This window comes from Ascaphus truei, chromosome 10 (genome assembly GCF_040206685.1).
Source record: "Ascaphus truei isolate aAscTru1 chromosome 10, aAscTru1.hap1, whole genome shotgun sequence".
Lineage (NCBI taxonomy): Eukaryota > Metazoa > Chordata > Amphibia > Anura > Ascaphidae > Ascaphus > Ascaphus truei.
In genome coordinates this window covers 28,863,567-29,007,745 of record NC_134492.1, presented here as the reverse complement: position 1 = coordinate 29,007,745, position 144,179 = coordinate 28,863,567, and the positions used below count along the sequence as shown (strand labels likewise).

At 47.3% G+C, this 144,179-nt stretch overlaps 5 protein-coding genes across 7 annotated transcripts; 2 read left to right on the top strand and 3 right to left on the bottom strand.

The window, feature by feature from the left end:
• Nucleotides 1-5,196: 5,196 nt before the first annotated feature.
• Nucleotides 5,197-45,580, bottom strand: PODN (podocan). The gene is made up of 11 exons (XM_075616353.1): nt 45,351-45,580; nt 40,628-40,874; nt 35,459-35,552; nt 33,138-33,202; nt 15,649-15,758; nt 13,863-14,019; nt 10,828-10,943; nt 9,781-10,438; nt 7,535-7,683; nt 6,529-6,700; nt 5,197-5,702 (listed from the first exon to the last, which is right to left on the bottom strand). Exons 2-10 carry the CDS (start codon nt 40,868-40,870, stop codon nt 6,538-6,540), a joined length of 1,755 nt encoding a protein of 584 aa, XP_075472468.1. The 5' UTR covers nt 40,871-40,874; nt 45,351-45,580; the 3' UTR covers nt 5,197-5,702; nt 6,529-6,537.
• Nucleotides 45,581-50,011: 4,431 nt separating this feature from the next.
• On the bottom strand, nt 50,012-72,453 carry SCP2 (sterol carrier protein 2). 2 transcript variants are annotated; one of them, XM_075616355.1, is made up of 16 exons: nt 72,295-72,447; nt 71,163-71,214; nt 69,864-69,935; nt 69,351-69,482; nt 68,880-68,944; nt 68,237-68,363; nt 67,659-67,722; nt 64,838-64,924; nt 62,902-63,052; nt 62,280-62,427; nt 61,575-61,682; nt 57,351-57,507; nt 54,672-54,762; nt 53,933-54,062; nt 52,733-52,812; nt 50,012-51,013 (listed from the first exon to the last, which is right to left on the bottom strand). In XM_075616355.1, exons 1-16 carry the CDS (start codon nt 72,343-72,345, stop codon nt 50,918-50,920), a joined length of 1,611 nt encoding a protein of 536 aa, XP_075472470.1. In that variant the 5' UTR covers nt 72,346-72,447; the 3' UTR covers nt 50,012-50,917. The 2 variants fall into 2 exon arrangements, with proteins under 2 accessions (XP_075472470.1, XP_075472471.1); XM_075616356.1 differs by lacking the exons at nt 50,012-51,013; nt 52,733-52,812; nt 53,933-54,062; nt 54,672-54,762; nt 57,351-57,507 and adding an exon at nt 60,352-60,434 and having other exon boundaries at nt 72,295-72,453.
• Nucleotides 72,454-72,553: 100 nt separating this feature from the next.
• ECHDC2 (enoyl-CoA hydratase domain containing 2) lies at nt 72,554-85,688 on the top strand. 2 transcript variants are annotated; one of them, XM_075616360.1, is made up of 10 exons: nt 72,554-72,784; nt 74,386-74,453; nt 76,860-76,947; nt 77,741-77,827; nt 78,570-78,662; nt 79,822-79,878; nt 82,957-83,144; nt 83,766-83,816; nt 84,117-84,164; nt 85,522-85,688. In XM_075616360.1, the coding sequence occupies exons 1-10, from the start codon at nt 72,676-72,678 to the stop codon at nt 85,597-85,599; spliced, it is 867 nt and encodes a 288-aa protein (XP_075472475.1). In that variant the 5' UTR covers nt 72,554-72,675; the 3' UTR covers nt 85,600-85,688. The 2 variants fall into 2 exon arrangements, with proteins under 2 accessions (XP_075472475.1, XP_075472476.1); XM_075616361.1 differs by lacking the exon at nt 74,386-74,453 and having other exon boundaries at nt 72,563-72,784.
• Nucleotides 80,751-102,980, bottom strand: LOC142503721 (protein zyg-11 homolog). Its single transcript, XM_075616348.1, has 14 exons — nt 102,400-102,980; nt 100,847-101,012; nt 99,318-100,072; nt 97,408-97,548; nt 97,124-97,300; nt 96,610-96,674; nt 95,494-95,593; nt 95,079-95,129; nt 94,703-94,864; nt 94,412-94,459; nt 93,322-93,519; nt 93,184-93,236; nt 90,704-90,801; nt 80,751-90,025 (listed from the first exon to the last, which is right to left on the bottom strand). Exons 1-14 carry the CDS (start codon nt 102,484-102,486, stop codon nt 89,844-89,846), a joined length of 2,283 nt encoding a protein of 760 aa, XP_075472463.1. The 5' UTR covers nt 102,487-102,980; the 3' UTR covers nt 80,751-89,843.
• A 4,707-nt stretch (nt 102,981-107,687) lies between these two features.
• On the top strand, nt 107,688-110,249 carry COA7 (cytochrome c oxidase assembly factor 7). Its single transcript, XM_075616362.1, has 3 exons — nt 107,688-107,921; nt 108,375-108,515; nt 109,050-110,249. Exons 1-3 carry the CDS (start codon nt 107,816-107,818, stop codon nt 109,496-109,498), a joined length of 696 nt encoding a protein of 231 aa, XP_075472477.1. The 5' UTR covers nt 107,688-107,815; the 3' UTR covers nt 109,499-110,249.
• The last annotated feature ends 33,930 nt before the right edge of the window (nt 110,250-144,179 follow it).

Below are 144,179 nucleotides of genomic sequence, written 5' to 3'. Positions count from 1 at the left end.
CCTGATCTGGTTATATACAGCCCTGGTAGGGGGTCCTGATCTGGTTATATACAGCCCTGGTAGGGGGTCCTGATCTGGTTATATACAGCCCTGGTAGGGGGTCCTGATCTGGTTATATACATCCCTGGTAGGGGGTCCTGATCTGGTTATATACAGCCTTGGGAAAGGATCCTGATCTGGTTATATACAGCCCTGGGAAAGGATCCTGATCTGGTTATATACAGCCCTGGGAAAGGATCCTGATCTGGTTATATACAGCCCTGGGAAAGGATCCTGATCTGGTTATATACGGCCCTCACAGCTCCACTTCTTTCCATCAATTTTATTCATTCATGAGCAGAACATTTTACAAATATTTTCCGCTATAACATTTCCCGAGAAAAATATCACGTTTCATTTTTCCTGAGGAATCAGGTGGTGACAGTTCTGAAAATCCCACAGTAACAATATTAAAACCTAAATGGGCAGGTCACTCGGAGACAGCGGGAGAATGTGTGTGTGTACAGTATATACCCTTCCCCTCAATACACGAGTAGTACCCTCTCTCTACCCACCTTAAAACACACCTCCATAAGGAAGCATATGAGTAGCTCCATGGGTGATAATTAACACCTCATACATAAACCATGGCCCCCTGCAGACGCACTTACCAGAATGCCCTCCTACTGTATCTGTACGTTCTTCCTACCAACCAATTAGATTGTAAGCTCTTCGGAGCAGGGACTCCTTTTCCTAAATGTTACTTTTAAGTCTGAAGTACTTCTTCCCTTTATGTGTTATTTATATTATGATTGTCACGTATAATACTACTGTGAAGCGCTTTGTACATTAATGGCGCTATACAAATAAATACATACATCCATCCATGTGTATGTGTGTATATATGTGTAAAAGCTCCCTGAAAAACTTCATATGATAAGGTATATCCATAGGGTATCCCGCACTTATAATACTGGAGAGGCCACAAAGATAGAATATATAAAATGTTTGGTATTTACTTACAAGTGTAAAAATATGCAAAACACGTATTCACCACACATACAGGAATAAACTGTCCAAAACGTCTGTTAATATATGTAATAGTCCACTGGTCTGAGTCGCTGTATTGCTAAAGCGCAAGGTTTTACCCAGCACACAATCCTCTTGGATATAGGGCAGGTATAGAACGCATAGGGAGACCCCTTTTCAGCTGTAGATTTTTTCTGTTTTATATTTGTTTCCCTTTTTGATCACTGTTTGTTGTCCCCCTCTCCCTTCTGTTTCTCACGGATCTGTCCTCCTCCTGTGTTGTTTGCTTGGCTGTGTTCCCCTTTCACTTCCCAGTCCATTTATTTCTTAGGCTGCGTCCCCGCTAGCGCTGAGCAGGCGGCACTTGCCGCGGTTACTTACATATATAAGTCCCCGCTCACGCAGTGCGCGGGCACACACGCTCGGCGCTTAGATAAGCAAATAAATCTTACTTTCTAGCGCACTCAGCTTGCCCGCAATGTCCCCCCCCCCCCATGCGCGCGCGTAAATGCAAGTACACCCGGCGCTAATGCTTGGAGCGCTCAGCGCCAGCGGGGACTTAGCCTAAAGTTAGTGTCTTTTATTTGCACCATATCCCCAGAGGATTGTATGCTGGGTAAAACCTTGCACTTTAGCAACATAGAGACCCAGACCAGTGGACTATTACATTCATTTACAGAAGTTTTGGACATAGTCTATTCCTGTATACAATATGTGTATTTATGTGAATAATTGTTGGGACGGCTGAGCAGGCTTCCAGCTCTTCTGCTGGGGCTGCTCCTGCTTCTGCGGCTGGGAGAATAAGAAGCCAGATATCACCGGCAAGGAACTTGAGATCCTAGTAAATGGAGTTAATAACCACTCCAAACCTTTAGGGTCTCTCTGTCCCAGGACGAGCACCGCTGAGAAGCAGCGGATTTGGCGGGCCCCCTAAATGCTCTGGGGAATGCTGTCCGCAGAATAGATATGCTGAAGAAGTGCCGGGTGGACAGCAAGAGAAAGGTCAAAAAGAAGCTGGCTGATCACGTTGCCCAAGCAAGGAAGGCAGGAGCGGGACCACCTGTTCCTTTGCATTTGACCCCTATGGAGGAGCGGGTCAGCTCTGTCATTGCTACCTCAGAGGTAGTGGGACTTCCAGGCCTTGTGGACATGGAGGATGTGGTGAGACCTGGTAAGTGAAAATACAGTACATATATAATACACTGTCACTTCAATACACAACCTTGACCATAAGAACAAAGATTGCAGTCTTATTTGCAGTGCACTCACACATAGAGGTGAGTAGTACTTGGCTAAATAACGTATGTGACATGCTTACATGTGTGCCCTCAACAGATTAGGAAAACACTATAGGCCATGCCTTGCACATTGCACTAAGGAATCAAGCAGTATAAAGTAATCCTTTGCCTATTTGAGGGCCAGATAACTGCTCACTAATCACAATAACACTAGTTTAAGCAACACTTTGGGACCTATTCACAAAGCAGTGATAAAATCAGTGCTTTTGCATCCGACTATGCATTTTTGTATCGCGCTATAAGACATGAAGCCAAAAGCGGGATTCACTAAGAAGTGAAGGCCATTTTTTTAAATCCTATAAAAAAAAATGCACTATCGTGCGACCTGTTTTTTGTATCGGTGCTATCGTGCTATAAATTCTATAGCGCGATAGCTGATAGAACAAAATGCAGCCTGTAAGAGCTGCATGGAGACGCTGCGGTTGTCCTGGGGTCATCGGGTGGTATGCCCTAAAGGGGCATACATAAATCCATTGGCAATCAATGGGCAATAAAAAAAAAATACAATGAAAAAACCTGTAAAAGAAAAATAACATACATTCAATGGTTTTTCTTACCTTCAGATGTCTTCACCCTCCGATTCCAGGGGTCTCAGCAAGCTTTCTCACAAATCCACGATCCAAAACAGCGACGGGCCTCAGGTAAAGTCCAAAGTCTTTTTCTTCTTTCTTTATCTTCATCTGTTAATTGTAATCCATTTGGGGGTTTCTTCTTTCATCTTCTGTATCTTCATTCATCTTCATGTAAAGGGAAGGAAGCTAGCCAATCAGAAAGGCTTTGCTTCTTTTCCCTTTAACATGACGTCACCAAACACACATGGCCACACTCATATGTTATTTCAGCCAATCAGATTGTGAGATGTATATCGACAATGCATTGTCGGATGCAAAAGCACTGATTTTATCACTGCTTTGTGAATAGGCCCCTTAATATCTCAAAGTTAATGTAAAACCGGATGAATCATCTTATTAAAGTTATCTAACCAACCACTGTACACTGCAATAATCTCCTAAAATTCAACATCACCAACCTGCTTCTAATCTTAAGGTTCACCGACAGTGGCGGATTTCCCTAAAAAGCAATTTTTCCGGAAAAATTTTGGTGCGGCAAAAACGTCCGCCCCCATATACTTTTGCAGCACATTCGGGCCTGATGGGAGGGCACTTAGCTGTGGCGCGCGCCTTCTTACCTGCCGCACTCCTCCTCCTTCTGAACCATGGCATCTCGTCGACATGGCAACGTGACTTCCCAGCGTCAAATGACGTCGGGTTACCATGGCAACGTATAATGGCATATAAACTGGCGATAACGTTGCGCAACAAAATGAAATACACTTCTGTGGATTTACCCCGATGAATTGCGTGCTTGTGAGAGCTGGCTGAGAATATCTACTGATCCCGGTGATCGCTGGAGATCTCCTAACGCCCAGAATTGCAACGGCCGGGACATTGTTCTTACTCAGAAGAAACCTTTCATGTTACAAAGAACACGTTGTTGTTGAATTACTATTATTCTATTTTAACGTTCAATTTGGGGGTTTATTTGGAAAGTAATGTTTCTCTTTTTTCAAGATTTAACTGCAAACTTTCTGCTGCTAAGTGTGACTATACACAGAACCAGCGCCGCCCTTAACTTCCCAGTAAAACTGCCGATTTATATATTGCCATATATTTTTCATTCAAGAATTTAATTTATCGTGATATCCAGCTGCATAACGGGATTAGATTTTAAGGTGAAATGTAGTCATTTCTTTTAGATCCTGTGTCGGAAATCAGCGATGTTCTTTCTTTGCCCTATAGAATGTTTTCTGATGTTACATGCTCACTCGTTTTAATATTTTACTCAATACCTGTTGCTTGGCTGCTTACTATTCTCTAAATTACAAGGCTCAGAAGGGGTTCACGCTCTCTATATTGTGTACTGTGTACTGTGAACAGGGAAAAAACTCATCCTGCTACTCTTGGGTCTTTATAAGCATTGGATGAGTGGGTGCAGGATTATCAATAGATAAAGTAAAAGTTTTTTTTTTATAAGCATACAGTACATAACATTTAAATAATGGGTTTCACAATTCAGCCTTTTTGGCTATGTACATGCGTTACAAATGATGTATTGTACTGTATGTCTTTATATAGCGCCATTAATGTACATAACGCTTCACAGCAGTAATACGCGACAATCATAAAAATAACATATGTCTTCAATTATCTTGTGTTTGATCAACTATGGTTGTGTGACAATAAATGACAATTTATTGGAATGAAGCCTACCAACAAATACATTTTTTAAAAAAATTACATGTAGTCTTGTAATGTGTTCCAGGTCAGGAAAAGCACAACCTAGAGTTATTCACCTTTCCTGTCTTGCCTTCAAATACTTTCTGGGCAAGCTACCCATCTATCTGATCAAGTTCCTCACCCCTAACACATGCAGCACTTATCATCTGAGATCAGACTCCAAAAGACTGTTCATGGTCCCAAGCCTCAACAAAGTATCCGGCCGCTCCTCCTTCTCTTACCGTGCACCCCAAAACTGGAACAACCTACCGGAGACTCTCACATCCACCACCAGCTTAAGTTCTTTCAAATCTAAGGCTGTCTCACACTTTAATCTGGTCTGTAACTGTTTCATACGCCTATAATATATATTTTCTTTAACTGTGCATGCAATGTCTTGTATATAATGTACTGTATACCCTGTTTACTTATATAACTGTATTTGTAGCCATGTATTTTTTGTCTTAACTCTGTGCCCAGGACATACTTGAAAACGAGAAGTAACTCTCAATGTATTACTTCCTGGTAAAACATTTTATAAATAAACAAAAATTACTGGGGAATCTCAATACATTGCAGCCTCCCCAATACAGTATCACAAGCGGAGATGGTAATGATATAACAATCATTTATTTCATATGTAGCTCAATAATTCCGTATCTGTAATATACACCAGAAAAATTTACAAATACAATTAAGTTTTTCCTTTTGCGTTTCCATCCTTAGAGCCCGAAATGCTCCAGCTCAGATGGCGCCCGCTCTGGACTGAAAATATCCGCTCCCAGGAGCCCGGCTTCTGAGTCACAGAAAGAATGGAACAAACCGGGGATGGAAATCCTCACACATTCACACGTGGAAATAGATCCTGAAACACACAAAGGACACAAAAGCCCGCTTTTGCCCGTTCCTCCCATGTCCATTGGGACGGGAACATAGGGTTTCTCTCAGACCTCCTTCCCCTTCCCTGCCAGAGCCAACCCCGATATATGGCCAAGCAACAGAGTGAAATGCAAAGCAATGAGCTGCAGGCTCCTCTGGCAGCGGAAGAGTTAATAGAAGAAAATGTCTCTGCTCAGCCCCCGTACCCCCTCTTCAGACCGCTCCCCACATCCGGAACACCCTGCAGAGAAGGGGAGTTATTACCATAAGCATGTCTGGGGGGTCCTCGTGCAATGAAAGAAAGTAACAAGTCCCCGGGATGGAGAGACAAGAGACAGATAACACAGGGGAAAATGATTGGAATTTTATATAACAAGTGAGAGATACAAGCCCACCCTTCCACCCCAGAAGGGCCTTCCTCGGCTGTGTGTATTAATGCAATGTATGGTCCCGCTAGTTCTTTGCAGCTGAGTTGGGGGGTCCTGAAGTTTGATTCTTTATTTCCAGAACTCTGTGGGGGAGCGGGGGGGGGGGGGTTTATTAGGGGTCCTGTTTGTGGAAGGAGAACCGTCGGGAATGTATGCAGAGCTGTCAGTGCGCTCATGAGTGGGACTTTTATTCGCTGTCTTCTGGTTCAGTAAGTAAACTCTAACTGAGAACCCCAACGCGTTTGTAAGATGGTCCATGTATTGGGAAAGTGTGCACCTCCACCAATCTTTCTTCGCACGAGATCTGATACATATTTTAAGTTGCTGTCCCATTAACAAAATATATTATATCTACACTTTCCTCCAGAAGTTTCCTATAACTGAGAAGCTTTGATCTGCTATATCTTGTAATTCACACACTTTAAAGGTGGCCACCAACACAGAGATGTTTGCACCTCCTCCTGGGTTTGAAATCGCTGCGGGTTTCTTTGCTGTCAATACAGACAGCAGCATGTGTGTCCGAAATGTCATCGAGGGTGTTACATGGCTGAGTGCTCTCACTTTATTGTAACGTCACTATGAGCACGACTAAAGCCACAATGAGATGGGTGACAACGAGTGCAGACCCCGCTCACATACCTGAAGGTGCTATCTCTTCCTCTCCTCATCCTCCTCCTCTCTCTCCACCTCCTCTCGCTTTTTGTTGGACGCGGTGGACAGGGCGAGGTTACTCTCGATGTCCAGCACCTGCAGGTTCTCCAGTCCCTGGAAGGCGTTCTCCTTCACCGAGCCGGCCGTGAACAGGTTAAACCTTTCCGGAGACACAAGGAGCAAATGAGCAGGGAGGTGACCCCTCCCCCCCCCAGGGGGGCTCCTCTGACATTAAACAGAGAAACAAACACCCCACAGAAGACTGGGAACGGTTCCCTGACTTCCCATCACATATCGCACTAGTTTGAGGGCAGCGACCGCTGCTTTGCCCAGGTAACTCCACCGTAGAGGCAATCCAAGCAGATTTTACATTTCTTTTACATTTTTCTAATACAGGATTGGAGCAGGGGGTCTCTGGTGTTGAACCCCGTTAATTTCAGCTCCGGAGACCCCCTGCTTCCGGAGATACTTACCTCGGTAGTGGGTGCCGGTAGCCGCTCCAGGCTTCAATATATGTCTGCTTTTCAAAGCTTCCGCCGCGGGCCAATAGGAAGCCGTGATGTCACCAGGCGCTGAAAACGGCAGGAGATACCGACACCCTTTTCAAAGGTAAGTATCTTGGGAAGCGGGGGGACCCCCGAAGCTGAAATGAATGGGGTCCAGCTCCGGGGGTCCCCCTGCTTCAAACCTGAATTAACAAAAAAAACAGGTCAGGTTTAAAGGATATCCTTGCTTCAGCACAGGTGGCTCGATTAGTGTCTCAGTCTTCGACTGAGCCACTTAATGAGCAACCTGTGCTGATAGAGGGACAGATTGAGCCACCTGTGCTGAAGCTGGGATATCCTGAAAACCTGACCTGTTGGGGGGAGCGGAGGGGGGATGGGAGGGGGGGTCTTGAAGACTGGAGTTGAGAACCCCTGTACTAAGAGATATCACAGTTTGCAATGAGCCCGAGGCTGCCGTGCCATATAATCCCACCTCTGTCCTGGGTTACCTGAGGAAGATCCCTTTTATATTTGGGGTAGACTCGAAGGCGCTCTCGGTGACAGTGACAATCTTGTTGTATTGGAGGTACAGGTACTCCAGGGACTCCGGCAGGTCCGGGGGGACGTAGGACAGCTGGTTCACTGACAGGTCGAGCAGCTGGAAGACACAGAACACGCCTGAGGACTAAACTCACCCAAAAGTGACAGGTATAGGGGCGGAAACTGTCCGTCTGTACAGATATAGAATACAGTGTATGGACACAGTGGCCAAACTGTCCGTCTGTACAGATCTAGAATACAGTGTATGGACACAGTGGCCAAACTGTCCGTCTGTACAGATCTAGAATACAGTGTATGTACACAGTGGCCAAACTGTCCGGGAATGAAATCCTGATACTTTGTTATATATATACAAACCAGTGTCTGTCTGCCTGACGCTCTCTCTCGTACGCCCCTTCCTGCTCCCACTCATGTTTTACAGTGAAGGAAACCTCCAGGAAAGGACTTTGCAGGGAAACTGCCAGATCTTTGCATTTCCCAAAAAGGTGTCCCTGAAATTTTCACCCAAACCGCGTTGGTCTCCACGCCATTTCTGGGCGCCGTGTCTCTTCCCCCTTCCCTCCCCCAGAAGTCTTATATTACATCACAGCTTACAATGTAAAACAGCAAAGGAGGATGGGGAGCCGTGTTGGTCCTTTCTTCCGTGTACAGTAGTTACAAAGGAGGGGGAGGGAGTAGGTTACATAGTAGTTACATAGTTACATGATAGTTACATAGTTACATAGTAGATGAGGTTGAAAAAAAGACATGCATCCATCAAGTTCAACCTATGCTAAATTTAGGCGACAGATACTTTATACTATATCTATACTTGCAGTATATTGATCCAGAGGAAGGCAAACAAAAAACCCCAGTGAAAAATCATGCAAATATATTTCATAAGGGGAAAAATAAATTCCTTCCTGACTCCAAGAATTGGCAATCGGATTACTCTATGGATGAACATTCTTCCCACGTTTACTTATTTGGTATATCCCTGTATACCTTTCCTATCTAAAAAGATGTTCAACCTTTTTTTGAACATATCTGTTGCATCTGCCCTCACAGTCTCCATGGGTAATGAATTCCACATTCTAACTGCCCTTACTGGTTTCCTATGTTGCTGGTGAAATCTCCTTTCCTTCAACCTTAAGGGATGGCCCCAAGTCCTTTGTACTGACCGTGGGATGAATAGTTCTTTTGAAGGCTCCCTGTATTGTCCCCGAATATATTTGTATAAAGTTATGATATCCCCTCTTAGATGCCTCTTTTCTAATGTAAATAAATCTAAGTTAGCTAGCCTCTCCTCATAAATTAGATTGTCCACCCCCTTTATTAATTTGGTGGCTCTTCTCTGCACTCTCTCTAGTTCCATAATGTCCTTTCTAAGGATTGGTGCCCAAAATTGTACTCCATATTCAAGGTGTGGTCTTACTAATGCTTTGTAAAGGGGTATAATTATGTTTACTTCCCTTCCATCCATTGCCCGTTTAATGCAAGATAAGATCTTGTTTTCCTTTGCAGCTACTGCATGACATTGGGCACTATTGCTAAGCCTGCTGTCTACAAGCACTCCTAAATCCTTCTCCATCAAGGATTCCCCCAATTTATCCCCATTTAATTTGTAAGTCGCCTGTTTATTCTTGTTTCTCCAATGCATAACCTTACATTTATCTGTATTAAACCTCATCTACCAAAAATGTAACTTAACTATCCTCTCCTCATAAATCAGGGTTTTCATCCCCTTATTAATTTGGTGGCTCTTCTGTGCACTTTTTCTAATGCCATAATGTCTTTTTTTATGGACTGGTGTCCAAAACTACTCCATATTCAAGGTGTGGTCTTACTAATGCTTTATACAGTTGCATAATTATATATTCCATCTATACCCTGTTTTATGCAACATAAAATCTTGTTTGCCTTTGCAGCTACTGCATGACTTTGGGCACGTTTGCCAAGCCTGCTGTCTACAAGCACTCCTAAATCTTTGTGTGTGTGTGTGTGTGTGTCTGTGACTGTGTGTGTGTGTGTGTGTCTGAGTCTGTGTGTGAGTCTGTGTGTGTGTATCAACCTGAAGAAGGGTGATTCCCAAAACGTTGTGTGAGTAATCTGCAAATAAATTATAATTTTTAAACAATGTCTTGTAATGAGACAGTGTGTCAACGAAGACCTTCTCCTACTATATATATATATATATATATCCCAGATTCCTCACCTGGAGACTGCTGAGCTCTGCCCAGGCTCCCGTATAAATAGAGTTGATTTTCAGTTTATTGTTGCTCAAATAAAGCTCCTTGAGCTTAGACATTCCGGCCAGTGTCTCCTGTGGGATGGAGCTGATGTCATTCTCCTTTAGCCTCAGGATCTCTAGGTTCCTCGGCAGCCCGTAGGGCAGAGACTTCAGGCTGTTGCCCGACAGTTCCAAGGTCTTGAGGAGGCGCAATTTGCGGAAGGCATCCCTGTGGACTGCACCACTCGTGATCTTGTTGTAGCTCAAATTCAGGTCCTCCAGGAAATATGTGGTGGCAAAGTCATTCTTGGAGATGCTAGTGATCTGATTGTGGAGAAGCATCAGGGTCTTCACCCTGCGAGGGAGCCCAGCGGGCACCTTCTCCAGCATGTTATTGTACATGTGCAGTGTATGTAGCTTCTTCAGGCCCAGGAATGCAGCTGGATGGATCCCTCGGGCCCTCAGCTTGTTGTTGTGGAGCAGAAGGTACTCCAGGTTTCTAATCTGGGTCAGAACGTCCTCAGAGATGGACCTGATGGAATTTTTCTCCAGGTGAAGCAGCACGATGTTACGGGGCAGCCCACTGGGAATCTGAGTGAGGTTATTGCTGGACAAATCCAGATATTCCAGCCGGGCCATTCTCCTGGAATAACGGGAATACAAAGTATCAGTGACTTCTTCCACAGCTCAGAATAAAGATTATTTCCAACTCCAGGTGCCCCTTAGCAACATACACTAGGTCCACGTGTTAAGTGGAAGAAATCACTTTGCTGGCATAGGGACCTGCTGTGCATATAATACAGAAATACATCTAAATATGTGATTCAGGCCCCCCTGCCAGCGGCATGAAAACCAAGTTCCAAAATGACATGTTTGTGCAGCGAGGTGAGGAGGTTTTGTTTTAGGGTTGGTACCATTGAAGATGTTTCCTTTGACACTTTTGTCTGTATCTGAGCAGGACACACGGTGACACACGGTGACACACGGTGACACACGGTGACACACGGTGACACACAGTGAGAGGCATCTCACCCGAATGTCTCGTTGTCCATGCCTTCGTTGGTGAGGAGGTTGTTCTGCATGTAGAGCTCGCGCAGGTCGGATAGCTCACTGAACGCTCCCTGCGGGATCTTTTCCAGCTTGTTGTTCTGGAGGAATTGAAGAAGAAATGTTAATCCATTTACTAATGCTCCACAGTCTCAGGATTTTCCTGCCAGCCCAGCTTGGAAAGGGTTACACCTGGTCAGTGTAACCTTTGCCCTGCTCTGGAACCTGCAGCACTGAGAGGGCTATGCTGTAGTAGTGTTCCACACTCAGAACCCCAAACGCAGGAATATGAGCCTATTGCAATAAAAAGACATACGGCACATAGCCACAGTCATCATCTAAAGCAGGGGTGGGCAACTGCAGTTCTCAAGGGCCAGCAACAGGTCAGGTTTTAAGGATATCCCTGCTTCAGTACAGGCCATGCAGTCTTTGACTGAGCCACTGATTGAGCCACCTGTGCTGAAGCAGGGATATCCTTAAAACCTGACCTGTTGATGCCCCTTGAGGACTGGAGTTGCCCACCCCTGATCTAAAGCATCTTCTAATAAAAGAACGGAGACTCTAAGGTACATCAAAAGAGGCCCTCAGAAAGTATCTGATAAATCCACATTATTCCCTCTAACTCCTTCCAAAATCCAGGAACGTGACCTCCACCTCACAGGGTCTATAGATGATGCTGTACAGACTCTGCATCACTATACACTGCAGCATAAATGTATTTCTAGGATTATAGCGATATGCAGTATCATTATATAAGTACATACTCAATAAAACCCAAACCCACTGCATTATAAATATATATATTTGCTTGTGTCAACAGGAGTGCTACTTAGATAGTCTCCTAATGTATACAGCAAGAAACAAAGAAGTACCAATGCACATCCAATACGGCAAATTATTTAGTACATTACTATATGTTTTATCTTCTCATAAGTATGGGTCATTTAGTTAAATCTTTTGGCCAAAACATTGCAGGCCTGCAACCAAGTCACGCTGTGACCCATCTCAGCAGGTCCGACACTACTAATATTACACAGTGTTCCTTGATACTAAACAATGATATAGGCAACAGGATGGGATGCGTGACATCTATGCAGTGTCTAAAGGGTTACAATTAAAAAGCACTGTATAGTATGTGCATTATATGAGCTACAGTGCAGTTAAAACTGGTTAAAAACCAACAGTGACCTAATAAATATAGTGAAAAAAAATCTAAAAAATAAAATGTAAGAAAAACATTGCAGTGTGTTTGGGTTTGGAGCTGGCTAAGCCTGCGTGTGTCTAAATGTAACTTGGAAACAATTTTGGGAGGTCTTGTGACCCCTCCTCCTTATTAGGCTGCGCTTATAGTGCCTTATGACGGCGATGCAACGTCGCTCCAAAACAAATCAATTTACTCCGTCGCAAGCGCTTATAGTAAGCGCGACGGCGACGGAACGACTGAAAATTTGGAAGCCGGGTAAATTTGATTTGTTAGAGACAGTCGCCACATGTGACTATCTCTAAACCAATCAAATTGCGCGACCCGCCCCCTTTCGTGACGTCACTCGCCTTGTCGCCAGCGACGTCATTAAAAATCAAATTGCAACTTTCGCTAGTGGCGACGGGTGACGTCATCGGTCACGTCGCTGTCACCAGCACTATAAGCGCGGCCTTAGTTTTAAGCTCGCCCATTCCACTTCTAGTCCGTCGGTCAGTCCTGGTACCCACGTGTGAATGAGTAGTCTATTAAGAGATGTATTCCCCCAGGAGAGGGGTGAAGATAAACTTTACTGCGGCAGCAAGCATGGGAAGGATGAATATATTTTTTCTTGCACTTTATTTTTTAGATTTTTCTCACTATAATTATTGGGGGGCTTCTGGTTGCTAACCGGTTTTAACTGCCCTGTAGCTCACACATAGCACATACAGGGCTTCTTACATTGTAATGCCCTGGACACTGCATACACTGTATGTCCCGCTCCCCATGCTGCTCGCAGCAGTGTTTTGTTTCCGCTTCTCTCTATGCCAGGGGAGCACAATCTTTTCCCCCTGCGCCTCCCTGCCGGCTGTCCTGCTCTCCGCGCGCCCCCTCCCTCCCTCCCTCCTCCTTACCTTGGTTCCCGGCGTCATGATGTCACGTTACCATAGCAACGTGACGTCACATGACACCGCTGCATCATTTGACGCCGCATTGCCATAGCGAAGTGTCTCGAGATGGCGGCTGAACCACGGCAAGGTTTACAGAGGCCTTCGCCGTTTCCCCGGCACTTCATATAAGTGCCTTCGGGAAGTGCGCGGGGCCTCTGCAAACCCCGCGCCCCCCGCAGATAATCTGCCCCCCCCCCCCAGTTTGCGCACCGCTGCTCTCTGCAGTGGAAGAGATACATAAGACAGTATAATATTGGTAGTGTAGGACCTGCTGATAGGGTCACGCCGTGACATGGTTGCAGACTTGAAATGTTTTAGCCAAAGGACTGAACTAAATGGCCCATACTTATAAGAAGAAAAAACAGATCGTAATGAACAAAATAACTTGTCATATTGTATGAGCATCGGGGCTCTTTTGTCTAATCATTATATAAGTATGATCACATAGTGCGGTATATTGTGCGGTATATTGTGCGGTATATTGTGCGGTATATTGTGCGGTATAGGGTGTGCTGCCGTTCGCTGATATTTGGGGATGTTAAAGCTGCTCTATTTCAATCTGAAAATCACAAGCTCTTTATCCCCTGTACCCAATTTTCCAACTCTATCTGTCCATGAAATGTCTACGAATTGACTGTTCTTTTAATGTAACCGTGTATTGTTATAACTCTATGCCCAGGACATACCTGAGAACGAGAGGTAACTCTCAATGTATTACTTCCTGGTAAAACATTGTATAAATAAATATATGTATTTCCAGCTGACTGGGATACTCTGTATCACTGTACAGTGAGGCCTGCACATAGCTCTGTGTTAAAGGTACAGTAATGATGATGTCACATAGCTCCGTGTTAAAGGTACAGTAATGATGATGTCAGGATGCGCGGTACCTTCAGGTGCAGTTTGGACAGAGCAGAGGGCATGTTCTTGGGAACGTACTTCAGGAAGTTGCTGGACATGATCAGGATCTCCACGTTGTCAGAGCCGTTAAACGCGTTGTCGGGTAACCCGGCGTCTGTCAGCTTGTTGTTATGAAGATACACAGAGCTGGTCAGAGAGAGACACGTGCTGTCACCCCGAGACTCGTCACGGCCACCCCACGACACCGGGGTTACCCTGAGATACTTCATCTAGTGGGACAATTCTCCCTAAAGTCACCTTAAAAACATTTGATTCTGTGGATCTGAGTTTGAGCCCCACATCATGTCCTGACCCCTCACTCACGGAACCTGCTCCGTCCTGACCCCTCACTCACGGAACCTGCTCCGTCCTGACCCCTCACTCACGGAACCTGCTCCGTCCTGACCCCTCACTCACGGAACCTTCTCCGTCCTGACCCCTCACTCACGGAACCTGCTCCGTCCTGACCCCTCACTCACGGAACCTGCTCCGTCCTGACCCCTCACTCACGGAACCTGCTCCGTCCTGACCCCTCACTCACGGAACCTTCTCCGTCCTGACCCCTCACTCACGGGACCTGCTCCTGATATTCCCACACCTCTCCTGTCATACCACTCCAACTGCCTCCTCCCCCTGTGCCTCCTGTTTCCACTCTCCCTTCCTTGCAGATTGCAAGCTCCTCGGAACAGGAATTCCTCCTGACCTATCAGTGCAGGTTTTCATGTTATCCTTTTCTTGTCTGCTCCCCCCTTGGTACTGCGCTGCGCAGTATGTTGGCATGCTATGAAAAAATGATAATGATTTGCTATTAAATTAACTCATTAAAGCAGCAATACGGGTTAACGTTAAAAAAATAATAATATATATTTATTTTTTATTACAGGTTGGAAGCAGGGGGTCTCCGTGGCTGATCTGTGGTAATTTCAGCTCTGGGTACCCCCTGCTTTCAGAGATGCCTCCGGCGTCGGTATCTCTGCAGGTTTAAAGGTCCAGATCACGTGGGCCAAAGGAAGCCGCACCAGATGACGTCACGGCTTCCTATTGGCCGGCGGGACATGGGACATTTAAACCGTCATTAGATTAAGGCACACAGTTTCTCTGCCTGCAGGGATCCCGGCACCACTACGGAGGTAAGTGTCTCTGGAAGCACGGGGTCCCCAGAATTATATTATATATATTATTATATTATTTTTAAAGTTAACCCGTATTTTTAAAACTGCAATAGTGCCAATCTGCGCTTCATCGCATGGGAACACCCGTTGAAGTCAACGGGAGTTTTGGTGTGACAGTGCTCCGATCGGCACTAGTGCAGTTAAATGAATAGCCCCCTAACTTGTAGTGAATCTCAGCTCTCTGTAGTGCTTGTGTACACCTGTATACTCCTCTATAATTAATACCAATTGTTTTTTTCTTGTATAGCGCTGACAGCGTACACACGCAGCAAATCCCAGATAGACAGAGCTGTGCTGAGGCACAGGGAGATAAAGTGAGTTCCCCAAGCCGCTAAACTGACACCAGGATTTGAACCAAGCTGCAAACTCAGTGTCAGTATTCGCAGTCAATGTCTTTACTCACTGAACCACTCCCTCAGCACCAGTATCTACCTGTGTATTCCTATAGTCTGCTGTATGACCTTATATATACATAGCTGTATACTCCTCTATATACCTAGTCTGCTGTATGCTCCTATATAAACACCCGTATACTAATATAGATACCTGCCCCGGCCTATATACACACCTATATACCGCTTTGAGACGCTCCCCCCATTCTCACCGTAAGTTTGGCTTCTGCCCAAATGTCATTGCGTAGATTCTAGTGATATAATTGGCGGCGAAGTCTGCGCTGATCAGAGAGTTCGGGAGGAATCGGGGAGCCAGAGTCAGCTGAAAAAGCCCAAACGAGACACAGCCGGCTATTAACCAAGCTCCCATTTATTAAATGAGAATACAATAAAGACGTTACACCTTAGTTTCCCTCATTTTTCTTTTTTTAACTTCTTTTTTATTTAGATTTTGAAAAAAAAAAAAAAACTGAGGGAAAGGGATACAGAAAGAGGGGTAGAAATGGGGGGGGGGGGAGTGGGTAACACCAATTTAACCAGCAGATCCTGTTGTACTTTATCAGGATCTTTTCAAGGAGCTTCTTACACAAGCACTCAATGATGATATTATTTCTAAAACAGAGTATAAATTTATATTTAATTCACATCCACGCACTCCTATTCTTTATCACTTGCCAAAAGTGCATAAGTCATTGATCAATCCCCCTGGCAGGCCCATTATTTCGGGGGTGGAGTCGATGACGTCGGGCCTATCCCAGTGTGTTGATTGCTATCTTCAACCCTTTGTAGCTAAGCTCAGGTCACATATTAGGGATACGCTCCACGTCATCGACTCCCTCTCCAATATTAAATGGAAATCCACTTATCTTTGGGCCACATATGATGTATAGACCATTCCAGGGGGATTGAAGCAATAAAATACTGGCTTGACGCTGACTTATCCATTCCCGGTAAACACAAGAAATTTATTTTGGATTGTATTAGTTTTAATTTGACTCGCAATTACTTTCTGTTTGAAGAATTGTTTTATTTACAGATCTGTGGAACGGCCATGGGCACGAGGTTCGCCCCCAGCTATGCCAATCTCTTCATGGGTCACTGGGAGGAGAGATCCATCTGGCAACATGTGGAGCTTGGGGCGGGCCTCGTGTACTATGGCCATTTCATATATGACATTATTATGATTTGGGATGGTGAAAAGGTGGCCTTAACTCACATTTTGAATTCTTTTCACAATAATCATCTAGGACTTAAATTCACTCACACCATTAATGCAGAATCCATAGTATTTTTGGATCTAGTCCTAGCCTCAGATTCGGACTTAAATATCACTACCACCACTCATTTTAAGTCTGTCTCTGTGAACAATTACGTTCATGCGTCCAGCAATCACCACAAACAATGACTCGGGAACATTCCTCTAGGGCAGTCTCATCGGATCAAAAGGAACTGCACTAGAGAGAATGATTTTCTGCATCAGGCGGACACTTTGAGTCAGAAATTTCTAGCCAAAGGCTATGATGGGAAGTTAGTTTCAGACTCTCTCAGCAAAGTGAAGGCACTTGATAGGTCTCTATTATTAACTACATCCAACAAAAGGCCTCACATGGGGTATGGTGTTTTTAGAGACACAAGCCATACCGGTCCTTCCATCTTGAGATTTGTAACTACTTACAATCAATCTTATAGAAACATCCAAAAGATTCTCAATGACCATTGGAAAATTCTCAAGTGTGACCCCCATTTGGGGTCCACCCTCCCAGAGAGGGCCTCCATCATCTACAGAAAGGCTAGAAACATTAAAAACATAGTAGCACCGAGTCAACTTAGGCCAAGTGGTCCGTCTGCCTCTTCTGCGATTACAGGCCCATTTGGTAATCTCAAGTGTGGGAGGGCCAGATGTATCACTTGTAAGCATCTAGTGGTCAAGTCCCAATTTGCATCATCCAGTAAGGGAACGGTTTACCAGATCAAGAGCAATATCAATTGCCTTAGTACCTATGTCGTATACCTGATCCAGTGCGGGTGTGGCCAACAATATGTTGGTCGCACCATTCGCCCATTAAGCGTTCGCTTCCTTGAGCACAGGAGAAATGTTTTAAAGGTATCAATACTCATAGTCTCCCTCGGAATTTCAAACTAGCCCATAATCAGGACCCTAGTTGTATGGCCATTATGGGTCTTGAACACATTTCTCCTTGCAATCTGGGAGGTGATCGCTTTAAAGCACTTTGCCGGCGTGAGAAATTATGGATCCATCAGCTAGGTACCCTAACCCCTGGTGGACTGAATGAGTGTTTGGATGTCAGCACACTTGTTTAGTCTCCCTGCTCCCTTGTCGGACTCCCTGTCCTCTCTGCTCCTCCTCTCTCCCATGCCCCTGACAGTCACTCTCGTCTCTTTCTCCTGCATTACAATTATCAGGTGACCTTATGTATTCAATCATTCATCTAGATGGTATTCTGCTATATGGCAGATTGGTCACCTTGTTGTTGGTTCTTGGTAATCTACACACAACCCCCCCATCTCCTTCCTTTCCCCTTTGTCTCCTTTCCTTCCCTCATCCCTCCCTTTTCTCCCCCCCTTTCCCCTCCCCCTTCCCCCCTTTCCCCTCCCCCTTCCCCCCTTTCCCCTCCCCCTTCCCCCCTTTCCCCTCCCCCTTCCCCCTCTCTCCTTTCCCCTCCCCCTACTATATGGAGGTTTCCTATTTTCAACAAACATCAGGATTTTCTGTTCACTTTTAATGTCCTTGTGGTTTCCCCATAATGCACCCCATCTATCAGGGCTATATTTGTCTATTATGCATTTCATGCAGTTTTTATAATTTATTAATATTTTATCCCCCTTTTTTATATATCATATATTTTTATTTTATTATATTGTCATGTACTTTTTTATTGTTATATCTCTAGCAGATGTGTCTATTGGAAACATTTCCCTAAGATATATATATATATCTTAGGGAAATGTTTCCAATAGACACATCTGCTAGAGATATAACAATAAAAAAGTACATGACAGTATAATAAAATAAAAAATTAAAAAAAAAAAATATATATATATATATTCAGACTGTGATATTATTTCATGTTATGATTCCATTGTAGTAATGCTAAGTTTTAGCCCATTTGTTGATTGATTTATGATGTATCGACATATACCATTTTATTTAATAGATATCTATCCATATATATTTAGGCACTGTACCGTGTATAAGTTTCACTGGATGTGCACTGAGCTCTGTCTGTGTTTCATGTTCTGTCTCTGGTTTTAAATATATATTGCCATGCTCAGTAGCACTCCTCTGTGACACCTATATGCTTATATATATGTTGTGGTTATTTTGGGGGTTCAATATGAGCTTGCAGGTGTCCTGTATGTTTTACAAATCTTGTTCAGCTGGTCTTAGCTGATTGGAAGGTGGCTTTTCCTATCTTGTTGAAGCTCACCCGCTCCCACATTTAAATGGTTAAAAGCTCACTCCATAGAATCTCCCACTCTCAGGGGAACTTGCCTGCTTGCAGTTTGATCGTGACAAATCTAATACAGAGTGCTCCTCCTGGTAATGTACAGGTTAATAAAAGCTTCAGACTTAGAACTATGCAACTAATTTTGACAGATTTATTATAAATCATTCTTCCTGGTAATGCACAGGTTATTAAGAATTTATATTAGTGTTAGGTACCTTTGAGATGTGGTCTGCCGTGTAGTGGCTCAGGGGCTTACAACACTTTGGCCAAAATGTTAAACTAAAAGACCATTTTATTTAATAGATATCTATACATATATATTTAGGCACTGTGTAGGTTTTTCACTGGATGTGCACTGAGCTCTGCCTGTGTTTCATGTTCTGTCTCTGGTTTTAAATAGATGTCCTGGGAAGTAAGCTTGGCTATTTATGCTAAGCGGCTGAAGTGTGAAGTTGGCACATGCTCCCAGCATACAGTGAAGCCTCTCAAAGGCTACCTGAAGTACTGGCAGATTGTGCCCATAATAGGTGAAAGTAGTAATTCCCACGCAGTGGTTGGCTGCACATTAGAAGCATAGGCTTTGTGTATCTATAAAGATTCGTGCAGCCAATCAGAGGTCAGTTCCATCTAAGAGTTCCATCATGTAAAGAAGATTCCATCGTAACCAAAGATTTGTATCCAGCTTCCAGTATTCGTAAGGACTAAGGATTTGCTAACTAATCCTGCATTGGGGGAACGAAAATATTACTCTTGGCGGAGATACAGGGGTTGCTGCTAGCGCCCCTAGCCAAGGACTGTTACACGGCTCTTTTTGTGCAACAACCCCACATGTGGGAATTCCTGCCTAGAGACTTGATTTCTGTGTTTTTCATTCCGTGGACATTTTATTTCATTTGACCCCATTCCAGTAAGTGTGTTATTCATGATATTTTTGTAATTCAAGCTGTGTGTGTTCTTTATGTGAATACATACAATTTATTTTATTTCATGCTTTATTCAATCAATGGACCCAGATGGTAAAGTGTTAATAAGCTTGGTCTACCGTGACACCCCACAAAAAGGATTTTACAGAGAGTTTTTTTGCACATCTCTGTGACACTGAAATGGTTAATACACATCCAGTTTGAGAATAGAAAGAGCTCCCCACATTCTCTGATCTTGTGTAATTACTGACAATGCCCAATTAACTAACAGAGAAAGCCTGACACACTAATCTGGCACCAGCTCGTTCCCACGGGGCTGGGTGAGGGTCAGTGAGAGGGGGGCTGGGTGAGGGTCAGTGAGAGGGGGTCTGGGTGAGGGTCAGTGAAAGGGGGGCTGGGTGAGGGTCAGTGAGAGGGGGCTGGGTGAGGGTCAGTGAGAGGGGGTCTGGGTGAGGGTCAGTGAGAGGGGGTCTGGGTTAGGGTCAGTGAGAGGGGGTCTGGGTGAGGGTCAGTGAGAGGGGGTTGGGTTAGGGTCAGTGAGAGGGGGGCTGGGTGAGGGTCAGTGAGAGGGGGTCTGGGTTAGGGTCAGTGAGAGGGGGGCTGGGTGAGGGTCAGTGAGAGGGGGTCTGGGTGAGGGTCAGTGAAAGGGGGGCTGGGTGAGGGTCAGTGAGAGGGGGCTGGGTGAGGGTCAGTGAGAGGGGGTCTGGGTGAGGGTCAGTGAGAGGGGGTCTGGGTTAGGGTCAGTGAGAGGGGGTCTGGGTGAGGGTCAGTGAGAGGGGGTTGGGTTAGGGTCAGTGAGAGGGGGGCTGGGTGAGGGTCAGTGAGAGGGGGTCTGGGTTAGGGTCAGTGAGAGGGGGTCTGGGTGAGGGTCAGTGAGAGGGGGTTGGGTGAGGGTCAGTGAGAGGGGGTCTGGGTGAGGGTCAGTGAGAGGGGGTCTGGGTTAGGGTCAGTGAGAGGGGGTCTGGGTGAGGGTCAGTGAGAGGGGGTTGGGTTAGGGTCAGTGAGAGGGGGGCTGGGTGAGGGTCAGTGAGAGGGGGTCTGAGTTAGGGTCAGTGAGAGGGGGTCTGGGTGAGGGTCAGTGAGAGGGGGTTGGGTGAGGGTCAGTGAGAGGGGGTCTGGGTGAGGGTCAGTGAGAGGGGGTCTGGGTTAGGGTCAGTGAGAGGGGGTTAGGGTCAGTGAGAGGGGGTCTGGGTGAGGGGTCTGGGTGAGGGTCAGTGAGAGGGGGTCTGGGTGAGGGTCAGTGAGAGGGGGGCTGGGTGAGGGTCAGTGAGAGGGGGTCTGGGTTAGGGTCAGTGAGAGGGGGTCTGGGTGAGGGTCAGTGAGAGGGGGTTGGGTGAGGGTCAGTGAGAGGGGGTCTGGGTGAGGGTCAGTGAGAGGGGGTCTGGGTTAGGGTCAGTGAGAGGGGGTTGGGTGAGGGTCAGTGAGAGGGGGTCTGGGTGAGGGTCAGTGAGAGGGGGTCTGGTTGAGGGTCAGAGAAAGGGGGGCTGTGTGAGGGTCAGAGAAAGGGGGGCTGGGTGAGGGTCAGTGAGAGGGGGGCTTGGTGTTGGTCAGAGAAAGGGGCCCATCTGAGATAGGGCACGGTCGCTTCTTCCTCCGCAATATTACAAAGATACGCCCTTTCCTCTGTTACTCGACTGCTAAAACTCTGACTCAGGCCCTCATTCTCTCACGTCTCGATTACTGCAACCTCCTGCTGTCCGGCCTTCCTGCCTCTCACCTGTCTCCCCTACAATCTATCCTAAACGCTGCTGCCAGAATCACTCTACTCTTTCCTAGATCTGTCTCAGCATCTCCCCTCATGAAATCCCTCTCCTGGCTTCCGATCAAATCCCGCATCTCACACTCCATTCTTCTCCTCACTTTTAAAGCTTTACACTCTTCTGCCCCTCCTTACATCTCAGCCCTAATTTCTCAGTGCTACTGCGACGATGGAACTGCCATCAAGCCGGCCCTGATGGGGAGCCTTATAAACAGATCTTAAATAAATAATAATAGTTTTTGCTTGTATAGCGCTGACAGTGTCTGCAGTGCTGTACATAGAATTTTTGCAGGCACATGTTCTGCCCTGCAGAGCTTGCAATCTATTTTTTGGTGCCTGAAGCACAGGGAAATAAAGCGACATGCCCATAGTCACAAGGAGCTGACACAGATTTGAGCCAGACTCCCCTGCTTCAAACTCAGTATCATTGTTTTAGAGTCGGCGTCTTTACTCACTCCTCCCTTTAATTCTTTGTACTATAAATGTCCCTGGCGCCTCTCCTTATTCTATCTGCATACCCACCCCCAGCCTGCACCGACCCAGCACCCTGAGCAGGTATGAGAGACTGAGCACTGCCATGTCTACAGTTAATTCAATATAAACTCCGTTAGAGCCGAGCAAGGAGGGATATATATATATATGGCGTCCTGAGTGTAAGCTGCAGAATTCTGTGTATATAGCGGAGAAAAAGAAAAATACAAACGTTATAATTTGTAGTTTCTCAGATCTGAGCCATCTCAGTAATGACCGGGACAAGTGACATCCCTGAATTTGAAGCGCCTGTGTTAGACCAAATCTTGGTGCTTAGTCTCAGATGTCTGCACACGAGGCGCCTCGCTGCACATCTTAGGGTTACAATCCCTTAAAACGAGCTGAAACCGTCTGCCAGTTCTCATGGAAATCTGCCCGGCTGTTTCACGAGAGGAGGGGAAAGTATGCAGATCCTGAGCCAGCTCGCGCTGCGCTCCCTCGCAGATTTGGCCAGATATTCAGCCCCCCCCCCCCCCCCCCACCCCTGAAAGTCCTGGATGAAAAAGTAATGCGTCCCAACATAGGATTTTAGTAAGAAGTAACAGGGGCCACGTGGGGTTACCGTGTAAGGGGAGACACTGAAAACAAGGTGCGAATAATATTGTTACTCTCCCAGTATACTTCACCCTGTTAGTTACTCCCCCAGTATATCTCTCACCCTGTCAGTTACTCCCACCCAGCATACCTCTCGCCCTGTCAGTTACTCCCCCCCAGCATACCTCTCGCCCTGTCAGTTACTCCCCCAGCATACCTCTCACCCTGTCAGTTACTCCCCCAGTATATCTCTCACCCTGTCAGTTACTCCCCCAGCATACCTCTCACCCTGTCAGTTACTCCCCCAGCATACCTCTCACCCTGTCAGTTACTCCCCCAGCATACCTCTCACCCTGTCAGTTACTCCCCCCCAGTATATCTCTCACCCTGTCAGTTACTCCCCCAGCATACCTCTCACCCTGTCAGTTACTCCCCCCCAGCATACCTCTCACCCTGTCAGTTACTCCCCCCCAGTATATCTCTCAGCCTGTCAGTTACTCCCCCAGCATACCTCTCACCCTGTCAGTTACTCCCCCAGCATACCTCTCACCCTGTTAGTTACTCCCCCCCAGCATACCTCTCACCCTGTCAGTTACTCCCCCAGCATACCTCTCACCCTGTCAGTTACTCCCCCAGCATACCTCTCACCCTGTCAGTTACTCCCCCCCAGTATATCTCTCACCCTGTCAGTTACTCCCCCAGCATACCTCTCACCCTGTCAGTTACTCCCCCCCAGCATACCTCTCACCCTGTCAGTTACTCCCCCCCAGTATATCTCTCACCCTGTCAGTTACTCCCCCAGCATACCTCTCACCCTGTCAGTTACTCCCCCCAGTATATCTCTCACCCTGTCAGTTACTCCCCCAGCATACCTCTCACCCTGTCAGTTACTCCCCTAGCATACCTCTCACCCTGTCAGTTACTCCCCCAGTATATCTCTCACCCTGTCAGTTACTCCCCCAGCATACCTCTCACCCTGTCAGTTACTCCCCCAGCATACCTCTCACCCTGTCAGTTACTCCCCCAGCATACCTCTCACCTTGTCAGTTACTCCCCCAGCATACCTCTCGCCCTGTCAGTTACTCCCCCCCAGTATATCTCTCACCCTGTCAGTTACTCCCCCAGCATACCTCTCACCCTGTCAGTTACTCCCCCCCAGCATACCTCTCACCCTGTCAGTTACTCCCCCAGTATATCTCTCACCCTGTCAGTTACTCCCCCCCAGCATACCTCTCACCCTGTCAGTTACTCCCCCCCAGCATACCTCTCACCCTGTCAGTTACTCCCCCAGTATATCTCTCACCCTGTCAGTTACTCCCCCAGCATACCTCTCACCCTGTCAGTTACTCCCCCAGCATACCTCTCGCCCTGTCAGTTACTCCCCCCAGTATATCTCTCACCCTGTCAGTTACTCCCCCAGCATACCTCTCACCCTGTCAGTTACTCCCCCCCAGCATACCTCTCACCCTGTCAGTTACTCCCCCCAGTATATCTCTCACCCTGTCAGTTACTCCCCCAGCATACCTCTCACCCTGTCAGTTACTCCCCCAGTATACCTCTCGCCCTGTCAGTTACTCCCCCAGCATACCTCTCGCCCTGTCAGTTACTCCCCCAGCATACCTCTCGCCCTGTCAGTTACTCCCCCCCAGTATATCTCTCACCCTGTCAGTTACTCCCCCAGCATACCTCTCACCCTGTCAGTTACTCCCCCCCAGCATACCTCTCACCCTGTCAGTTACTCCCCCCCACTATCTCTCACCCTGTCAGTTACTCCCCCCGCATACCTCTCACCCTGTCAGTTACTCCCCCCCAGTATATCTCTCACCCTGTCAGTTACTCCCCCCAGTATATCTCTCACCCTGTCAGTTACTCCCCCAGCATACCTCTCACCCTGTCAGTTACTCCCCCAGTATATCTCTCACCCTGTCAGTTACTCCCCCAGTATACCTCTCACCCTGCAGTTACTCCCCCCCAGCATACCTCTCACCCTGTCAGTTACTCCCCCCCAGCATACCTCTCACCCTGTCAGTTACTCCCCCCCAGCATACCTCTCACCCTGTCAGTTACTCCCCCCAGCATACCTCTCGCCCTGTCAGTTACTCCCCCCCCCAGTATATCTCTCACCCTGTCAGTTACTCCCCCAGTATATCTCTCACCCTGTCAGTTACTCCCCCAGTATACCTCTCACCCTGTCAGTTACTCCCCCAGCATACCTCTCACCCTGTCAGTTACTCCCCCAGCATACCTCTCGCCCTGTCAGTTACTCCCCCCCAGTATATCTCTCACCCTGTCAGTTACTCCCCCAGCATACCTCTCACCCTGTCAGTTACTCCCCCCCAGCATACCTCTCACCCTGTCAGTTACTCCCCCAGTATATCTCTGACCCTGTCAGTTACTCCCCCCCAGCATACCTCTCACCCTGTCAGTTACTCCCCCCCAGTATATCTCTCACCCTGTCAGTTACTCCCCAGCATACCTCTCACCCTGTCAGTTACTCCCCCAGTATATCTCTCACCCTGTCAGTTACTCCCCCAGCATACCTCTCACCCTGTCAGTTACTCCCCCAGCATACCTCTCGCCCTGTCAGTTACTCCCCCCCCAGTATATCTCTCACCCTGTCAGTTACTCCCCCAGCATACCTCTCACCCTGTCAGTTACTCCCCCCCAGCATACCTCTCACCCTGTCAGTTACTCCCCCCAGTATATCTCTCACCCTGTCAGTTACTCCCCCAGCATACCTCTCACCCTGTCAGTTACTCCCCCAGTATACCTCTCACCCTGTCAGTTACTCCCCCAGCATACCTCTCACCCTGTCAGTTACTCCCCCAGCATACCTCTCACCCTGTCAGTTACTCCCCCAGCATACCTCTCACCCTGTCAGTTACTCCCCCAGCATACCTCTCGCCCTGTCAGTTACTCCCCCCCCAGCATACCTCTCACCCTGTCAGTTACTCCCCCCCAGTATATCTCTCACCCTGTCAGTTACTCCCCCCAGTATATCTCTCACCCTGTCAGTTACTCCCCCAGCATACCTCTCACCCTGTCAGTTACTCCCCCAGCATACCTCTCGCCCTGTCAGTTACTCCCCCCCAGTATATCTCTCACCCTGTCAGTTACTCCCCCAGCATACCTCTCGCCCTGTCAGTTACTCCCCCCCAGTATATCTCTCACCCTGTCAGTTACTCCCCCAGCATACCTCTCACCCTGTCAGTTACTCCCCCCCAGCATACCTCTCACCCTGTCAGTTACTCCCCCCCAGTATATCTCTCACCCTGTCAGTTACTCCCCCAGCATACCTCTCACCCTGTCAGTTACTCCCCCCCAGCATACCTCTCACCCTGTCAGTTACTCCCCCCCAGTATATCTCTCACCCTGTCAGTTACTCCCCCAGCATACCTCTCACCCTGTCAGTTACTCCCCCCAGTATATCTCTCACCCTGTCAGTTACTCCCCCAGCATACCTCTCACCCTGTCAGTTACTCCCCTAGCATACCTCTCACCCTGTCAGTTACTCCCCCAGTATATCTCTCACCCTGTCAGTTACTCCCCCAGCATACCTCTCACCCTGTCAGTTACTCCCCCAGCATACCTCTCACCCTGTCAGTTACTCCCCCAGCATACCTCTCACCTTGTCAGTTACTCCCCCAGCATACCTCTCGCCCTGTCAGTTACTCCCCCCCAGTATATCTCTCACCCTGTCAGTTACTCCCCCAGCATACCTCTCACCCTGTCAGTTACTCCCCCCCAGCATACCTCTCACCCTGTCAGTTACTCCCCCAGTATATCTCTCACCCTGTCAGTTACTCCCCCCCAGCATACCTCTCACCCTGTCAGTTACTCCCCCCCAGCATACCTCTCACCCTGTCAGTTACTCCCCCAGTATATCTCTCACCCTGTCAGTTACTCCCCCAGCATACCTCTCACCCTGTCAGTTACTCCCCCAGCATACCTCTCGCCCTGTCAGTTACTCCCCCCAGTATATCTCTCACCCTGTCAGTTACTCCCCCAGCATACCTCTCACCCTGTCAGTTACTCCCCCCCAGCATACCTCTCACCCTGTCAGTTACTCCCCCCAGTATATCTCTCACCCTGTCAGTTACTCCCCCAGCATACCTCTCACCCTGTCAGTTACTCCCCCAGTATACCTCTCACCCTGTCAGTTACTCCCCCAGCATACCTCTCACCCTGTCAGTTACTCCCCCAGCATACCTCTCGCCCTGTCAGTTACTCCCCCCCAGTATATCTCTCACCCTGTCAGTTACTCCCCCAGCATACCTCTCACCCTGTCAGTTACTCCCCCCCAGCATACCTCTCACCCTGTCAGTTACTCCCCCCCACTATCTCTCACCCTGTCAGTTACTCCCCCCGCATACCTCTCACCCTGTCAGTTACTCCCCCCCAGTATATCTCTCACCCTGTCAGTTACTCCCCCCAGTATATCTCTCACCCTGTCAGTTACTCCCCCAGCATACCTCTCACCCTGTCAGTTACTCCCCCAGTATATCTCTCACCCTGTCAGTTACTCCCCCAGTATACCTCTCACCCTGCAGTTACTCCCCCCCAGCATACCTCTCACCCTGTCAGTTACTCCCCCCCAGCATACCTCTCACCCTGTCAGTTACTCCCCCCAGCATACCTCTCGCCCTGTCAGTTACTCCCCCCCCAGTATATCTCTCACCCTGTCAGTTACTCCCCCAGTATATCTCTCACCCTGTCAGTTACTCCCCCAGTATACCTCTCACCCTGTCAGTTACTCCCCCAGCATACCTCTCACCCTGTCAGTTACTCCCCCAGCATACCTCTCGCCCTGTCAGTTACTCCCCCCCAGTATATCTCTCACCCTGTCAGTTACTCCCCCAGCATACCTCTCACCCTGTCAGTTACTCCCCCCCAGCATACCTCTCACCCTGTCAGTTACTCCCCCAGTATATCTCTGACCCTGTCAGTTACTCCCCCCCAGCATACCTCTCACCCTGACAGTTACTCCCCCCCAGTATATCTCTCACCCTGTCAGTTACTCCCCAGCATACCTCTCACCCTGTCAGTTACTCCCCCAGTATATCTCTCACCCTGTCAGTTACTCCCCCAGCATACCTCTCACCCTGTCAGTTACTCCCCCAGCATACCTCTCGCCCTGTCAGTTACTCCCCCCCAGTATATCTCTCACCCTGTCAGTTACTCCCCCAGCATACCTCTCACCCTGTCAGTTACTCCCCCCCAGCATACCTCTCACCCTGTCAGTTACTCCCCCCAGTATATCTCTCACCCTGTCAGTTACTCCCCCAGCATACCTCTCACCCTGTCAGTTACTCCCCCAGTATACCTCTCACCCTGTCAGTTACTCCCCCAGCATACCTCTCACCCTGTCAGTTACTCCCCCAGCATACCTCTCACCCTGTCAGTTACTCCCCCAGCATACCTCTCACCCTGTCAGTTACTCCCCCAGCATACCTCTCGCCCTGTCAGTTACTCCCCCCCAGTATATCTCTCACCCTGTCAGTTACTCCCCCAGCATACCTCTCACCCTGTCAGTTACTCCCCCCCCCAGCATACCTCTCACCCTGTCAGTTACTCCCCCCCAGTATATCTCTCACCCTGTCAGTTACTCCCCCCAGTATATCTCTCACCCTGTCAGTTACTCCCCCAGCATACCTCTCACCCTGTCAGTTACTCCCCCAGTATATCTCTCACCCTGTCAGTTACTCCCCCAGTATACCTCTCACCCTGCAGTTACTCCCCCCCAGCATACCTCTCACCCTGTCAGTTACTCCCCCCCAGCATACCTCTCACCCTGTCAGTTACTCCCCCCCAGCATACCTCTCGCCCTGTCAGTTACTCACCCAGGTGTCTAACCTTTTTTTGAACAAATCTATTGTATCTGCCATCACAGTGTCCATGGGTAATGAATTCCACATTGTAACTGCCCTTACTGTAAAGAACCCTTTCCTTTGTTGCTGGTGAAATCTCCTTTCCTCCAACATCAAGGGATGCCCCACAGTCCTTTGTACTGCCCTTGGGATGAATAGCTCTTTTGAAAGCTCCTTGTATTGACCCCAAATATATTTGTATATACAGCTCAACCCCGTTATAGCGCGATCCGGTACAACGGGAATCCGCTTAGTACGCGATGTGAGCGTGGCTCCCAATAATATACAGCAGATCTCCTACCATGCCGTTTTCTATCCTCTACTGCTGACCAGGGCTTGTCATGTGCCAGATGGCAGGGAGCTCGCTGCCGCGCCCCAACCCCCCACCCCCTCAGGCGTCAAATACGCCAAGGGGCCATGTGACGTCATGTCGCCATGGCAACGCGACCCCGTGGCGTCATTGGACGCCGGTTACCATGGCGACGCATCGCTCTGACGCAGGGAATTTGTACATTAAGAACAGAACACACAGGGTAACACAATAACAGCATAATACAGTGCTAAAATATAAAACAACAATGCCAGAAAGTGAGACATAAAAAAAACTCTGAGGCTCTCTGTTCCGGGGGATCTCTGTCAGTCTGACCCTACCACCCACTGTGCTGTCAGCGCCAGGAAAAGCCTTAGGAATTTAACCCCTCCAGTTCTGTTTTTATAACCCACCCACCCTCAGCCTCACGTATTTAACCCCTTCAGTTCCGTTATAAACCCCCCCTCCCCCCTGGCCTCAGATTTTTAACCCCGGGAAAAGGCATAGGGAAGACCCCTGCCAGATAGAAACTTCAAAGAAACGGAAGAAGTTTACTTTAGAAGAAAAAATTGTTGCGCTTGATAGAATCAACTCTGGAGTCCAGCAAAACCCAAGTGGCTGGAGACCTAGGAGGGAAGGAGTCTACAGTTCGCGGATGGAAAAAGGAGGAGGAGACACTTTGTGATGCAGCTAAGTCCATAGAAACAGACGATGGACTGAAACGGAATCACTTGCATCAACCTCAGCTGTATTTCAGTGGTTTGTCCAAGAAAGATCCGAAGGCACACCTCTGTCTGGACCCCATCTACAAACACAAGCCAAAGAGTTTCACAACCAACTTCACGGAATTGAGTCAGCCTCATTCACGGCTAGTAGTGGATGGCTAAAATCGCTTTAAAAGGCGACATGGAATAAACAACACCGCTATATCAGGAGAGATACGTTCAGCAGACGATGAAGCTGCATACGCGTACCCTGCCCAGCTTCAGAAGATAATTGAAGATGGTGGCTGTACCGCAGAACAGGTGTATAACTGCGATGAGATCAGACTGTGTTACAAAATGTTACCGAATACCACTCTGGCTTATAAGAATGATGATCAGCGAAAACAAGGCTTGAAACAAATGAAAGACAGAGTGACTGTACTTTTTTGTGATAACCAAACAGGAAATCAAAAACTGAAGCCACTTTATATAGGCAAGTTTAAATCACCACGTGCTTCCACCACGTGAATATGGCCTCTATGCCTTTTTCCTACGACTTTAGTAAAAATGCATGGATGACTTCCAGCATTTTCGAAAACCGGTTTCATCGGCAGTTCGTACCCGAGTTTTGTAAACACGTACGGAAACAAAGGTTGGATACCAAAGCTTTGTAGTTGCTAGATAAATGCCCTGCCCATCGTCTGCCGATAGCCTGATAAGCAGAGATGGCAAAATATGAGTCAGCTACATGTCCCAAAACACCACATCAAAAATACAGCTGCTGGATCAAGGCATTATATCAACGTTCAAGATGAACTTCCGAAAGACGCTGATACAGCGAATAATCACGGGTGAGGATTCTGTTACTGCATTTTTAAAGAAGATAAACCTAAAATAATTTTTTTTACATTGGTGGTGAAGCATGGGAAGCGATCACAAAAATGTGCATTGTAAATGTTGGAGAAACGTAACTGGTGCAAGTCTGGTACCGGCTAACTTCCAGGTAGACAGTGATAGTGATAGATAGAATGACTTTTAGGGCTTTATAGAGGAAGAAGTCGCTGCCAATCTATTCTTTGAAAGATACATTAATGAAGGCCTCACAGAAAATGACATGGCCAATGCAGAAAGAGTACTGGAACCGTTCGTTGATAGGGAAAGTGAGGCCGCGATAGAATCTTGGGTAGAAGGGGACAGCAGCTGTCCTTCCTATGAGCATATGACCGACTCAGAAACAATCCAAAACGTTACTAGCGAAAATCATGATTTGGATGCAACCGAAGACGATGAGGACAAGGAACCAGAGCCGCCACCTAATAAGATCGCAGAGGCGCTCGCAGGTTTGCAAACTGGACTTAATTTTCTTGAAACAGAAAACGTAGATTCCATTTCAGTTTTACAGATAAAACGCTTGATTGAAATCGTTAAAAAGAAGAAAAGAGATGCAATGAAACAGACAAACCTCAATAGTTAAAAAAAAAAAAAAATGAAGCACTTTAAAGTTTGCTCTCAGGCCTGTTTGTTAATGTACGGTTTGCTTTCCGTAGAAGTTGAATGTACATTGCACTGTTTTCCCTTTTCTTCAGAATGATAGCCCCATAGTTACTGTTAAAACACCAATGTAACTGGACTGTAACACGTACAAAAGCAGCTGTGAGTACAGTACTGTACAGTGTGTGTTTGTGTGTGTGGAGCAAAGTGTTGTTTATCGTACAGTATTTTTTAATACTGTACAACATGATTTATGTTACGTGAAAATTAGAAGAGAAAGGGGAGGGCCACAATAAAAAACAACTCCAAGTTATACACACTTCTTATTTTAGAGTGGGAAGGGAGGGGTGGTAGGGGAAAACAGGGGAAGAATGATATTGAACACACTTTTAGGGTAGAGACACACTCACATGGAATTTCTAATATCATGAGCTGGTATTCTCGCCTCAGCATATAATGACATAGGTTGTAGATGAGGAAGTGCCCTCTGGTATCTTCCTTGACAAAAAATAAAAGGGAAAAACAAAATAGTGTAATACAATTTAATTAGACAATGGGTGCATGAGATTTAAAACTTACAAGCGACCGATATTTTCAAGCATAGAAAGGAGATGTCGCCGGGCTCCACAGTATATCCCTCTCTGGGTTGCAGTGTTGCTTCTCGGCTGATCCCTGCTGGCAGAAGGTCTTTGTATCTGTATATGGGGATAATTCTGGCTGCAGTATGGATACTTAAGGCCCGTGCACAGGCTATGTTCTCCTCCGGCCGCCTATCTCCTCCACAGATGTAGTCTTCAGCTTCGTTACTCCGTTGCGCGTGCGCATGCGCAGACGGCTAGATGCTGGGCCAGGATACAGGGAAAGAAAACTCCTCGCTACGGTGGCTTGGAAGGACCAAAAAACGTTTTTTGGTCCTTCCAAGCCACCGTAGCGAGGAGTTTTCTTTCCCTGTATCCTGGCCCAGCATCTAGCCGTCTGCGCATGCGCACGCGCAACGGAGTAACGAAGCTGAAGACTACATCTGTGGAGGAGATAGGCGGCCGGAGGAGAACATAGCCTGTGCACGGGCCTTAAGTATCCATACTGCAGCCAGAATTATCCCCATATACAGATACAAAGACCTTCTGCCAGCAGGGATCAGCCGAGAAGCAACACTGCAACCCAGAGAGGGATATACTGTGGAGCCCGGCGACATCTCCTTTCTATGCTTGAAAATATCGGTCGCTTGTAAGTTTTAAATCTCATGCACCCATTGTCTAATTAAATTGTATTACACTATTTTGTTTTTCCCTTTTATTTTTTGTCAAGGAAGATACCAGAGGGCACTTCCTCATCTACAACCTATGTCATTATATGCTGAGGCGAGAATACCAGCTCATGATATTAGAAATTCCATGTGAGTGTGTCTCTACCCTAAAAGTGTGTTCAATATCATTCTTCCCCTGTTTTCCCCTACCACCCCTCCCTTCCCACTCTAAAATAAGAAGTGTGTATAACTTGGAGTTGTTTTTTATTGTGGCCCTCCCCTTTCTCTTCTAATTTTCACGTAACATACGTCGTGGAGCTGGGAGCAGAGTGACGCGCCCGAGGACATTTCCCCTTTTCTACCCATACTCATACAGAGGTTGGTGAATAACCTCTGAAAGACTCAGGCAGCGGAATCATTCTGTGGAAAGGACTGAAGCCATACCTTGAATAGTAGGCAAAAAACTTTTTTGGCGCGAATTTTCTCTCTTTTTTTAATGTACAACATGATTATTGGTGTCTTAAATACATTATTGTACAATGCATCAATAAAAGTTTGAAACAATACAATTATACATTGTTTCTATATTTTTAGTCTATGGCAGTGGTTTTCAACACACAAACACACACACACTTCTTCCCTCACACACACACTCCCTCTCTCACACACACACACTCACCCCCCCCCCCCCCCCCCCCACACACACACACACACACACACACACACACACACACACACACACACACACACACACACACACACACACACACACACACACACACACACACTCTGGGAGACAGATGGGAGATAGAGAGCTGCTGAGGATAGGCAGTGACAGGCGCTCACCCTGCACCTCACCTCCCTACCTTATTATTTGCCAGGTACAGATATCCGAGGCTCTCCAGCTGCTCAAACAGGTCGTCTGCGAGTCCTGAGGGAGAAAGAAACCTCACTGTGTGTCCAAATTATACAGAACCGGCTCGCACGGGCACGGATTCTATGCACAGCTGTCACGTGTATATCTGTACAGTATGTCACGTGTATATCTGTACGTTACGTGTATATCTGTACGTTTATGTGTATATCTTTATGTCACGTGTATATCTATCTGTATGTCACATACAGTATATATATACATATATATATAATCTGTACATCAGGTGTATATTTCTACATCACGTGTATATCTCTATGCAGTAGGGTAAGTACGCCGTGCGGGCCCCCGGGCCACGTCGTGGCGTTGTGTTTCGGCATGTTGTCATGGCAATGCGCCGACATGTGATGCTGTGTCACATGATGCTGTGACGTTGATGGTGGAGGGCTGCTCTGTTACAGAGAGCCCCGCTCTCTACCCCAGCAATCAGTTTCATTGCTGTGGGGAAGAGGGGGGAGGAGGGTCTCTGTTACCGCTTGAGGGGGTTCATTGAATCCAGAAGGAGGATCCCAACTCCCTTCAGTGTCCCCCCCCCCCCCAGAGCTGAGGCCCCCGGGGCAATAGTTACGTCTCTCTCTATGTGTACATCACACATATATCTCTACATGATGTGTATATCTCTATGTGCAACTTACCTGTGAAACTCCCGCACACGCAGTATACGCCAAGCACCTTCTCTTCCCATCTTTAAGTCAAACCTTAAAACTCCCTCTTAAATGAAGTATGTCAATAGCCCAGACTCATGAATACTTTCCCACACCTGCTCCTACCAACCATTGTGGCCAAACACTGCCATCTACTGCACTTGTTCCCTCACCAGCTGTCTCTGTAATGTCTCCCAAAATACCACTTACATTGTTACATCTCCGGGGCAGGGATTTTCTTTCCTAATGTCTGATTTTGTTTCATTTATTGTATTATAATTCCCTGTACTATCTCTCTTGTAAAGCGCTGAGTACACTGTGTTGTCAAACACACAGATTCCCAACAAGCTCCGAGAAACACCAAACATTACCACTATATATATATATATACCTGTCATAACCTGGCAAAATTAAACGACAGATCCAATGCAGACCATTCTTCCTGTAATTATACAGGTTAATAAGAATTTGAACCCAGGTAGTGTTAGGACCTGCTATCGGTCATGCCTTGAAAGTGGCAGCAGGCTTAAGACACTTTGGCCAAAGGGTTAAACTAAATTACCCTTTTTCAAGAGAATATACAGGTATTGCACTGTGTATTTTTGTCACATTGGAAGTAGCTTTGGGCATCTGCTTGTTTTTTTGTTGTATACACTGTGTTGTCACCATAACTCTGTGCCCAGGACATGCTTGAAGACGAGAGGTAACTCTCAATGTATTACTTCCTGGTAAAACATTTTGATAAATAAAAATAAATAAACACTGTGGGTGCTCTATAAATAAAGATATGCAAACATACATGTGTACATGATGTGTATATACCTATATGTACATCACATGTACAGTATGTCTCCATATGTCTATACCTACAGTATGTGTAGATCCCATGTATATACCTATATGTGCATCACATGTATATATGCTTTGCTCTCATTCCCTTTGAGTGTATATACTGCAATATTTGTACAAACATGATTCTTATATATATTCTAATATCTTAATTATGCAGAGATAAATCATTAACGAAAAACTGTTAATAAAGCCTTTGCAGAGCTCCCCGGGGCCCGGCCTCTACAGAGCTCCCCGGGGTTAGGCCCCTACAGAGCTCCCCGGGGCCCGGCCTCTGCAGAGCTCCCCGGAGTTCGGCCTCTGCAGAGCTCCCCGGGGCCCGGCCTCTGCAGAGCTCCCCGGGGCCCGGCCTCTGCAGAGCTCCCCGGAGTTCGGCCTCTGCAGAGCTCCCCGGGGCCCGGCCTCTGCAGAGCTCCCCGGAGTTTGGCCTCTGCAGAGCTCCCCGGGGCCCGGCCTCTGCAGAGCTCCCCGGGGTCGGGCCTCTGCAGAGCTCCCCGGGGTCCGGCCCCTGCAGAGATCCCTGGGGTCCGGCCCCTGCAGAGATCCCTGAGGTCCGGCCCCTGCAGAGATCCCTGGGGTCCGGCCCCTTCAGAGATCCCCGGGGTCCGGCCCCTGCAGAGCTCCCCGGGGTCGGGCCCCTGCAGAGATCCCTGGGGTCCGGCCCCTGCAGAGATCCCTGGGGTCCAGCCCCTGCAGAGATCCCTGGGGCCCGGCCCCTGCAGAGATCCCTGGGTTTATACACTACATGTTCTGTGCTCACCTCGTGACGTGAGACGATTGTTCTGCAGGTTCAGCGTGTGCAGTCTGTAGAGTCTGGTCAGATCTTCCGGGGGAATCTCTTGAATCTGGTTATTCTGTCAGGGAAAGAGGAAGTGTCAGAGCGCAGAGCGCAGAGCGCAGAGCGCAGAGCAGCTTCATATTACTAACATACTTCATAAACTTAACTAAAATTGTGAATACGTAAAACTTTAAATTACACATAAATGGGTTAGATAAAAACCATGTATAATTTTATAAAACACTGGATATGAATAAAATATTTAATAACGTGTTTATAAAACAGGCGAAAAAGATAAAACCTCTATTAAAAGCCATATATTAAAAGCCATATCATTGAAATGCTAATAAATCAAGGTCTTCATTCATTCCTTCTGGGAACAGGGTCTGCATTTTAAAGATCCAATAGGTCTCTTGTCTTCTCAGTTTGCCCATGCTATCTCCTCTCAGTGAGCTTGTTTTAATACGTTCAATCCCTGTAATTTGCAAGCTCGAGGGGTCTTTATTATGTTTGTAGAGGAAATGTCTTGAGACTCCATGTCCCTGAAAGTCCTCAATAATATTTCTCCTGTGTTCTCGAAATCTTTCTTTAAGAGGTCTCTTTGTTCGCCCAATATATTGCATTCCACAACTGCATCAACTTCAAAGGAGGTATTGCAATTAATAGCCTCCTTAATTTGAAAAGTTTCACTTGTGGTGTTTGATTTGAATTCCTTGGCTTTATTCCTAACCTGTGGGCAAGGAAGACATCTAGCATTGTAACAGCCCGGTGCTGCCCCTAAAAGTCAATTCCCCTGGGTCTAGCGTACAATCTTTGGCACACTGACCACTGCTTAGAGCACTTGGTGCGAGAATATTCTTAATGTTTCTCGCTTTTTCATAAACAATGCCTTGTCTTTCTGTCAGGTTATCTTTAAGAATGGGATCACTAGTCAGAATATTCCAATGTATATTCATCATTTTGCACCACCGTTGTGTTTGGTGATGAACATACATTTATCTTTCTTTGTGACCCGCTCACTTTTCTTTATTCTTTCCATGTTCCTATTTGTTCTTATCAGACTTCAGCGATCCCTCAAAGTGGCTTAATCCCGTGCTTTTTTCGTTTGTCTCTTCTCATAACCTCTTTCAATAAATGTTACCGCAAGTAATTTCGCTTGTTCCTTGAAACCTGCGTCCCCCTGTGCAGTTTCTTTTTAACCTGAGAAACTGTCCACACGGAATGTTGTTCCTTCCACGATTTAAGTTGGTTACTGTTAAAATCCAGGTAACGGTTACAAACCACTTCCTAAAAAAATGTTTTTGTTAAAATATTTTCATTCTCGCTAAAAAGGACAATGTCTAAATAGTTGATTGATTCAGAACTAAAATGGTAAGTCAAATTTAAATTAAGATCATTTGTGTTTAGATGTATAAAAACATTCCTTCAGTTTCTCTTCTCCTCCCTTCCATATAAAAATCAGGTCATCTATAAAACGTCCGTATAAAATAATATCCTCTAAAAATGGCTTGTTTGTCCAAATGTATGTTTCCTCCCAGTATCCCATATACAGATTTGCAAAACTGGGTGCAAACTTTGTCCCCATTGCCCATGTTTGCAAGTAAAAGACTTTCTCAAATAAAAAGTAATTATTTTTCAGGATAAAATGTATACATTCAATAATAAAATTATTTTGCTGTTTGGCCTGAGATACATTTTTTCCCCCCCAAAAATAAAAGGTTGTTGCTTCCACTCCCTTTTCATGTTCAATGCATGTGTATAATGATGTCACGTCACAAGTGACCCATATGTGTTCTTTGCACCACACTAGATCACTAACCAATTCCAGGAGATGTTTTTTGTCTTTCGGGTATGAAAGTGGAGAAACGCGTAGGAAATAGCTGTGGCAGGCACAGATTGCGACAAGTCTCTGCATTTCACCTTCTACCTGCACCGAGTAGAGATACAGTAGTAGCTGTAAACATTGGCTGGATCACTGAGGAGGAACGCGTCACTTCCGGTTAGTGACGTCGGACCGCGAAGGAGCTGGGGGAACAAGCACTGTGCAAGACACCGTTCGGGAACCGAAGGCAACCGCAGAGAGGAGCTGCAGCCACTGCCAGGCAGCGGCGGTTTGTGGCACCTCAAACGGACATCTGCCCGAAGTGTAGACAGAACGGAACAATCCAGCAGACACCCAAGCAAGGCGCTGCCCTCACATTTGGAGATCCAGCTCACAGCTAACTAAGGCCGCGCTTATAGTGCCGTCGACGGCGACGTCGCCCGAAAACAAATGCATTGTCGCGGCCGCGTGTGCTTATCGTAAGCGCGACGGCGACAAAGCGACGGGGCGACATAATTTTTTGCAGTCGGGAATATTTGATTTTTCAGGGGCTGTCGAGGTGACAGCCCCCGAGCCTGGTCGCTCGCGCCGCCGCAAAGTGAAATACAACTTTCGCTAGCGGCGACGGGTGACGTCACGCGTCGCGGTCACTATACGCGCGGCCTAAAGAGGAGTGAAAAACTGAGGCTCTCTTCAGGCAATTAGACCTTTTATTATTTTTGCATGCAGTCTTTTGTTACTGTGTGTTTGTGTGAGTGCGCACCATTACTGTATTGTGATTATAATGATTTGTTACTATGTGTTTGTGTGAGTGCATACACCATGACTGTATTGTGATTATAATGATTTGTTAAGGATTTAAAGTGACATATAAAGCATTTTCCTTTTGAAATTGCGCCCTTCAATTCTTTTTCTACAATGTGCAGAGCACAGAGAGGCACAGGCTGTATAGCACAGATAGGCACAGGCTGCAGAGCACAGAGAGGCACAGAGTGCAGAGCATAGAGAGGCATAGGCTGCAGAGCACAGAGAGGCACAGACTGCATAGCACAGAGAGGCATAGGCTGCAGAGCACAGAGAGGCACAGGCTGCAGAGCACAGAGAGGCACAGGCTGCATAGCACAGAGAGGCACAGGCTGCATAGCACAGAGAGGCACAGGCTGCAGAGCATAGAGAGGCATAGGCTGCAGAGCACAGAGAGGCACAGGCTGCAGAGCACAGACAGGCACAGGCTGCAGAGCACAGAGAGGCAGAGACGGCAGAGCACAGAGAGGCACAGGCTGCATAGCACAGAGAGGCACAGGCTGCAGAGCATAGAGAGGCATAGGCTGCAGAGCACAGAGAGGCACAGGCTGCATAGCACAGAGAGGCACAGGCTGCATAGCACAGAGAGGCACAGGCTGCATAGCACAGAGAGGCACAGGCTGCAGAGCACAGAGAGGCACAGACTGCAGAGCATAGAGAGGCATAGGCTGCAGAGCACAGAGAGGCACAGACTGCATAGCACAGATAGGCAAAGGCTGCAGAGCACAGAGAGGCACAGACTGCAGAGCATAGAGAGGCATAGGCTGCAGAGCACAGAGAGGCACAGGCTGCATAGCACAGAGAGGCACAGGCTGCATAGCACAGAGAGGCACAGGCTGCATAGCACAGAGAGGCACAGGCTGCAGAGCGGCACAGGCTGCAGAGCACAGACAGGCACAGGCTGCAGAGCACAGAGAGGCAGAGACGGCAGAGCACAGAGAGGCAAAGACGGCAGAGCACAGAGAGGCACAGGCTGCAGAGCACAGAGAGGCACGGGCTGCAGAGCACAGAGAGGCACGGGCTGCAGAGCACAGAGAGACACAGACTGCAGAGCACAGAGAGGCACAGGCTGCAGAGCATAGAGAGAAGATAACAGACTGCAGAGCATAGAGAGCAGATAAACTAGACTGCAGAGCACAGAGAGGCACAGACTGCAGAGCACAGAGAGGCACAGACTGCAGAGCATAGAGAGAAGATAAAACAGACTGCAGAGCATAGAGAGCAGATAACAAACTGCAGAGCACAGAGAGGGACTGACTGCATAGCACAGAGGCAGACATCAGAGCACAGAGAGGCAGACTGCAGAGCACTGAGAGGCACAGACTGCAGAGCACAGAGAGGCATGGGCGGCAGAGCACAGAGAGGCACCGTCTGCAGAGCACACAGAGGCACGTGCTGCAGAGCACAGAGAGTCACGGGCTGCAGAGCACCGAGAGGCACGGGCTGCAGAGCACAGAGAGGCATGGGCTGCAGAGCATAGAGAGCAGATAACAAACTGCAGAGCACAGAGAGGGACTGACTGCAGAGCACAGAGAGGCACAGACTGCAGAGCACAGAGAGCAGAGACACAATTGCCCCACGGTACCTTTTCTGCCCACTTTCCTACTCACCATGAAAGCTCACATCCTATTAAATCCTTTTCTGTCTTCCACAACTTAGGGTAACCAACCTTATACCGATCCTCTGCTGGGGTCACTCTACGAGCAGCCCTATAACAATACTCTGGGGTCACACTGCGAGTCGCCCTATAACAATGCTCTGGGGTCACACTGCTAGCAGCCCTATATCACTTAGGGGTCACACTGCGAGCGGCCCTATATCACTTTGGGGTCACACTGCGAGTCGCCCTATAACAATGCTCTGGGGTCACACTGCTAGCAGCCCTATAACAATGCTCTGGGGTCACACTGCGAGTCGCCCTATAACAATGCTCTGGGGTCACACTGCGAGTCGCCCTATAACAATGCTCTGGGGTCACACTGCTAGCAGCCCTATATCACTTAGGGGTCACTCTACGAGCAGCCCTATAACAATACTCTGGGGTCACACAGCTAGCAGCCCTATATCACTTAGGGGTCACTCTACGAGCAGCCCTATAGCAATGCTCTGGGGTCACACTGCGAGTGGCCCTATAACAATGCTCTGGGGTCACACTGCGAGTTGCCCTATAACACTGCTCGGGGTCACACTGCGAGTGGCCCTATAACAATGCTCTGGGGTCACACTGCGAGTCGCCCTATAACAATGCTCTGGGGTCACACTGCGAGTTGCCCTATAACACTGCTCGGGGTCACACTGCGAGTGGCCCTATAACACTGCTCGGGGTCACACTGCGAGTGGCCCTATAACAATGCTCTGGGGTCACACTGCGAGTCGCCCTATAACAATGCTCTGGGGTCACACTACGAACGGCCCTATAACAATGCTCTGGGGTCACACTACGAATGGCCCTATAACAATGCTCTGGGGTCACACTGCGAGTGGCCCTATAACAATGCTCGGGGTAACCGGGGTAAGGCTCTCACCTGCAGGGAGAGGTGGTTGGTAAATTCGGGCAGGTCGGTGGGGAAGTCCCTCAGATCCACCCCTGCACAATCCACCACCCCCTCCTGGGTGCAGCTGCAGTCTTTGGGGCAGAGCAGGGTGAGGGGGCTTGGCTCGGCCTCTTCCACTGGGTCCTCCCCCTCCTCCTCGTCCTCCTGCGCACGAGTCCCACGGGAGGAGACCAACAGGAGCCATGTGACGAGGGCGAGAAATCGGGGACGCATTTCCCTGCAGAGAAGGAGACAGGACAGGGGGTTACTGACGAGATGTGACAGAGCCCAGTGACACGGGACATGTCTCCTTCCATGGGGACATGTATACTAAATGGTGCTATTCACCAGGAGACCTTCCAGCTTATGGCCAATTCAAGCGAGAAGACCAGAAGGCGTCTTCCAGACCTAGAGGAATAGCATCACTTAGTGAACAAGGGCGCAGATCTGACGTCCGCACAAGACTTTCTCTTCCTCGTCTACACAATGACAACTATTACAAACACGTCCTGTCCTACAGCTTTCTAACGCACCAGCGACCCTGTAAGAAGCCTCATTATTCAGGGCCCAGATTAACCCAGGGGTGGCCAACTCCTGTCTTCCCGGGCTGCCAGGTTTTCAGGATATCCCTGCTTCAGCACAGGTGGCTCCGTCTTCCACGGAGCCACTGATTGAACCACCTGTGCTGACGCAGGGATATCCTGACCTGCTGGGGGGCCCCTGAGGGCTGGAGTTGACCACCCCTGGATTAACCCCTTCGCTGCTGTGAGAGGCAGCGCAGGACCCTGCTGTCTGTTACTGGCAAACATTCACGGGGGCTGAGGTGGGGGGGGGGGCGGGGGGTGACACCAATATAGACACCCCATTTAGGGCCAAGCTTTTTGAGCCCGATTTTGCAGCCAAGAGACGCTTATCCGTTCTGTCTTGTGTAACTATCTTTAACCCCTCCAGTGCCAGAAGCACGGCAGAGCAGCCCCCGTGTGAGCATACAACCCATGGGTATCTATTAACCATGTCAGTGCCAAAGGGGTACAACCTCAGCACACGACATCTGCCAGATGCAGATTATCACTTATTTGGTGGGATGAATTTGCCAGCTGAGGCGTTAACATGAATATTCCCAGCTGCTCAGATCATTACAAGAACACAGTCACGTTACTTGGCAAAGGCTCAGCAAGCAGAACCAACGCCACGCAGAACACTTCCCAGTTTCCCTTGTGTTTGCCAAACCAGTTTATTAACAATGTGGGTGTCTGATCCCACATAACAGAGAGTAAAGACACTGGCTCTGCAAACCATTACACCGAGTGTGAAATAGGAGAACCTGATTTCATTCCCGGTGTCGGCTCCTTGTGACCTTGGGCAAGTCCCTTTACCGCCTCAGGCACCAAAAACATAGATTGTAAGCTCTGCGGGCAGGATCTGTGGTCTGTAACAATTCCATTGTGCTGCTTGCTATACTGTAATTGCGAAGCGAAATATGAAATAAAGTTATTATTATTAATGCTGAGGGCGACTGACGCAGGACAAGCAGGGTTTCCATTCTCATTCTGCGACCTTATTAACAAATAAAGAGCACATTTGGCTTTGTTTGTGGTCAAATGACAACTGAATTCCAGTGTCATGTGGTTCTGTTCCAGGTCGAATGAGACAGATTGCACCTGACAGAGCTCAGACAGATGGACATGTGTAACACGTGTAATAAGTGTGTTAACCATAAGTGTGACACTCACAGATAAAGTGGAATTGAATCCAGATTATCACAGGGAGACTCGTAGTGTATGCATAATCTGTAGTCAGGAGATCACCCTATCAGAGTGCTGGCAGCCAGCTCTGAATGCATTCACTCATATATGTGGGATACTTCGCCGCCAGCTTTAAAAAGCACAAGATTTATACAGTACATGTGAAGAAGAGACCTGTGAGGTTGGGAAAGCTCAGTACATGTGAAGAAGAGACCTGTGAGGTTTGGAAAGCTCAGTACATGTGAAGAAGAGACCTGTGAGGGTTGGAAAGCTCTGTACAAGTGAAGAAGAGACCTGTGAGGTTTGGAAAGCTCAGTACATGTGAAGAAGAGACCTGTGAGGGCTGGAAAGCTCTGTACATGTGAATAAGAGACCTGTGAGGTTGGGAAAGCTCTGTACATGTGAAGAAGAGACCTGTGAGGTTTGGAAAGCTCTGTACATGTGAAGAAGAGACCTGTGAGGTTTGGAAAGCTCTGTACGTGTGAAGAAGAGACCTGTGAGGTTTGGAAAGCTCTGTACATTGTAATTTCATCTAGAAAAATCCCTAAGATTAGTTCCCTAAATTCTAAAAAATATGACAACCTACAAAAAAAATCCAGATTTATTAATGATAGAAATGAAGAAATGCCTCTACTTCCAACTTGAGGTCTTTATAGGGGTGAATCTGGTGCTGTTTTACTAAGTAAAAAAATATTTCTGACATTCTTACACAAGTCACCATTTGTTTGCAGCAACAAAGAAGCAAATTCCTTCCACAATGAGCAGGTGAATACACACAGTAAATATGTGACTTTCTTTTAATAAAATAACTGCATTCCCTTCAAACTCCCCCCTTATCCCCCACACTTCTCACCCTCACCCCCCACTTCCCCCCTCCTCTCCCCTTACCCCCCACTTCTCACCCTCACTTCTCTCCCCTTACCCCTGTCTTCTTACCCCCCACTTCTCTCCCTTCTCCCCTTACCCCCCACCTCTCCCCCCACTTTTCATCCTTCTCCCCTTACCCCACCTTCTTACCCCTCTCCCCTTCCCCCGGCTTCTTACCCTCCCTTTATCCCCCACTTCTCACCCCTCTCCCCTTACCCCCCACTTCTCTCCCCTTACCCCCACTTCTCACCCTCTCCCCTTACCCGCCACTTCTCCCCCCTCCCCTTACCCCCCAATTCTCTCCCCTCTCCCCCACTTTTTCGTTGTGAATCTGGTGCTGTTTTACTAAGTAACCCCTCTCCCCCCCCCCCCCCCCAAAAAAAACAATTTCTGGCATTCTTACACAATTTCACCATTCGTTTGTAGCAACAAAGAAGCAAATTCCTTCCACAATGAGGAGGTGAATCCAGACAGTAAATATGTGACTTTGTTTTAATAAAATAACTGATTTCCCTTCAAACTCCCCCCTTATCCCCCCCACTTCTCACCCTCACCCCCCACTTCTCCCTCACCTCCCACTTCTCACCCTCCTCTCCTCTTACCCCCACTTCTCACCCTCATTTCTCTCCCCTTACTCCTGTCTTCTTACCCCTCTAGTTACCCCCTCTTCTCCCCCCGTCTCCCCTTACCCCCACTTCTCACCCTTCTCCCCTTACCCTCCACTTCTCATCCCTCTCCCCTTACCCTCACTTCTCACCCTTCTCCCCTTAACCCCCACTTCTCACCTCTTACCCCCACTTCTCCCCTTCTCCCCTTAACCCCCACTTCTCACCCCTTACCCCCACTTCTCACCCTTCTCCCCTTAACCCCCACTTCTCACCCCTTACCCCCACTTCTCACCCTTCTCCCCTTACCCCCCACTTCTCACCCTTCTCCCCTTTCCCCCCACTTCTCATCCCTCTCCCCTTTCCCCCCACTTCTCATCCCTCTCCCCTTCCCCCCCATTTCTCACCCTCTTACCCCCAACTTCACCCCACTCCCCCTTACCCCCAACTTCTCACCCCTTTCCCCTTACCCCCACTTTTCACCCCTCTCCCCCCACTTCTCATCCATCTCCCCTCCCCCCCACTTCTCATCCCTCTCCCCTTCCCCATTTCTCACCCTCTTACCCCCAAATTCTCACCCCTCCCCTTACCCCCAACTTCTCACCCCTTTCCCCTCTCCCCCCACTTTTCACCCCTCTCCCCCCACTTCTCACCCTTCTCCCCCACTTCTCACCCTTCTCCCCTTAATCCCCATGTCTCACCCTTCTCCCCTTACCCCCCACTTCTCACCCTTCTCCCCTTACCCCCCACTTCTCACCCTTCTCCCCGTACCCCCCACTTCTCACCCTTCTCCCCACTTCTCACCCTTCTCCCCTTAACCCCCATGTCTCACCCTTCTCCCCCTTCTCCCCGTACCCCCCACTTCTCACCCTTCTCCCCGTACCCCCCACTTCTCACCCTTCTCCCCTTACCCCCCACTTCTCACCCTTCTCCCCTTACCCCCCACTTCTCACCCTTCTCCCCGTACCCCCCACTTCTCACCCTTCTCCCCACTTCTCACCCTTCTCCCCTTAACCCCCATGTCTCACCCTTCTCCCCCTTCTCCCCGTACCCCCCACTTCTCACCCTTCTCCCCGTACCCCCCACTTCTCACCCTTCTCCCCGTACCCTCCACTTCTCACCCTTCTCCCCGTAACCCCCACTTCTCACCCCTTTCCCCTTACCCCCCACTTCTCACCCCTTTCCCCTTACCCTCCACTTCTCATCCCTCTCCCCTTTCCCCCCACTTCTCATCCCTCTCCCCTTCCCCCCCATTTCTCACCCTCTTACCCCCAACTTCTCACCCCACTCCCCCTTACCCCCAACTTCTCACCCCTTTCCCCTTACCCCCCACTTTTCACCCCTCTCCCCCCACTTCTCACCCTTTCACCCCTACCCCCTTCTCATCCCTCCCCTTTCCCCCTTCTCCCCTTCCCCCCCACTTCTCATCCCTCTCCCCTTTCCCCCCCCCCACTTCTCACCCCTCTCCCCCTTACCCCCCACGTCATCCCCCCTCACCTTGCTGACAGATGCAGTGACTGGCAGAGCGTAGTAGAGTCAGTGTCACTTCATGCCATGCCAGGTTTCACTCCAACTCCAGCCTCTCTCTCTCCAGTAAACAAGATCCAGCCCAGATGTGGGAACGTCCGGCCTTTTTCCCCGGCAGATGTTTCGGAAAATCTCAGGCAGCCTGGAAAGGGGAGGAGAGCAGCTCAACAAGGGGGCGAGATCCCCTCACTGCTGGATTAAACTTCATGTGGATGTGTTACTATATTTGTGTGCTCACTGGGCGGTTATTATGAGGAATGTGTGCCATCTATAGTTCAGTGCGAAAAAATGCAGAAGTGTCCACCTGAGGCTGAAAACCTGAGTGTTATATTGTAGCGGGGTCCTGGGGTTATCACACCTGTTAGCGTAACTCATTTGGATCGAGGGGCCTCACCTGCAGGAAGGAGGAGGTGACATTTCCCTGGAATCCTAAGGCTGCGTTTATAGTGCCGGCGACGCGACCGATGACGTCACCCGTCGCCATGTCGATAGTTATTTTTCAAATTTAAGCGACGTCGCTGGCTACAAGGCCAGCGACGTCAGAAAGGGGGAGAGCAGAGGGACGGAGAAGCTCTCTGATTGGCCGCAAGGGGAGACCGCCGCCGAAAAAATCAAATATCAGTGACTACCAGATTTTTGGTAGCGCTGTCGCTCCGTCACATGCACTAAAAGCGCAGACGACGGCGACAATGCATTTTTTTTTATGCAACGGTCGCCGCCGCCGGCACTATAAGCGCAACCTTAAGCCACAAACTGGATACGGGAAAACAGAACATCTAAAATAGTGCATGGTGCTCGCAGACGGGGGAGGGTGATGGACATACACATCTGGATTGCAGAACAAGAGGTCATGCACTGAAGATGGATGGTGACAGGCGCAGGGGAGAAAGTACTTCTTACTGAAAGAGTATTAGATTTATTTGTCATTTTCCCAGCAGAAGTGCCAGGGGGCAAATACAGTAAGAAAATGAAACCAGGCTTGCGGTAGCCACGTGGGCACCGTGCATGGAGAAGAGCAGCGCAGTGAATGTCTTAGAGGTTTGTGGTTTCAGAGTATGTAGGAATTACAGGCGTGCAATAGTCTGCCTCTGATGGGGTTCTGGGTACATTTCTTGGAGTTTGGGGCAGTTTCTTGAAATGTCTCATTGGTGAACAAAGTGAAAGGTACAGGAAGCCAAAGTGAGAAGTAGATGAGACAGAAAAGGAATCTGGTCACAGGTGTTTGGAAACCCTGGGCAGATGCTGACATTGTGCAGCTGCTGACCCAACTCCCCCCTAACCCAAAGGAGTGACCAGCGGGCATCCCCCTCCCCGTAAGGAGTGACCACTAAGCATCCCCCTAACCCTGAGTTACCGGCAGGCAACCCCCACCACCTAACCCAAAGGAGTGACAAACAGGTATCCCACACCCCCTAACTCAAAGGAGTGACCAACAGGTATCCTACACCCTCTAACCCAAAGGACTGGCCAGCAGGCATCCCCCTAACCCAAAGGGGTGACTAACAGGTATCCCACATCCCTAACCCAAAGGGGTGGCCAGCAGTCATCCCCCTAACCCAAAGGGGTGACTAACAGGTATCCCACACACCCTAACCAAAAGGAGTGACTTTCGGCTGTCTCCGTAACCCAAAGGAATGACTGGCGGGCATCCCCCTCCCCCTAAGCAGTGATCAGCAGGTGCCCCCCTCCCAGCTGCAGGTTTTCGGCTGGTGTTGGGAAAGCATCCATGTGGTGGAAATTCACCGCTGTTTTTCTTGGGGGCTTCCCTGTTTGAATGGATGAAGATTTTGGTTGTGGAGTCATACTCCATACTGAAAAAGAAAACACAGGTGCGCACCAAGGTAAGAGTAATATAGTGTATTACAACAATAAAAAAGTAAACACTTGCATATAATAAAACTTTAATTCATCCAGGTCTGGGCGATATCCTCTTCTATTAGGCTCCACTATAGATGGTATAAAGGGGCGATGTCAAATTCCCTCCAGATGGCAGTCCCGCGCGCTGGGGCTGGCTCTGTAGCACTGACTGCAATCCTGCCTCCATGGGTGTCGGCGTGGTATGTGGCGAAGTGCGCATGCGTGGGAAAGAAGCCCTCTATAGCCGTCTGTGGATGCCGGTCCGTTTGAGGAATTGCGGCCGGAATGGATACACTTGTGTGTATGCCAGCTACCAAGGTTGGGGTAAGCTGGTTACAAAATTCGCGACGCGTTTCGTATACCAAGTATACTTCATCAGGCAATAACTAGGGCACCTATATGGGGTCCTTTATATGTCATCATCTATAGTGGAGCCTAATAGAAGAGAATATCGCTCAGACCTGGATGAATTAAAGTTTTATTATATGTAAGTGTTTACTTTTTTATTGTTGTAATACACTATATTACTCTTACCTTGGTGCGCACCTGTGTTTTCTTTTTTGGTTGCCTGGCTCTCCTGGAGTTCTCCGCCGGGATCCATCTTCGAAGTGAGGGGAGACACTTCAAATCACAGGAGCTGCAAGAGGAAAGAGAGGAATCACTTTTCCATATCCGTAGGAAGCAAGAGCGTGGACTGAACATTCTCATACTCCATACTGATTTATATTGCAGAATGTTAATTTTCATGAGGACAAGCCAACCAGGATGCGTCTTTAACCCTTTCTCTGCATGGTCTGTAGCCCAAGGTTAATGGCATGGTACCTTGGAGTAATGAGATTGCGCATGCACACACACTCTCCCCATCCCCGGGAACGTATTCAGCCAGCGTGGGACACCCCCTGATGAAAGGTCCAAGGGTGGACCTGACATGTTATATACTCTGATGTTTCACCAATAAACTGCATGATTTGTAAGGAGAGCTAAGTTTTTTTGTTTTTTAAACAAACAAGCTTTTGAAAAGTATCTTGTGTGAAAGTCTTCAAACTTTTTTCCATTTCCTGTGCTGGGGTCACATTTATACCTGTCCCGTCTGCAGCATTTGATACCATTGGATCTTTATAGAGCACCTGAAGGATTTCTGTGGACGGGGTGGCACAGGTCTCAGCTGGTTCAGATCTTTTCTCACTGGCAGGTCACAGAGTATCTTCAGGAGTGTACTCCTCTGCACTAATGCCCCTGTCCTGTGGAGTGCCACAGGGTTCTATCCTATCTCCTTTGCAGTGTACATACTGCCACTAGGTGACATCATCACGCGGCCTGGCCTTGGTTATCACTTCTATGCAGAGGACACTCCACTCGACTTGTCCTTTGCACCAGGCACTAAGGACCCATTATCAGGCTTCATTAGATGTTTATCTGAGCTCCTGGAGTGGAGGAGTGCCAGTTGGTTGAAGTTGAATGCTGATAAGACAGAAGTGCTCGTTATCGCATCGGAATATATCAAGACTGCAGCTAGGTCAACCCACTGGCCTTAAGCATGGTGGCTCCCAGCTGCTAAACTCTGTCCATGTGCAGAATTTCGGTGTTGTCCCCGACCCTTCAACATCAGGTGTCAGCCGTGATCAAATCTTCATTCTTCCCCCTAAAGAATATAGCCAGGATTAAGCACTTGATCCCCCCACCGGATCTTACTACGTTCATCTATGTGCCTTTGTGTCCTCACGCCTGGACTACTGCAATGGGTCTTCCGGAAAAAGAGCAGCGCCGCCTACAGCTGGTACAGAAAGTTGCGGCCAGGTTGTAAACTAACCAGACCCGTTCTTGACACGACACCTGTTCTCCGTTCACTGCACTGGCTGCCTGTAAAATGGTGAATTTATATCAAGATTGGCTCACTTCCATCTGCAGATGAATGAGTCCTAACAGTTCCCAGAATCTCCTGGAATTCCTTTGGGGCCCGAGCTTTTAGCCCCACTGCTCCCACCACTCTCTGGAACAGTCAGGCTGAAGACCTACCTGTTTACCCAGGCATTTAATAGCTACAGTACCGTCCCATCCTGTATTGCAACTTTCCTTGTGGTTAGTCTTGTTTATAACCTTAAATGTTTTTTTCCTTTTAGTAACACGGACACACACTGTATGTACTGCTGTCGTGTCCCAATTAGAGTGTAAGCTCTTCAGGGGAGTTTCGCTTCATGTCTGCTGTAATATTCCAGGTTTGAATCCGCAGTGCCCTGTATAGTACATGTCCTGTATGATGTACTGGTACATACCCTGTACAATGGTACTTGTATATGCCCAGTATGGTACATGCCCTGTATGACGGCAGTGGTACATGCCCTGTATGACGGCAGTGGTAAATGCCCTGTATAGTACATGCCCTGTATGACGGCAGTGGTACATGCCCTGTATGGTACATGCCCTGTATGACGGTAATGAGCAGGGCTGTGCGCTTGGTTGGTGGAAAATATAAAAAACAGATTGATTAGAAACCAAAAGGCTCAAAAACACACTGGAACTTAATCCCACGCATCGTTCCACGGCCTCCCCTGTTCTCATTGGATTCTATCCACCATGTTGTTTTATCCCAGGTTGTAAGCAGCAAAGCGATTGCACTTTTAAAAATTAGTCAGTTTGTCATATTAATTAAATTGCCTTATTGTTCTGCGGGTCACTGTCACCAAAAGAGGGATCAACTACATTGGGCTAGTGCTTAAATGTAATTATAGTCAAAATTCTCAATATTTCGGTTAAAAAAAAAAAATACAAACCAATTTTTAGGGAACATTTTTTATTTTTCAAATGATAAAATCAGGAACAAAAAAATGAATGTGTAAAATTACAACCGTGTGTTATTATGAAACGTCATTTTCATACGTATGCCGATACCTCTAGCAGAGTAGGGATCATTTAATCTGTCTCCTCCCTTCCTGCAATCACTGAAATTAGTGGATTTAGTTCAATTTACACTGCTCAGAGCTGGTCTGTTAATCTGTTTCGGAAATAGTTTGCATCCATTGAGGATGAGGAGGGAATTAGGGGCGAGAAGGAAGAGAGGGGCTTTCTGCTCGAGTTAAGAGATAGTCTGACCTCTGATTAATTCAGAGAAACACAGGAACCCCCTGTCTGCATTAATGCATTGCAGGGCTCTCTGGCATTGCGGGGGTTAGCCCCTCGCAGTAATGCTTCCATTAACTCGTTAGTGAGCACAATCTCAGTGCAGCTTTGTTCTAAATTATTTTATCTCAGCTTGTGTCAAATGCAAGGACAGATGGCCAGACAGTGGGTCCCGTAACCCCTTCATTGCCAGAAAGGACAGCAGTACACATATGCAAACACACTGCTCTGCATGTGTACACACACACACACACACACTGCATGTGTACACACACACACACACACACTGCATGTGTACACACACACACTGCATGTGTACACACACACACTGCATGTGTACACACACACACACACACACACACACACCGCATGTGTACACACACACACACACACACACACACACACACTGCATGTGTACACACATCTCTGCAAGGTGTCGCAGGCCTTTTCTTGCAAAGAAGGGGTTACAGGAAGTGTGGGGAGAAGCAGCGGTCACTCTCACTCTCGCTCCGCGCGTCACGGAGAGGAAGAGTTGCGTGGCGCAGTTGGGCGGCGCGGGCACATCACAGCTTGGCTTTCACAGGCTGCAGCTGCAGGCTCTGCAGTTTCATGGCCATTCCCATATTTCCAGTGATCTTCAGTTTACCCTGAAAGAAAGCCTGAGACCGAGATTTCTGATCAATACACCGAGCGACTTCCCTGCGCTGGGGAAGAGCTTAGTCACATGCTTCTGAGCCGAGCTGAACTGTTCTCCAGCACCGGGGAAGGTGGAGGAGAGACAGACGTGGGTGCGACGGAGCGCAGGAACGCTCAATGTTAGGACGCCAGCTATGGATGAAAGGCATAGATTACAGGATTGGCCAACTCCAGTCCTCAAGGGCCACCAACAGGTCAGGTTTTCAGGATAATATAAACTAATTATAATGCACTGAGCCACCTGGCCTTAAGCATGGATATCCTGAAAACCTGACCTGTTTGTGGCACTTAAGGACAGGAGTTGGCCACCCCTGGGATAGAATAACCTGCTAGAAGTGGCTGGCCTCCCTGCGGTGAAGAGTTAGGAATGGAAGGGACACATAGTGTGTGCACACGGGGAGTTTTATGAACACGTTCTCTGCTGTGTCACATCAGATTCAAACGCTGCATGGGGAGATGTGGCGATTGTGTGTGTGAATGCAGATGGAGATTTTAGCAAAAACAAGAAAAATGCTTTCACGCCCCCCCCCCCCCCCCCCCCCCCCAAAAAAAGAGGAGTCATTTTGAGATCTTGATGCAAGGAAGTGGGGGACACTGCAGAGTTTGGGAGAGGGGAATGACACTGCAGAGCTTCGGGGGAGCGGGTGACACTGCAGAGCTTCGGGGGAGCGGGTGACACGGCAGAGCTTCGGGGGAGCGGGTGACACGGCAGAGCTTCGGGGGAGCGGGTGACACGGCAGAGCTTCGGGGGAGCGGGTGACACGGCAGAGCTTAGGGGGAGCGGGTGACACGGCAGAGCTTAGGGGGAGCGGGTGACACTGCAGAGCTTCGGGGGAGCGGGTGACACTGCAGAGCTTAGGGGGAGCGGGTGACACTGCAGAGCTTAGGGGGAGCGGGTGACACTGCAGAGAGTTTAGGGGGAGCGGGTGACACTGCAGAGCTTAGGGGGAGCGGGTGACACTGCAGAGCTTAGGGGGAGCGGGTGACACTGCAGAGCTTAGGGGGAGCGGGTGACACTGCAGAGCTTAGGGGGAGCGGGTGACACTGCAAAGCTTAGGGGGAGCGGGTGACACTGCAGAGTTTAGGGATTTTGAGAGGATATTTTAGAAGGCCAGTAATTTCTGGGTAAAGAGATGTAATATCTCTAATGCAGAATCACCTCTGCGTGGGATTGTCCCCCCCCCCCCCGATAGACGTGTGCTAAGTCTGCAGGATCACATCTGCGTGGGATTGTCCGTCCCCCACGATAGACGTGTGCTAAGTCTGCAGGATCACACGGTATTAAGTGCTGTTCATGGTGAGGTCACCAGACGGATCCCCAGCCCTGACCTTGTATTGCAAGGTCACTGCGCAGGGAGCAAGGTCACTCGAAGTCGCTCTTTCTCTGCATATTGTTGTGACAACCACAGGGCCTCGTTATCAAACTATTCCAACTGTAAAACTGGGGCAAATAACACCGCAGCAGATCGGTTTCCACTTGGATGTATTCCTTTAATAAATCTGGATCTTCCTGCTTTTCCCGCAGGTTTTGCAGTTTGAAAAGTTTAATACAATGCTCACCCCAAAAGCTTTAACGCTGCGCTAAAAATTCAGGGGAGCACCTAACCCTCCGGGCGCCAGTGAATAATGAACACTCTCTCGTGTCGGTCTTTCACTCATGTGACCGGCTCGCGGTAACTTACCGTCTGTGGGTTCATCTTCCCGGTCATGAGAGCCAGCAGGTCTGCGTCTGCCATGGTGATGGTGCAGTCTGCTTTCTTATCTGCAACGTACGATTAGATTGTAAGCTCTTTGGGGAAGGGAATCCTTTTCCTGTATATTCTTTACGTGTGAGGTGTCAACACATCACAGGGTGGTGCGTTACTGCTGGGAAGCGCTGTGTACATGGGATGGCGCAATACAGAGGCAACAGGAATAGATTCAGCATCCAATTAACCCATACACTGCCAGAAGGGCTGGTGACACCGTTTTATATGGCAGAAAACGCTTCTTTTCCCCCCAGCAGGATCCAGCGATAATTATGACCCCCGTTTGCTTTACCATGTTGCAGCTGGAAGATCGTGATAAATAAAACCCCATCATCATGTTTATAGCTCCTCCCCATATACACTCTGTATGGAATTCCTAAAGCCCATTGACGCATGGAGGAAGAGAGGACCTCATCAAGGCAGACAGGCGGAAGGGGTTGGCGGTAAAATGTGGAACTGGAGCGTGGATCCCAAACTTCACCAAGAATTCCATTAATATTGAGAATGTGAGTACTGACCCGTTAGAACCCGCTCTGCATTCATCCCCGAACTTCCATGTTGTCACGCCTCCCAGTGACGGACGCACGCGTATGCAGACTTGGATGTAATTTGGCAATTACTGCAGCTCTTTATATGTAGTTTTTATTGGTATTTATTTCATATAGCGCTTTTCTCCCAATGGGACACACAATTAGTATAGCGCGTAGTATGCAGCACTTATACAGACACAGTCCTTGCCCCGTAGAGCTTACAATCTATGTTTTTGGTGCCTGGGGCACAGGGAGAAAGTGACTTGCCCAAGGTCACAAGGAGCCGACACCGGGAATAAAACCAGATTCCCCCGATTCAAACTCTGTCGTTATTTACAGCCAGTTTCTTTACTCACTGAACTACTCTATATATCATCATTTTTCACTACTAGTGAATCTATTTATATTGAATAAATGTATGATATTTTTGGGAACTTCTCGGGTGCCGCGTTTCTCCCCCTGCTTTTTTTCCCTTTCGGGTTACTTTATGATAAATAACCCCCCCCCCCCCTTCATATTGACAGCTGCTCCCCCATATACAGCTGGTGACTCGCGTGGTCACTCTGTGGCACTCCCGGTAGCTCAGCCCCACTGACCCACTCACCCGTGTTGGTGCACACAGACCCTTTTCCGTTCTTCACGTCGACCACCCAGGTCGCCTCCTTCCCTCCTGGGCCGTCCTTCACTTTGAAGGCGAAGACCCCGCCAATCTTCTTGACAAACTGCTCACCCTCCTGCAGGGGACATGGGAAGTATTACAGAGCAGCACAGACCCGGCACTTTAAAAGGGATCGCGGATTTAATAAAATAAACTATGCCTCAGCGAGACACTGAATACAGGGGGGGGGGGGGGTGTGTGATAACACTGTGTGTGTGCGAGTGTTACAATGTATCACACATGTCAGTTAGTGGCTCGGACACAGCACGGTTCAGGGGTCAGGGCAGTGCTGCAGGTCTGGCAGGAATTTCTGCATTAATACGGTGTTCTGAATCCCCCAGGATGCTTCTAAAATCAGGGAGTCGTATATGGATCCGGATCAGCCTGTTTGCAAGAGCGCCTCACTACGCACATTCCAGACTGCAGGCCCCGGATTAACCACTTTGATGACAAATATTTGCTTGTGTGTCACTGCCCGCAGGATTAGAATGCATATGGCCTGCAGGAGTATATCTGTACAATAAGTGCAGGATGTTGGTAAAGGGCTTCCATTTTCTGGGGTAAAGGAGGAGATTTCAAAACCACCTCACAGCGGAAAGAGAAGGGGGAAAAAAAAAAAAACCACCCAACAAATACACACCCCACTGAATATAGAAATGTAAAAAACATAAAAATGTTGAGTCACCTCCTCTAGTTTCTTCTCAATCTCCTTGAATACGAACTGCGCTTTGAAGCCGTCCTCCGCGCTGGTCGGAGACATCTGGATCCGCGTGGAGCTGAGCGAGGAGACAGATGCAGGGATTGTGACGTATGATGGTTTATTAAATCAGAGCCGTACTAAATGATACACGCTGGGAATCTACATACAATACATCGACTAATACGGGCACAAGTGGATGCTTATTGCGACACTGGGATTCAGTTAGAACACCTGTCCCTCAACGCCGTGCCAAAGTCTGACTGGGTGTAACACGCACTGTAATAATTCTATAAGTTCCCAGGTGACACTGCAATTACATTCCAAAATGTAAACAACAATCATTCTCCCCCTCCAGTAAATGGCAATGATCTTTCTTATCCTGATCAATCAGATCTCGATTGTGCAGAGTAACTGAATTGAACCCCTGCAACAGATGGTAAAGAACACTCTCCACGCTTTCACTGGTGTGGATCTCCAACACCGGTTGCTAAGTGGGACTGCATCTTTAAAGCCCCATTCCCTTATGCTGGGTTTATCGCATTAAAAGTGATAGCACTCAGCCATGGCACATCTGATCCAGCTTCCTGTTTGTTTCAGGATTGAAAGTAATTGAAAGTAGGTTGATCGCTTTTAAAATGAAGGTCTAAAAGGAGACGAAAACGTTAAAGAAATAAAAAGTTAAAAAACCCACAAACAATCCCAGAATTTACAGGGGTAGATAAACGGCTCATAACTAAAGAAGGGAGAGTCGCAGGGATTCTGATTGCACCGGCGATCGGGGGAGAGTTAGAAATGATCACATTAGAAGCCTTGCAAACCATACGCTATATTTGTAGGTTTGTGAAATAGAAAATGACTGGAGGAAAGCAAAACCGCTTGTGGGAGAGATTCAAGAGTAACAATGGATGCTCTCATTAAAGGGTTCGGCTATTTCAACCCCGAAATCGGAAGAGTCAAAAGTAATTCTCCTTATTAAAGGCGGGCGCATGTGGTGTGTGCTGGGGGAAATGAAACACAGACGTAACATTTATAGCGTTCTCCCCCCCCACCCCCATCCTTTTCGTTCTTTACGAAATGTTTTGCGAAGTCTCATCGTGAAATTAGTCTTCGATGTTACAATTTGACAAGCGGTCAGTGAAATCTCGCCAGGCACGGAGTGATACACGGCGTGCACACTATTGGTTGTCTCAGTATTAAGTGAATCTCGTGATTTCAGAGAATTCTGCAAATTACAATATTAAATTAAATTGCAAGTGTTTTGCCAATTCTGAGAAGGTCCCGATTTCTTTCCCGGCTGAACAGGGGCCAATTTCACCCGGTTCGACGCCGCTGATCAAAGATAAAACAGGACAAAGAACTGCTACCCTTGAGTAATGTTTATAGTGTCTACTTAGAGGACAAATCCAATCCATCCCAAATTTAGAGCAAATGCATTATTCCAATAAACCTAAAACCTTTGTTGCCGCTGTAATATGTTTAATACAAAATCTAACACACGCACATACGTCTTTGTTAATGACTCAAAGCCCGGAGTCAGGATTTGATATGTAGAGCGAGTAATCAGCGGAACTGCAGGCTGCCGTGTGTATCAGGTCTATTCTACAGAGTCACCGTGCTGACCACAGACGGGACAACCACAGGAGCTTACAATCTAAATATAGTACCAGGATACAGGGAGCAAAAGTGACTTGATAAAGGTAAAAAGGTGACGGAGGGAGGCGGATGTAAAAAAATCCAAGCCACTCACTAGTAGAGAGATGGAGGCTGCCGTGCAGAGAGGAGCGTGCAGGGAAGGGGAGGCTGCGCACAGAGTGGAGCGAGTAGGGGGGGAGGCTGTGTTCAGAGAGGAGCAAGGGGAGAAACCCGCATGCAGAGAGGAGCAGGGGGGGGGGGGGGGGGGAGAGGCTGCGTGCAGTGAGGTGCAAGCGAGTGGGGGTAGGCTGAGCAGTAACATTCCAAGGACAAAGTGGCCTCCCGCAATGCACCTCTCTCCAACACCCCCTTACTGCAACAAATACAATTAATTCCCATCCTACATCTCAGAGTAACAGCTGCATCACTGAATGATGCAGAGTACCTCTCTTTGCGAGATGTGGGCAAGTAGGGGAGGCTACTCTGTGCACCCGTTACCACGGGAGAAGCCTTAGGTCATACTCATTACAGCTGTATACAGTAACATTCCTCTTTATGGAGCACAGGGTCTCAGTCGTGCTGCAGTTTCATATACAAAGCAACTTACAGCCAGCCTTCTGTCGATGAAAGGGTTAAAAGGGACCCTACCGCAGGACATCACTGACCTTTGGCGCTGATCAAGTTAGAAGACATTTTGGTAGCCTTTCACTCTGCACATTCCTACTATCATACATAAATCACACAATGTATTGCTGACTCCTCTATCCAAAATTGTATATACACACACAGACCCAGTTGTCAAATGTGTTGCATGCACCTCAAAATAATAAATAAATATAAATCTTTTTTTTTTAATTACACAAATGGAGGCATGTTTTTACTGAAAAAATAAGAGATTATAACATACAATTTAATATATTTCACAACTGGATGTGTGTTGTGTATACATAACATTGCAGGACATATAAAATGTTAGACAGGACACACACCCCTCCTCCCCCCACCTTCCTGGCAGGGTGGGGGGGCTCTCACCTGGGGGCAGGGTCCTGGAATCCCATCCTGTACAGCGTCACCACCACGGCTCCCCCCAGGCCGATGTTGTGCTGCAGAGCGAGGGCTGCACCTGGGACCTGTCTGCGCCCGGCCTCACCTCTCAGCTGCCAGCACAGCTCTGCGCACTGAGCCAGTCCTGGGGGCAAACAGAGAGAGGGGGTCAGCCCGGGTCACTGAGCCACACCCACAGCACGGAGAGACCTGGGCACACACACAGAGAGGGGGGAGGAGGTCATGTGCCCGCTCCGCTTCCGGGTCTCTGTCACGCGCACAGCTCTGCGCATGGAGCCTGTCCTGGGGGAACACATGGGGGAGGGGGAGGGTCCTCGCGTAGTCACACCCCTCCCTCACACACGCGGGGGAAGGGGACGCCATGTCATGTCTCATGTCTCAATCACACCCTCCCTGACAGACAGAGAGAGAGAGAGGGAGGGAGATCAGTGGGTCTCATTCACAGGTCTCATTAACCCCACACTGCCCAGCAGCGATTATTTCTCGTGTCTCCTGGACAACCAGACATTAGGATTACTCATACACACGGAGGTCTTCCTAAAATCTCATGAACACACTCAAACTAATGGGCTCATTTGTACATATATGTGTAAACAGGGCCCAGGTGTCAAAACAATACATCAGTGACCAGTGTCACAGAATCTGCTCTGCACCCCACAGATAGTGAGGAGTATGTCATTTACAGACATGAAAGAGACCCCATGGGAAGCAGCGGGTTTCTCTCAGACACACGTTACATACAATGTCACAATGACATGCGAGACCAGGGAGAATAAGGGAGTTAACCTGGGCGCTGCCCGAGGAACATGCCGTAACATGCATCGCAGGCTGGCAGTGAAAGGGTTAAGGCGGTGTGTATGTGACATGCCTGTGTGTGCCCGGGCATGTGACGAGCCCGGTGCCCCCTCCATTCCATGGAGAAATAGAGGGTTTTCTGGGATAGATTTGCCCTGTCTTGTTTGTCCTGTGTTATCTGCTGGGGAAAGGTCACAGTATCTGTGTGTATCTGATCTGTGTCAGGGGACATGAGCAGGTCTGTGATGTGCCAGTGACAAAGTGTAAAGTCTCCCCAGGCTATGCCAGGGACACCGATAAAGCGACACATCAAATCTCTAGGGTCCAAACGGAGAAATTCCACAGAAATAAAGCGCAGATAAGAAATAAAGAGCAGATAAGAACCTGGATGGACCTTTCCCATAATTACAGCCACTTCAGATCCTAATGTCTTGCTTCTTTTTTACTTTTAGATTGTACGCCCCCTAAGGCAGGGAACACCCCCCCGCCCCCTACATTACATATGTGACCTCTTCCACCTGGGGAGGGCAAAACCCCAGAATAAGACGGCTTTGCTTGTAGGAGCTTTCCATAATCACGGGTCTTCACGTGTTCAAAGCTTTCCCAACCCCCCAGCTCCTCACACAGTTTTAAGTGGCCTAATGACTTGCCCAGAGCATGGAACACAGTTTATCTGGTAAAACCTGTCCCGTTGCGGGGGTGGTGATCAATTATGGACACTGCAAAAGGTTATTCTTTTTGTATATTGGACGTAGGACAGCCCTCCACCCTGACATACATATAGACCATCTCTCTGTGTATAGCGCCCTGCAATATCACGTGTTTTGGTGTTTGCAATACATATAGACCAGCCTTATAACTATGTCCTATTCCCGGATAACGGTGATCAGGTTAAGCCTTATAAACAGAGAACATAAGGGAATGTAAGAGGCTCCTGTAAGATCATGTAACAGGCTACCTCAGTCTCCTTTCAGGGGACACTTCTTTGCCAGCTTACTGTCCCCAGACGAATACTGGTACCTGTATAGTTTGTGTCACCGCACAGATTCACACTTATTTGTATAGGACCAGACGTTTGTATCAATTAATTATTCTCTTCTGCAAACGTGACGTCCTGCTGCTACCCATATACATCGCACGTATACATCGCACGTATACATCGCACGTATACATCGCACGTATACATCGCACGTATACATCGCACGTATACATCGCACGTGTCCCAAGTGTTCAAACCAATACCCACGCGCGAGGTACACTTTCTTTTAAACTACCAGGATTTATCCTTCAGCTCTAATGATTACATTTGTTGTTTTTTTGCTTTTCAGGTTGTATTTAGCGGACTGATCTATTTTTCATTGTTGAAGTCTTTAATTCACGGCACAGTTTGGTTACTTTGTGGCTTTAACAACAGCTGAGGGGGTGTTTGGTGCTGAAATGTGCTGTGGTGTCACAAGGGGGTGGGTGGGTGGGGGGGGGGGGGTGTAGGGGAAGGTAACCACTCTGACATTGCTGTATCTTGAGAAAGGTCCAGGTGAGGGATCCAAACATCGTGGGAATCAAAAATGTAATTTCTTCAGAAGACCACGCGTGACCTATTTGCACTACGTCCGGACACGTTCTTGTGGTTGTGCACGTGGCAGTTTTTTTTTTTTTACAGAAGTCATTGTGCGTGCCCCACCATCTTTATCCGTTAAATAAAAAAAGGTTTTGCATAATATGATAAGTGCCCACATGCAGAAGCCGGGACATTGCACGCATACAGTATACGCCGATTACACAGGTGCACGCATGTGGTTGGGCAAGATATAGCAAGGAGACACGTGGAGAACAGGTGCCTGCAGGATCCGTCTCGGGTGGATGTATGTAGCACTCTTAGCAGATGTAGAAACATGTGGCTGCCCAGATACAATAAGGTGAAGGGAAGAGATAAAATATTATGTTCCTGCCAGAGAGGACATCAGGTCTGATTAAAAACACAGAGCTCAATGTTCCACGTGACCAGCTCATGTGTCAGGAAAAGTGTAACCTCAGTCAGTTAAAAGCAAAGTCCTCCAGCGCGTGGTATTATTGCGTCTTCTCCGTGGTATATGGGGAGAAAAACAGGAAAACAAAAAAAAACACACCACAAACAAGTGGCATGATATGGGTTGATATCACTATGGATGATAGTAGAAAACTTAAGTTACAGAACTTAACACTTGCCTGTGTTTGGTTCTCGTTGCATGTATTCTTCTATATCCTTTCTGCTGCTATCTTGAAAGATGAAGTGGAGAAAGGCATAGCATATTACCATTTAATGACAATTAAACAATAAAGATAAAAAATACACTCACTAAACGACCAAACACACAAGGAGTTTGTGGTTTGGTTTGGCAGCTTAAAGTGTCTTGAAGCAGTCTCTCCACGATGGGCTTGTGCACAGTCTGGTCTGTCTCTCCCTGCTCGCGTTTCGCCAGGTTTGGCTTCTTCAGTGACCTGGCGAAACGCGTTTGATGCCGATGCCTTTTGAACATTTGGAGCCACCGTATCTCTGGGGATTGTCATCTGCCCAATCAGCACCGGGAACCAGCGGAGAGACTGGCGCATGCGCGGTGACGCGAGCAGGGAGAGACAGACCAGACTGTGCACAAGCCTGGGGAAGCCTCTGATTGCCGTGGGACTCTGCCGATAATTGAGGGCTGAAAACGGGTGACCACAACAACATCCTATCGTGGAGATATTGCTTCAAGACACTATAAGCTGCCAAACCAAACCACAAACTCCTTGTGTGCTTGGTCGTTTAGTGAGTGTATTTTTTATCTTTATTGTTTAATTGTCATTAAATGGTAATATGCTATGCCTTTCTCCACTTCATCTTTCAAGATAGCAGCAGAAAGGATATAGAAGAATACATGCAACGAGAACCAAACACAGGCAAGTGTTAAGTTCTCTACTATCATCCATAGTGATATCAACCCATATCATGCCACTTGTTTGTGGTGTATGTTTTGTTTTCCTGTTTTTCTCCCTATATACCACGGAGAAGAAGTAATAATACCACACGCAGGAGGACTCTACTTTTATCTGACGTTTCCTTTGTGGAGGAGTTTGAATAGCCTCCTGGGACTCTAGCTGCGGGACTATAAGTTTTTTTATTGCATATATTTTGTCTGTACGGTGTTATTAGGTTTGGCGCCGCTTCTCCCCCTTTTTTCCCATTAACCTCACTCAGTGCTGGAGAAATGTACGCTCACTAATACGATTATATTATTGCAAGTTTACATTTCCAGCTGCTCTATTGTCGGAGAGTCCCACAATGCTAAAATTATTTCTATTTCACGGGAACTCACAGAAACAGACTTTCTATTTGGCTCAGAAGGATTACACTGCTTTGGCCAAAAAGGTGCCTCTGACCTGTTGCTCCCAGTGGGTGTCCCTTGGAGATCAGACCTCCGCTCGGATTGATGACCCAACGGCCTCCGTACGTGTTGTCTCCTCTGTCAATGAGCTCGCCGGCTTTGCCTGCAAAACACAGTGTGCGTGACTGAGGAGGGTCCGGTACCTTTCATACACGAATCTCTCCTGTAATCATTCCTGTCGTTTGGGCTCGACTGCCTTCCGATCAGAAAAAAAATCTGTATGCAGCTTACTTCTGGGATCAGGGGGGTGAAAATATGAAGGCAGACATCTTTATAACACGCGTGTGCTTACATTTCAGATTAGGAGATTTAGGGGCCAATTCAATATGTGCCAAAGTGGCCGTTTCAGTATATATTGAATGACCCCCTTAGAGGGAGTTCTCTGAAACACAAGAGGAGACTCAAAAAAGCTGCAGGGTCTCAAATAAAAAAAACAACAAGTGTGTGTGTGTGTCAGTGTCTGTCTGTGTGTGCGCACATACATATCACCTAACAAGCATTTTTATGGTTTCTAGAGTTACTTTTTGTTGCTGACAACTGCTTCCATTTAAGTATTTTATGGGATGATAAAACGGCTGTCATATAAAAATGACAAAAAAAACAAACATTTGGTGCCAAATTGAACTATCTGTATACCATGTGATAACAGGAGGAATAAAAAAAGTATTATGACATTGAAAGGGTTAAACCTGGTAATTACCTGGAGGGCAGAGTCCCAGCGCCTCGTACGTGATCAGCTCATTAGCGGAGAAGCAGTCGTGAAGTTCTATGACATCCACGTCCTCCGGTCTCACCCCGGCCTTCTGGTAGCATCTCTCAGCTGCAATTTTGGTCATGTCGTAGCCAACCTGCAGCAGAAGGTAAAGAGATTGAAAAACCACACACGTAGCAGAGTACATCAGGATGTGCATGTCCCCAGGATGGCCAGAGGCCTCACATCAGGATGTGCTTCTCCCCAGGACGGCCAGAGGCCTCCTCACATCAGGTTTTGCTTCTCCCCAGGACGGCCAGAGGCCTCACATCTGGATGTGCTTCTCCCCACGACGGCCAGAGGCCTTACATCTGGATGTGCATCTCCCCAGGACGGCCAGAGGCCTTACATCTGGATGTGCATCTCCCCAGGACAGCCAGAGGCCTCCTCCCCACGTATTTTCCATCCTATGTATTTGTAACCATGTATTTGTCACCTTAACTCTGTGCCCAGGACATACTTAATAACGAGAGATAACACTCAATGCATTACTTCCTGGTAAAACATTTTATAAATACATTATCCTTATTTCAGAGGTGCCGAGACTTTGTTTCACAGGAAACGCCCTCACCATCTTGATGCAGCTGTCTTCCTCAAACGTGCTGGAGGTGTCAGTCACCATCTCCTGCCCCAGAATCTGCACGGCTCTGCGCTCCAGCCCGTGTGCACGCACAAATTCTTCACTCACCAGCACGGCCGCGGCTGCTCCGTCTGAGGTCGGACTGTAAAGAGCAGCGAGGAGTTACAACCCCATCTTTATAGGAACAATGTATCCTGCAGTGTGCTCAGTGCTGCACATCAAATCCAGCAGGAACCACTCCGGTCCCTGAGAGCTTAGTCTAATGTTGGTGCATCAGGAACAAGGAGGTAAAGTGACGTGAGCTGCACGTAAAAGGAATCTTCCTCTACATTTAAATTAAAGAGAGAAAAATACAAAATATTCAGTTATATTTTGCACGGTACGTTAAACTATTAAAAACATCAGTTTTCCTCCAAGCAGCCTGGAAATTCCTGTCCAATATAAAAAGGAGAATAGAAATGTGCTGAATGTTGTTAAAAGCGCGCATTTCTTAGATTTTTGCACAAAAATAAAAAAAATATATACCCCCCCCCCTCAAGGGAAGCGTTATACTAATGACTTTATAATGAGCATGATCCGACCCATGTAACACAGAACCCTGAATAAGACAGAACCAGCATGGACCGTGTCATCCAACACCAGGGAATTTATAACAGTATGAACACCTAGAGACCGCGTGCGCGTATCTCCGCTGGGCGGACTCGGCTTCTATTATTTCATTAACCCTTTTTGCTCTGCAATGGGTTGCAGGACCCAGACCATTCCTTATAAAAACACACTTACACTGTACCTACCGTGTCCCCTGCGTGTGCGGTCTTTACTTTTTTAAATAGTAAGTGTCTTGGGGGGTTAAAATAGAGGCGGTCCCTCTCCTCTGCTACCTACAGGTTGCCATGTAGAGAGTGGCCGTGCGCTGGGAATGATGAAGTGGTGAATCCTTCCTCGTTGCCAAATAATGTGTTAATAAATATATATCTAGTAGCATCGTCTTGCACTCCAGCTCCTCAATCGCTTGCAGCGCACCGCCACACTCCCTCTTCGAGGTGCGCTGCATACGGCAGGACGCACCCAGACAGAACCTCCACGACCAAGGACTTCTGTGAGTACTGCGACATATCCTTTTCAGGACCTCGTCTGGATATAATAGGAGTAGCCAAGAGCTTTGTATTGGAGGCTTATTACTGTGGTTGTAAAGTGTTACTTGTGGAAGACTGGCCCGGGATTCCGGGTTACTCAGCGGGTTCCGGTCCAGCGGACGTCACTATATGCTTAGCTGTGAATGCACGTTTGTCCCTTAGAGCGCGGAAGGTCTCTCACGAGCTAGAACATTTGGTCTCGGCCTTTTCGCCGTGACCAAATGACAGCCGGCGCTTCACCACGACTCACCCTGCCATACCTGAAAAACCCCCTACGCTAACCGCTAAAACCCTCGAAATTAACACTGCTAAAACCCCTTAATATGTACCCCTTACCCTAACCAGTAAAAAAACTTCCCTTAGAAGCGGCCAGCGGCGGATCGGCTGTGGCGGAGGGTCCGTCTGCAGCCGGTCATTTGATTGCTGCGAAAAGACCGCGGCCAAATGTCCCATCCCGGGGTCTCTCACTCATGCTATCGGAATTATTGGAAGCATTATAATCCTTAGCCTTGATGGAACTACTTTGTCCATTTAACACATTGAATATGAACACAGGCCGGCGTTAACTCTTCCCAGTTACAATTCAGACCACACACGTTTTTGCAGCACTCATATTGGACTTTGCTTCCGGTTTTGCTCAAGGTTTCCACACAAGCAGCTAGAGGTTAAGATTTGAGGTTTTTTTTTTTTACCATTAAACCCCTTTAGAGTGGTTTCTAAAGGTGGGGGGGGGGGGGGGGAGGAGGGGGAGGTTGGGAGAAGGGAGGAAGAATTGTGGCCTCATTCATTACCAGCACTGAAGGACAGTCAGGAAGTCAAAGATTTGCCGGGAGTTCTGCACCTGGTCCAGGCTGTACTCCTCCTGGAACTGCGAGTTCCTGCAGGGAAACCTTCATTACACTGAGCAGAGACGCACTCATTACAGGCATGTTGTGGGTGTCACTTCTCATACAGTACAATATAAAAATCAGGGTTTATTCACTTTTTCCATTGTGCTTTGGGGAAGAGTATATTTTAGAGCAGGGGCGACCAACTCCAGTACTACCAACAGGTCAGGTTTTCAGGATATTCCTGCTTCAGCACAGGTGGTTCAATCAGGGACGCAGTCTTTGAGCGAGCCACTAATTGAGCTCCTGATGCCCACCCCGTCTGTGCATCCCCAGGTGTCCTTCTCCTTCAGAGAGATTTAAAACGAGCTTTAATTATTTGCTGATTAATTCAAAGTAATTGCTTGGTTTGTGTCACGGTATAACCAGGAAACTGGTAAAAACCATGTTATTGCTGCATGGCATCCAAGTAATAAAAAGTGAACTTCCCTGCTCCAGCAGAGGGGCTTAACTTTCTTTAGTGCTCGTTATACAGAATTTAATGAAACGCAGGGATGTCTCAAGTTAAAAGGACAACCGCGCTGCGTATAGAACATAACATGAGCAGAATCACACAGCAGAGCGCAGGACTCGCGCTGCGTATAATAATAAGAGCAGGGCCGCACAGCAGAGCGCAGGACTCGCGCTGCGTATAATAATACAGGCAGGGCCGCACAGCAGAGCGCAGGACTCGCGCTGCGTGTAATACGGGCAGGGCCGCACAGCAGAGCGCAGGACTCGCGCTGCGTGTAATAGGGCAGGACCGCACAGCAGAGCGCAGGACTCGCGCTGCGTATAATAATACGAGCAGGGCCGCACAGCAGAGCGCAGGACTCGCGCTCCATATAATACGGGCAGGACCGCACAGCAGAGCGCAGGACTCGCGCTCCATATAATACGGGCAGGACCGCACAGCAGAGCGCAGGACTCGCGCTGCGTATAATAATACGAGCAGGACCACACAGCAGAGCGCAGGACTCGCGCTGCGTGTAATACGGGCAGGGCCGCACAGCAGAGCGCAGGACTCGCGCTGCGTATAATAATACGAGCAGGACCACACAGCAGAGCGCAGGACTCGCGCTGCGTGTAATACGGGCAGGACCGCACAGCAGAGCGCAGGACTCGCGCTCTGTATAATACGGGCAGGACCGCACAGCAGAGCGCAGAGCGCAGAGCTCGCGCTGCGTATAATAATACGAGCAGGGCCGCACAGCAGAGCGCAGGACTCGCGCTCCGTATAATACGGGCAGGGCCGCACAGCAGAGCGCAGAACTCGCGCTGCGTATAATACGGGCAGGACCGCACAGCAGAGCGCAGGACTCGCGCTGCGTATAATACGGGCAGGACCGCACAGCAGAGCGCAGGACTCGCGCTGCGTGTAATACGGGCAGGGCCGCACAGCAGAGCGCAGGACTCGCGCTCCATATAATACGGGCAGGACCGCACAGCAGAGCGCAGGACTCGCGCTCCGTATAATACGGGCAGGGCCGCACAGCAGAGCGCAGGACTCGCGCTGCGTGTAATACGGGCAGGGCCGCACAGCAGAGCGCAGGACTCGCGCTCCATATAATACGGGCAGGACCGCACAGCAGAGCGCAGGACTCGCGCTCCGTATAATACGGGCAGGACCGCACAGCAGAGCGCAGGACTCGCGCTGCGTGTAATACGGGCAGGGCCGCACAGCAGAGCGCAGGACTCGCGCTCCATATAATATGGGCAGGACCGCACAGTAGAGCGCAGGACTCGCGCTCCGTATAATACGGGCAGGGCCGCACAGCAGAGCGCAGGACTCGCGCTCCATATAATACGGGCAGGGCCGCACAGCAGAGCGCAGGACTCGCGCTGCGTGTAATAATACGGGCAGGACCGCACAGCAGAGCGCAGGACTCGCGCTCCATATAATACGGGCAGGACCGCACAGCAGAGCGCAGGACTCGCGCTCCGTATAATACGGGCAGGACCGCACAGCAGAGCGCAGGACTCGCGCTGCGTGTAATACGGGCAGGGCCGCACAGCAGAGCGCAGGACTCGCGCTCCATATAATACGGGCAGGACCGCACAGCAGAGCGCAGGACTCGCGCTCCGTATAATACGGGCAGGGCCGCACAGCAGAGCGCAGGACTCGCGCTCCATATAATACGGGCAGGGCCGCACAGCAGAGCGCAGGACTCGCGCTGCGTGTAATAATACTGGCAGGACCGCACAGCAGAGCGCAGGACTCGCGCTCCATATAATACGGGCAGGGCCGCACAGCAGAGCGCAGGACTCGCGCTGCGTGTAATACGGGCAGGGCCGCACAGCAGAGCGCAGGACTCGCACTGCGTATAATACGGGCAGGGCCGCACAGCAGAGCGCAGGACTCGCGCTGCGTGTAATACGGGCAGGGCCGCACAGCAGAGCGCAGGACTCGCGCTGCGTGTAATACGGGCAGGGCCGCACAGCAGAGCGCAGGACTCGCGCTGCGTGTAATACGGGCAGGGCCGCACAGCAGAGCGCAGGACTCGCACTGCGTATAATAATACGGGCAGGGCCGCACAGCAGAGCGCAGGACTCGCGCTCCGTATAATACGGGCAGGGCCGCACAGCAGAGCGCAGGACTCGCGCTCCATATAATACGGGCAGGGCCGCACAGCAGAGCGCAGGACTCGCACTGCGTATAATAATACGGGCAGGGCCGCACAGCAGAGCGCAGGACTCGCGCTCCATATAATACGGGCAGGGCCGCACAGCAGAGCGCAGGACTCACGGGTTGTTTGTTGAATGCTTGTGATTCTTCCAGGCGATTTTTGCAAAGTGTTCTGGCTTCGTACCTGTGTGAAAGATCAGAGAGAGAGATTGAGAGCCCACTGTTACATACACGATAAAATGCCCACGAGTATCTGCATGGTTTCCCTCTGGACCATGTGGAGATATATACATTGTATAAGTTCGTATCATTAGTAGCTGGACAATGTTATTAATAAGGGAAGTTAGAGATGATCCGTAGCAGGGGGAGTCGTCATGTGACCCGGTTAGAAGCTGCAGTTTTGGATGTGTTCTTCCCCCCCCCCACCCATTCAATATGTGCATTAATACAGTCTGCACACTGACAAGTCTTTAGCGAAGTTGCTGATCGATCCGTCCGCTGAAGATTCTGCTCGGGGGTTCTTTAAATAGCAACAGAGTAGAACTATGAAAAAGTTTAAGGATTTAGCTCGGAAACAAAACACATTGGGGGAAGATTCACTAAGCTCGGATACGGGCTGCTGATCAAATCAGTGATGGCTAACAGGGGGGTGGGGGGGTTACCCCCCACATCATAGTGTCAAAAATCCCACCACTTACCATATTTCTCCATGTGTTCCCTCCCTGCGTTGCCAAACAGCTGAGGGGCCAAGGGAGCTGCCGACAGTTCATACTTGTTCATCATGACCTCCACGTGTTTGTCCATCGGGTTGGTCCTGTCTGTGAACTAGGACAGACAAGTGGGTGTCAGCAGCGCGTTGCAGAGCATAGTCATACAAAGTGCGTAGTGATCATTTTTCAGGGGTATGCATGCAGCCACCTCGGTGGTGGGACTGAGGCAGAATATCTCTGTCCAAGGTACAGAGACGTAGGCACACACAGCCAAAGCCCTACAAAATCAACAGCTGCTGTGTGTTGCAGTTCTGCCTGGAACTGTTGGGGCTAATACGTGAATAGAAATAATTCCCATTTGTTCTACACTGCAGTGAAGACGGCAAGAAGCACAAATAAGCCCAGAGACACACACACACACACACACACACACACACACGGTATGTATGCACAAAACAAGACGTGTTAATGGTAATATTTTTGGTTTGTCCTATAGCAAAGCTGTTCCTGTCCCTATGAAAGATCCTCTGAAAACATACTGGTCTGCCCCGCAGGGTGACAGACAGAAGGGACCTATAACCCATCCAGCCTGTCCCTGCCCCAGAGGGGTAACACGCTACATCTCACCTACCTTGGGTTGAAGAGATCCGCGCTCCATCTTCTCGAAGCCGAGCGCTAGGACACAATGCGCCAGCCCTGAGGAAGAACCAGACAAACTCAAAACTGGTCATCAGGGGTGGGTGCTGGGGGATTTCAAAATGGCTTCTGGCAAGCAGATGGGTGAGTGGAATGCATAAGTGTTCCCACGTTGGGCTGCATCATGATGCAGGGATGGTGTTGATTGGCTCGTCATTAAGAACATATACTCAGTCTTCACTAATAGGTCTACACAGCGGGAGGATTTCACTGCAACGTATGGTACCAGGAGTAAGAAAGGCCAGAAAACAGCCGGGACGTGGGGTCCTGGCACTTCTGGGATTTAAAAATAGCAGCAAATCGGTCAATGGACAACGTTGGCCATCTCCTCATTCATTGGATGTTCTGGCTGGCGGCCATTTGTATAACCCGGGATGGAGTCCCAGTGTTTGTTACAGGTGCTCACCTCCCTGCACCAGCTGCCTGGCCAGGAACAGCGCCGTGGAACCCGTGGAGCAGTTGTTGTGGACGTTGATGATGGGGATCCCTGTGAGACCCAGACTGTGATAGATCGCACGCTGCCCACACGTGGAGTCGCCTGCACCGAAAGAAGGGGGACGGATTAAAGTGTTAAAGGATTGAAGCCAATGCAGGACCAAGCGGGGAAGACTGGGATGGGGAGGGGGGGACGGGAAATTAAGGAGGTGCAGGAGGAAGGAGAACAAGAGATCAGGAAGCTGGAGGCTCGGGGCAAAATGAGGGAGTCTTTCACCAGAGGGGTAGTGGATGCATGACACAGCTTTCCAGCAAAGGTGATTAGCATTAACACATTGAGCGCTGACAGGACCAGTAATGCATCTCTTTGCTGGAAGGAGGAATAGAATAAAGGAGTTGGACATAATGCAATCTCTAAACATGCAATAAAGCCAGTAAGGGAAGGAGGCTTCACACAGAGTTGGAAGCCCCATATATACTGTACCATACACATATCCCACACACGCCTGCTCCACCTCAGAGTACGGGATTCCGGCGTCTGCCAGAGCCTTCTGACCTGTCACAGAACCCCAAAACACAGCATATAAAAAAGCAGCAGTCCTGTGTCATTTGTACAACAAATCTACATTTAATAAACATTCAGGTAAAGGTCAGACAACATTCAATGTGTATACCAGCAAACAGAGAGAAAAGTACTCCCCTACAGCAAAATAACATGGCCTAACAGCGAGTATCAATACCGTGAGATGTGTCATAACCCTGCCGTGTCACCGCGTGGAAGTTACTGCATCGTTAACTGTGCGTCTCCCAATATACTGATGAAAGGGGTAATGCTGTGTCCCATCTTAAAGTGTAACATCAAAAGTGTGTGGCAGAGTTAATTTTGGAGTTAATATCTCTGGATGTTTTATTTCTATATCTTTAATCATGGGTGCATTCTGAATATCTGGATTAACATTCTGATTTCTCCAAACAGGTATGGGGTATGTTTCATTGAACTTCTACCATCAAGAGAAATTAAGATTGAATTAACTATTGGGGTATGTTTCTGTGAGTTGATAGGCAGACCCCTCCCTTAATTGTTATTCAATTGCATGTGATCAGAGTACTTAAAACAGAATATCTTGGCTGTGTCCTATCATAAGTGTAACATCAAAAGTGTGTGGCAGAGTTAATTTGAGTTGAAATTGGAGGTGAAGATTGGAGGAAGATTGGGACTCTGCACAACAACTTTGCAACTGTGAGAACTTTACTTTCAATATGCTGGGATTCTTTGTACTCTTTCTATCCACCAGTACCTGGGAAGTCTCTCCTCATGCTTCTCACTATGCCCTCTCTATTGCTTTTTCTGTTGACTGTTTCCTCACTCCTTTGTGAATGTCTCTGTTCTCTCCAACTTCCCCACTGCACCATTATTTATACACCTTTATACACCTTTCTTCCATCACTTTTGGAGCTATATAAATAAAGACATACAATGGTTAACCCTCTCTGAGAACTGTGAGTAATCGCAATAAGTCACTCTGGGGGTTTAGTTATTGCCTGATCTGATGTGTCCAATGGAGAGAAATCTTTGCAGAAAGTGTGTTGTGGGCACAGAACTGCTTCCCAGAGGAGACAGTGACGATATTCAAATGCTTGGGACAAGTAGACGGGGACACTAAGGATTGTGGAAATCACACAAGATATTTATGGTCTGAGGTTTAACAGCGAACAGATGTCCTGCCAATACTGTGACACACAAGGACACTGCAGAGTGAGATGGACAGCCCTGTATAGTCACCTGCTTCTTTGGCCATGTCAGTGTAATCCAGCTCTCCCCGCGGCTTCACAAACTACAAGAGACGAATGATACGGTCACTAACGGCTGTTCCCCCCCCCCCCCCCCTTCCACACAGAACACACACAAAGCACCCCGTGGGGGGGGGGGGGGGGAGCGGTGCTGTGTATGCGTACCCCTCCCCCCCACACATCGCTACACCTGCGTACTTGTCGACCACACACCGCTACCCCTGCGCACACACGCTCATACACAATGCACCCCTCCCCACGTGGTGTGTGTGCGCGCACGGGAAGGAGGAACGTAGTGTGCGCCGGGGAGGGAAGGGGTGTACAGACACTGTGCACCCCTCCCCCCATACACACACACACCACAGTGGAGGGGTGCACTTGTTGGGGCGCACACACTGAGCACCCCCCCTGCTTATCTAGTGAAACAGCTGAATTTGTAACGCCTTTATTGCCAAGGACAGTGATGTAAAGTAGTGAAAGAGTTACGTTTTAAGATGCAAACTTGACACCCTCTACAATTCAATTTGTCGTTTTGTTCTCCAATGCAACTACAACACACATCACTGCGAAATGCTCAAAGAACTAGATTGGTCAACACTAGAGTCTGGGCGCAAAGTTCACCTTTCCTGTCTTGCCTTTAAATTCTTTCTGGGCAAGCTACCGAGCTACCTGAACAAGCTCCTCACCCCAACCACATGCAGCACTTATCACCTGAGATCAGACTCCAAAAGACTGTTCATGGTCCCAAGGCTCAACAAAGTATCCGGCCGCTCCTCCTTCTCTTACCGCGCACCCCAAAACTGGAACAATCTACTCTCACATCCACCACCAGTTTAAGTTCTTTCAAATCTAAGGCTGTCTCACATTTTAATCTGGTCTGTAACTGTTACATACGCTCATAATATACATCTTCTCTAACTGTGCATGCAATGTATTGTATATAATGTATACCCTGTTCATTTATGTACTTGTAACCATGTATTATTTGTCGTAACTCTATGCCCAGGACATACTTGAACACGAGAAGTAACTCTCAGTGTATTACTTCCTGGTAACACATTTTATAAATAAATTATGGAAAGGAGAGCCACAGGTGACACAGACAATATAGACATGACACACACCTTGGTCATTCCAACTCCCACCACAAAGACTTTCCTGCCGGCGAGAGCCATCCTGGAAGTGCAATAACAGAGCGAGGAGCCGGGTCACTGATCCAACTAGCGGGGGACTCGGTGTGGTATAGCAGGCTGGGGGAGGGGCGTCACCTGCTACCTTAAAGCGGCGATGACAGGAAGCATAGGAGGCCCCGGGACGTGGTACGCGTGCCACTTTAAGGTATGCGGGGGTCATGGTCACAGGCAGCCAATCAGAGTAGCCTCGTGCTTCTGGCCCGAGTGTGAGAATGTGACCCGGCAGTGCGAAACAAATAACAGCCAGTGATACGCAGTGTGAGGGGGCGCGGTGTCTCCGCCCGGCCGCCGGGTCACAGTGACGGAGCCTCCATGCTGCTGCTCAGGGTTGGGAGGGCGCTGCCCAGGGCGGTGAGGAGGCTCAGCTCGGGCCCTGGGGGCCCAGAGATTAGGGTTACCCACCTACAGGGGAGCAATGCAGGTGAGTGCCCCCGTCCCCAGTTACTTAATGCCACCCGAGGACTTTCCGACAGCACAATATAAACAACCCGATTACAATGTGTAACTGCCCCCTATACCTCCTCATATAACTCCTCCTATTACCCCATAGACCTCCCTATAACTCCTCCTATAACCCCTCCCTATAACTCCAATTACACCATATAACTCCTCCTATTACCCTATATAACTCCTCCACATAACTCCTCCTATTACCCTATATAACCCTCCCTATAACTCCTCCTATTACCCTATATAACCCCTCCCTATAACTCCTCCCATTGCCCTATATAACCCTCCCTATAATTCCTCCCATTGCCCTATATAACCCTCCCTATAACTCCTCCCATTACCCTATATAACCCTCCCTATAACTCCTCCCATTACCCTATATAACCCTCCCTATAACTCCTCCCATTACCCTATATAAACCCTCCCTATAACTGCTCCCATTACCCTATATAACCCCTCCCTATAACTCCTCCCATTACCCTATATAACCCCTCCCTATAACTCCTCCCATTACCCTATATAACTCCTCCCATTACCCTATATAACCCCTCCCTATAACTCCTCCCATTACTCTATATAACCCCTCCCTATAACTCCTCCCATTACCCTATATAACCCCTCCCTATAACTCCTCCCATTACCCTATATAACCCTCCCTATAACTCCTCCCATTACCCTATATAAACCCTCCCTATAACTCCTCCCATTACCCTATATAAACCCTCCCTATAACTCCTCCCATTACCCTATATAACCCCTCCCTATAACTCCTCCCATTACCCTATATAACCCCTCCCTATAACTCCTCCCATTACCCTATATAACCCCTCCCTATAACTCCTCCCATTACCCTATATAACCCCTCCCTATAACTCCTCCCATTACCCTATATAACCCCTCCCTATAACTCCTCCCATTACCCTGTATAACCCCTCCCTATAACTCCTCCCATTACCCTGTATAACCCCTCCCTATAACTCCTCCCATTACCCTGTATAACCCCTCCCTATAACTCCTCCCATTACCCTGTATAACCCCTCCCTATAACTCCTCCCATTACCCTATATAACCCCTCCCTATAACTCCTCCCATTACCCTATATAACCCCTCCCTATAACTCCTCCCATTACCCTATATAACCCCTCCCTATAACTCCTCCCATTACCCTATATAACCCCTCCTATTATCCCATATATCTCCCATTATCCCCTACAACCCCTCCTATTATCACATATAACCGCAATCTATAACAACTATTACTCCATATAACCCCTCCCTATTAACCATTTGTGCTCCAGTTGAGAATCTTAATGTAAAAGCTGCTCCGTTAACCCCTTTGCTGCCAGCAATGCAGTGTGACGCGAGGGCCAGCGGCAGCGCTGGGTGACATCACATCCTGTCCCATCAGTAGTTGGGTTATCAGGACTTTACATTAGCATCAGGGGCTGGGGATAATGACTGTGACACTGGGTAATTATAACGACAGGTGGTTAGCGCCCTGTCCCCAGGTCGGAGTGACGTTCAGACAAAGCGCATGGCCATGTAACAGGCTGAGCACGGTGTGTGTTTCAGGCATAGTGGAGATCGGGATGTGCAGAGCTCATGCCAGGAACTCGCTCGGAAAACTGTTTGTTAACGAGGTAAAGTCTCTAATTGTGCTTTGCCAGACCAGGCTGACTATATCACTGGCGGAGTAAACTGCAATGCATTACTTTGCATGTTAGACTGTTTTGGAATGTGTTTCGGGTAGTGAAAGCTATGGTCCTCTTATTGCCCCATAAACAACTCCCTATAACGCGTCCTATTATCCCATATAACCCGTCCTATAGACATGGCTGAGCCTGACGTGGATAATCCATCGTCTCTGAGGTTTGTTTCCGGTAGTGTGTGATATCTATATATCTATCTCCTCAAAAGTCCCTCCAAATAAATTAGGGAGTAATGCCTGTGCTGAAAAAGAAGCACAGCTGAGCTATATGCAAAGTATATTTATATGAGTCCCATCCCACACTTTCTGAAAGGATTGCCATACCAACTATATAGAGTTCATAATAGTCCTAAGGCACCAACCAAATGACTAGAATGGTATCAGACCCAACAGGACTAAAGCCCACAACCACTGCTTTTCTAGGCCAGAGCTCTAACAGTGTGAGCTAAACCAGCTGATGGGTTGCAGTGTCCACTGTCTACCAACAGCATAGCTCCAAGGGATATCTATTTTGTCTCTTGTATTTGTAACCTTGAAAGCACTTCAAGCACAAAGTAATAATATGTACTGAGGGGCCATTTGACATTAAATAACAGATGAACAGGACATGGGCAACCGCACTCTACTGGTTTAGAAGAACATGGATGCACCTTGGCTGCTCTCCAGGAATTACAGTTATAATTGAGATTTGATGAGCACTATTATTATTTGTAGACAAATATTCTTGGTACTATCTGGATGTTATTCACTTTCATCTTATTAGACCAGCTCTGTGCAATCTCATTTATATAGATAGTACAGTGGGCATTACATCCCTTCTACTGTATGTACCTATCTATTTAAGCGGATAGGGTCTCTTCCAGGGTGACTGCTCTTCTGAGGAAGCCAACCTGTGATTGAATGCATTTTCATTTTTCAATCTGCATTATAAAACAAGCTCTGAATCAGGAGGTTTTTGTTCTGCAAATATAAATATACAGGCTTTGTTCATTGTGCATTTAGACCTACGTCTCCTTTTCTTATTCACGTCATTCTGTCTCTTAATAAATGTACAACTTTTAAACTCACTCGGGTTAATACATCACCGATACAGTGTATTATGTTAATGTATCCTCTATTTTGCAGCTCTTTGGAGGTCCTTTCTCATTGTTTTTAATTGTATATGGATTAAAAGTTACTTTGTTCAGGTCATTACACATCTCTAAGGGGTATTTTACTTGGGAGTATCTAGGAGTACATCTCATCTAAAGGATTGCCTTTTCTCTCTTCATATTCTAATAGAGTAAATACAACATGTTTTCTGACACACACAATTATAACCAAGATGAAGCACAGCTTTGACAGAGGTGTTAAGTATTAGCTGGTTTAGCTCACACTGTTAGAAACGGTGGTTCTAGGTTCTAGTCCTGTTGGGTTTGACATCACTCCAATCATTAGGTTTGTACCTTTTTTAGGCTTATTATGAACTGAATATAGTTGGTATGGTAATCCTTTTTAGAAAGCGCGAGACGGCACTCATTTAAATATACTTTGCATATCTCTCAGGTGTGCGTCTTTTTCAGCACAGGCATGTCTCCCTAATTTATTCCAGGGGATATATATGCAACTGGCGACTGCTAATAAAATGGGCGAGCTCTCTGATGAAATCTGCATGCAGGTGTTGGTGCGTGGAACAGATTTTCGCAGAATTCCGGGGAACAAATTTAGACCGTTTCCCCCTCTCCTACTCAAGAACCCATAACACAGGAGAGGCCAACTCCAGTCCTCAAAAGCCACCGTCAGGTTTTAAGGATATTCCTGCTTCAGCACAGGTTGAGTAACCTGTGCCAAAGCAGGGTTATCCTTAATACCTGGCCTGTTGGTGGCCCTTGAGGTCTGGACTTGGCTACCCTTGCTCCTAACAGGTCCAGTATTAAGGATATCTCCACTTCAGCACAGGGGGTTCAATCAGTGGCCCGGCAATTTTAACTGAACCCCCTAACACAGGGGTGGCCAACTTCAGTCCTCAAGAGCCACCAACAGGTCAGGTGTTCAGGATATCCCTCTTTCAGCAGCGGTGGCTCAATCAGTGGCTGTCATAATGACTGAGCCACTGATTGAGATCCCTGTGCTGAAGCGGAGATATCCTTTAATCCCGGACGTGTTGGGGATTCTTCAGGACTGGAGTTGGGAACCACAGCAGTAAGGGAATTCAAACATGTGTGGGATAAATAAAGCCATCCTAAATCTAAAAGGATCAAACAGTGTCTTAGGTTTTACAGCAGGCAGGAAATGGCCGAGTGGTTCTGATCCGGTTCGCTGTGCAATCTGACGGCACTTGCATTGCATTTTGTTCCAGTTCTTCCAGACGGTGGAGCGTGTCCGTCATGACTCCAGTGTCCGTGTCGTGGTTATTAGGAGTGACGTGCAAGGCGTGTTCTGTGCAGGTCAGTAACAGGCGGCTCTTGGGTTATAGCGGCCGGCCTGTAATACAGTATATCAACATGTGATGTAACAATAAAGTGAAAGCACTCGGCTGTTTAGCACCTCCACTGTAACATTTATTTTGTTTCGTTGTCTAAGAAATCTTTGTTTTCAGATTTAGGCCCCAAAATACAAAACCGCTCAGGACCTCTGCCTGTTCCAATTACTAGTCACACACGGCGTCAGGAAGGAATTTATTAACCCCCTTATGAGATATCATTAGATGATATGTCACTGGGGTTTTTTGTTTGCCTTTCTCTGGATCAATGTACTGCAAGTACAAATTTAGGATAAAGTATCTGTCGTCTAAATTTAGCATAGGTTGAACTTGATGGACGTATGTCTTTTTTTTTCAACCTCCTCTACTATGTAACCTGACGATATTAAGATTTTGTGTATGGGTTAATGAGTGCACCTATTAAGGGTATAGTAACGGTTATAGTCATTATCTTTCACTTGGATGATCATTAACGGTTTATGATTTTGAACTTTGGTGAATATACTGTTACTGCTTTAGGAATACCCTAAAACTTTGCCCTGCCGTATTAAGCATCTGATGCAGCCAAACTCGTATTATAGAAGTACAAAGCTAGCAACCTATTTAGGGATAGCAGTATCATTTAGATAGAACTCCCACAACTTCCCAGCCTGCCACTGTCTGAAACATCTTATCCTACCAGGCCCCGACGAGCCTCTTGCCCCCAGAAGCACTCCATTCCCCTCCTCACCCTGGCTCCTTTGTTTTCCCGCTGGCAGGGGCGGATTTGAAGGAGCGATCGAGGATGAACAACACGGAGGTGTCACACTTTGTGCAGCGGCTGAGAAGTTTGATGAGCGAGATCGGTGAGTATTTGCACGAGAACTCGCAGCTCCGTTTTACAGACAGGAGAGGCCTGTAACCGCACAGCAACTACATCCAACAGATTTATTTAATGTCTCTCAAAACAACTCTCCTTTACAAATCTCCTTCACTTTCCCCGTCTCATCCTCAAGAAAAACTTTGTCACATTAGTCAGCAAAAGTATTTAAAATAATTGCCTTCTGACTCCAAATCACTGGTCTCAGATACAGGCATACCCCACATTAACGTACGCAATGGGTCCAGAGCACGTATGTAAAGCGAAAATGTACTTAAAGTGAAGCACTACCCTATCCCCACTTATCGATGCTTTGGTGCAGGTAGGGAGCCGGTATTGCTGTTCAGGACGTGCTGACAGGCGCATGTGCGAGTTGCCGTTTGCCTATTGGCCGAGGGGAATCAGTGCGTCACTACTACGGCGGTCTGTAGGGCTGAATAAGTGTCCGTACTCGCCAAGCGAGTGTACGGACACGGGTATGGTGCTGTTGAAAATATGTCCTTTCTCGTGAGTGTCCTTAAACCGGAGTATGCCTGTACATCGCTGAGCAAAGCATTTCCTGCCATTTTTACTTTCTGCCGTTTAGACTTGTGACATGCATTATTACTAAACCCGCCCTTGCCCAGCGTGTCTGCAGCACATTGCTCTGCGTGCGATCACCTGCTTTTGCAATGCGCTGCAGGCAGCAGGTTCTCTGATTTTCTTTATTACCCTCCCTCTCTGCCCAGCTGCCCTCCCGATGCCCACCATCGCTGCCGTGGATGGATATGCATTGGGCGGAGGTCTGGAGCTGGCTCTGGCATGTGATCTCCGTGTTGCAGGTGTGTAACCTTCATTAACCCCGTCTATGCTTGAAAAGAGCCAGCATCATGTCCGCCATACGCACCAAAGTCAATTCTACCTTAATTTATGTTTGATCCCAGTAAGGCTGCGTCCATAGGACAAGCAGCGCTGAGCCGTGCGGACGCTCCGCGCTGAGCCTCGGCATCTTCAATGAGGATGTCTTTAGAGGGGGTTCACGCGAGCGTCCGCAGGCGTGCTGAGGAGTTGGATTTTTCAGCCGACAGCCAAGCTGTTTTCAGCGCACTGTCGGCTGAAAACATCCAATCAGCGTGAAGCAGCGTCAACCTCACGGCGCCGTGACTATTGGCCCAGCGATGTCACTGCCCCGCCTCCCCCCGCCTCTCGATCGCGCCCGCTGGCTCGCCTGCATGTGCATGAATTTGCACAGGCTTCAGCACTGTTCAGCACTGCTCCCCCCTCTATGGACGCAGCCTTAGGAAGGTGTGTGTGCGTTTTATTTATAATCCAAGTTGTTCTCACCCTCAGTTTTATAGTTGCATGAAAATTGAGAATTAGCAGAGTGGCTCAGAGACCAAGAACTGTGTATAATGCAAAGAATAATATTCAGGTGCCCGGAACTTCATTAGTTTCCTGACCAAAATAGGATTACGTGTAACCTCGGTGAGACTGGCAATGTATTACTGAGCATGTTTTCATAGGCTACGTACTATCACGCTGTGTGATTTATATTGCAGCTATATAATTCTGCATGTTATTATGTTTCTGTGTTATATAGTTCTGCATGTTATTATATTGCTGTGTTTATATAGTTTTGCATGTTTCTATATTGATGTGTTATATCGTTCTGTGTGTTGTTATATAATTCTGCATGTTATTACAGTATATTGCTGCGTGTTATATAATTCTCATGTTGTTGTTATATTGCTGTGTTATTTAATTCTGTATGTTATTGCTGTTTACTTGACAGTACAGGTATAGGGGGGTTTGCTGCATTTCCTCACTGCAGTGAACTGGTTACAGACCCCCTTTGTGGTCAATTCTTTTTATCCCACCTGAATTTGGGGTCACTGGCTGTGTGCATACGTAACCCTATATGCACTGTATATGTTCCAAACGACTAATATAAGGACTTTTTTATTTTCCATTATAAATAACTGTCTGTTTTAAACATTGTAGCGTCTTCTGCCAAGCTGGGTCTGATAGAGACCACACGAGGATTACTCCCTGGCGCAGGTACAGGAACACCCGGCCTTTTCTTATACACACCACAATATGATATGTAAAAAATGTTTTATATATAAATAAAATGTGCATTATAACCAGAGCTGTAGCATGCTCATGCTGACACAGCCGTACACAAGATATTTCACTCATAATGAGTTATTGTCTGTGTGGATTTGCACTATTGGTTGTGGGTCGGCGATCCAGTGTGCAAATCCATCCCGCCGATAGGGAGGTGTCACAAATTAGGTGAAAAAAACATATTTCACACTTAAGACACTTTAAAAAAAAAAAAATTTTATTAGTAGCTTGTATGTAAACATTGTTAGCCATTTCTATGGGATGCAGCGTTAAGGTAGATGGGCTTTTTGGTCATTCTTTAAAAAAAAAAAAAAATTTTAGACAGGAATTTTTAGAAAGTCCCTTGGTGCAAACCGCTCTCCTGCTTGTGATCAGACACAGGACACATTCCCCGCTCCCCCCAAACCCGCAGCGCCCTCTGTACTTGGCCCTACAAAGGGAAAGAGAAACGGGTGCAGCGGAGGTAGTTTATTATAATACTAAAGTAAAATCTCTCCGTTTTTATGTAACGGCGAGCACAAGGTGAACATGCCAGAAAGTCTGCGCAGTCACATGTTGCACGTCGGTCCCCGGGATCGGTGTGACTTCACCGTATTAGAACAGGAAGACCAGTGTGACCCCCCCTAGGTGGTTCACATAATGTGTCAAAGCAGGATCCAAGCACTCCCTTTATATACACTTGGCTTTATTAAGTCCTAAAACAATGCATTTAAAAACCTCAAAAAGGAAATGGATTAACTATAAGGGGTAAAGGTTGACGTAAGCAAGGTACAAAACTGAAAGAAACCTTTTCCCTGCCAATGAGCTGGAGGCTTCTGTGACTGGATACAAACATACAGCACCGCACTGCCGCAGACTCCCCAGGAAGCTTTATCACGCACTAGCACTGTTATCTCCAATCTGATAAACGTACAGGCCCGGGAAAACGAAAGAACCGACACACAGTGTTTCAATCCTTCCGCCTCAGTTTATTAAGCATAGGATAAAGATTTTTATACAGAAAAAAGAAAGGTTTGGTTAGAGGTGTAACCTGGGTGTGGCTTAGATTAGAGGCGTGATTTATGGGCAGGACATATTGGTGGAATAATTTGGGGCGTAATTCTCCCTATACAGGCACTGTTTAAATACATAGCCTGTTCATTGTCTTATCAAAAAACCTTGAATTTCTTCTAGCAACTATGTTAGGTGATCCTGCCTCTCTCAGAGAACCAGTCTTATTGTTTACTGACCAAAACAGCAGGAAGCTGACAACACAAAAAGTATTTTAGCATAATCCTGAGCAGGAGAGGAAATGTAATTTGGCAGAAGCTGAATACATTAGAAATTATATTTCAGCAAAAGCTGACTACATAATCTTAGCAGGTTTGTACAGACAAAATGGATGGTTTTAACACACATGCAGTTTCTGGCCTTGCCTACTGTCCCTAACAAATACAAAGCTCATAAATAATATAAAAAAAATAGATGTTTTGTCTTTTTTCACATAGTGATGTTATACATACCGTGATGATATCATGAGATATTAAGTGTTTTACTCAATCTGGTACTTCAGGGGTTAACATTGGTTAAAAAGACATGCATTGTGTTTATGGCTCGTCAAGGCAGATCCGGGTTGTATAGGACTAATAGAATCTAGAGAGGGCATCTGGTTTGCCAGAGATGGAATAAATTTATGGCTTTTCTGACACAAGTAAACAGGACACTTTTTTTTAAAAGGTACGTTCAAAGCATTCCTGAGAGGGTTCTGCAAGGTTCAAGGGCCTTGATTAATCCTACCATTCAAAAGATATGAAATATGGAATCCTGGACCTGACAGCTATGCAGAAGAATAACATTTAGATGTGTGTAATTGTTCCAAGAAGACGACTGCAATAAGGCCAAATACTTGACGGTTAGGAGGCGGCAAGGGACAGATATCTGTTTGTCGCTAAACTTTAGGAGCAAGCTGGTCAAAATGAGTATTGTTACATTCAGCAAACTCTCCTGAACATATTGACATGACTCACGTGTGTCTTAAGTATTATGCTTACGAAGTTATGAGGCTTTTTATATATTCAGACCACATTTGAACTGTCGCAAGACAAGTTTTTTTTTTTTCCCAAGTCGTAAATGTCAACCTAGAGCGGATTTACGACTGGTGCGTTTTATCTGTGTTTCAATGCAAGAAGATCTGAGCATAAATGTTGGCATGTTTGAATAGAAAATTAGAATTCAACAGAGGTGTGTTTTGGGATTAGAACATGTGAATTCTCTTCTACTCCAGTGACCTCTCTGGGACAGGACCTATGACCTATGCTAACATACTGTGTAGGGATTTCCGTTAGGTTTATACTTTTATTTAATTAACTGGTCTCCATTTTTATTATAACTGTATGTTCTTGTAATCTTCTGTAACTCAAGCTGTGTGTATGTATGGGGAGAGAGTAAAGTTTTTGTTTTAATAAGTAATGTTTTGGGCTCTGAATGCACGGTTTGCACACTTTGTAGAGTATTTACATTTTCGGACACATTTTACTACAACAGGTGTGGGTGTGTTAAGTGCATAGTTTTTTCTTTAATAAACAGGGACCTTAGATTCTGCAAATAATTACATATTTTATATTTCTTGGATGGTGGAAGCGGATAGATATGATTGCAATCGAGTAAGGGGTAAATATTAACTAATTTGAAGTACTTTGCAGAGGAGAAAGGCGAGTTGGTTAGTTAAGCTGCGTGTATTAACCCTGGTTGCATATCTAAGTCACGTGCTCACTTGTGTGCTGCTCATGACTGATGGTATATGGGGACGGATTGAAGGAAGATATTGTTCATTTGAGGGACCTTTGCTGAAGGTGAAAAGTGTGTCAGCTAGAGAGCGGTGGATTAGCCCTTGTCCCGTATGCAGGTCATGTGCTCACAGGTGTTCCATACGTGACAGATATACATAGTGTGCGTTTGCTTACGTATACCTTCTTCTTGCTGTAATGATGTGTGCCCTTGCTGTGTTAACGAGTGCTCACTCCGTTGCAGGAGGCAGTCAGCGTCTCCCACGTCTGGTTGGAATTGGTCTGGCCAAGGAGCTCATCTTTACGGGGCGGCAGCTCGACGGTGAGCAGGCACAGAGAGTCGGGCTGGTCAACGATGCTGTGCCGCAAAACGAGGAGGGAGACGCTGCATACAGGCGAGCCGTGGAGTTGGCACAGGAAATCCTCCCGCAGGCGAGTTTGCGTCACGGGAGCACCTGGATAGCGTTAAACCCCTCGTCTGTCACAACGCCCAGCTACACATTGCAGAACCGTTTCCCAGCAATATTATAATGTGAAGCAATATATCGCAAGAGCCTCATTTAGAACATGATCTGCTGGTATTGGTAATTCAATCTGTATCCCCTCTCAGGTGGTTTCCCCATTCTTGGTTGAATTTGCCCTTATTTTGCATTCTTTTCACCCTAGGCGCACAATTGATTGCAAAAACAATGAAGTCCCTAGTAGATGTAGTTTGTACATGACCTTTGGAGACCTTGCTACTTTCTTCATACAGATGGAGAAAATCTTGTATATAAATGGTTATGTAAGAACTCCCTTGTTGGTTAATGAAACCATATCACAGCTTGCTAAAAACTTAGAGATGGGGGGGGGGGAGGCGAAACGCTCAATGTGGAGGATGTGCGGATCTCCCTCTGGTATAGTATAGGTAACCTTACTCCTGAGGGTCCTTTGCCCTGAATCCAATATCTTAGCCTCGTTTTGGTCCTTGTGAATCTGTGCCTTTGCAGGTCCGTATGAAATGTGTTCAGCGCTGACTTGTAATTCCCGATCGACCCCTCTATTCCTCCACAGGCTCCGGTAGCCGTGAGAATGGCCAAACTGGCGGTGAACAAAGGCATCGAGGTAACATTTACTTGGCTCTAGTTGTGATGTTGGTATCAGTTTCATACACATGCTTCTGAGTATTGGCTCGCCATCTCGGGCCATGATTTACCCTCACAAACCCATCCTTTCCTTAAAAGAGTTTGCAGTGTACATGTTGGTATTAGATGTAGGGGACTTATCCATGGTCCCAAGTAGCTGGCAAAGGAAGCAGGTTTTGCAGTGACTGTAAACAGCTCCATTCATTGGCCAATGCTTGAGGTTAGAGATATGATGTCTGTAATTGTGTAAATTCAGATACAATTATCTCATCTCCCACAGGTGGATATTGCTTCTGGGATGTCCATTGAGGGGATGTGCTATGGACAGGTATGTTACTCTTGAGAGAAGATCTGCGTGAGGTTTATGGAATGAGTGACTGATTTTATATTCTCTGTCCCCTCCCGAAAAAACTGGATTATTGATATTTCATCATGTCTGCATGGACTTCTAATAGAAACAGATCATTTTATATTCAGAGAAAGTAAACACGGGAAACCGTATTACCTCGCCAAAAGAGCTGACAATCTAAATGCAGCATTTCTTGCTTTTCATGTCGTGGCTTTAATGAAACAGCTTTTTATTAAACTGTATTTTTGTTTTCCATGAGTAAGGCCAATCTTTTTAGCAGCTGCATACTCCATAAAGGTATTGAATGATCGTATTACTGATACATTCTGTTACAGGGGTAGGTTTTAATAAACCGTTCATTGGAGGTCTGGCTCCTCCTTTCAGGTTCTGAGCTCCTTACCAGTTCTCCAGTTAATAAAAAGGTATAATACACTTCAGTGTGAAACTAAACGCTACTCTCTACTGAAGAGGTGGTGACTGTCTATAGCCGACAGGAATAAGAGAAGTGTGTATATATTTCTATTTTTCACTAGGGAATTTGTTCACGCACCGTTCTCCTTCATAATAAGGGAACTTTGTTACTGGCTTATGCCAACTTTTAATTGCACTAAATCACAAAAAGCATTATGCTTTATGCATTTAACCCTTTCACATATTTCACCATAAGACTGTAAGAAATTGTATTCATTCGGTGTAGGGATCTGCTATGTTTGGACTTAACCACGACAGGGGGTTAGCAGCCTTGAATCATGCTTTGATCACAAGATGAAACTAAATGGCTCCTATGTAATTAGACATAGGATCAAAATATAGAAATTACACTAATCAAAATATAGAAATTACACTAATCAAAATATAGAAATTACACTAATTGCAATCCAATTTTGGAGGCGCTCTGGAATTGTATTTTGTTTTATTGAACTTGTGCCTGTTCTATTCTTGCGCTTCTTCCTATAAACCATGGGTGACCAACTCCAGTCCTCAAGGGCCACCAACAGGTCAGGTTTTCAGGATATCCCTGCTTCAGCACAGGTGGTCAATCAGTGGCTCAGTAGAAGTCTTTAAGGAATATCCCTAAAACCTGACCTGTTGGTGGACCCTGAGGACTGCACTCCTGCTATAAACCCATCTTCTGCTCCTGAAATTCTGGGAGGGAAGAGCTGAGAAAGTGGACTTGGGTTTTTGCTTTGCAGAGTGAACTGAAATGTGACTCTTTAGAACCCAACACCCCGTCTGCTTTCTAACTGCCTGGTGTTTTATTTCTGCTCTCCCGTATCTCCACTATCTCCTTCCTTCCAATCACCCCGTTCTAATCGAAGGATTTCATGTCCCTCAGGTCATTCCCACCAAAGACCGCCTGGAAGGAATGGCAGCATTTATAGAGAAGCGTCACCCTCAGTACACAGGAGAGTAACAGCAGCCGCCTTTGTGAAGGAATTTAAAATATATATATTTTTACTTACGAAATAAAGCGGCGTGAGCCCGTCCCGTTATTTACCTGTATCCCTGCTGCACGTCTCCATTTCTCAGTGCTTGAAACTTTGCTATTTATTCCCGATGCATATTAACACCGCCCTCAGGTCAGTTTTGAATTATTCCTGACTTAAGAAATCGAAAACCTCAGGGGGTTGAAAGTGAGACTTTACAGGACAGATCCACTGCTGGGAACAATACCAGGGCCTCAATTAGCGTGCCATTCGTTAATAAGGTTGTTGCTCTACATGGTGCTATATCCCTCTGAAAGGGTCAATACTGGTCAGCAGCATGGCTCATCTGACTTGTTTAAGGGCAGTAAGTCACCCTCCCCCTCCTGTAATGTTTTGCTGGCTGGTAACGTGTGTGTGTGTGTGTGTGTGTGTGCTTCAGGTAAATAAAAACAAGGCCTTTGTTCAGAACTATTATAAAACCCTGGCCTCAGTGCAATATCAACAAAATGTGTGCATGATGTTTATAAAGGAGGTGTATGGGTGAGCGCTCTCCTTGTTACAGCTGTAAGACTCTTGCAGTGGAAGTTGAGAAAGGTTTGTGCTGGAAGCTTCTCACTGCAGGTGTATAGTCAGCTCCAATAGCATGAATGGGAGTGTCTGACCAGGCTGGAACTGTCCATGGCAAGGTGCCCTTATTCTGGCAGGGGACAGAATGTGCTCAGACCTTTTGTACAATTTAATTGTAATACTAAGAAAAAAACACATCCGTAATCCGGTACAGACAGCAGATACATTTTTTTTCTTTCAAAACAGTGGCAGAATAGAACATACAGGTAGGAATATGCAGAGCTAAGCTTTGTTACTCCACAGAATGCTGAAGCAGAGTCCTCTTGCTCAGATAGGCAGTGTTAGAACATAAACGGTCACCTCATTTAACAAAAGACAATACAAGCAATGATCCATTTTAAACCCTTGTATACCGGAGGGGACCACTCGCCCCATATACACTGCAATGTGTTGCAGGCCTTATAATCGCCCCTATTTAATATGGTGAAACACCAGTACAGCAAAGTGACCGCACCTTCCACTCGTGCGGAGATGAATGCATCGCTCACTTCCACACTGAACTTCAAAACCATCACAATGCAAAAGACACACATGTCCCCGGCCGGGCCCCAGGCTGTGCCGGGCAACTCCAGCCTTCGATTGAACCCCCCGAGCTGAAGCAGGGATATCCTGAAAACCTGACCTGTCGGTGGCCCCTTGAGGACTGGAGTTGCCCACCCCTGCTCTAATAGGAGAGCATTTTAGGTTCACCAGCAACAAAATCATTCTAAAACAAAAGAAAATGTCCTCAACCTCCTTTTGAATTGTTCCTTAGATTTGTTGCAGGTTGATAACAATATGAGAGATGTTCTTATATGTAGTGCGAGTGTATAGAAGCTTCCAGACCTCACCAGTCTCCGCTTCCGCTGTGAAGTTACCACTTGTAAGGGCAAGAGGTTACATAGAAACTACACGCAGGAAGAATTTCTAATATCACAAACTGCAACAAACCCGCATGGTCAATGTTTAGAACCCGTACGTGCACATCCCACTGTTCGTGTTTCACTCACACGCCTGTTAAATGGCCTTTTACATAGTACTGATGTCATCAGGAATGAAAGAGACTGGAAGGAGAAATATAATCGCACAGAGCATATTCTACATAATGATTCCGGGTGATCAGAGTACCCTCACGCTGCCTCTGCGCCCCACGCTGAATTGTGTCGGTAAAATATCACTTGAGTGAATAGGTAAGGTCTCCGTTATAAATGTCTGTGCATTCAGTGAATATGTAACCCAAAAAGTGTATTTTAGTTATTTTAACATACTTGTGACGATGTTTGGACATTCCCAACACACCAGTAGTAAGCAGCGCCATACGGCGTAGAACCACTTAGTAGATATATCCCTTGGTGTTCTTTCGTATGTGCAATAACAATTAGAGATCTTAGAGACTGAACATTTAACCACTTCATTGCTGGAAGTGCTTACGACACTGCAAAGCAAGTCTGTCCACCGCTTAAGGTGTTAAAAAGGACAAAACTGAAATCAGAAAAAGGAAGGAGCTATTTATCAAAGTCCTGGTGGGAAAAACAGCACAGGTTTATCTCAGAAAAAATATTGCTATTAATAGCAAATACATATTGTTCGATAACCTGGTCTCTTTTCTGTGCCTCCGTCTTGCAGACGGGACAGTCATACTAAACATGAATACTGTTTATTGGTCTTAATCTCACACTCAACCTGTAAATAATTTACATCTTTAAATAAGAGACTATACTTCATCGTTAACAATAGGATCTTCATTAAACATTCAAAAACATTAAAACGTATAGTCCACGTGACTATATATATGTGTATGTACATACATATCTGTACATTTGTTTTTCATTCAAGAAAAAAAAAGGACTCCCCTCCAAAATAAGATCCACTGTTCTTTTTGATAAAATTAGGAACAAAACTCAGAAAAAATTGAGCAAACAAACATCTGCTGTGTAACGAGCACTGCCCGACCGGGAAGCCCCCTGCAGATGCTGGAAAAGCCATTTTGGGATAGAACGATTTATATCCTTTATCGCTTTTAAAAGGCCAAAATAACATTCGCCCAGAACCCTCAGGCCGGTGAGGAACCTGCAGAATCTGTTCACCTAGAAATGCTGACGTTCTGGAGAGAGCCTCCCTTATACAGGGATTGCCAAAACATTACAAGTGGCTGCATCTAGTAATTTACAAAGCCGAGCCTGGGATCATTACAAAGATGGCTCAGGGGAATGTACACATATAGCCGGCTTCATTGCGCTCGCAGATACCTGCGCATACCCAGCCCGCAGTAGGACATAGTTTCCTCCTTTGTGTCCAGAGGAGATTGCAGTGATTTGCACGCCCCTTGGGCAGTAAAGGGGGTAATGATGCATGTTGTATGTGAGCTTCTGGGGCCCATTCCCAATCCGACGGGTACATCTGAGGTCATGATTTATAAACCCATGAAGACTCCGTATAAACTACACGTGAATAATCTGCGTTAGCCCAACAGAAAGAAAAGGCATTAACTTTCCCCCAGAATGCAGCGTGCGGACCTATTCACTGCGCTAAGAACCTGTAACGGGCACCAGGAATACTGAATGTAGGGAGAGGAGGTTCTTGGCTTGGATGTGATTGCTCAGCACTACATTAGGTACATTACCAGTTCTTGATGTGAAGGCCTCTGCAGGCCGAGCTTGACCCACTGCACGGAGGCAGAGTTTAATGTCCACTGTTGTTTTAATGTAATATGTGTGCCAAATAACCCCATTAAATCATTGCTGTGTGCTATGCGTGGGGCCGGGTATATTATTCTTTCCTGCACAAATTCTTCTGAAACCCTCTACTGAACAAGTTACAATGGGCACTTGAAGCGCCCGCTAACCCGGACAGGCTAGGAAAATTAGCCAATGATTGATTAGCTGTCTGCATTGTGACACCACAAAATGTGTTGTTTTTTCCTTGTATGCCTTTATACTACACAATGTTTCACACAAGTGATATAACTACAGTACTTCCCTCTTCCAGCCCCTCACCCCCACCCCTTTCACTTAAAACGTCCCTTTTTTTTTTGTTACATTTCTTATTTTAAACGTTTGTAGCACGTACTGGTGAGGAGCGCGTCGCCAAGGACCTAGCTGAGGAGATGTGAGGACGTTTCTAATGGCATCATGCAGACGTTATTTTACCAATAAACAGCTTTAAACTCAGCAGCATGGCTCCTGTCCAAAGTATCTCATGGGTGTGAAATATCTTATAGCAGTTTTGCATTGAAAAACAAACAGACAGAGACAGACAGACAGACAGACAGACAGACACTCCCAGGCCAAAGTATCCAGATGTTTCAGCAGAAAAACTATTGGGTAGTAGCAGTGGTACCAACAAGCAATGCAGACCTGGAGACAAAGTTCTGTTAAAATGCAGCAAGTGCACAATCATGTCAAATCACAACAGCGACAGGAGTGCGGGAAGCAGTTAGAATAACATTTTACCTTCCTCAATTCTTCCTTCATTTCAACACTTTAAATCTCCGTTTGTTTTCCCAAATAAGCAGCGACTTCCGCGCTGGTATTTAAAGAAACTTCCCACACGGATCGCACCAACGTTCAATCCACATATGGTAAAAATACAACCCTGCGAATCCAGGGCGGGGCCGCACTTTGCGTCACTTGGTGAACGGTAGTTTGATAGATGGGGGGTTACCGTGCCTCGTAAGGTGCTTGTCCAGGTTGTCCAGGATGGTGACCGTGATGCGCAGGACGTCGGGGTCAGCTTGGGTGTAATCTCTGATGCTGTGCAACTTCACCAGGCCTCCCTCCTCAATCAGCATGCTGCAGTAACGTGCGGCTGCGAGACAGCAGGGAACTGATCAGGATACTTTGGAAACATGAGGATACGGTCAGCCACATAAACAGCATTCCTATTTCCTCCCAACCCAGTAAAGACATTGCTGTCATGTTCCTCATTAACCGCCTTACAGGAGTACTGACATGCTGGATAGCTTGCAAAGGTGAGGAGAGGGAGGCTAGTGTACCAAGAGGACAGCCTGCAGGGGGTCACATCTTATTCGTACACAGCGCAGAGAGGCAGCGCTGACATAACCTCAATATTGCACACGTAAAACCATCAAACACTCACGCTGTGCAAGGGTGTTACATTCACAAACAGTTAGTCCTGTCTCTCTTAGTGACCAGTCACATGCAGCGTTATTGTGCAGAGAATTGAACGAGCAGATTAGTGATCTGACAGCAGGGCACGTGTAATAAAGTAAATAACTGCTTTGTGATTCTCTTGTTGTGGAGTTTCCTGTCTGCAAGAAGGAATACAGCTAGGACGTTACAGGGTGTAATGCACACAACATAAATGCAGATTCTCTGGCCAAATAGTGTTATATCTTTGTTGGACTGTCGGAGAGGGCAGTGAATGTCTGCACATACACACACTTACACAGAGCAGCAATGAAAGGACATAACCAAAAAAATGATTGAGAGGACAAAGAAAAAAATATTTATAAAAAGTACATACGGTTTTTGCTGCACACGTGTTGCATGGCCCACACCGCCCAGAGTTGCACCCCGGGCGTGCTGAAACATGCGAGCAGCGGGAAGAATGGGTTAAAGGACCTGCAAGGAGAGTCATGGGGACGGGCATCAGCACAAACTGCACTCTGAAGGAGAGTCATGGGGACGGGCGTCAGCACAAGCTGCACTCTGAAGGAGAGTCATGGGGACGGGTGTGAGCACAAGCTGCACTCTGAAGGAGAGTCATGGGGACAGGTGTGAGCACAAGCTGCACTCTTAACTAAAGTGTTTGCAAATCTTTCTTATATCGAAAACCCATTTGTATTATTCTGGTACCTTGAGGGAAGGAAATACTTATTACGGGTGGGGCAGATAGTTGCTGCTTATTGCAAAGTCTCACATCGGCCTAGATGTGCTTCTCAGTGTCAGTACCTTTCCTGGTATAATATAATGCAGCCAGCTATTGTATTACAATATTTGTTTCAGTGTAATCATTGGCAGGACAGACAGCCCAAACCTAGAAATGTTAATACAAACTTTATGAGGCGCATAAAATCCCCACTGATATAACAGCTGTTAGCTTGTAAAAAAGAAAAATACATGAAGTTCCATCAAAACTGCCGACACCTTCTGTGCCAACTGATTTTTGCAGGGAAAAAAGTCATGAATTAAATGTGTTAGAGCAGGGGGTGCGCAAACAAGGGGGGCGGAGGGCGCACGGCGCTTACAGAGGCACCGGGCTCTTCCCCAACGAATTTAAATTAAATGCCGGCGGTCCGCACAAGGCCTCTGTAAGTTCCCTTACCTTGTCTCAGACGGCTTCGGGCGACGCAGCGACATTGGTCACGTGATGTTGTGTTACAAAGGCAACGAAACGTCACATGACCCCTGCGGCGTCTTTGACGCTGGAGACAAGGTATGAGGGGGGTGGGGGGAAGAGGGAGGTGGGCGCGAGCAGGGGTGGGGAGAGCAGGCAGGAGAAAAAGTTTGCGCACCCCTGTGTTAGAGGTCTGATAGCAGGCAGGAAAATAGGCATGTAACAAACAAGAAGAAAGCGCAAAAACACCCATAGCGTAATAAAATGTAACAGTACAATAATAAAAAAAACAAGTGGTTATCAAACTAATAAAAAGAAGTTTTCCCACTTTTAGGGGAAGTGTGGAGCCCGTCGGTGGGGTTCGTGGAACTCGCTGTTCTCTCCGAACGGACTCGGCTGGCCGCTGGCGCTCGCTGTATCTCGGCCAATGGAGAGAAACAAACCATCCTTTGCTCATTTAGTATTCTCAAAGTTCCCTACATGCATTGTGAATATCACTTCTTCATCAGGGAGGGTAACTAACCTCAAGCGGTTATTGATATTTAAGTGTGAAAGCTTCTTTTTATGGATACCCTGTTCGTTTGACAACCACTTGTTTTTTTTATTATTGTACTATTAAATGGTATTACGCTGCGGGTGTTTTTGTGCTGTACATGAGTGGGACATCTCAGACGGAGAAAGCTGCATACTCCCACAGCGGAGGAGGCTCAAGATGCCTGGATTTACACAAAACAAGTTAAGGAAACTTTCGGGAATCCCTTGTCCCCAACTGTTGGACTTTAATAGGCAATACCAGGGGTGCGCAATCTGGGGGGCGCGCTTGTAGAAGACCCACACTCTTGCCCAAGGCATTTAAATGAAATGCCAGGGGGCCGCGCGAGGCCTCTGCAACCTCAATTTACCGGGATTCAGCCGGCTTCTGGTCACGTCGCCATGACAACGCGGTGAGGTCATGTGACGTGACATGACCCGCAGCGTCATTTGACGCCGGGTCACTGGAGAGGGGGGGAGGGGGGGCGGAGCGCATGGACCGGGACACAGGGAGGCGCAGCCAAAAAACTTTGCGCACCCCTGATTTACACAGAATATTATGTCTGACAAAATATATATATATAAAATCTACTTAAGATCTACATCAGCAAAGTGCTCGACACAAACTGGAGATGTAATTACTTTTAAAATTCCAAATATTGTACAAAGATATATTAAATAAGTTATGATGGGTAACAAAGTGACAAAACCCTCCACCGGGCAGTGCACAGCAAATAAAAAATATACCACTTGTGGGCACATTCACGTCTCAAAACAGGTCAGCAACCCTGTCTTTCCCCATTACCGCTTAGCATCCAATGCAGTCAGGGATTCTGGGTAATGACATGCAACCGAGCACAGTGTCACCTTTTGTTTCCTATCCATTTTAACATGGACCCCCTATAAGCTTATGCCTGCCACATTACACAGATTTATTTTTTAGCACAGCCTGGGGTAAAGAAGTAGATGCAAGTTAAGTACAAAGATGAATCAAGTGTCAAATACGTACATGAAAAAATGGATACAAAACCACTTCATTCTGTTTGTAAAACAATTGACATAAATAGGCTTTTAAAGATCTTTTATAAAGAAGTTAAAACGATGAATGAATCACAATCCCATATATTGGTCCTCACCTGTAGGCCACCATCTCACACTCTGGTGTCTGCCAGCTGAGAATGGCAGAGTGCTGCAAAAACAAGCAAACGCCACGTTACACAGGAGAGGCGGGAAGGAAGGTGACAGACACGCGCTCCAGGACGCGCTATACTGACCAGCTGCTCCAGCAGGGTGTTTCTCAGGCTGAAACTTAACGTCCAGGTCTCCTCTCCCCGGGATACCAGGTGAGCGATGATTCCGGCTGCAAAGTAACTGACCTCCACCTCCACGCTGTGCAGCAGCTTACTGATGTGATCTATGAAGTCCTTCCACATGAGCTCAGAGTGCAGCTCCTTCACCTCCGCAATGTTATTCTGCATAGGGAAAAAACAGCCGGACACCGTCACTAAGGGGAACTATCTTACTTCAGAGACCATCCCAAGCAACAAAAGTATCTGTTTACATCTGACCGAGTGGGGAAAACAGGAACTTTATTTAGCAGTCGTCAGACTGAAGGAAACATCTACGTTATTGTTGCAGAAGTACTTTAAATGGGCAGTCCTGGGGACACATCCAGAGGGCTACTGCATACACATAAAAGGAAGAATTCACCATAGAAAACATTAGAAAGGCTCGTTAAGGACATTGTTTTTAATTTAAATAGATTTGAAGCAAGGTGTCTCAGGAGTTGAACCCCATTAATTTCAGCTCCAGGGAACCCCTGCTTCCGGAGATACCTCTGTAGGAGGTGCCGGTAGCCGCTCAGCTAGCTGCCCTTTAAAACGTTACAGCTCCCACGTCACGCTGGACCAATACAAAGCCGAACCTGATGATGCCATGGCTTCCTGTTTGCCAGCAGGGCACGGAAGCTTAAACACGCCGCCAGAACATGAACCCTGGTAGCCTAACAGACCAGCTACCGGCACCTACTACAGAGGCAAGTATCTCCGAAATCAGGGGCTTCCTTAGAGCTGAAATTAATGAGGTTCAGGACCCAGATACCCCTCTGCTTCAATACAGGGTAAAATAAATAAATGAAAATATGTTATAAGAAGAAAAGAAAAAGGGAGTATGGATTGCCGCTTTAAGGGTCTTGTAAAAATCAAACTTACAAAGCCCCATTTGTTATTTTTGTGTTTTCAGTACTTCCTTACTTAAAGGAGTCGTCATTTAATATCATGTTCATGGTTCAAGCATGTGACTGCCGCTATATGATTTGGAATATAGATATAAATATATCAATGCAAGGAATTATCAGGATCTTACCAATAAACCCAGAACTTTCTGCTGGATAGAGGACTCTGATGGAAAAGCCTGTTGAGACACAGTGGAATATTGGATTCAAATGTTAAGTAACCTTTAGAATTTTTTTTATTTTTATGTATTATATAAGGAGATAAGGAACAGTCCAAATCAGATCACAAGTGATCTATAATTCCGGCACACCACTTGGATATAGCAAAAAAATCAATTTATTATGTCCAGTAAGCACACAAAGGCTTGACATTTTGAAAATAATAATAATATACATATTAATATATATATTCACACGCTTACCTCGAGAACCTTCATGAACAGTTCCAAGCCCTGGTTCTCGATGAAGTGCCTGCAGGTTGTTGGCGATTCATCGGTCAGGTTCCACAGAGCGCTGAGTGTGAACTTCAACGTGGTGTCCACCAAGCTCTGGCTGCTTTTCTGCCTCACAATCTGCAGCAGTTGCTAGGGAGAAAAAAACAAAAAGATTTATATTAGGGGTTTATAACATGAAAAGCAAAAGTTATGCACATCAAAAGATTACAGGATTCCCATTGTGCCACTGAATCTATGTTCTAAATGAAGAATCGCCAACTGCAGTCCTCAAGGGCCACCCACAGGTCAGGTTTTAAGGATATCCCTGCTTCAGCACAGATGTATTTAACAATGCTGTACGTACCCTAACAATGAAGAGTTCGGCCCCTAGCTGAGCAGTCTGTTCAGTTGAAAGCTAACAGGAAAAAATAGAAGTGTGATAATTATCAGCAGACACACAGAGAAGGGGTTATAACCGCCGTCAGCTTATACAATTCAATAAAATAAAATAACTCAATGACTTCTCTGCCATTTTTAACACTCCCTCAAATTTAGGTTAGTTTTACTAGTGCTTTAAATTCAACATGGCTATTTCTATTTCATTCAAATTCAGTGGAGTCTATTAAAGAGGCAGTGAAATAAAACATCAATATTTCACCAAATAAGAAGCTCAATAGTTGGAGTTGAATGTTTGCTGCGGTTTTTCTCTGCAGTGGGAGGGGGCGGCTCTGTGCCCCATTGTGTGACCCCGGTGCAGACAGGGGAAATAGGGCACAAACCTTTGCAGCGAGGATAGATATTATTGCAACTGCCATCCTCTGCATGTTCTGGTCCTCGTGATTGCACAACCACTGCATAACCAGCTTAGCTGCATCAAACCTGCAGAGAGACACACTAAATGTAACACAGCCCATGAGCTTTCTGAACAAGTCACCTTTACTGTATCTCAGGGGTAGCCAAATCCAGTCCTCAAGGGCTACCAACAGGTCAGGTTTTCAGGATATCCCTGCTTCAGCACAGGTGGCTCAATCATAATGAGCACTTTGTTTCCCCATAGCAGACGCCACATGTATTGTATAATCTGTAAAGTTTGTATAATCTGTAAAACTGGCTGGATTTTGTCTTTTTAATTAACAAAATTAAAATAACTGGATTCGTGAAACAAGCTTTAACAAATAGTTAAAAATGCGTTTGTGGAATTCAAAATAAACCCCTTCACTTCCGGGAACGGAGGAACAGCACATTGCAGGTCCCACCGCCTGCAAGCCAAACCACTCATCAGTATTTTGTGCTAGTATTGGATTAGTGTCTGTCGCATTGTTATGTGTTGTACCCCACTGTGGGATACTTATCCACAGACAGTCCTTTAAACTGTATCTACTCATTTTGATAGTTCATATTGTTTGGGAACACATGTTTTTACAGGGGTAAGGGAAGTACCTGGATCGGATTGATCTTGGGGAAAGGGCCAGAAAAAGGGGCCAAGAGCCCTGAAACATTGCTCCCCTTATTCCCCTGCCCCCCCCTCCCCTTGTCTACCCTTATTGTGTCTCCCTTTCCTAGTGCATTCCCCACCCCCCTTTCCTTACCATAGTTGATGTGTTGTACGAGTTATGTTGCAAAGTACTGTAGACTCATGATGTGTTCTTCTGCTTGCACATTACTATCATTGATGTGTGGATGTTTGCTCAACGTCATATTTGATATACAACTAAAATCTTATTTTCTTGACAATTATTGTTGCAATTGCATTCTTGTTTGAGTGCTGGGAACTCCCCCTATGTTATATACTCACCAGTATTCTACACAGGAATTGGTATCATTTTCATAGCTTGTAACAGCTGCAATGTCTTTCAGAAACAAAACATCAGCGTTGTAGGAAGGACTTTACGCACCTGTTGAACGGGACATCTTGTAGGATTCGGTCACTGCACAGGGACAGGAGACAATTTTTCTGCAACTGAATTGTACAGAACATGTAGGTAAAAACTCTGCTGAAATGTACTGACGAGGAAAAGGGTTCTGAATGTTTCTATGAAATCTTAGTCAAACAAGAAACTTATGTTCAAGAGAAAAGATTTTTTAACTCCTGTGTCTTAAAAAAGGAACATCTGACTGAATATCGATATGGAGTATCTACAGACAGACAGCAGCACCAGTTAGAAAATGTCATTGTATAATTAGATTTTTTTTGTTTGGCAAGATTAAAAATAACTTTCAAAAAAACAATAGTAATGTAGAAATGTTTGCAAAGATGCAGAGGATAACAGTGTCCAGCAGGTCACATTAATCCCCTCAGTGCTGAAAGAGGCATGATAAATGTGTCGACACTCGTGGCACTGCGGGGGGTTACATCCCAGCAGCGACACGCGGTTCTAGTCTCGCTTAGTGAATCATTAAGTAGTTTACCTGTTGGTGGTTGGGGAAGTGTTTCATGGCCTCTAAAAGCAAGTGAGTCACATCGGCCAGAAGTTTTACGGGCATCCCAGCCGCTAAGTCCTGCTTGGTCAAATTAAAGACACAGGCGCTGGCAGCGAGTTGTACAGGCAGATTGGTGGGATGGTTCCTCATGCCTGTAACAACCAACTGCAAAATGAACACATATAAAAAGAAATCACATGGTCACTCGTAACGCTCATTGACACGTAGAACTCCACCTGCGATTCTCTGCGCACACCCGTGGGGTAGGTTACCTTTAACATCTCTGGGTTGGCTTTGTCCATGACGTGCGTCAGGCTGAAAAGGTGAAAGAGAGCTTCGCGGACAAAGAACGAGCGCTCGCTATACCGCCGCAGAGCCTCCGCGATCTGCGTCTGATTCGCTTCTCCGGACACCTTTATACACACAGATGAAGAGAAGCATTTATGCAACCTACATCACTAGATCAAGATCGCCTCTTACAGGTTTATTTTCACTAGAAATGTATAGGACGGATGTGCACCCTCCCAGAGGATAAGAGAATAGCTGGAACGCAAACTAATCGCATTGGTTACTAAAGAAAAATAACAGACAAGGATCAAGTAGGACTTAGAGCCGTACAGGAATTGCACAAACCTGACAGATTACATGAAGCACACACTGTGCTCATCCAAATATATCTGTGTGTGGATATTTAGGTCGCTTCTTCATATTACCTCAATTGCGTCTTCAAATCTGAAGTACAAACCTATATTATTGTTATCTCTGTCCCGTACAAAATGGTTGACTGTATAGAAAGTAGAGAATGGCGCTCCAATGGACGTAGTAAATAGTTTGAGTGGATTAATGATCAACGTTTTGGTCCTTACATGAGCCTTTATCAAGACGTCTTGACAAGGTCCATATAAGGACCAAACGTCAATCCTCTTAAATAAATTCACTCTATTTACCAAGTCAACATAAACAGAAATGTCACATGTCGCTCTATTGTTGTTCAAGTAAATAATCCCAAAAACCAAAATACTTGTATTAAATCACCAAGTGCATATACATTGTGGTATAGATATAACAAACCTGTGCCAAACATGAATTAAATTAAAAATCAGTGAAATTGTGAAAAATGTGATTTTTATGTAATCAAATCCACAACCGGTTTTGCAGCTTTGACCCAAGTTGAACCTTCCCCTGGGGTTCTTGTAGTACTAGTCTCAGAAGTGTGGAAAGTGTGCAGAAACGGAAAAAAACAAAAACAATATTGCACGACAATGTGCAAGAAATCCAAAAGACCTGACAATATGCACACTCACAAAGTGAAGATGAAAATCCGGCATCAAACCCCATTATGGGCTCAGAACACTGTGTGTTGACCCAATGGTGAGGTACCCGGATGTTGTAAATCGCTGAGATGCAGTTTGTGAATCCCATGTAAGAAACAAACAGCAGGATGGTGCAGACCGTAACAACAATGTGTTTATAAAGGGTAAGTACCCAACAGATACTGTATGCACTCACGTGGTAAAAGGTTTTAAGAAGGCATTTGATAAAAGCAAGATACTGTTACTGTTGCGAGTCATCACAATCTGGAGACGTCATCGCGTTAGTCACGAGACAGGAAGCGGGGTGACCCGGGAGTCCACAGGAGCTGACGGCACATCTGTTCCTCGGTGTGAGTGTGGGTGAGACCCGTCTGCTGTGAAGCGTGTACGCATGGGATTTCTTACATGGGATTCACACACTGCATCTCAGCGTTTACAACACCCGGGTACCTCACAATTGGGTCAACACACAGTGTTCTGAGCCCATAATGGGGTTTGATGCCGGATTTTCATCGTTACTTTGTGAGTGCGCATTTTGTCAGATCTATTGGATCTATATTATTGTTTGTTTTACGGTTCTTCGCGCTCCCCACACTTCTGAGACTATTTACCAAGTCCACTGAAGAACCGGTCTCTACTCTGTATACATTCAACAATACTTCCACTCATTGGGAATTCCTGAGCAGTAGTGGCCAATTTCCCGGTCATTGTGAGTGCACCTACATTTTTAATCAGTACAAAATGGTGCCAGAAGCCAAATTGGATCCATCACTGAACCAGGTATCAGAATTCTGTGCCGTGTCTGTTACTAAAAGCCGCAACAGAACTGACTCAAAGCCTGTGAAATAAAAAAGCATGACATGTCACACCTTCACACTTCCTTCTCCAGAGAGGAAGTCAGAATATCCAGCCTCTGTAGCCAGAAGGCCAACAAACTGCATCCTGGGACGCCGTTCGATAAATGCTTTCACAGCCTTATCTGTGACATGTTTCCTTCCAGAAATGTCCAAGGACATCAGGCTGAGCAGCATGTCTTTTTGCTCCAGTAACCAGAATGCTATGTCCGAAGTGAACTGCTTATCATCGGATATATCTAGGTGGCTCAGGAGCTCCAGCTCTCGGATAACATCCAGGATCTGTGAGGTGTTCATCTTCAAACACTTCAAGTGGTGCATAGTGAGGGATTTCAGCCTGTCCTTGCAAGCTACCAAAGCAGTAATGTCCGTCACTGAGGTGTTGGAGATATCAAGGCTCTCCAGCCTGGGAAGGGAAGCAACATCAGCCAGGTCTTCGTTATAAAACAAGACGTTGGTGATGCTCAGAGCACGGAGACCAGACAACTGGCTGAAGCATCTCTCATAGGGATCCTCCAAGGAGAGAGTCAGGGAGTTCAGCACCAGGCACTGGAGATTTTCTTTAATCCATTTGCTGCTGCCAAGTCCGCTTATGATGTCCGTAATGGTGATATCAGCATTGACCCCGGTGGCATCCAGCTCCACCAGCTTATGGTGGCAGAACGCCCTGCGGAAAGCTACAGCGGAGATCTTCGCTTTGCGGATACACGCACGCTTCAGACGCAACTGGCTTCCGCGGAAAATTCCTACAGTTACCTCGTTCAGATGTCCTGTGAGGGAGGAAAGGGCAACAGAAAGTTTAGTCTAACATTTTGCCGACAGGTTACATGATCGGATATGGTCTGTGCTCCAGTTGAAGAGGGTCGCCACTTCTCAGAGGCACAGGCGGTGTGAGGGTGTTGTGAGTCTCGCGGCCTGCGTAGCCCTGGCCGTGACATCACCCCACCCCGCAGGCCAATGAGAGTGAGAGGCTGAGAGTGAGAGGCGTGGCAGACCCACAGACAGACAGACAGACAGACAAGGAAAGGGTAGACAGCAAAAGAAATGGGTATAGGCTGGACTCAACGTTTATGAAAAGACAGATAAATCTTCAAAAAGGTGCTGGAACATACAGGGTAGTCCGGTCAATACTAACCATGGATATATGTAGGCAAGGAAAGATGTATGCTGCACACTGAAAGAATAAAATGTGTTTACTTAAAGCTTAGAGCAGTGGGGGGCTAACTCCAATCCTCAAGGGCTACCGACATGTCAGGTTTTCGGGATATCCCTGCTTCAGCACAGGTAGCTAAATCAGTGGCACAGCCTTGAGGACCGCATTGGCGCACCCCTGGCTTAGAGCAGGACAAAAAACAAGAACTGATAACTTTTCAGGCCAGTGTGGGGGTGATTGGGTGATCTGGTGCCCCGAAATGTGATCAGTTTTGTTTTTTTTGTCCTGCACTAAGCTCTAAGCAAATGCACTTTGTAGCATGAAATGACGGACAGTGCTGCAGAAGGAGGGGGGGATTGTGTCCTTGCAGAGTCGTACACAGGAGATTTACTTTGAATTGCCATGGTCTGCAGCAGCCGATCTGCCACCTCCTGAGGAAACAGCGCCGCATCCTGCAAGCAATATGTCCCATCCTGCCTCTCCCAGCAAAACTTCTCCAGGTGCGTGCTCAGGTAATGCAGGCAAATGTCCAGCAACGACTTGGGAGACGATTCCTCCTAAAAAAACAGGAACAGTCATATTGTGAGAAACGTTAGCTATTTACATGGATCCTCTATTTAATCCCGGGTCTGACACCACTCATTACAACTAAATATGTTCAACAATACACTAGCAAATGACAGACATTGTCAGGAGGTACGAAATTCAGTCCAAACAGTTTGTTACCAGAATGAGAATGTGCATCGAACGGGTTCATTAGGGTCAGACAAGCTTACATATAAAAGGACTAATCACAACCCACTTTCAATACGTTAATGAGTATTTATATTGCATTGCATGCTTTTTATATAGTTATTTATACCACTTAAAAAAGGTCAGAACTGCTTAATAACACTCGCACTTATGGGGCTGTGTGCGCACCTACATAGGGGGCTGCGTGCATGCTGGTACGCACATACATAGGGGCTGCGTATGCGCAGGTACGCACATACATAGGGGGCTGACGCATACATTGGGAGCTCTGCACGCGGGTACACACATGCATAGGGGGCTGCGCACACACACGTACCTACATAGGGGACTGCTCGCGGGTACGCACCTGCATAGGGGACTGCGCGCGGGTACGCATCTGCATAGGGGACTGTGCGCGGGTACGCACATGCATAGGGTTCTGCGCATAAGTACATACCTACATAGGGAGCTGGGCGCAGGTACGCACCTACATAGGGGGAAGGGAGCGGGTACGCACCTACATAGGGGGAATGCGCGCATGTACGCCCCGACATAGGGGGGTATGTGTATGCACATACATAAGTGGCAGCGCGCACGTACACATACATAAGGGGCTGTGCGTGCGTAAACACATACATAGGGGGCTGTGCGCGGATACGCACCTACATAGGTGGTTACGCACGCTGGTACGCACAAACATTGGGGTCGTGGGTACGCACAAACAAATGGGGCACATGCATACATAGGGGGCGGCATATATATAGGGGGGCGCGTGGGTACACACCTACATAGGGGGAGTGTGTAGTTACGTACATATATAGGGGGTTACACACACAGACACACACACACACACAAACGTGTGTGTATAAACATAGGGGTTGGTGGTGTGAACCAGTACCCACATACGAGGGGGGGAGCGTGTACGCACATAAGTAGGGTGTGTGTATATGCATACATATATAGATGGGTATGGGGGTGTGGGGGTGTGGGGGTGTGTGTGTGTGTGTGTGTGTGTGTGTGTGTGTGTGTGTGTGTGTGTGTGTGTGTGCATATATATATATATATATATATATATATATATATATATATATATATATATATATATATATATATATATAATGAGTATCATCAGCCCCGGTTCCTTGCTGCCCCGTCTTCCGGGGTTCAGGCCTCAGTACCGGCCTTGACTGCTCCCTGCACCCCGGTACTCACCATGTTTGTCCGCAACTCCGATACCGGCACCGAATTCACCGGGCCGGGAGTGAGACCCACAGAGGGGTCTGCCTGTCTTTCCGCCATCTTCCGGGGATCCGGAGAGCGGGGCGGGCGGGGACTGTCTGGGAATGGTCTCTGATGTCTCCCTTGGTGCTTCTCTCCGAGCTTAATCTCCGTTCCGGGGAGGAGGTGCCCTGTATGGGCCGGGGGGGGTGCTCGGTGCGGGCCGGTCAGACTGGGAGAGGCCGGGGGAGGTGCTCGGTGCGGGCCGGTCAGGCCGGGGGAGGTGCTCGGTGCGGGCCGGTCAGGCTGGGAGATGTGCTCGGTGCGGGCCGGTCAGGCTGGGAGAGGCCGGGGGAGGTGCTCGGTGCGGGCCGGTCAGGCTGGGAGACGCCGGGGGAGGTGCTCGGTGCGGGCCGCTCAGGCTGGGAGAGGCCGGGAGAGGTGCTCGGTGCGGCCCGGTCAGGTTGTTGCTCAATGATGCCTGGGGGAGGCCCGGGCGCAGCAGGCCTGGAAGTGAATGCGTTGCTATGCAACCCCTGGCCGCTGTGCAGGCGGATGTCACAGACTGACGGATGCTGAGTCCTGGGGGCAGAGAGGAGTCCCGACTCATGACCTGAGCACGGGAGGATAGCCAGAAAAATCATAATAATAATAATAATAATAATAATAATGCAACCACATGAGAAACAAGGGGCACAGCTATATACCTTGTGTGTGTATGTGTATATAAATATATATATATATATATATGAAAACACAGAAAAATAAACCTCTAAAAAGCACTCAAACAATTATTGCAAAATAATAATAGTAATTTATTAAATAAAAATATGATGAAAAACAAAAATAACACACAGCTGACTGAAACCCTGACTGACTAAGGCAAAATAAATCGAAATAGGACAACCCAAAGAAAAACTAAATTACCATAAAAAACAACAAATCATAATATAATCAGTATCTCAAATGCAATAGCCACCATGGGGACAATATACCCATAGTGATCTATGACCGGCCGGTCGTATGGAATAGATACTGAACAATAAAAAAACCTTTAAAAAAAATAAACAAACAAAATATGGCAAGAAATAACAGACATGTTATACCAGTGTGCGGGGCACTATAAAGAGGACCTAAAACATAGAACTATACATATAGTACATGCAAAGATATAATATAGTAGGTACTTCAGTGACCCCACTGAAGTACCTACTATATTATATCTTTGCATTCCATAGATTGTTTACTCCAAAACTGTCTGAGTGAGCAAAATAAATATAAAATTAATTAGGGAGACATGTCTGTGCTGGCAGATATGCTAATGGCGATGCACAGTATATTTAAATTAGTTCCATCCCAAACTTCCTAAAATGATTTCTATACACAACTATATTGAGTTGATAAGACTGGAATGGGGTCAGACCCAACAAGAATAGAATCCACAACCGCCGGTTTTCTGTGCCACAGCAATGTGAGCTAAATTAGCTAATGGCTAAGTGCACCACTGTCTAGTACTAGCATACTAGAAGAACATAAATGTACTGTAAGGTGTCTCCCCGCGCCAGAAGATGTCTCATGGCAGAAGACTGCTTATTAGATATAATTCTTCATGCCAGAAGAGGTTAAAGTGCTTTGTACAGTTATGAGCACCCAATGAGAAGTACAGCTTAAAACTAGGTATACGGTGACAGTGGTGCTATCCATCAGCTTGTTTAGCTCACACTGCTAGAGCTGTTGTCCTGAATAACAGAGGTTGTGTGAGTTCAAGTTCTGATCCTGTTGGGTGTGACACCATACCCCATTCCCCCAAAGATGCGTTGACTTGTCAACCCAATAACACTTTGTAGGCTGGGTAGGGTGACCAGATGTCCCGTTTTGTTGTCCCCTGTCCCGGTATCCCGATATGTCTGTAAATGTCCCTGATCGGAGCTTGCCAGCCGTGCATGCACGATCGGAGCTTGCCGGCCATGTATGCATGGTCAGCGCTTGCCGGCCAGCAAGCTACAATTGCGCATGCGCTGCCGGCAAGATCAGATTGAGCATGCGCAGCCAGCCAGCAATCTCCGATCCCGCATAAGATCCGATCGCGTACGCATGGCCAGCAAGCTCAGATCGCGCATTCGTGGCCGGCAATCTCAGTTTGTAACCCTCATGCTGAGGGACGCCAGCGGAATCACTTCCTGCAGTTTGTAGATTTTTATTTAGTTTAAAAAACAGTATTTACATTCAGTATGTCTTTAGCAGATGGCACAGTGAATATTTGTGTCCCTGTTCTGTTATACAATAGTCATCTTTGTGCATATCCATCATGTAGCACCAAAAGGAGTGTTCATACCTGTAGTTGCTCCCTCCCCCTTCCTTTAAAAGCAGACCATGTCCTGGTTGACTGTTTAATGTTCTTTGTGGAATGATGCTATGATGTGACAATGATGCTACCTACCTGCTGTTTTAGCTCACACTGCTAGAGCTGCTGCCTAAAAAAGCAGTGGTTGTGGGTTCTGGTCCTGTTGGGTCTGACACCATTCCAGTCATTAGATTGGTGCCATAGGCTTATCAACTTTATATAGTTGGTGTGGAAATCTTTTTAGGAAGTTTGAGCTGGGACACATTAAAATATACTTTACATAGTTATTAACATATCTCCCTGCCAGGTACCTCAGGTATGCTCCTTTTTCAGCACAGGCATGTCTCTCTAATTTATTTGGAGGGAGGTTTGTGGGGATATATACAACTGGAGACAGTACTATATTGAAAGCCCCTCTCTCCTGTTTACCCTAAGGCTAAGGCCCCACTCCCTCAGTCAGCGCGCCCGCACTGCAGACAGGCGGCGCGCTGACAGGCAATTGACCGCTACCTGCGGTCTGAAGGGAGCGGCGGCCGGGGGGGCGTTGTTTAAGCGGAGGGACCCGCTACTCTCCCCCTCCCTCCACATGCCCTCTGCTGCTCCCGTAAAATCCCCCCCCCCCCCCCCCCCACGGATGGCTGCAGCGGAGCTCAGATTCAGGGAGCGGGAGATACAAATTTTCTGCCTCTAGATGGGCGCACCTCCCTCCTCCTGAGGTGGCCAAAAGTTAACCACAAAAAACCCAAGACACACACACACAGCTTCCCTCCCTGCTCCCCTCCACTCAGGCCTCGTTCAGGGTGCTGGCTTCGGAGGGAGGGCGTGCTGCCGTGCTGCCGTGCTGCCGTGCGTGCTGCCGTGAGAAACAAAGTATTCAATTTGAATACTGGTTGTCAGGGTAGCAACCGCCCTGTCTCCGAAGCCAGGAGTTGAAGCTGACTACAGTTTCAATAAACGAAAATTTCGTTTTTTGGAGCTGCAGCAGCGTCACTGGGACCTAGGCAGCCAATGAAATCATTCTTCAGAATGATTTCATGACTGCAACCTCAATACTTACCCTGCTGTGTGTAACCCCGCCCCCTCCCCAACGCTGAAAAGTCTGCTGGGGGATAAACACAGATCGCCCAGCAAACTGCCGCACTGCCTCCCTCCCTCCCGCCCTCCCTCCGAGTCCTGCAGCTGGCACCCTGAACGAGGCCTCACACACACCCACACACACGGGGTGGGGGGGTGAATCGGAACAGGGATCGGAGCAGAAAGGGGAAATCGGAACGGGGGCGGGGGATCAGAGCAGAGGGGGAACACGAATTGGCACCCTTGCGTGTCAAGTGACGCGACACTCTCTGAAAACACAAGCTCCTTGTAGCTCTGGCTGGCTGACGCGTCACAGCACGCAGTCAGCCACGCCGGAAGGAGCCAGTGGGGACCTCCAGAACGGAGGCAAGCAACTGGTGGCCCGTGGCCGCACACGCCGCCGCCGGCTGCAGCAGGACCAAGGCCTAAGTCATTGTGCGCGGTGATGCTTCCATGCAACCTGGGGGCTGTGCGTGAGATAGCATTATCAACTTGCAGGTTTTGGCATGTATCTTTTCTATAAATATATGTTATGATAATACCATTAAAATATTCTTTAATAATCTGGGACAAAGGGTTAACAGACATTTTTAAAAGACACATTTTTATTATTTGTAAGCCAAATAGGAATAAAGTATTTATTGGCCCATAAAACAAAGAGATGTTTAGATGAGGGCGACATGCAACAGAACCCAGAGTATCAGAGCGTACCCTGGGGTTATCATTGAAGGCCCACTAAAATAAAATGTGTATATTATAGAAGTCTGGTGACAGTACCCAGATCTACCAGAGACCCCGGGAGTCAGCCTCAAAGGAGACTATCCATTCCTGAAATCTTCATGTTAGTAGAGAGGTGATGAACAGGTCACCATTTATTTTAATAGTCTGTACTAAGAATAAAAGATATCTTCTATCTGATGTGATGCAGAAGAATAAAAACGACATATTTTGAATCAGTACATTGAACTGTTTCAATTGAGTCCAAAAATGATGGATTCGTTTAGCTGCATATGTGAGACAACCATTTGTCACTCATACGTAGCATTAAAACACATCAAGATTGATATTTACACGTACAGTATTTTAATTATTTCAACAGTGAAGAATATTTATTTATTTATAAAATGTTTTACCAGGAAGTATTACATTGAGAGTTACCTCTCGTTTTCAAGTATGTCCTGGGCATAGTTAAAATGACAAATAATACATGGTTACAAATAGTTATATAAATGAACAGGGTATACATTATATACAATACATTGCATGCACAGTTAGAGAAGATGTATATTATAGGCTTATGTAACAGTTACAGACCAGATTAAAATGTGAAGCCTTAGTTTTGAAAGAACTTAAACTGGTGGTGGATGTGAGAGTAGGTTGTTCCAGTTTTGGGGTGCACGGTAAGAGGAGGAGCGGCCGGATACTTTGTTGAGCCTTGGGACCATGAACAGTCTTTTGGAGTCAGATGGCAAGTTATCGCATCTTAAAGGAGAAGTCTTCCATCTGACCCTAATGTCTATGATTGTGGACTAGATTCTTCAAGCTGGTTCCAGTAACCTTATGTCTCTAATTCTAATAAATATATTTTATATACATTTACATACTATGGAGCGTGCGCTTATTTTTGATATAGAAATATATATATCAAAAATGAGACGCGCACGCTCCCTAGTATGTAAATGTATAAAAAATATAGATTTACAAGTAGTCCTCGTTATCCAACGTTTCACTTTACCACGAGAGAGACTGTTATCCACTGACCACATGACCCAATGCTGCGTTTCAAGCCTCGCTTCCACAGGTCCAAATTGATGACGTCCCTGCTACCAGCAGAGTGACGATTGGGCGTTCGGAAAAATCGACCTACCCCCCCCCCCCTCACAAGATGGCGCTTCCCATGACCCGCGGCTTCCGTCACCATGGAGACAAGTTCTCCCACTTCCGGGTGTGGGCGGAGCGAGAGGGCTCAGGGTGACCGCCGGTGCACATGACATGGCCGGGACGGTGGATTTTCAGAATGAGGAGGAGGTGAAGGAATACCTGGACAATCTGGGCACGGAGTACAGTTACCAGTGTTACCGGGAGAAGCTGCCGGACGGTGAGTGGGGGAGAGACAGAGATTTACGCCGTTATTTTAGGGCCACTACTTTTGTTAGGACACTGCAGCCAATGGTATATCTCCGCACGAAGCGAGATGAGATCGCCCCTGCAGAGCACCAGGGAGAGGCCCGAACAGTGTCACACGAGGCTCCGGGTTACCATGCTGGATCAGTCCATGCGCTGACATTATAGCACCGCCCATTACCAGGATAGATTACTAGAGGAAACTCTCTAAATTACTAGAGGAAACTCCCATCTGTCCCCGCATGGCACCCCCTCCCCCTGCACAGCATCTGTCCTCCCCCCACCCCTCTGTTCCCGCATGGCACCCCCACCTGTTCTCTGTCCCCGAACGGCACCCCCACTTGTCCCCTGTCCCCGCACGGCACCCCCACCCCTGTATAATATCTGGGTGTCGGAGAATACTCGGCATGTTTTATTCCTCTCTCAGGTTGCCATCGACTGGCTGAGTATTTTGAGGGTATCAAGAAAAACTTTGAAGCCGCAGCACAGGTTCTGAAAACCAACTGTGATGTGAATGAGCACAGCGAGAGCTGCTACAAACTGGGGGCGTACTATGTGACCGGTAAAGGTAGGTATGCAACTCAATGCTGACAGCATGCCCTGCTCCCCTCTACCCCGCCGCACCTTCATTCAGGGTTTACATCAGGTGGGCAATACATTTTGGCAATTGACCCAATTGGCAGTGACAGTTAAAGATGCAGTCCCACCTTGTTGGGAAAAAAAAGTACACGTTATCTCTCTATCCCTTTTAGTGCCAGTGGGGCCAGCAGCGTGTTACTTTGTAGAATCTAATTAATTGTAGACTGTGATACCCTTTCAGGTGGGCCAACATTAGTGTATTTTTGAACAGGGAACATATGAGGTTGGGAGAGCTCTGTACCCTCTTGATTTAATCATGTGAAGAACTCCAATGTTGGTCACTAATAAAGGTATTACAAGCTGCATGAAATCTGCTCTTCAGGACAAATATGGCATGGCTACCACAACTTTAGACTCTATCATTTGCAGAATCAGAGATGCACATGCAGGGCTGTGCTAGGAGCTGGGGTATTACAATTGCATTTAAACGGACTAACATGCTGTATTGTTTGTTTTCTGAAAGGGGGGCTGGCAGTGGATCTGAGAGCTGCCTACAACTGCTTCCTGAAGTCTTGTAACAAGGGCGGGAAGAAGTCCATTGATTCCTGTCACAACGTTGGGTTATTGGCACACGACGGGCGCATGAATGAGGAGAAACCTGATGCCACAGTAGCTATAGACTACTATACCAAGGCCTGTGAAGGCAAGTTTGCAGCGAGTTGTTTCAACTTGAGCGCCCTGTATATACAAGGATCTCCCGGGGTATCCAAGGACATGAGCCTGGCTCTGCATTACTCTGAAAAGGCCTGTGACTTGGGCCACATGTGGGGCTGTGCCAACGCCAGCCGCATGTACAAACTTGGGGACGGGGTGAGCAAAAGTGACGCCAAGGCGGAGGCCCTGAAAAACCGGGCCAAGGACTTGCACAGGCTGCAGCAGCAGGGGTCAAAGCAGATCTCTTTTGGAGAATGAAACCAGCACTGGGCTGAGCGTAAAGCAGAGGGAACCTCTACCTGCAAATAACATTCAGCAGTATACAGAAACACATCCAACATCTCGCAGTGTTTTAGGACAAAGGTTTTATCATTCATAAAAACAGTTATACAATGCATTTGAATTCCAAAGCGCTTTACTGTTGTGATTCATGCAGCCACCCCTTGGGTGGGATTCAACAACATGTTTCTGGTTATCTGCTCTGTAAGGGGACAAGGGTATATTACTACCAAACGAAAGAGGGGTAACAGAGGAACAGGGAGAAAAAGGGATGTGTACAGTATCGCACGAATTAAAGGGGATTTTGTATTCAAGCCCAACACTTTAACTGGTATATCTCACATTTTGGCAATAGTGACAGCTGCTTACCATTTAAGTGCCCCCCAATAACCACTTTTCTGCCCCCTTGTCCTGATGAAGTGGGTGTTAGGATAGCAGGAGTGGGTGTGGTGAAGCGTGGGAACATAGGGGACCTGTCTGCTCATACCTTGTGGGCCCCCTGCCATGCAATTTCAACGTATTCGGTAGTTTTTGGGGGGGAAAGATGGGATGGAGGTTTTTTTTTTTTTTTTTTTAAATGTCTATATCTGGGTTCAGAATGAATGTTAAAATATCTATTTTGCTGCAACAGACAGTGTAGGGGTCAAACAGGATAAATAGCAGCTTTAATATCTTTGTACTGTAATTGATCTGGGTGCTAATGTAATAATAAAAACAAATCCAAACATTGTGTCCTGTCTGCCTGGCCCGGGTTTGTCTGGGTAGGGACATTTTCACCTAGTTATGTTGGTTTCAATCTCACATTGCAAAAAAACCACATCTCATAAATACAAAGCGCCTCGGAGAGCTGTAAAAGAACCAGACGCTTACAGTGTGGTAGAAATAGGTGTGCGCGTCTCGCCGGTCTGAGCAATGACACAACCACCGTAGTTGGAATGCAGTATGAGGCCAGACTCCCTTACACTGTGGGTACTCGGTACTGCAGTAGTGAGGGACTCCGCTGTGGGTACTTGGTACAGCCATAGTGAGGGACACAGCTGCCCCTTACAGAATAGTAACGGGACACTATTCTGCCCCTTACAGAATAGTGTAAACTTCAAGCAGCACTCACTGATTTTCCTTATGTATTATATGTAGATATAATAATTATATGTATATACGCACACATAATTTGAACAGGGCCCCCCTTGGTGGTATTGCCCCATAAGGAAGGAAATAATGGAATTAATTAAAAGGATCTGTGACAGGTTCCTCAGGATCCATGGATCCCTTGGCAAAAATAAGGACGGTATCCCAGATTATCCTTAAAGCTGCAATATTACTTTCCAACTTTTTCTTTTTTATTATTTGTATATGTAAAGCATGTGGCAATGTATCATTCTACATTCTTTCCTAAGATGGCAATCCTAATTGTGTGCCTAACATAATGGCTGCTTCAGTCAGTGTAACTCAGCAGCTACAATGTATCCTTACTGTTAACTTGGTAATATATCTATTGCAACAGTTTAAAAAATATAAAATATGATTTCACATGTTTTGCTGCTTTAAACCGTGTCTATCTGAACGGATATTGGCTTATTACCTTTCTGGAAACTGGTCTTTGTTCCCCCTGTTAATATGCAGAAGGATAATGATTATGGAGAAATGTACACACACACACACACACACACACACACACACACACACACACACTATGTGATTCTTTAGATAAGTTTAATAGAGTGGTTACCTTGGTTAGGGTTTAATGAAAACACTATTAATAATAAAATTGGTCCTTCAGTAATCTACTTTAAATAAAGAATAAATAAGAAAAATACAACAAAATCTTCCAAAATCCAGCAGGTGCAAAACTTCTGACATACAGGTGCAATTCTGCAGCTAACCACTTGATGGCAGCTGTTTCACACTATATTTCGTCTGCCCCTCATGTGGTGATCTGAACCTTGCAGTTTCTGGAAGTTTTTATTTATTTATAAAAATGTTTTACCAGGATGTAATACATTGAGAGTTACCTCTCGTTTTGAAGTATGTCCTGGGCACAGAGTTATAAAGAAAATACATGGTTACATTAAAAGAACAGGGTTATACAGTTAATTCACAGATATTTCATGGACAGATAGAGTTGGAAAATTGGGTACAGGGGATAAAGGGCTTGTGAGTTTCAGATTGAAATAGAGCAGCTTTAACATCAGCAAACGGCTCACACCCTTTGCCTGCGCCAAAGGCTGTCCGCCTTTGGGGCAACGCAGATGTACACTGGGATGGTTGAGATTCAATGCAGCTGTGAACACAAAGTTCTTTGTGTCCTCTTGGCTCATTAACATTCCAGTGGGTGGGGTTGACATTCCACAAAGTACAAGCAATTTTTAAACCCTTAGCACGCTGGTCCTATGCAGAGGGGAGCAGCTCTTGGGGAGCCCCATCAGGCGTCCCTCTTTGGGGCAACGCAGATGTACACAAGTGGATAAAAGCAGAGAACCTCCCACAGCACTTTCACCCCAATGCACTTACCTCCTGTCCCTGCCGAATATGAACCAGTGAACAGAAGACAGCAATGATGTCTTCATTTCATAGGCAGCAGACATCAGAAATTCAGATACACAAGAAATATGTACTGTACCCACACAGCTGTGCATTCAGGACCCCAAATCTCTCACTTATTCAGTGCCAGAGAGTGCAGCACACTCACTTTAACCTCTGCAGAAAAGACTTTGTGTAATAAACATTACATTTTACTTTTCATACAAACAAAACATGGGAGATCTAGACATTATAATCTTATTGGAGAGCCATCCCTACGTTAGCCTCCCTCATAGAAAATTATAGGTTTTTGCAATGTTGAAAATAAACTATTCTTTTTGTGGGACCTTCTAAAGACTGCCACCATTCTCTTCTTTCTTAGGTACAAAACTCATTGCCAGCACTTAACAAGGGCAGTATTGTATATGCTGTGACATTATCTGTTTACATATAGGCTTTTAGGTATAAAGTTGCAGAGCTGTGTGGGAAGCAGCTGTTACACATGGTAATGTATGTTGCGGACACCTTTCATATATTGCAGTGTCATTACATGTTCATACATAACACTCTTTAATCAGATGTTCCCCTATCCACTTTCGAAAAATGTGTGTATTTGCAAAGCCTATATCAAAGGATTGATCTCTATCCTCCAGAGAATGAGCCCCGTGGATGGACCTTTCCTGCACAGGTACATGTTGCAATGGGAAGCAGCCTTTCAGTTGGCAATTCCATGGGAGGACATACGGGAAAGAGCATCTAAAACCTCGATATGTTCAACTATAAAAGAGAACACGTACAAGATTAGGTTTAGATGGTACATGACGCCTGTTAGACTGAGGGTGTGTTACCCCGATTCCTCGAACCTGTGCTGGAAAGCCTGTGGTGAGGTGGGTACCCTTTCTTATATTATTTGGTCCTGCCCTATTATTCAACCATTCTGGTAAAAGGCTATCGACTTTATAGAGCCAGTCCTGGAGATCAAAATCCCAAAGGACCCTGTGGTGATGATTTTAGCTCAACCAGTCGAAAACAAGTGCTCATAACCAATCTGTCATCTCCCACATTCTTACAGAGGCCCGCTGTTCAATAACAGCTTGATGGAAAAAAGCTTAAAGTACAGTGAATGACCCAACTAACCAACAACATTAATGAAGTAATGCTAATGGAAAAAGCTAACCTCCATCCTCGAGGACAACATACCAAAAGTCCATAAGATTTGGGACCCGTGGACTAACACTCCATAACTCCAAACCTGGGTCCAGCGCTAAACTCAATGAGAGATGAGGTCAATCGTGCACATATGAATGCCTCCTCCACTCAGTGGAAAGTCCTTCGGATTACCATGGGACACTAGTTGGGTTACAAGGATGGACACCTCCTGGACGCCCAGGCTGTAAAATGCATAGTTGTGTCTAATTACGGTACTGTATTGGCTCCCCCACCTCCCATTCCCTCTTCTCCATTCCGGACCCCCACCCTCCCTGGATGAAACAATAAAAGCTAAGTCAAAAATGTGTCACTCATACATACACAGTGTATGGGGATAAAAAGATAGCAACACAGGAGGGGTATAGATAACAAAAGTGATATCAAGGATTTTATTCAGTCATACATGGTTTATATCAGGGGTGGGCAACTCATGTCCTCAAGGGCCACCAACAAGTCAGCTTTTAAAGATATCCATGCTTCAGCACAGGTGGCTCAGTCTTTGAGTCACCTGTGCTGAAGCAGGGATATACTTAAAAGTAGACCTGTTGGTGGCCCTTGAAGACTGGAGCTGCCCACCCCTGGTCTAGATGTTTCTCTTCTGTTGCGTATAGGAGTAAGTCCCTTAGGCCTTGTTATTACATTACACAGGAACAAAGCGTACCTTGAAACATGTACAGTCACAAATCTGGGGAAGGCGGCGTGCAAACATTAAAAACATTCTGTGCTGTAACTTCAGGGGCACAAATCATACTAAATCTGATTTATTCCTTTATTAACGTATCTGCTAAGCATCGTGTTTCATCTATCTTCACACCACGTTGTGTTTAGTTTTGTTTAAATGTTAACCCCGTTGGGACCAGAGTGGCTTGTCACGCGTTGCTTTGTGTTCTATTTCTAAGGGCTCAGCTGCCAGGGAACGGGTTAATCACTAATAGAATCACAGCAATCAATATCTTTCACCTTCCAAGGAAAACATTTTCTAAAGTGCACTGCTGGGATTTTCTGAGCTGTAATTATTAGAGCAGCAGGTATCCCTGTAACGTTCTGATAGATTGAGATACAATTAATTTGAGTAGTGGTAAATGTGAATGTTTTTTACCAAACGAACTCTGGCTTCCGAAAGGATCGTTTATCTTGATGTTTAAAAAAAAAGAAAGCATTAAAAGCATTAAAACCTCCAAACACTCATCTTATTCAGAACAAAATGCCTTCGAGGTCTCTGCCCTGTCATTAAATCCTCAGTCCCACATAGAAACCTGGGCTGCAATTTAAGGGAATCAAGAATTTCTCACCTCTTGTGACATTGCTAATGTATGTTTCATGTGTTTTATAGCTTTTCAAATGGTAGCTCAAATATTAACCTCGTCGCTGCCAGACGGACAAAACATCATGGCACAAACCATGTGTCGGGAAAAAGGGCCTAGCATAATAAAGGTTAAGCCTGGTCCCCGCCCGTCCTTTCCTGGGGCTCATCTGGCCAGCAGACGCCTGAGCGACTCCGTTCTACTAAACCCCCTAGCCCCTTGCATGCCCTGTAACGGTAATTATTTATTCCTGCGTGTTATAAAGTGAACCTAAGTATAACAATGTGATTGTGCACACTGTAAAGCATAGCCAAGGTCTCTGGACATGCAAGGCTGGGAAACCCTGTGTGGAACCCGCATGTCCGGAGAACTGGCTAGTGGAGGAGGAGCGGTACAGGGAACAAAGAGAGAGTGGCTGGGGACGGAGATCGGGCCGTGGGGCCATCTGTCCGAAAGGCGGAGCATTTGGCCATTCCCCCAGACATGCCAACACCGAGCCCAGCGGGGGATATCCTGCCGGCCGGGGAAGCCATTGCTGAGTTCCTGTTGGTAGGCACTGCTCCTATTCGCCAATTCATATTTTCCCTCTCTGCTGTTTAACTAGCCTCCACCCAGCCTGGATTGGCTAGTGCAGACGAGCCCTCGTGTCCTGATTGGTTCCCATGCAGCATCTGTTCTGTGATTGGTTGCGGCCCCGTCTACCATGATTTCCTACGGCAGCCAGGAATCTATGTAGGGGGAACCCGATCAGAGTTCCAGGTCTCATTCTGATGCAGTCGTGGAGGGCCCACATCTTTGCAGAGCAAATAAGTAAATGTACCCCCGTTCAAGTGTTAAGAGTGGGCACTAATGGAAGAACCATATTCATGTCTGTGTGATCTAAAATACTGCGCAACGTTGTTAAAATGGCGCCCATTATTCTGCAACCTTGCTACGTCATCGCCCAGCTGCCCGAATCCATCTCCTGAGTCAAGGTAACCTAGAAGCTGGGCAGGGAGGCTTACATATATATATTAATATGATATAATTACAATGTACAGCGGCACTCCTTAAATAGAATAAAATGCAAAAAGACCATGTGGACGCACAGCAATAATAGACAAAGAACATGCGTTCCCCAAACCACATGAGGATGACACAGCACTTGGTAATGAATTGAACAAAAAGTGTATAATTAAGTCCAACAAGAACACTAACGTTTTGGTTCTGCACAGAGGACCTTCCTCACTCTGATCAGAGTGTGATATCCTGGACCAAGGGGCGATGTCCCGGATCGGGGGGCGATATACCAGATCAGTGGGCGATATCCTGAATCAGGGGGTGATCTTTCAGATGGGGGCCGATATTTCATATTAGGTTTGTTATCCCAGATCAGAGTGGGATATCTCGGATCGGAGGGAGATATCCCAGTCCAGGGGCGATATCCTGGATCAGGGGTGCAATATCCCAGATAAAGGGGCAATATCCTGGATTGGGGGGTGATACTTCAGATTAGGTATGATATCCTGGAGTCCTTGCTATATGGAACAGAACTCGCTAAGAGCCAGCGCAGTGTATCCTGGCCTGATCCGGTGCAAATTGCCAGTGACTTGAATAGTAGTTAACGCTGGATCAGGGAGCAATATCCAGGATCTGAGTGTGATATACCAGATCGGGTGGAGCGATATCCCAAATCAGAATGTGATATCCCGGATCAGAGGGCGATATCCTGGATCAGGGAGCGATATCTCGGATCTGGAGGAGCGATATCCTAGATCAGAGTGTGATATCCCGGATCAGAGGGCGATATCCTGGATCGGGGAGCGATATCCCAGATCAGAGTGTGATGTCCCGGATCGGGGGGCGATATCTCGGATGGGGAGGAGTGATATCCCAGATCGGACTGCGATATCATAGATCAGGGGGAGATATCTCGGATCGGGAGGAGCGATATTCCAGATCAGACTGTGATATCCCGAATCAGGAGACGATATCTCGGATGAGGAGGAGCAATATCCTAGATCAGAATGTGATATCCCGGATCAGGGGGAGATATCTCGGATCGGGAGGAGCGATATTCCAGATCAGACTCTGATATCCCGGATCGGGAGACGATATCCCGGATCAGGAGACGATATCTCGGATCGGGAGGAGCGATATCCCAGATCAAACTGGGATATCACAGATCGGGGGGAGATATCTCGGATCGTGAGGAGCAATATCCCAGATCAGACTGCGATATCACAGATCGGGGGCAACATCCCATATCAGAGTGTGATATCTCGGATCGGTGGACAATATCCCAGATCAGGGGGTGATATCCTGAATCGGGGGGTTACATCTCAGATCAGAGTGTTATATCCTTGATCAAGGGTCGATATCCAGGATCACTGGCCGATATTTTGTATTAGGTGTGATATCCCAGATCAGGAGACGATATCATAGATCAGGGGGTGATATTCCGGATCAAGTGTGATCCGCAAAAAACATCTAAAGTTACCCCCTACTCTAAAACGTACCTTATTATAGAGGCGGCCAGCGGTGGAGCGGCTGCGGTGGAGGGTCCCTCTGCGGCAGAACCCCGGCAAGGAGACGGCCGCGACCAAATGTCCCATTCTGCCGTGTGATACTGCGTCTACGCTAACACTACAGCAGGATATATTTAGCAGACACATCTTCTGCAAGGAGATTCTGCCCCAGGGTGCTGCTTTCATCGTAATTACAATTCCAGGCATATTTTTCTACCTCTAATTTCCCCTGGAAGTCGATTATTAATGTGTGTATAATTAGGCAGCGTCCAGCAGAGCGCATTGTGTCAGATAATTGTGTGTACAAAACCTGGTTATTGCATGCTGGCAAAGCTCATGTTTGTTACATCTCACAGGTTCGTTAAGAGGGATAATTGGGGAAAACAGTGAGCGGGGAAGAAAATGCCCGATACATGACACAGTTATCCCTGGTTAAACACTCACTTTCCCACCTCCATGTATTGCCCTTCTTGCCGAATCCCTACTGGAGATATATTCAAGACAAAGCCCTCACCCACTTACCACCATATGTTCTATATTCAACGTTTGTAAAACAAAGTGATGGGAATACATACCTAAAAATGTATTTTTTTCCGTTGGTGTACCTATGCCGCAGGAACGCCAACACTGTGATCAGTAGCTAGTTTATAGCAGAGGGCTCTCATCAGCACAGCGAACCATGTTCCCTTACTGTTGTATAAATCCATCTTGTGGTCCGGAAGATTTTTTCCTGTGACGGTCCTGAAAGCGTCTGAATTAATGGATACACGCACCAACAAACAGAATGGTGAATTTGGCTAGAGTGTAAAAACCACAGAGTCCAAACTGTATGACATCTACCAATCGTGTTGTTAATATGAAGTCAACCTTCGTATGGAAATCACGTCCAGGTCCTAATTTTGACTTGGGTCAATGTGGGAGGAACAGGACGCATCCAGTTACTAGTTACTATGCACTTTGTGTAAACTTTCTCCAGCATAAATGTGAACAAGAAGGATATTTTGGGAAGTTTGGCTGGTGTGAGATACCGTCTCTATACCAAGGGTGGCCAACTTTTGTTTTTCCAGGCGTGCCAATAAATGGGCACACATTTTTGTACTGGCCACTCTCCTACTGCCCCCATCTATTCTCTCACTCAACCCCCCCTCCTCCTCCTCTCACTCAATCTGCCCTCTCTCATTCAGTTGCTCTCCCACCCCCCCATGAGGTTTCCGCTCCCGCAGCAGAGGGGATCTGGGGCTCGCGGGTGTTGGGCAACTTTACCCTGTAAGTTGGGCCCAGCTTCCGGTGTGAGCCGGGTACACTGGGGAAGGGGGAGGGGGGCAATGACGACAAGGCTCTGCAGCTAAGGCCGCGTCCAGTATGATTGTGCGCACGCTCGCGCGCCGTGACGTCATGCGCTGATGTAGCTGTGACGATTCCTGGTCTGTAAGGCCGTGATCATGCAGGGCGCGATGGTGCTCGCGTGTGCGCCAACCACAAACTGCTGAATGCCTAAGAGGCCATCCCTGGTGTGCATGTGCGCACACACGACGGAGCGCATGTGCGCACACACGACGGAGCGCGATGGCGCAAGCTCATTTTGTAAAGAAACCGCGTCACGTGGGTGGTTCAGCCAATCACGGCGAACCAGCCTCGTGAGGTGTTCGACCCAGCATCCCCATCGCCTCCCCAATTGCTTCCCTCACAATCACACATCGCTCGGGCGAGAGACGCCCGCGATGCGATAAGCGTGCCAGTTGGGTGTATAATCGCAGTCTAAAAATTTGCTGTTGCATGCGGGGGGGGGGGGGGGTAAGGGGGGAATGTGTTGGGGGCATTTCGGGCGGAGTGGCTGTGACGTCACGGAGCGGGTTCGCCACTCACGTGACTCGGCCATTGCGGTACAAATACAAATATATTTGTCTCCTCAAGCTGCTCTCCGTCGAACGCTCATGTGCACATGCGTGCTTGCACTACACATGTTCACATTGCCACAACGTGATTCATCGCGCGCGCGCAATCATTCTGAACGCGGCCTAAGGCCACAGAGGTGGGTGGAGGGCAACAGGAGAGAGGTAAGTCTCCTGGCTTGAGGGGGGCCGGGAATCATGCATCGGGACCGGCTGCTCCCGAGTATCATGATGTTGGCCATGGGTTGCGGATCCCTTGTTTGGACATTATCGTGCAGGAGTTCTCCTTTACGGTAGTGCAGATTGAGGAATGGGCAGCCACCTCCAAAATATTTGACCAATCTTCCAGTTCTAAAGTTTGGTCTCGTTCCCTCTCTCACAGTAATTGACTTTAACATAATTATCTGATGGAAATAAGAGCCTGTAAAAAGTTGAGGTAGCATTGCGGACATCATGTGCGGAGCGACACAGCTGTAGTATTTCTTCTACTTCTTTCTTTGAAGGTCAGTTGGGCCCTACATGTGTTACAACACAAAGATATCTGGGGCGCTCCCTCTAAGACTAGTATAGAATAAATCCGTATTGAATGATAATGATTTGAAAATCAGCACAGGACAAACCAAGCGGTACAACACTGGCCCAAACCGTAGGTACTGCTCAACCGGAGAAGGATCTTCCCTTCATCTACATGTGTTACTGCAGGATTCATTTTTTTAAAGGTGGCTGGGGTTGGCCTTCACCCAGGCTGAGGTAAGTAATCCGAAAGGGTCAACATTGATTGCCAATGTGGCTATTTAGGCCCCCATTGAGAGGGCCTTGGTAGCCAAAGTGACAATCAATTGATTAATCGTTGCAATTTTGAATTTCACAATAATGTTCTCTTTTTTTCAAATAACAATTTTTTTATTTTATTTTTAGGGCCATAAGCCCCATTAGCCGCCTTTGGCCATTAGTACTGAGGGTAGGGGGCAGTGGGGGTGGTTAGGCCCCTGGGGGGTAGTGGTGGTGGTAGGTGTGTGAACCCTTCATTACCTTAGTGGCAAAGCTTTACTAGATAATCAGGTGGCCAAAGGGGGTATGTAGTGTAGTTTAATGTTGATATTCACCCCTTTTAGGTAAGCTAGTCATGGCAACCCATTAGAGCTAAGGGGTTAATATTTAATGTAAAGTAGCAAAAGTAATAATTTTATCACCTATTTCATGATGGTTTATCTCACCTTGCCTATGTATATAATAACCAGTATATTGGCCATTATATATGTAGGAAAGATAGGGCGGACGGCAGCCGGGAGCAGTGCACTATTTCTGGTGTTAATTTCATTCCGATGGCACTTGGTGTATGCCATGATAATACCAAAACATGGGGTAATAGAACTATTTTTTTACAGGAATCGGTATTTTTTAACACGTCCAATAGAAATTACAGTATTTTCGGTTGGTGCAACGTTGATATATTGCACTAAACAAATAATGTACTTTTTTTGGGCGACAATATCGCATTTTAGAGTTTATAAATACGTCGCAGCGTGGAGCGGAGGATCGAAATTGTATTGAAAAATAGTTATCAACCACATCAAAGTGTTGTCGCTGCGTTTGCATCTTGATAGCTTCTTATCTCCTATGTATTCTCTCTGTCGGCAGCTGGTGCCACGGAAATGTAATATCCGTCTCAAGCAAAGACCATCAGGCTTTTATAATGATGTGTGACTGAGGACCGGAACCTCTCGGGAGATCCGCGTTCCCAAAGCTTGCAGCCACAGTTTCTATCCAATGTGCAGTGGGCTACATCTGGAGATCAACAGCGAGGGAATTGCAGCACGCTGACAAATTGGCAGAAACTGCTGACAATGCCAATAAAATAAAAACGATGCATTATGCAGAGTGATGATGTATATACAGAAAGGCGGCACGACGTTTCGGGGTTATCCTTCGTCAGGGGTAAAGGAAACGAGTAACCCAGCAAACAGTGTCCTTAACCATCACCCTCAAAGTGAAATCCCTCTCACCTATCACAAAAGGCACCTAAACAAATGTATTCATGACGTCATACCTGATTAGCAGAATAATGATGTCATCAGCTTGTATATACAGCAACTTGCTTGACAATAATGCCTTGCTTTAATGTTTTCAGTGTGGTTCTGTGCGAGTAATACATTCTTAGGCCGCGTTTTAACAAACCTCTTCTTTATGAGGCCGCCCGCAGAGCGCGCTGCTGCGCCCGCGATTCTTGAGAAGACAAAAAAAAATTGTCGCTGCTGCGCGAAGGTCGGGTCACGTGTCCGGTTCAGCCAATGAGGGCAAACCGCTCACGTGACGTCACGGCCACGCCTCCCCTTCACCTCGGACCTCAGTGCAAGTTTGGCGCCAGCAACAGGCACCCGTGACATCATGCGCTCCCGCTACAACCGCGGCCTTATGGATATGCAACTACCCATGTGTCAGGCTGCGCTTATAGAGCCGGCGACGTCGAGGCAAAACAAATGTATTGCCGCCGTCACGTGCGCTTATAGTAGAAGCGACGCGACGGAGCGACGGCTTGGTCACGATCGCTGGACGTCACCGCAGCGTGACGTCACCGTCGCCGGCAGAATAAGCTCAGCCTAACATGGTAAAAACAAACGTAACAAACATTTCACTTACATTTGTTACGTGCACAAACATCCTCAATGTAGCGACAATGAATGCGAGTAAACACATTGGCAAACTATTCATCATACTCCGATTCAGCACCGAGCCTGAAGGGCAACAAATGTGGCAAAGATGCACTCATTCTTCCATCTGAAGGGAAATAGCTGTCAAAGACTGAGTCACTGATTGAGCCATATGTGCTGAAGCAGGGATATTCTGAACACCTTACCTGTATCTAGCTCTTGAGGACTGGAGTTGGCCGCTCCTGGTCTGTTCCCGGGGTGCGCAAACTATTGGGGCGCACCCCCCGCCCCCCTGCTTGCTCACACCGGTGCTTGCGCCTCCCTCATGTCGTTTTCCAGCGTCAAATGATGCCGCAGGGTCATACGACGTCACGTCGTGACCCACAGCATCATTTGACGCCGCATTGCCATGGCGACGCGTCACACCACGCATCTGAATCCCGGTATGTGAGTTACAGAGGCCTCACGCGATCCCCCCACATTTAATTTAAATGCCTTGGGGAAGAGCGTGGGGCCTCTGCAACCGCCCGCACCTCCCCGCCCCCCCCTCACAGATTGCGCACCCCTGGTCTATACAAACCATACAATGTGCGTTTCATTATTAGACACAAACAACAACATTACGTTCTATGCAAGAAAATAACAGCGATTATGTGGACTCGTAAACACTAAATATTCAAGCCCATCCAATCCAGAATACAAAGAAATAAAACTGTGAGAGTCCCTGCCCAGAAGAGCTTGCAATCTAAACCGTGCAGTGGGGGATGAGCAGATGCAACAGGACTTTGTGCATACAGTGTAAAGGCAGCTAAAGAAAGTGAGGCTTCTTCCACAGAGTAGCACACTGGAATGAAGGGGTTCAAAATGATCTTATTTCCATGTTCTCCCTAGATCCTTCTCTTTGATAAACCTGATGCTTCCTTGAGCAGCTGGCAGAAAATGATGCTGCTGGAGTATCATAAATACGCTTTTCTCCCCCTCTGAAATGACATAGATCAGAGGACAGGCAGCCTTTAAGAGTTAAATTCCACTCTCCCTAAATACCATCTGCAAGGCCTCTTAACATACAGCAGTTTGAATATTATTACTGTTATTATCATTATTTGATCTTAACCAACTTACAAAAATGTTCAAGTGTCCAGATCCAACGCTCAGAGAGGAAATTATAATAAGCAATGTGCGATTTCACACAAGGCGTTTTTAATCAGCACAGCCGCCCAGGAAAACGGACAGCTCCAGCCTTCCTATTTCTTATTGGATTTTTGTAAAATAATGATATTTAGTACAAAACAATTTGCAGTAAAGTAATAAATGACAAAAAAACAAATGGAAGAGCTGTAACAAAATGCCAATTACAGAAGCAGTTTAATTAAAATTCCTAAAATGTAACGTGTATTGTAACGCAGAGTGCAAGGGATCGGATCATTGCGTGCGTATTACGGGAACGAAATGTTCCCGGTGACGCAGTGCGCCGCTTCTGCATCACATGTAAGAATCCGATTCATTAGCTTTCTCTGTGAAACTGATCACTAGCCCAGGGATATTTCCAGCACGGATTTTATAACATTCAGAACACACAGCAAAATATCTTAATAATAACTTTATTTCATATATTGCATGTCTCCCAATAGACTCAAAGCTCTTCACAGTTACAATATATCATTTGGTACATAGAATGTTACAGGCCCCGATGACCTTCCCAATTTATGTTTTGGTGTACAAATAAATAAGTTCATCTACACACACTCGGAGCTGTGTACCTGATAATTGCCTGTACACACCTCTGAGCGCGCATGCAAGCTGGGATATCACACAAAGTGCAATTTTCTCAGCTTCCAAGCTTAATAAATCAACCCTTCTTCTAAAAAGAATCCACTGGTACCGTATACATACAGTAATTGTTTCACGTCTCCGAGTGTCCTGATGCTGCTGATCCACTTGAGGTGACAGTGGCTCAAGATGATATGGGAAAAAGGAAGATGAGAGACGTCGCTAACATTACTCTCACTATGTGCAGCATTATAAGGTAATTTTAATCAGCGCAAGTAAAAGTTTCACACTGCTCACAAGATTATCTTCTTTTATAGAGCCTAACAATGTTCAGCCTGCTGTCCATTCCTCACCATGTGCTCGAACTCGTCCGTCCAAGACTACACCCAGAATAGGTTCCCCTGTTGAGTGCTGGATTGTGCCTGGTGTCGTCCTACGCATTTCGTGAACTTAATGAACTTCTTGATCCCTGGAATGCTGCACTTAGAGCACCCTTTTTGCACTGTCTGCTATTTATGTTTGGTGCCCTGTGGCACAGGGAGATAAAGTGACTTGCCCAAGGTCACAAGGAGCCGACACCGGGATTTGAACCTTGATCCCATTCGTCATTGGTTTCAGAGCCAGCGCCTTTACTCACTGAGCCCCTCCATCCTTCATACTTGGATGTTAAGAGACACAGGATAAAATTGCCTCATTGCAGCAATATGGCATCAAAATTGCTTTGATACATAAAGTAATAAGGCCCGTGCCACAAAGCTGCGTTTGCGTGCTGGAATTCTAGAAGCAAATTCAACTGCATAGTGAATAAGGGGCTACGGGGGTAATTTTATACCCACCAAAGCAGCAGGTCCGGATTCCTTCAGCTAAAAATGTTCCGCTGTTAAGAACAGAGGTAACATCTGTGTGATCTAGTATATGACCCCTAACCCCCCTTTCAAACAGCAGCAGGGGAAGCCCCACTTGTTGGAAGTCCTCCTGCTGGTTTTAAACTGAATAAAGGATGCAGCCTGTGCACACAATTTAGGCTACGGCTATAGTCAGTCAGACGGAGCGGAGGCGCGCGCACACTGCGCGTACACATCTATGATCCTTTTGAGGATGTCTATAGATGGCGCCAGCGCGCACGTCAGACGGAGCTGGCAAAGGCGTGAAATTGAAGGAGACAGAGCCAAGTGATTTTTTGCGCGATGGCATGATCACATGACCTGTCTTCTCCAATCAAAGTGAAATTACATTTTCAAAGTGACGTCATTTTTCTTTTTTGTATGCCGGTGGTAAACACACAACATAAACAACACACAACACTAAAGTTAATTTCCATACCGGGGGAAAGTACCACAGTGCTTCAGATGCTGCATCTGAAAAAATGCCGGTGGATCGGGATGTGAGGTCGTGGTAGTGACGTCCGCGCCGGAATGTCATTGCCACGCCTCCAAACATACGCCGTACTTCATTGCCACGCCCCCAATTCGCGCCCGCTGCTTACCCTGCAAAGCCACAAAAAAAGCTCAGGCTTCAGCAAGAGGATTGCAGCGTGCGCGCGCCTCCGCCTGGCGGACTATAGCCGGAGCCTTAGTGTGCTTCATCACAGAGGAAGAATGTTCCTTAGATAAAACAATTCATGTGAAAATGGAAGGATATGTAAAGAGAGGGGTCATAAAAATGAAGTGTGGGTACAAATTCTGGTTTTGGTTTGTACAAAAAATAGGGAAACATTTAAAATGATCATGAACATATCTTACATTTTTGTTGTTGAAAATAGGACCTTTTGTGCATACGTTTACATGTTTTCCTTTCAAGAACCCAAACGTCCCCCAGATGATTAAAAATAAAAAAAAATCAATCCCAATCTGTGGGTTTTCCTCATATTTTTCTCTGATTTGAAAAGTCATCACTGAGTTCGACGCTGATGTCCCAGTAGAAGGGAAAAGGTCATTTGGGGGTGATGGATGGATGGATGAATGAAAGGGTATCAGGATGTCAGAATCCCATTGTGAATGATGAACCAATAATCTACTGGAAGGGAAATCAAATCTCGAACGCAGTGTTCATCATACAGCAAGCAGAGCACAACCTCGCTGAACCTCAGCTTGATGGTGAAATATTGGGACTGTCAGACATGCCGTGTGTTGTAATCTGTTTGACTATTATAAATGGAGGCTGAAAGAGCACCAGTCTCTTCCCAGGGGGACCTCACAGATGCAGGACACACCGACTTTCCAGTTACAGACCATGAACACGCTCTAAAAATCATTACAATCATTCCAAGAGCTTCAAAACTAATGAGCGTTACATAGAAAGTGTCAGGCGGAGCAAACGAGCACACACACTGCACAATGCACACACCCCTTCCTCCCCTCACACAGGCAGAACATCTCATCCATATCGCTGCCTGAAACAGAACATTGGGGGCAGGATTTTGTTATTCTTTTAGTGTTACTGGGACGTTGTGGAGCAAAGAAACATCCCCTGTGTGCAGATGTGCACTTCCAATCAGAGATAGCCCCCAAGGAGATGGAGAGACCCCATGTAATATGTCCCAATAACATGCCACATGAGCAAGTGAAAAGTTGGTATTGTAAAGTCACGGGGGTCTATACACTGTATCAACGTGTGTTTAGATGAACCACGCATACAAAGATATGGTGCAGAGGTGCAGAATGTAATACATCTCATTATAATCTGTGCTCTGTGTAACTCCCTCCAATTCTTCCAGCGGACTCCCCCCAAGGTACAAACTGGGGCAGAGACACAGAATGTGATACATCTCATTATAATCTGTGCACCATGTAACTCCCCACAACTCCTCCTACTGACTCCCCCCAAAGTGCAAGCTGGGGCACAGAGACGCAGAATGTGATACATCTCATTATAACATGTGCACCATGTAACCCCCCCCCCAACTCCTCCTACTGACTCCCCCCAAAGTGCAAGCTGGGGCACAGAGACGCAGAATGTGATACATCTCATTATAACATGTGCACCATGTAACTCCCCACAACTCCTCCTACTGACTCCCCCCAAAGTGCAAGCTGGGGCACAGAGACGCAGAATGTGATACATCTCATTATAATCTGTGCACCATGTAACTCCCCCCAACTCCTCCTACTGACTCCCCCCAAAGTGCAAGCTGGGGCAGGCACAGAATGTGATACATCTCATTATAATCTGTGCACCATGTAACACCCCCCAACTCTTCCTATTGACACTCCCCAGGGTGCAAACTGGGACAGATGGGGGAAATTGGAGCAAAATGCTTTGATACAGAGCCGCGGGATCAAAACGCAGATTTTGCTCCAAAATTGCCTTGATACACAGACCCCACAGCTTATTGACAGGGTGTAACCTGGATCCTCTGTAGTACAGGAATAATACGTCAGGGCTCAAATGACCTTAAATACTGTAAGTAGTGGTACTGTGAACAGTTTATATTTATTTAACATAATAAATGGGTGGGTGATAACTAATGAAGATATAAATAGTACAAACACTGTGAAGATACAAGAAGTATGTCTATTGTGGAGATAATGTCAATGTGTGAGGAGCATTGTGGACGACTGTCAATAAGCTCTTGTTTGTACTATAAAAGTTTCTGGTGCCCTTCATTATTCTGTAACCCTCCCTCTACAGGGTTACTAGTATGGATAGTGTGTACCGGGCCCATCAAATGTTCTTCAAATACCATAAGATCCTTGTTGTGTGAAAATACAGATTCCGGCACAGGTTTCTTTTTCAGTTCCAATATATTTATTGTTGAGGCCTTATTCAATAACTAACTTCAGTTCGTAGGAATAAGATGTTGTTACGCCGGTGCTGCCCGCAGAACAGACCCGTCCCCTGAGCTGAAGGGGGAAGTGGTAATACACGAACCCGCAGCAAAGGGACCGTGTCCGGAGTGTGGTATAAAGCGTTGCCAGGCCAGGTGTAGTAATGAAGACAATACTTGCCGGTACCGGTTGTAGAGATAGAGTGATGAATGCCTTGCCGAGGTCAGGCAGTGGAGAGTTGAGGTAGGTCGTAGTCCAAGCCGTGTTCAAGGGGTTACCAGAGTGTGCGTTGTCCGAGGAGTGCCGAGGTCGAGAGCCAAAGGGGGTAGTCATACGAGCCGTGTCAGAACCTGAGAAAACACTAAGAGAATGTATTCGGGAGAGTGCGCCCGCCTTTACGTTCTTAGTCCCGGGGATATAGGAAAGGTGAAAATCGAATCAAGAAAAAAAAAAAGAACCCAACGAGCCTGTCGTGGACCAAGGCGTCGAGCGTTTTCAATATAAAGAAGGTTCTTGTGGTCCGTGAGGATAGTAAACGGCTCTTTCGACCCCTCCAGGAGGTGTCTCCACTCTTGAAGAGCCATCTTCACGGCCAGCAGTTCCCTGTTACCCACATCATAATTCCTCTCAGCGGATGAGAATTTCTTGGAAAAATATGCACAGGGATGTAACTTATCTTGAGGCGTGGGTCTCTGAGAAAGAAAGGCCCCAGCGCCGCAATCGGAAGCGTCTCCAGGACGAAGGGAAGTTCGATGTTGGAATGACGGAGAATAGGTGTGGATATAAAAGCTTCCTTGAGTGTCTCGAAGGTGGAGAGAGCCTCGGGTGACCAAGCAGAAGGATCAACTCCTTTTTTTGTGAGAGCAGTGAGGGGTGCCACAATGGTATAAAAATTACGTATAAACTTACGATAGTAATTAGCGAACCCCAAAAAACGTTGTATGGCCTTGAGAGAATTGGGTCTTGGCCATTCAGTGACTGCTTGAAGTTTACCGGAATCCATCATAAAACCTTCATCGGAAATGATGTACCCCAGGAACTGAATAGAAGTTTGATGAAAGATGCACTTCTCCAGTTTGGCGTACAAATGGTGTTCACGGAGACGGGAGAGGACGTAGGAGGTGTGTCGTATATGGTCCTGGAGATCTTTGGAAAAAATCAGGATATCATCCAAGTATACTATAACAAAAATATTGAGTACCTTACAAAAGATGTCGTTAATGAAATCCTGGAAGACCGCGGGAGCATTACATAAGCCGAAGGGCATTACAAGATACTCGTAGTGTCCGCTACGCGTGTTGAAGGCCGTCTTCCATTCACCCCCCTTCCTGATGCGCACCAGGTTATAGGCACCACGTAGATCCAACTTGGAAAAAATCTTGGCCCCCTGTAATTTATCGAAGAGTTCGGTAATAAGGGGAAGAGGGTACGATTTTTAATAGTGATGCAGTGCAAACCCCTGTATTCGATGCAAGGCCTCAACGACCCGTCCTTTTTCTTGACGAAGAAAAAACCAGCCCCAGCTGGGGAATTGGAGTGACGAATAAAGCCTTTCTTGAGGTTCTCCTGGATATATTCATCCATAGCGTGAGATTCTGGTAAGGACAAGGGGTAGGTCTTGGACTTGGGTAAAGAGTAACCTGGAACCAGATCGATCGGACAATCGTAAGTCCTGTGTGGCGGCAAAAGGTCTGACTGGACCTTATTGAAAACATCCCGGAATTGGTGGTAAAGAGGAGGAAGTATAACCTCAGGAACAGAGGTGTTGGCCAGCAGTTGATGGGAGCAGAGGAAGTCCAGTCAATGAGAGGATTGTTAAGCTGTAGCCAAGGAAGGCCAAGGGTGATGGGTGTACCAGGAGCGTGGATGGCATCGAGAACTAAGGTCTCCTTGTGCAGATGTGTGGAACCGTCTCTAAGGAGATGTGTGCCGGGGTAAGGGGAAGTCCATCGATACCGACAAGTGCGATGGGAACTCTCTTCTTCACGAGCGGTATGTGTTTTAGCCTGGTGAATTCAAGATCCACAAAATTTCCTCCAGCTCCTGAGTCAATGAAAGCGGCGGTAGAAGTCTGGAACCTCTCGCCTGAAAGGGAGACTGGTAAAGTAAGTTTCTTAGGGAGTTCACCTTTATGGAGGGGACGTGGAGACATTACACCCAGAGAGAGCCCCTCCGTACTCACTTGGTGTTCCCATTTCCCGGACCCAGTGGACACTCCCGAACCAGATGCTCCATGGATCCGCAGTAGAAACACAATCCCCCGGCATGGCGGAACTGCCGCATCGGTGTGCGGATGCGTTGTACCCCCAATTGCATTGGCTCTGGCAACTCCAGTGCAGGACGAAGAGGAGTGTTAGCACTTGAGAGCGCAGGAGTACCGCTGGGAGTACTGGAGAAAGGAACTTGAAAGTTATGGAAGAGAGTGCGCTGACGCTCAGAGCGGCGTACCTGGATGCGTTGATCCACGCGGACTGCCAATTTGATGAGGTCCTCCAATAGATCTGGCCTGGGTTGGCGAGAGAGTTCATCCTTGATGGGATCTGCCAGGCCTTGCCAGAATATAGAGACGAGGACCTCCTGTCCCCAGTTAGTCTCGGCTGCTAGAGTCCGGAATTCCACAGCATACTGTGTCACCATTCGCCGCCCTTGAATGATCTGGAGAAGAGAAACAGATGCCATCTGCCGATGAGCGGGGGAATCGAATACTTGTTGGAACTCAGCTTTAAATGCCAGGTAATCCTGGGTAAGACATACAGGACACCTACAAGCTCATATTGAACCCCCAAAATAACCACAACATATATATAAGCATATAAGTGTCACAGAGGAGTACTGAGCATGGCAATATATATTTAAAACCAGAGACAGAACATAAAACACAGACAGAGCTCAGTGCACATCCAGTGAAACTTATACACGGTACAGTGCCTAAATATATATGTACAGATATCTATTAAATAAAATGGTCTTTTAGTTTAACATTTTGGCCAAATTGTTGTAAGCCCCTGAGTCACTACACAGCAGACCACATCTCAAGGGTCCATAACACTAAAATAAATTCTTAATAACCTGTGCATTACCAGGAAGAATGATTTATAATAAATCTGTCAAAATTAGTTGCATCGTTCTAAGTCTGATACTGTACAGAAAACCTTGCTCCAAACCCCTAATGGTGTTTGCGTGCTGCTCGGGAGGGTGGCTAGTAAAGACTGGAGCGATATATCCAAAGATGGATACAGAGGGTCCCTGATTATGGCGCACTGCAGACCTTTATTTTATAATGCGGTCAGAGGTAGCAAACAGATTACATGGATAAAATCAATTTTATTAACATAATAGGTATATTTAAAAATAGACACATAACCAAGTGAGGGGGTATATGTCTATATGTTGAAGTCTTTCAGTTATTTCATTCATATACTCTTGGAATGTACTTAGCAATTGGTTTATAGCAATAGGTCACCAGTGTAGAGGATGGTCTAATGCTGTATTCTGAGCTCCCTATCTCACATAAGTATGTGTAGGCTCTATTGTTTTATTAGGGATTTTATGTCCTGTATCCGGCTGCGCGTGTTTGGTGTTAGCAAGTCCTGGTTAGGAGATATAAGCGGACAGGTAAGGATGTATATCCTGAGTGTATGGTGACTCTCTCTAGTCTAGTATAGTTAGTATATAGTTAATGTTAGCAAGTTCTGGTTAGGAGATACAAGCGGACAGGTAAGGATGTGAGTCCTGAATGCGTGGTGGCTCTCTCTATTCTAGTATAATAATAGGAGAGTGTTATAAGTCATCGTAATATCCCTGATGCGTGTACTCTCTATCTGGTTTTACTGCACATGCGTCACTTTTCCTTCGTGGATATGGTGTCGTTGTGACCTGGGGAAGAGGCAGGAAAACCACAGGGTAAATATATCTGGATCGCTTAATAGATAAATTGTTATTGCTAGGTTAGCGTAAGGCTAGGAGTCACAAATTCACTTTGTTCATGTAGTAGCTCCGTTAAGATGTCCGACTGCGCATGCGTTGCGCTCGATGTAAATCTCCCGTTTTTATTCCTATCAGACAGAGGGGTGGGAGTTTAAAGGGATAACTTTGCCCTAATGTCTCTGTAACATCTCTGTCTAGAGTCTTAATATTTTTATTAAAAAGGATGTTTGTAGCGTGGGATTGCTGTATCCATATATGGAGCCTCTTATAGATAACCCCCAAATATTACTCGCTTCCGTGGTTATTACAGTGTAGGCATTCGGCTTGATGTATAGACCTGGAGGTGATGTGCCTCCAGCCTAGGGGGTATTGCCCCCCTCCTGCCTTTCACGCCCCCCCTCCCTGCCTTTCACGCCCCCCCCATCCCTGCCTTTCACCCCCCCCTCCCTGCTTTTCACACCCCCCCTCCCTGCCTTTCACGCCCCCCTGTCTTTCACGCCCCCCTCCCTGCCTTTCACGCCCCCCCTCCCTGCCTTTCACGCCCCCTCCCTGCCTTTCACGCCCCCCCCTCCCTGCCTTTCACGCCCCCCCTCCCTGCTTTTCACGCCCCCCCTCCCTGCCTTTCATGCTCCCCCCCTCCCTGCCTTTCACGCCCCTCCTCCCTGCCTTTCACGACCCCCCCTCCCTGCCTTTCACGCCCCCCTCCCTGCCTTTCACGCCCCCCCTGCCTTTCACGCCCCCCCTCCCTGCTTTTCACATCCCCCCCCTCCCTGCCTTTCACGCCCCCCCTCCCTGCCTTTCACGCCCCCCCTCCCTGCCTTTCACGCCCCCCCCTCCCTGCCTTTCATGCCCCCCCCTGCCTTTCACCCCCCCCTCCCTGCCTTTTACGCCCCCCCTCCCTGCCTTTCACGCCCCCCCTCCCTGCCTTTCACGCCCCCCCTCTCTGCCTTTCACGCCCCCCCCTCCCTGCATTTCACGCCCCCCCCTCTCTGCCTTTCACGTCCCCCCCTCCCTGCCTTTCACGCCACCCCCCTCCCTGCCTTTCACGCCACCCCCCTCCCTGCCTTTCACGCTCCCACTCCCTGCCTTTGACGCCACCCCCCTCCCTGCCTTTCACGCTCCCACTCCCTGCCTTTCACGCACCTCCTTCCTGCCTTTCACGCCACCCCCCTGCCTTTCACGTCCCCCCCTCCCTGCCTTCACGCCCCCCCTCCCTGCCTTTCACGCTCCCCCCTCCCTGCCTTTCACGCCCCCCCCTCCCTGACTTTCACGCCCCCCCTCCCTGCCTTTCATGCCCCCCCCAATCCTGCCTTTCATGCCCCCCCCTCCCTGCCTTTTACGCCCCAGCCCCTCCCTGCCTTTCACGCTCCCCCTCCCTGCCTTTCACGCCCCCCCTCCCTGCCTTTCACGCCCCCCCTCCCTGCCTTTCACGCCCCCCCTCCCTGCCTTTCACGCCCCCCCATCCCTTTCACGGCCCCCCTCCCTTTCACGCCCCCCCTCCCTTTCACGCCCCCCCTCCTTTTCATGCCCCCCCCCTCCCTTTCACGCCCCCCCTCCCTTTCACGGCCCCGTCCCCTCCCTGCCTTTTACGCCCCCGTCCCCTCCCTGCCTTTCATGCCCCCGTCCCCTCCCTGCCTTTCACGCCCCCGTCCCCTCCCTGCCTTTCATGCCCCCGTCCCCTCCCTGCCTTTCATGCCCCCGTCCCCTCCCTGCCTTTCACGCCCCGTCCCCTCCCTGCCTTTAACGCCCCCGTCTCCTCCCTGCCTTTCACGCCCCGTCCCCTCCCTGCCTTTCACGCCCCGTCTCCTCCCTGCCTTTCACGCCCCCCCGTCCCCTCCCTGCCTTTCACGCCCCCCGTCCCCTCCCTGCCTTTCACGCCCCCCCATCCCCTCCCTGCCTTTCAACCCCCCGTCCCCTCCCTGCCTTTCACGCCCCCCCATCCCCTCCCTGCCTTTCAACCCCCCGTCCCCTCCTTGCCTTTCACGCCCCCTGTCTCCTCCCTGCCTTTCATGGCCCCCCATCCCCTTCCTGCCTTTCATGGCCCCCCATCCCCTCCCTGCCTTTCACGGCCCCCCATCCCCTCCCTGCCTTTCACGGCCCCCATCCCCTCCCTGCCTTTCACGCCCCCCGTCCCCTCCCTGCCTTTCACGCCCCCTCCCTGCCTTTCACGCCCCTCCCTGCCTTTCACGCCCCCTCCCTGCCTTTCGCACCCCCCGTCCCCTCCCTGCCTTTCATGCCCCCCAACCCCTCCCTGCCTTTCGTGCCCCCCGTCCCCTCCCTGCCTTTCACAGCCCCCCATCCCCTCCCTGCCTTTCACGCCCCCGTCCCCTCCCTGCATTTCATGCCCCCCGTCCCCTCCCTGCTTTTCACGCCCCCGTCCCCTCCCTGCCTTTCACGCCCCTGTCCCCTCCCTTTCACGCCCCCTCCCTGCCTTTCACGCCCCCTCCCTGCCTTTCGCGCCCCCCATCCCCTCCCTGCCTTTCACGCCCCCCGTCCCCTCCCTGCCTTTTGTGCCCCCCGTCCCCTCCCTGCCTTTCGTGCCCCACGTCCCCTCCCTGCCTTTTGTGCCCCCCGTCCCCTCCCTGCCTTTCGCGCCCCCCTGTCCCCTCCCTGCCTTTCGCACCCCCTGTCCCCTCCCTGCCTTTCGCACCCCTGTCCCCTCCCTGCCTTTTGCGCCCCTCCGTCCCCTCCCTGCCTTTCGCGCCCCCCATCCCCTCCCTGCCTTTCGCCCCCCCGTCCCTCCTCCCTGCCTTTCACGCCCCCCATCCCCTCCCTGCCTTTCACGCCCCCGTCCCCTCCCTGCCTTTCACACCCCCGTCCCCCCTCCCTGCCTTTCACGCCCCCGTCCCCCCCTCCCTGCCTTTCACGCCCCCGTCCCCCCCTCCCTGCCTTTCATGCCCCCGTCCCCCCCCTCCCTGCCTTTCACGCACCCCGTCCCTGCAATCCCGGGCAACGCCAGGTATATCAGCTAGTTTATAATAAATCTGTCAAAATTAGTTGCATAGTTCTAAGTCTGATTGAAGCTTTTATGAACCTGTACATTACCAGGAAAATCACTCTGTATTAGATTTGTCTCAATCATACTGCAAGCAAGCAAGTTCCCCTGAGAGTGGGAGATGCTATGGAGTGAGCTTTTAACCATTTAAAGGCACTGTACCGTGTATAAGTTTTTCACTGGATGTGCACTGAGCTCTGACTGTGTTTCATGTTCTGTCTCTGGTTTTAAATATATATCGCCATGCTCAGTAGCACTCCTCTGTGACACCTGTATGCTTATATATATGTTGTGGTTATTTTGGGGGTTCAATAGGAGCTTGCAGGTGTCCTGTATGTTTTACAAATCTTGTTCAGCTGGTCTTAGCTGATTGGAAGGTGGCTCTTCCTATCTTGTTGAAGTTCACCCCCACCCACATTTAAATGGTTAAAAGCTCACTCCATAGCATCTCCCACTCTCAGGGGAACTTGCTTGCTTGCAGTTTGATTGTGACAAATCTAATACAGAGTGCTTTTCCTGGTAATGTACAGGTTAATAAAAGCTTCAATCAGACTTAGAACTATGCAACTAATTTTGACAGATTTATTATAAATCATTCTTCCTGGTAATGCACAGGTTAAGAATTTATTTTAGTGTTAGGGACCCTTGAGTGGTGGTCTGCCGTGTAGTGGCTCAGGGGCTTACAACAATTTGGCCAAAATGTTAAACTAAAAGACCATTTTATTTAATAGATGTCTATACATATATATTTAGGCACTGTACCGTGTATAAGTTTCACGGGATGTGCACTGAGCTCTGTCTGTGTTTTATGTTCTGTCTCTGGTTTTAAATCCTGGGTAAGGTCAGAACATCGCTCCCAAACCAGGGAAGCCCAAGACAGGGCGCTGCCAGTGAGGAGGTTATAAATGTAGGCTACCTTCTTGCGGCCAGTATTGAAGAGATGGGGAGCCATTTCAAACTGCACCTCACACTGGTTAAGGAAACCCCTACATTCCTGCGGTTCACCAGCATAAGGCTTGGGGGGGTGGAATCTTTACATCGGAGCTGCTAACTGCGCTTGCGGACTGGGGGCTTACATCAGGCGAGGTTGCGGTCGGTACTCGGCTGAGAGTACTGCGACCTGGCGTGTAAGTGCCACAATTTGATCCGCCATGGCCTGGTTTTGCTGAAACAGACTGGAGAGAAACTGCTTAAGTTCGGTCTGGTCTGCGTCTTGTTGGCTCGACATAATGTTACGCCGGTGCTGCCCGCAGACCAGACCCGTCCCCTGAGCTGAAGGGGGAAGTGGTAATACACGCACCGGCAGCAAAGGGAGCGTGTCCGGAGTGTGGTATAAAGCATTGCCAAGCCAGGTGTAGTAATGAAGACAATACTTGCCGGTACCGGTTATAGAGATAGAGTGATGAATGCCTTGCGGAGTTCAGGGAGTGGAGAGTAGAGGTAGGTCGTAGTCCAAGCCGTGTTCAAGGGGTTACCAGAGTTTGCGTTGTTCGAGGAGTGCCAAGGTCGAGAGCCAAAGGGGGTAGTCGTACGAGCCGCGTCAGAACCTGTGAAAACACTAAGAGAATCCAGAAGTACTTCCATATAGAGACTATGGCGAGCAAGGACTGACACCACAGAGGAGCTAGATAAAGCATGGACGACCAATCAGGAACAGGGGTGGGACAGGAGGTGCTACAGGGAGACACTGCAGATTGGTGCAGCCATAACAAGCCAGGTGAGTCTTGTTGGTAGACAGAGTACACCCGCACGGCATGCGGGGGCGGAGCCTCAGGTCCGGAGGGCAGGGATAAGAGTGTGCAGAGTGAGCGCGCTCCGTAATGCGCATGCGCGCGGCCCGCGCCAGAGGGGGGTGCAGGTGTGCGCGTGAGAGGCGTGGGCGCGCTCGGCGCAGAGTAGAGGAGGGAGTGGCGGAATCGCCGAGGGCAGTGATCCCGCGACGGCGGCAGGGGTGAGGAGCCGCGGAGGCCGGTAAGGCAGGGTTGTGTTGTGCGTCCAGGGACTCCCTAGAGGGAGAGTGCGCTCTGTGTGGGGAACGCGGAGAACGCCGATTCCTGACAGATGTACAGGTTATAGGCGGAGAACAATCTTTTTGCTTTGCTGTTTCTTTCTGCTCTGAGGTAATTTTTCTCAAGCATGGCGTTTTTTCTAACTACAAATTAGCCTTTTCATTTTAGGCTCGTTAATATGAAGAGAAAAAAACACAAATCTTATATTCATTAATGAAGGTGGTATATCTGCAGTCTGTGTTCCGGACCTTCACTCCAGTATACTCCCTGAACACCAAGCAAATATGTTTCGTTATGCACTGTGGGAATCCTTGTCTCAGCATTTTCACAGAGCATGCAAAATGAACTCTTTAAAGCTGCAGTACAGTCAATATCCTGCATGTGTGTTTTTTTTTTAATAAATCAGTTCTGTAGTAAGAAAAAATACTATTAGAATTTTCTGTTTTTAAAAAAACAACTTTGAAAGACCAATTTTCTTGTATTCTTTTTTAACAGCCATTTGCTAAGGCACTGCCCCTTCATGTCCTGTCACAAGCCCTGGCACACCCCTTTGTCAGCCCTGCCCTCCCTCTAGCACATGTCAGTGCAGGAGTGCTCATGAATATTCATGAGCTTCCACTGAGAGAAAGAAGCAGAAGAAAAACAGATCCCTTCACTAATGATGTCACCAAATTTCGCAGATCAATACATGGAGAACGAATTGACCTGCAGCTATACAGTTCTTTAGGTAATTAGAGATTGCCCACATGAAACTATTGAAGTAAAAAAATAAATAAAAAATAAAAAATAAAAAAAGACTGAACTGCAGCTTTAAATGGCTTCTTCCGTGAAGCTGACCGTTGAACCCCGAAAATCTAACTACAAATCCCCTGTCAGTGCATGGGCACTATCGGAGTTTCAATAGAAGATTTTTCTGGGGCGCGTGGGCCTCAGCGATGAGACTTCTAGTGTTTCCGATAAATGACTTCAGTAATTGAATAGCAAACATTACTATTGTACTTACTAATAAAACTGTAATTGGATGTATCATAAAAGTTAACACACTAGTGGCTGTTGGACTAAATCCAAAAAGGCTTTCGAACCAGGATAGCTTTGTATCTTCTGTAATTCGGAGATCATATCAATTATTTTCTCTCTGTCATGCAGACAGTAACTTTGATTTTTACAGTAACTTTGACTTTGGTGATATTGGTTCGGTTTTGCCAAAGCCCTCCAACCTTAACGTAACATTAGAATTAGTCAACCATTGTTTCAGTTGTTCTGTCATCCCTAATTGAAGCATGTAAAAGAAAAAAGAAAACAGCGCAAACATCTCATGGTGAAGTATATGATGATTATATTGGTGAACCATAAATGAAGGGAAGTAATATTCGTACATCAATTCAAAGGTTTACAAGCAAGACATGTTATGGACATTAGTAGCCGCCTAGGTGAGGAAGGAGTCATCAGCGTTTGCCGTCCTCGTGTGTCCCCTTCAGTAGTGCTCCATAATGGAGGAGCTTAATAGTCTAGTTAAATAGATCCCGACCACGCCAAGTACCGCCATCCTTTGAAGCAAGGAAACCGATGATATCGATCCGTTGATCACCTGTAAGAACCATCCTGGGTAGAACGAGGAGATCCGGTACATTTACCTGGCTGCATCTGCAGGAAGGAGAGACCGGTGTGGAGATTGGGGGTCGTTTGCCACTGTGGTAACATGTCCATAACATGTCTTGCTTGTAAACCTTTGAATTGATGTACGCATATTACTTCCCTTCATTTATGGTTCACCAATATAACATTATATACTTCCCCATGAGATGTTTGCGCGGTTTTCTTTTGCTAGCTTCATAGGATGTGGAGCCACCCTTTGTAAGCAGCAGCAGCATCATCTCAGTTTATACAGGTCATACATTTTTATTTTGTGTGTAAGCACTGGTATCACGAATTAATAGGGAAAAATCCACTATTTCGGTTATCACTCCATCACTGGTTATATTGTATAATCACTTATATTCACATTATTTCAATATTTTATTATCTGGTGCGCAGGAATATATTCACGTTTGTTGTTCTAACTGAAGCATGGCTGGATTAAGATCCAGAAGGAACCGAGACCATGGTATGTCAAAAGATACACGGTGAATCAGCGGCATCGGCAAATTCAATCAATCCAGGGATACACTAATGACAGAGGGATTTGAGCACCATGTTCCCAGATACAGATAAACCACGTGTGTCCTTACTGAATCTGTGTAGGTCACATTCTGTTCCTTTTTCAGATGAAATGCCATTCTGCCGTGGCCCAAATAGAATATTTGATTTTCCACTTCATAGGGAAGAATAGTGAGATTTCAGTCATTAGAATGCATCCAACAACCCTTGAGATGAACCATTTGGAAGGTTACCAAATGCTGCATGTCCCTGGGTGGTGCATAAAGTGATACCGGCTGCCGTGCCGATTGGTTGTAAGACACATGGGAGTATGTTACATCTGGGAGATAGATGTTCTCCAATCAGGGTTCTGATACTGACTACCTGCAACAACACGGTCGTTACTCCCTCCCAAGGAGTCAACACATGTATTTCGCAAGCGTCAAAGGTATATCTAAGGCTGTGTCCATAGAGGGGGGAGTCGCGCTCCTCCGCGCTGACGCGGAGTCTCGTCTGCACAATCAGGAGCGATTGCATGAACTAGCAGATGAGCCAGCGTGCGCAATCGGGAGACGGGGCACTGACATCACTGGGCCAATAGCCCGCGAAGCGCCGACGTCACGGCGCCGTGATGTTGACGCTGTTTCGCTCTGATTGGAGGTTTTCAGCCGACAGCGAGCTCAGAAGCAGGTTCTGCTGTCGGCTGAAAATCCCTGCGCCTCAGCCCGCCTGCGGACGCTCGCGGGAGCCCCCTCTCAAGACATCTTCATTGAGGATGACGGGGGTCATCGCGGAGCGTCAGCGCGGCTCAGCGCTGAATGTCCTTCTATGGACTCAGCCTTAGAAGTGTATCATCTCCTATATTTTGCGTTCCAACATGTCTATTTATCCCCTTTATAAAATGAGTATCAGATTAATCCTGTCCATGGATTTGTTCAGATCTGACTGAAATTTAAGTTTTAATGTCAGTCATGAAACGGGTCACGTCTTGTTTGGTCAGGAGGCTCTGTGTCTGGAGTGTCATGTGGGGAGCTGCCATTTTCTGAACTTAACACTAAGTGAGAGTGCCTTAATTAGGCCTCGTCCTGGGTGGCGCTGAGCGGGCGCACGCGCTCATGCTGGACACGTTGCGACAATGCGTGGCCTGCTCGGCGCCCAGCCGCTTGCCGAGCAAGCAAAATTGATTTTGCTTCTCGCGAGCGCGTCACGTGAGCGGTTCGCCCCAATGAGGGCGAACCAGCTCCGTGACGTCGTGGCCGCGCCCCCAGATGGGCACGCACCTAGCCGGACAGGAAAAGCACGGCCGAGCAGCTCTGGAGCGCCAGTTTCCACTCTGGACGAGGCCTAATGAAGATTGGGATACCTCCTGTGGGGTTACCTTTTTGGTTTTTGGCCCCATCGCTTTAGCGAATGTTAGTGCTGCTGCTGCTGCTGATGTTGTTTGCCGAGATTGCGCGGTATGGAGGACGCACTGAGCGGGGATCACGGGGAGATCAGCAGAGCTCGATCCCCAGGCAACCATCTTCTCCGACATCACACCTGTGCCCCCATAGGGGGGGGGGGGAGTAGGGGATGAGTTAATTAGGCTGCGTCCAGTCAGAGTGCAAAGCTGGAGCAGGAGAATGCTGTAGTAACACCACATTTGTTCCGTGCTGTTTTCCAGGTAAAGGTCTGAGTTTTGGGGGTGGGCATTATTTCGGTGGGAATGGAAGTCTGATCCCAGGATGCTTCTTCTATTGCATGTGCAGGGCCTTGGCTATTCATTCAAATCTCTACTCATTACAGAGCACTCAAACCTAATGGATGAATTATTTATTTCCTACAGAAGAAAGAATCAAACCCGAGAGCATGTAAATAAATAAGTACCTGAAATCCATTTGCCTTTTGTTATTCTGCGCTGTCTGCATTGAGTGCATCGCTTATTAAACCACTAAATCCTTTATTAATTGCATTTTAAGGACAACATTTCCCCGTAGTCAGCCTCCGTATTACTGTGTGTTTAAATCAGTCCTGGGGGCTCAGCTGGTTAGTAGCAGATTCTGGGCTTTTAGACAGATATTAGTCTTCATGAGGCTGAATTTAGCTTCTTATTCGCCCAGCTTGTTAACCACATAAGAGCCAGGAGCATCAATCAGAAGCTAACTTCAGCCTTTGTTATGACTTCAGGCTACAGGATGCCAGAATTAAAATGAATAAAGTGTGTGTGTGTGTGTGTATATATATATGTATATATGTATATGTGTATATATATGTACATACAGTAACTGTCGCTTTTATGGGCACAGTTGGCTGTCACATTGCCAAACATTTCCGGGTATAGGAAGAAATAATGTGTTATTTTTTTAACTATCATTTTATTTGGTGTTTTGACAATAAATATTTCATATTAACAATAGTTAAAGGAGCAATCCAAGATAACTATTTTTTTTATTGAAGCAGGGGGTCTCCGGAGCTGAACCCCATTCATATCAGGGACCCCCAAAGTAGGTGCTGGTAGCAGCTCCGGCTGAGCAAGCCGGGCTTCAACGTTTAAAACTCCCGTGTCACATGGGCCAATACGAAGCCGCACCGATGTCGTTGCGGCTTCCTATTGGCCCGCAGAACCCAAATACTTTCAACAGCGGACATATTGTGAACCCTGGCAGCCGAGGAGAGCTTCTACTGGCACCTAATTCAGAGGTAAGTATCTCCGGAAGCAGGGATCCCCGAAGCTGAAATGATTGGGGGTCAGCTCCCTTGACCTCCTGTTTCAATGCTATATAAAACATTTTTAAAAATTGCAAAACAACCAGACGGCTTGGATTGTCTCTTTAAATAAACAAGAAAAACAGACAATACTCAAAGCTAAGCACATCAATTATTTATCCACGATGGTTCTCTATGTCTTCTGTTCCAGGGAGATAAAATAGTGGATTACAATTTACAAACAAACCATATACAGGCATAAATAATAAACAGCAATCATAAAGATCAACCCTTTACCGACGTGATGCCTTAGCCCAAACCTCCGGCACCCACTTGGGTAACTGGACATCACCTTTGAAATAAGGTAATTCCATCCTCTGAAGTCCTGAAACACATCAGGGATCTGTGCCAGGACAGGGCCGTCCTTCAGCCAAGACAAGTTTACAGTACTGTATAAGATGGAAGCAATAAATATATGATTATATAAAGATGAAAATTGTGCCTCTTTCTTGACTGTTGCATGTGATGACCTCATTAGAAAGATGTACGAGTGTCTGTATATCTTTATAATTATAATAGTCTATAATATTATTATTAATCTAAGCAGTATGCTGTGGGAGATTTACAGAGACAGCAGGTGATGGAATAAGTGCAGTAGATGGCAGTGTTGACCACAAAGGTTGGTAGGAGCTACTGTAGTTGTGGGACAGTAGCCACGAGTCCTGGCTATTGGGATGCTAGTGTAGCAGAGCACTTCCCTTACCTCCGTAGGAAGTCGGTTATATGGCTCGGGAGGATCGGGGAAAGTTGCGGCAGCCATCTTGCGGTTGGCGCTGCGTCTTTACCAGGGATTGTGTGTAGCACTGCGGCCATGTTGCAGTTGGCGCCACCGGAAGGGGGAGAACCTACAGACCAGGATTTCCTCCGCGTTCCGTTTTTCATCCGCGTTCCGTTAGTGACAGTTGCAGGTCTCAGAGTTCTGAGACCTGTGTGGCAGGTGAACTGGAGCAGTGGAAGGAGGAAGTAGTGTCCAGGGAGCTAGTCAAGCTTCCTGAACTAGGCCAGAAACTTACCCCTAGGCCCCAGGCAGTCCCTCACTGTAGCTGAGTATTGTAGGGACCCCCACAGCATAGGGATTACCCCTGTAGTGAGATACTCCAGTGAAGCAGGACAGCAGACTGGGAGTGAGTTACTCCGACTGGAGGCAGCACCACGTGGCGGTCCGGACGTGAGGGGCTTGGTGTTGGAGACCCTGCGTCGTGGGACCCGACCCCCATCTTCCTTGGGAGCATCTCCTGGTTACAGGTCTGTACCAGAGAGGTAGACGTGCACCAATGATACACAGGGGAGGGTAGCGCTGCCCTCACATATACATTTGGGACAAGGGAGGATCTGATGGACACTGCGTTCTAAGTGCTCAGGACACTCTATGTATTGTGGGGAACAAGCCCCATATTGTATTGTAATGTTATTGTGTTATTATTGTTGTGTTACATATTATCTTTTGTGTATACTATGGGACCATATTAAAGGAGTATTGTATACAATGTTGTGAGTGTGATTATTTGGGGTATACCGTATAGATATACCGGTTCCCGTGAGGAGCCAGCCCGCCTACGCTAGGATCCTCACGGTTGGAGGCGCTGCACCCATTCATCCCAGGCTCCCCAGGAGCGGAGGCTTAGGCCCCCTGTACGCCTAACATGACCACCGCATAACCCCTCCCAGCCCCCCGATACTCCCCAATCACAATTTGTTGCTAAGAAATGTAGGACGAGAATTTCTCTCTAGATGCCAATTTCCTGGTAAAAACACTGGAGCAGAGACGTCTTATTGCCAGTGCTGTGTGTGTTTGCTCTGACTCCTCATGAAACAGACAGAATGATCCCTGACATGAAAATACAATATTATTAACAGCAAATCCCCATGGTGACAATTCCTAGAAAAACTCTTCCCGTTTATGATCACACCAAGGAAACCATGAACTGTTTCCCATTGACTACATTAGTGGCACCTGGCATCGTAATGTAACTGTAACAGAGAGGCAAGTCTGTTACCAAACAGATAGAGCTGTTGGATGTCGGCCAGGTAATGGTTAATCCCTAGACAAAAAAAAAAAAACAAAACAAGAAAGGAGTGCAACGAAGGAATGGGTAAGTATAAAAGTGATTTATAAATACAAATAGCAAAATATTAAAAACTCAAGTACTTCGGCACACCCGCTGTAAACATCACACAAGGCGTAGTGTCTGGCTGATAATGTTTTTACGACCTCCTCATGAGGAACGTCCCACTTGGAGGCACAGCAGCACAGTAGGATACCGGCCCCCAACAGGACAGGTGATCGGCAGCCGAATGGAGACACTGATGGTGACATGGCAGCGTGCTAGAGTCAGCCACTATGTGTTTCGCATCATATGCTTCATCAGGGGGTCAGGTGAATCCCTGTCTGGAGGAAGGCAGGGCTATTATCGAGCCTACCTGAGTGTAGCAATGGTTTAAAGGGCAGTAAAGGGAAGTATTTGTCTCTCTCCCCTGGTCTGTCTACAGACAACATGTACGTGTCTTTGCTACATAGGAACAGGCAGGGCGTGCAGGCCACATGTTCGTGTCCTTGCTACAGAGAGACTCCAGGGTGTGTCGACTGTATATGCGAATCCTTGACACCGAGAGACTTTGATCCCAGGAAAGCCTGGACTTTATGCTGCTGGCCTCTCGTCTCAGAAAAGCCTGTGATTTATCTTGCTGGACTTTGGGCGAGGGTGGCCAAGCCGTACAGGCCACATGTGCGTGTCCTTGATACATAGGGACACCACGTATCTATACACACATCTATAAACTTTTATATGCTTGGGATGGTGTACTTTTTATTGCTGCCTTTTTGGCTAAGAAAAACCTGAATTTTTTGGTGTTGAAACTTCGACTGATTAAAAACCTACATTATGCATCGATATGCACAACAACAAGCGAGAACATTTATAAAATTCTATTCCCATAGTGCCTAACCCCTAAAAGATTAAAACAAATATATCCTGAAACATCAGGACTCTGCTGGAGAAATTGTGGGCAAGTAGGGAACATGTTCTACCTATGGTGGTGATGCCTTATAATCCAGAGATACTGGTCCCTGATTCATAGAAGAAGATGGAGCCATAATTGAGACCAACGCCAATATCTTTCGACAGCTAGCAAAATGGTGTCAGACCATAGGCGGGAGCGACTGTGGACGGATGCTGATCATTCATCCCCGGTGCTTGAAGGCCAAAAGCCACGTGTGGCATATCACCC

Excerpts from the sequence above, each read along its gene's own strand:
- PODN (XM_075616353.1), bottom strand. The coding sequence starts at position 40,870 with ATGCGTCCCCGATTTCTCGCCCTCGTCACATGGCTCCTGTTGGTCTCC. Across the intron at positions 33,203-35,458 it reads CAATCGTCTCACGTCACGAG|GACTCGCAGACGACCTGTTT; the intron begins GTGAGCACAGAA and ends TTTCTCCCTCAG. Across the intron at positions 10,944-13,862 it reads TGTCCAAACTGCACCTGAAG|AACAACAAGCTGGAAAAGAT; the intron begins GTACCGCGCATC and ends CAATTCCTCCAG.
- SCP2 (XM_075616355.1), bottom strand. The coding sequence starts at position 72,345 with ATGGCTCTCGCCGGCAGGAAAGTCTTTGTGGTGGGAGTTGGAATGACC. Across the intron at positions 71,215-72,294 it reads TGGGAGTTGGAATGACCAAG|TTTGTGAAGCCGCGGGGAGA; the intron begins GTGTGTGTCATG and ends CGTCTCTTGTAG. Across the intron at positions 54,763-57,350 it reads TTCCAGGACCCTGCCCCCAG|CTCCACGCGGATCCAGATGT; the intron begins GTGAGAGCCCCC and ends CTCCTCGCTCAG.
- ECHDC2 (XM_075616360.1), top strand. The coding sequence starts at position 72,676 with ATGCTGCTGCTCAGGGTTGGGAGGGCGCTGCCCAGGGCGGTGAGGAGG. Across the intron at positions 74,454-76,859 it reads GAAAACTGTTTGTTAACGAG|TTCTTCCAGACGGTGGAGCG; the intron begins GTAAAGTCTCTA and ends ATTTTGTTCCAG. Across the intron at positions 84,165-85,521 it reads AGGGGATGTGCTATGGACAG|GTCATTCCCACCAAAGACCG; the intron begins GTATGTTACTCT and ends CATGTCCCTCAG.
- LOC142503721 (XM_075616348.1), bottom strand. The coding sequence starts at position 102,486 with ATGGCGGAAAGACAGGCAGACCCCTCTGTGGGTCTCACTCCCGGCCCG. Across the intron at positions 94,865-95,078 it reads CCGAACTCTTCATTGTTAGG|CAACTGCTGCAGATTGTGAG; the intron begins GTACGTACAGCA and ends TTTTCTCCCTAG. Across the intron at positions 93,520-94,411 it reads AGAAAGTTCTGGGTTTATTG|AATAACATTGCGGAGGTGAA; the intron begins GTAAGATCCTGA and ends TTCCCTATGCAG.
- COA7 (XM_075616362.1), top strand. The coding sequence starts at position 107,816 with ATGGCCGGGACGGTGGATTTTCAGAATGAGGAGGAGGTGAAGGAATAC. Across the intron at positions 107,922-108,374 it reads CCGGGAGAAGCTGCCGGACG|GTTGCCATCGACTGGCTGAG; the intron begins GTGAGTGGGGGA and ends TTCCTCTCTCAG. Across the intron at positions 108,516-109,049 it reads GTACTATGTGACCGGTAAAG|GGGGGCTGGCAGTGGATCTG; the intron begins GTAGGTATGCAA and ends GTTTTCTGAAAG.